This window comes from Atractosteus spatula, chromosome 7 (assembly GCF_055471065.1).
Source record: "Atractosteus spatula isolate fAtrSpa1 chromosome 7, fAtrSpa1.hap1, whole genome shotgun sequence".
Lineage (NCBI taxonomy): Eukaryota > Metazoa > Chordata > Actinopteri > Semionotiformes > Lepisosteidae > Atractosteus > Atractosteus spatula.
This window is the reverse complement of record NC_142712.1, coordinates 39,519,397-39,642,749: the sequence shown is the minus strand read 5'-3', so window position 1 is coordinate 39,642,749 and position 123,353 is coordinate 39,519,397. Positions and strand designations below refer to the sequence as shown.

The 123,353-nt window shown below is 44.3% G+C and overlaps 7 protein-coding genes across 20 annotated transcripts; 1 reads left to right on the top strand and 6 right to left on the bottom strand.

Moving 5' to 3' along the window:
- Nucleotides 1-3,066: 3,066 nt before the first annotated feature.
- irag3a (inositol 1,4,5-triphosphate receptor associated 3a) lies at nucleotides 3,067-15,289 on the bottom strand. Of its 3 annotated transcripts, none has more exons than XM_088921580.1 (16): nucleotides 15,188-15,289; nucleotides 14,586-14,644; nucleotides 14,091-14,152; nucleotides 13,252-13,310; nucleotides 12,481-12,532; nucleotides 11,966-12,035; nucleotides 11,794-11,821; nucleotides 11,143-11,283; nucleotides 10,457-10,588; nucleotides 9,781-9,928; nucleotides 9,018-9,061; nucleotides 8,722-8,772; nucleotides 5,940-6,037; nucleotides 4,928-5,059; nucleotides 4,474-4,596; nucleotides 3,067-3,427 (listed from the first exon to the last, which is right to left on the bottom strand). In XM_088921580.1, the coding sequence occupies exons 1-16, from the start codon at nucleotides 15,284-15,286 to the stop codon at nucleotides 3,277-3,279; spliced, it is 1,449 nt and encodes a 482-aa protein (XP_088777706.1). In that variant the 5' UTR covers nucleotides 15,287-15,289; the 3' UTR covers nucleotides 3,067-3,276. The 3 variants fall into 3 exon arrangements, with proteins under 3 accessions (XP_088777706.1, XP_088777707.1, XP_088777708.1); XM_088921581.1 differs by having other exon boundaries at nucleotides 13,252-13,307; XM_088921582.1 differs by lacking the exon at nucleotides 15,188-15,289 and adding an exon at nucleotides 15,060-15,134 and having other exon boundaries at nucleotides 13,252-13,307; nucleotides 14,091-14,148.
- A 4,288-nt stretch (nucleotides 15,290-19,577) lies between these two features.
- rpl10a (ribosomal protein L10a) lies at nucleotides 19,578-23,183 on the bottom strand. Its single transcript, XM_088921578.1, has 6 exons — nucleotides 23,119-23,183; nucleotides 22,129-22,200; nucleotides 21,263-21,343; nucleotides 20,702-20,850; nucleotides 20,220-20,392; nucleotides 19,578-19,803 (listed from the first exon to the last, which is right to left on the bottom strand). Exons 1-6 carry the CDS (start codon nucleotides 23,121-23,123, stop codon nucleotides 19,633-19,635), a joined length of 651 nt encoding a protein of 216 aa, XP_088777704.1. The 5' UTR covers nucleotides 23,124-23,183; the 3' UTR covers nucleotides 19,578-19,632.
- Nucleotides 23,184-23,468: 285 nt separating this feature from the next.
- fance (FA complementation group E) lies at nucleotides 23,469-29,933 on the bottom strand. The gene is made up of 10 exons (XM_088921577.1): nucleotides 29,663-29,933; nucleotides 28,082-28,766; nucleotides 27,336-27,380; nucleotides 27,154-27,213; nucleotides 26,476-26,619; nucleotides 26,148-26,271; nucleotides 25,510-25,585; nucleotides 25,298-25,364; nucleotides 24,366-24,491; nucleotides 23,469-23,949 (listed from the first exon to the last, which is right to left on the bottom strand). The coding sequence occupies exons 1-10, from the start codon at nucleotides 29,860-29,862 to the stop codon at nucleotides 23,845-23,847; spliced, it is 1,632 nt and encodes a 543-aa protein (XP_088777703.1). The 5' UTR covers nucleotides 29,863-29,933; the 3' UTR covers nucleotides 23,469-23,844.
- A 1,734-nt stretch (nucleotides 29,934-31,667) lies between these two features.
- mkrn4 (makorin, ring finger protein, 4) lies at nucleotides 31,668-39,229 on the bottom strand. Of its 4 annotated transcripts, none has more exons than XM_088921576.1 (8): nucleotides 39,046-39,229; nucleotides 37,504-37,632; nucleotides 34,524-34,807; nucleotides 34,213-34,355; nucleotides 33,852-34,090; nucleotides 33,616-33,726; nucleotides 33,395-33,512; nucleotides 31,668-32,867 (listed from the first exon to the last, which is right to left on the bottom strand). In XM_088921576.1, the coding sequence occupies exons 1-8, from the start codon at nucleotides 39,123-39,125 to the stop codon at nucleotides 32,718-32,720; spliced, it is 1,254 nt and encodes a 417-aa protein (XP_088777702.1). In that variant the 5' UTR covers nucleotides 39,126-39,229; the 3' UTR covers nucleotides 31,668-32,717. The 4 variants fall into 4 exon arrangements, with proteins under 4 accessions (XP_088777702.1, XP_088777699.1, XP_088777701.1 ...); XM_088921573.1 differs by having other exon boundaries at nucleotides 33,380-33,512; nucleotides 33,852-34,093; nucleotides 39,046-39,222; XM_088921575.1 differs by having other exon boundaries at nucleotides 33,852-34,093; nucleotides 39,046-39,222.
- A 2,148-nt stretch (nucleotides 39,230-41,377) lies between these two features.
- Nucleotides 41,378-73,073, bottom strand: ppardb (peroxisome proliferator-activated receptor delta b). 2 transcript variants are annotated; one of them, XM_088921676.1, is made up of 8 exons: nucleotides 72,683-73,073; nucleotides 55,140-55,772; nucleotides 54,577-54,728; nucleotides 53,714-53,852; nucleotides 52,942-53,144; nucleotides 52,101-52,307; nucleotides 51,183-51,426; nucleotides 41,378-50,576 (listed from the first exon to the last, which is right to left on the bottom strand). In XM_088921676.1, exons 2-8 carry the CDS (start codon nucleotides 55,708-55,710, stop codon nucleotides 50,329-50,331), a joined length of 1,764 nt encoding a protein of 587 aa, XP_088777802.1. In that variant the 5' UTR covers nucleotides 55,711-55,772; nucleotides 72,683-73,073; the 3' UTR covers nucleotides 41,378-50,328. The 2 variants fall into 2 exon arrangements, with proteins under 2 accessions (XP_088777802.1, XP_088777801.1); XM_088921675.1 differs by having other exon boundaries at nucleotides 55,140-55,769.
- A 4,441-nt stretch (nucleotides 73,074-77,514) lies between these two features.
- On the bottom strand, nucleotides 77,515-103,326 carry LOC148830952 (differentially expressed in FDCP 6 homolog). 5 transcript variants are annotated; one of them, XM_088921321.1, is made up of 11 exons: nucleotides 103,178-103,326; nucleotides 95,793-95,933; nucleotides 93,557-93,742; nucleotides 91,178-91,405; nucleotides 90,678-90,824; nucleotides 89,300-89,411; nucleotides 88,169-88,467; nucleotides 87,636-87,802; nucleotides 84,479-84,677; nucleotides 83,235-83,325; nucleotides 77,515-80,764 (listed from the first exon to the last, which is right to left on the bottom strand). In XM_088921321.1, the coding sequence occupies exons 1-11, from the start codon at nucleotides 103,271-103,273 to the stop codon at nucleotides 80,745-80,747; spliced, it is 1,686 nt and encodes a 561-aa protein (XP_088777447.1). In that variant the 5' UTR covers nucleotides 103,274-103,326; the 3' UTR covers nucleotides 77,515-80,744. The 5 variants fall into 5 exon arrangements, with proteins under 5 accessions (XP_088777447.1, XP_088777444.1, XP_088777448.1 ...); XM_088921318.1 differs by having other exon boundaries at nucleotides 77,515-80,262; XM_088921322.1 differs by having other exon boundaries at nucleotides 89,300-89,408.
- A 3,029-nt stretch (nucleotides 103,327-106,355) lies between these two features.
- On the top strand, nucleotides 106,356-119,921 carry tmem9 (transmembrane protein 9). 4 transcript variants are annotated; one of them, XM_088921148.1, is made up of 6 exons: nucleotides 106,356-106,442; nucleotides 108,452-108,577; nucleotides 110,014-110,105; nucleotides 110,579-110,687; nucleotides 111,635-111,766; nucleotides 117,694-119,921. In XM_088921148.1, the coding sequence occupies exons 2-6, from the start codon at nucleotides 108,479-108,481 to the stop codon at nucleotides 117,832-117,834; spliced, it is 573 nt and encodes a 190-aa protein (XP_088777274.1). In that variant the 5' UTR covers nucleotides 106,356-106,442; nucleotides 108,452-108,478; the 3' UTR covers nucleotides 117,835-119,921. The 4 variants fall into 4 exon arrangements, with proteins under 4 accessions (XP_088777274.1, XP_088777271.1, XP_088777275.1 ...); XM_088921145.1 differs by having other exon boundaries at nucleotides 117,652-118,810; XM_088921149.1 differs by lacking the exon at nucleotides 106,356-106,442 and adding an exon at nucleotides 107,354-107,398.
- The last annotated feature ends 3,432 nt before the right edge of the window (nucleotides 119,922-123,353 follow it).

Genomic DNA, 123,353 nt, shown 5'->3' with positions numbered 1-123,353 from the left:
GGCAGCAGTACTCGTCTGTCGTCGCACGCGATTCCCTGTGGTTATGAGGTCAGATAGACTCGCGTTTCCATTTCATAGCCCGATGCTATTTCGAGAGCGCAACTTCCTAGCTCCATGAAGTTGGCCCCCCAACAAACATCACAAACGATGAAACCACCCTCATTCGTTAGTGCTGCGTTTGTGAAACTTTCGTTTCCGAGATATAATTGGTTTTTCGGAGTCGTGACGTCACTCAGCCTCCTTGCAACGTCATACGGAAACCGGACCGTACCTTGCTGTTTTTGTACGTCACAGACAAAAAGAAGGCGCTATGTTGAAATATATTGAAACATCCAGCTCACCCGACCAGACAGACTCAGACAACAAATTGCACCCATTGTTTTCATCACATTCAGGAGTTTAAGTACCGAGTATGTTGGTACCTGTAAACTTCCTTGTAGAATGCCACGTGAATAGCCGAAAAACAAGGCGCTATATCTCGAAAACGAAAGCAGCACAAACGCTACTTTCAACGACACAAACCGGCACAAACGCAGCACGAACGAATGCGATGGGTTTCGTCATTGGTGCTGTTTGTTGCGTGGGGGTCAACTTCATGGAGCTGGACAAGCAAACGTCCTGGGTAATTACATTGCATACTGCAAAAGAGAGACTTCACCTGGGAGAAATATGACGATCTAACAAAGGCGCCTACAGTATATATGTCTTCAGAGGTCAAGGTGTGCCCTCACGCTGTATTCTACACCAGAAACACAAAGATAAAAGGACTGTGAGCTAATCGTTTCATGTTTGCGCGTAAGAACCCTGTAAATACAAAGTATAGTGACAGTTCATTAAAGAATTTAGATATATGTTCACTTCTGTTATGTGAAAATAAAAATATTTTTCAAATAATGCCGCGGTCTGCATGTGTGAGACGGTGGACTTTCCAGTGTTGCTTCTCGGATGTGTTATGAACTACCTGTGTCAACTTTGTACATAGTGCCCCTTAAAAACATCCTGGTTCTTTTTTCACGTTGACGAATGTGCTTTGCATAAAAAGTGCAACAACAGTGTTCGTGTTGTTCATAAAGTTGCAAATTCAAGCTTTTTACATACGTGGCTCGAAAAGCGGGATGGATCTTTACACATCCCATGGTACGCATGTTTATTTAAGGACTGCTACGAAGTATTAAGACGTGCCTCTTTTGTAAGAACATGCAATTGTGTGCAACTGTTTAAGACTATACCCGCAAGGGTATGATATTCGTGACAAATTTCATTTTCCAGCTCAAACAAACGCACAGAAGATACTGGTATTAAATGCAAAATCCACAGGTGAAAATGAAGCAACAGTGACTAGTGTGGATGTTGCTCATAGGGAACTACACAGGTTTCACAAGACAGAACTGCAGAGTGAAGACATCAGGTGAGCATCAAGTTTTGACAACTTCCCCAGTGCTAGGCAGAGGTGAATCAGCTCAGCCCAGCTGTGTTTTCAAACAACAAAACAGACAAGAAACCAGCGTTTTGGCACATAGATCCTACTCATTAATTCCAACCCACCTCTGAGATTGCAGATCCTCTTTCTATCTCCTGAACTAATTGAGTCTGATGTCCTCTTAAACGTGTGGCCTTGGTGAAGAGAAAGTGTTTTGCACTAAGAAAGCACAGGCTCAAGTCTTGTTTTGACATGTCTTATTATCCCTGCCTCCTGCACAGTACATCATATGGCACAGAATCATTAGGGGATCGACGATATTTGTAAAGCTGTATAAGATCTTGTGCTAGACAAAGTTAAGTTTCAGAATATGAATAAAAGCAGGCTGTTTCCTAATGGTACTGAGAGGAGTTTCCTTCATTCAGCCAGCACATCACGTTTCTTATTGCTCAGCACAGCAATATACCTGGCTACAGAGTCCTTAACTGGAAATGAGCACACCTTACAGCAATGCTGCGTGCTGTCCAAGGCAGTTTTACTGTCTGGTCTGTCAATGGACACCACCGTGTTGCATGTGGTTTTGGAAGCAACAGATTTTCAGTAGTAAACAATTTAAACTCACCATCAGTTTTGAATAAACATTAAACACCTGTTTACAAATCAGCTTTTAAAAAATTATTAAAACCCATGTGTCCTCTCAAAATTAATCAAGTTTCTTGAACCTAGCCTCAGAGATGGTACATAATGTTCATTCTTGAACTCTCAGCTCCAGTGCTTGGGGGGGGGAATCCAATGGGTTTTCTGTGTCACCTGAAGACAGCTCTTCACCTGAGAGAAGTGTTAGATTAATCTCATTCAGGCCTAACTTGACCATGCTCTCCCTTTACAGCCTTCAGCAACTTATGATTTACAGAGACCTAGAAACACTGCTAGATTCTGGACTCCAAGCACCAGGTCCCTGGTTTGTAGTATAATGCAGTCTTGGCAGAATAATAGGTTAGATCCAAACCCAACACTAGCACCTTACCTATTATGCTTTTGCTGGTCCTGGAAAGTTATGTTGTTAGCTGTGTTTCTGCAATTGAGATCTTCGTGAACAGGGCTGCCACACACGATCCATTGACTGCAGTAATGAAACCCCTGGCTCTCGTGTGGTTCATCGCTGGTGCTCTCTCCTTTATTTGCTCACAGCACGTGACTCACAGAAATCTGAAGTGCTCGGCCTGTTATTAGAGTCACATGTGGCAGGAGTGCAGTAACAGTAATAGGGCGTGTCTTGTCAGCTGGTGAGACATTTACCGTTTCACACTAAAGAATGTCTTCATATCACAATTAAAAGTAAATTCCTTCCAATGAGCATATCCTTTTTAAGGTATAATATAGTGTTCTATGCATGTACTGGGAAATGTAGGTCAGTAGCTAAACATCAGTAGCAACTAATTCCAGGACATTTTTATAAACTCTCATATTTAAAGACCTTTTCTATAGACCAAACCCGTTTCAGTTTCCGTCAAAACCTGAAGCCTTGCTCGTGAATTGCACAACAGATTGAAAACATACAGTAGGTGGATTTTCTCAGGTGAAACTAAAAATGTGCATTTACCATGCATTTACTTTACTTAACCTTTATTCCACTTTGTTTCAAAACCATTGCTTTTACCATAATTCTGCATTACATTTCACTGTGCTATATTAGGCTTTACTCTTCATTTAAAATACTGCACCATGATAATCCTTTATAAGGGTGATGTCATAGCATCCTGCACTCTGCAATGGCAGAGTCTAACGAGCAGGACAGAGAGGCCGGGGGGCCAGAGATCCTGTGTGTCGGAGGACGGGCCAGTGGCACACAGAAGTCATGCCCAGAGGTTCAGAGGTCGCAGACGCCACAACAAGATGGCAGTCAGCAGGGTGCAGGCCACTGCCATGAGGAACAGCCAGAGGAGGAACCAGCCGCACTGCCACAGCCCGTGCAGCAGGGGGCGCCGCTCAATGGAGTGGGCACACCTGCAATGATATGAGGTCCAAGTTACATGGAATGGCTATGCCCAGAGTCTAAGCACATGCTTCTTTTAATGTAGCACTGCAATTTTATTGGACATTTGCCATTAAATTAGCAAAATGTGATCTAGTGTTATGTCAAGGCATTCATTCTTTTAAGTATCTCAAACTAGCTCCAAGGAACCTAAACTGCAGGCCACCATTCTGGATGTTTGAGAGATCTCTTTAAATAACCAACAGCTATCAACATGGAACAAGAGTAGTAAGGCTCAGTTCAGTAAAAAACTTCAATTATGGGCTGAGATGGCATAAAGAGATCAGGAGATATAATGACTCTTTAGGACAGGAGCTGTGTATTCCTGATCCAGCTTGTTTTTCGTACTGTTGCTATCACTAACAGAGAGATCAAATGACTTGCAAGAGTCAACCTCTTACATTAGACCAATGAGAGTGTGCAGAGAAAAAGCTGCTTTACCCTATATGGATAAGAACAGACATGTTGGTTTTTAAAAAGGAAGCAAATTCCCAAGTGAATTTAAAGAATGCATAACACCACAGCCTGGCACATGGTGGACTGGTTTGCTCTTGTTACACTGAGACAAAGTAAAGATAATATACATCTGCTCACTGATACACTGCATTTTAAACAATGTGGAGGCTTTGAATTTGAGCAACGGATATTAATGCAGTCTGGGTGGGTTTTCTTCAATCATATTTTGCATTCTGTGTTTCACAGAGCTCCTACAACCAGATTGGACAGGACTGCGTGCCCTCAACATCATTCCAGTGGGGATCCCTGTCTGAAGAATTTCCACTGGCGATCAGATGTCTGCTATCCAAAAAAAACCTGTCTATAAATCTTAAGCAGAACAGTACAGAAAAATAGGTGCAATCCTCTGATCCAGGAGAGATGCAGTCCTGCAGGATTAGCAGGGAATCTTGGAGTATTCTGAGGATGTAAAGACCTGTCAACAGTGGTAATTGGACAAATTAAAAAAGATTAAGCAATTGAGAATTTAGGGCCAGGTGCTGTTGTGTGAGAGGGGTCCTACCTTTTCTGAGCAAAGGTGTCATGGTCACTGAACTCCTCCAACGCCTCCAATCCCTCCCCAGCCAGGCCCGGCTGCATCACCTCCTTGCTCCTGCGCCGGAATCGCAGTGTCTGCTGGGCCGACCTGACACAGCCGGCCAGAGAAAGAGAGAGAGCGGCATGCAGAGCAGTGAGACTCAGGTCCCCAGCAATCCAGTTCCCGTAAAGCTCGTTTCTCTTCTTGTTTCACCATGTACTGCTTATATTTAAAATTCTTTACCCAGAGTCAATGGGCAACTCATTTTTAGGAAATCAGCAAAGCTCCACTTCTTCTTTTACTGATTTGATCTAATTTTCATACAGTACAACCAGTGATTTATCAAAAAATATATAAGAGAAGCAGTTGCAGGATGTTCTGGAGCCCTGGCGTCCTGGGTGAAACCTGTCTCACTGACATTCCCGGCTCTGGGCTCTACCTGTTAGAACACAAGTCCTCTTTTTCGCAGTGGCTGTCTCCAGGGTGTCCTGTGGCTGGGAGGGGGGAGGGGTCCCTTTGCCCCCCTGGGGAGCTGCTGTCTGTAGATGCCTCCTGCAGGACTATCGGCTGCCTGGAGTGAGCAGGTGAAGCAGACAGGAGGAAGGAGACATAAACTGGTGAAGCTTAAGTGAAGATTAAGATCGGTTGTATCGAGGAAGACATTTATACCAACCCTATCAAAAAGCTACAGACCCCTGCTTACTCTCCTCAGAAATGAAGACTGTGACTAAATCAAATCCTCATCAGTTTGTTAGGACATTGACTAAGCACCATTGAAATGCATGTAGAGTGGGTCGAACGCATAGTTATACAACAGGTTCAATAAATACACATATACAATAAATAATAGACAAGTATTATCGAACCTGTTGTATATTATATTGAACAATATATATTTATTGAACCTGTGTTTAGGTGAGTACACAATCCATACAACCATTGTGATTTCCTTATTAATATCATTTTAGGAAGATGAACCTTCTATTGGAATTAAATACGAAGTGGTAGTGTGATGAACGTTCTGCCACAGACCCCAAGGGAATTGTTAGGGTGCATTTAAAGCAATCTGTATAAACTACTTCAAGCTAGATTTTTTTTGCTCATCAGGGAGACACTTTAGCAAATTATAGTGATTGTTTATCTAGACAAGCTTCTCTATTTACAGTTTATACAGAAGCAGCTAATCTAACAGGACCTTCTAGTCAGAAATTATATTGGGCATGCTGCTGTTTGATACTCCCTTATACTGAGGGAACTGAGAGGGATCCATGAAGACTTCATAACAGGATCTTCTGGTCAGAAATACCCCCAATGTCATGGGCATGATGCTATTTGATACTCCATGACACACAATTATACAGTCTGTGTGTGTGATCTAGAGAAAACAATCAGTGGCACAGTGGAGGTCCTTGAAGAATTCTGTCCTCCTGGGACCTATCCCCATTCCATACCTGCTGCTGGGCTGGCTGTCCTCCCCTAGAGCCCAGAAGAAATCTGTCTCCACACTGCTTTTCCCATCGTCTGAGCCTCTGGAATCAGAGCTGTGCAGCTGGAGGAGGAAATACGTGCTGTGAGATCAAGAACCACATGCTGTGAGATTGCTGGTTGATGCCGGGTGAAATTACACACCCTGATAGCCTGGAAGAAAAAAACTTTTTCATTACATTATCTTATCTATACTCCATCTTTCAGTTCCAGGAATATACTGTGTAAGGGCTAAAACTGTGTTTAATGACCTTATCACAGTTTGATGTCACTCTAACTTTACTTACAGCAACCAGTGGTGTAAAGAAAAGGTGCCTCAGTGTAATTTTCTCTTCATTTTCCTCTCTTAAGAGCTCTTTGGGTTTAAAAGTTTGGTTTCACAAAACATGTAAACACAATCAAGGCAATCCACCAATTAAGAGAAGTGGTAGTCATACTTAATACCTGTGTTACACAATATTACAGCTTTTATGTAGACAGTTTCTCCAAATGATGACTGGTTTCTTCAGTGAATCTGCTTAATATTTTAATTTGATAAAGGTGCAGGTGAAATCCACTCTTTTAAAGATGTTTGGCTCTTGAACAGATTTATTTAATTTCACTGACAGTAAAATCACACATTTCCACACGCTGCTCCAGAAAGCAGTTTAGATATTGTCCTTCCCGGATCAATATCAAAACTGCATATGGAAAGAGTATTTCTCCTTCTCAGTGTTTCCTCTAAAAGGAATATATCCATTTATTAGAGGAGTCAATGCTGATGCCTGGGGGGAGTTTTGAAATAATCCTGTAAATAGTGGGGAACCCCTCTTTGAATACTGGCAATGTGATTATTTTTTGTAGCAAAAATTAGCGATTTCACAACGTGAAATGACGTACTCTTCCCCTCACAGCTGCAGAGATCCTGATGAGAGATTGCGCTTGGTTTGCACAAGATCCCTCCCATCTATTCGTCATGTACTTGTGATCACGTGTATCACTTCACAAGCACCCTGTGGCAATGTATTACTGAGGGCATGATACTAAACAGAAACTGATTGATTGACCCACCTGTGATCCTACTCTTGCTGATGTGCAGTTGTTCACCATGTATAATGTGCAATGTTGCCTCCCTTTTTCCAATCTCCTTAGCAGCAGTGAGGGTTTTTTGAGCCCAGCTGCCTGCCCCAGTCCCTGCTGCCTCTGTCTTTGAAAAGCGCACCACAAAACCCCAGCTGTCAGCGTGCAACACATTTCAGCACACTGACAATTCAACAGCAGCTCAGAGGAAGTGGGGTGGGGGGAGCTGGTGGAGCACTAACTCGATTCTTAGCGTTACACCATCGTGCAAACGTCTAAGACTTTTTGCTCTCTTCTCTTCGTCACTCATCGTGTTTCCTTCTTTAAGCACAATTCTATGGCTGTTTTGTTTTAACATAAAAAAACAAAAAATAAAAAACATTAGCAGTGGCTTTGAGAAAGTGGTTGGTGCTCAAAGCAGACATTTCACTGTATTTTTTTCAACAGAGCTAATAATACAAGTGCGCAAGTCTCACTGCCTTGAGATATCACAAAGGAAGCATGTTTCCTTTAATAAGGCAATGGACTTCCTTTTGATAAGGTAAGATCAGATGAGATCACTTTATGGGCCATATTCAGTTTCTCGTATTAGGAATTTGTCTTTTTGCATACCCCAGCTTGCTCTCCATGAGACACACAGACAGGGAGAGAAGCTTGGGGTCAGAGCGCAGGGTCAGCCATTGTACAGCGCCCCTGGAGCAGTTGGGGTTAAGGGCCTTGCTCAGGGGCCCAGTGGAGTAGGATTCCTCTGCCGGCCGCTGGATATGAACCAGCAACTTTCCAGCCCCAGGCGCAGATCCTTAGCCACAGAGCCACCGCTCCACACCGTGTGTATGTCCTGTGAGTGTGTGCCAATCACTGTATGGCAAGTTCTGAAACAGCGCCTTATTTAGAAGGGCAGAGGAAAATGTGGCCAGTGATCTTGATCTCAGTATGTAAAAGGTTTCGGCATCAACATCTAGGCAATACTGCTGTTGGCATCTTACACAGAGACAGTGCCAGAGGTTTCTCACATGCATTAAAGGGCCGTTTCATTTGTTTGTTTCTTCAGATTCTAATGCAAGCTGAGGAGAGCTGAGCCTGGAGTACTGCTGTCTGTTCTATATTTATTCTATTCCTGAAAGAGCTCACTTGTCTTCCTGTCCAAGGGTTTCATTAATGCTGCCCTTTGGCAGTGCTTCGGAGATCTCTTAAATCAACAGCTACCAACAGCAACAGGTACTGTAAAAACAGCTGGAGATCAAGCCTTGAAAGTTAGGTGGCGAAAAAAAATAATAACACAACTGAAAGGAAATTTGCAGGTGTTGCGAGTGCTGCCCAGCATCAAACGCTAAGTTGCAGTCAACCAGCTGGAGACGAAGTGCATGAAGGAACAAGCCTGCTCTAAAAACTGCAGCAGCTCAGCTGGTTGGACATGCCCAGCATGAGCCATCTAATTAGCCACAAAGAGGGCCTTGTCTCTTTCCTTCAGTGTGAGGCTCAGAGCAATTTACCCCTCCAGTAGAGTGAACAGAAGCACTGTGGTGGTGATCTGCTCAGTCCAGCTCAGTGCAGCTCAGTGCTCTGGAGACCTGCATGGCAGTGGTGGTCAGGCAAGAGCTAGTTGATGCTGAGGCTCTCTGCATGTGCAGTGGTGGGTTCCTTCACCTGGGTGCAGGGAGAGAGTGGCTCCCAGTCTAGGTGTCTTACCTGGGCCTGTTTGGGAATCACCGCGATGCTGACCCTGCGCCGAGCACCGTGCTGTGAGAGAGAGGAACAGTAATCAGAGGGACAACCTGTAGGCAGGAATGGAAAACTACAGGACAGAGGAAATCAGGAGTCACGAGTGAACCATATCCAACAGGGCCATTATCAATCATCATTCACATCCACTCTCACTCAACCTGACAGCTGTGGTTGGTGCCGCCTTTGTGATTTTAGACAAAGTGAATCTCAAGTTCCTGGAGACACAGTCCCTGAACTCCAGCTGAGGTCTAGGCTCTTACCTGGGAGTGTCTCAGGTATATTTTTTGCCTCAGGTCGCCTTCTTCTGAAAGACAAGATATTGAGAAGATCATGTTCTTGTCAGCATCGGCCCTCAGCTGCTGGCTCAGATATCCAGGTTAATGCTAGGGATGAAGAAGGGCACTTTCACTGGCTCATGCAACATCATATTCATCATTGAAATGTGATCGTTCTTATTAATGAGCGACCTTCAATCACTGTAGTCATTAACAAAATGAAAACGCACAGAATAAACCTTGATGCAATTTAATTTAACTATTATAAATACTAATGCAAGACTGTTCCTTTTACTCCTGGACATATATTTTTCTGAATTAGCACTGGGAGTTGTGGAAGACCAGCTTTTTTAGGAAAGTTAAGGAAGAAAATAAAATGCATCAGAACTCCTACATAAAGGCAGGAAAATTAAGGTAAACAAAGAGGAAGTCTCCATTTCTCAAAGACTACAAGTTACCTGGTTTTGATTTCTATCAAAAACACTAACTAGGCTTGATTTTCAAAGTTGTAATTAGCTAATTATCTATTCATTAAGTTATGTTTTTTTTTACTTCAGCAGTGCTAACTATAAAATGTGTAGGACCTTGTCACATTTGTAGTGTCTGTCACTTAAGATTTGGAGTGTTCCAGTCCTCATGGGTCTGCGATTGACTTTTTTCATGCAAAAGCTGTTTCTAACAACATTGCAAGACTTTGGTCTGTCTGCATGTACAGCAGTCACCCCAGCCTGCAGGGGGCAGCACTCACCTTGCGACTCACTGAGGCGACGGCTGCGAGAGTTCCTCTGCACCATCCTCTTGGTCTCCTCCAGCTCGGTCTGGTCGCGCGCATGGCGCCGCTTCAGGTTCTCCACGTGAGCAACCATCAGCTCCACTGCGTGGCTCACTCGTGCCTCCTGAGTGACGGAGAACCACAAGAGGAGCAGAGAGGTGAAACAGACAAACCTGGCAGAGATGGAGATACACCTGCATCCCTCCCTGTCAGAGCACCACTTGCTGTGTCCATGGTTGATCCATTCATGTCTTGAGACTGAATGACTTGTGTCGAATTTGGCAGGCAGAATCAACAAGACTGAAAAGACAGCTCAGTAACTACAGGGGATGGTTAATTGGTAAAATGCAGAAATGTAACACTGGGGATATGAATACCAGAAAAACACCACTACATGCTTTGTAGTGTTGCAAGCATTGCAGCAGCATTCAGAAGAGTTTGCATTGAAGGTAATACGTTTGTAACAAAAGGTCACTCAAGAAGCAATAGGAGGGATTGGTGAAGTGAAATGCTTTGCTATGTTCTACACAGGAAGACAAGGAACCGATGGAGTTCTCATACTAGCAGTGGGTTGTGCAATAAGGGGGCAATCCAAATGAGCTAGATAGGCCAAATGTCCTTCTCTCATGTGTAATCGTTGTCATGCTGTCACCTGGTGCACAGCCCCCAGAAGCTCCGCGGTGCTGGAAATGCGCTCTATGGTGTTGGACAGGACCTCCAGGCTCTGCTCCAGCTTCTGCAAGATCCTGCCACGCTTGCTGTCCACAAACAGGCCTTTCAGGGTCTGCCAAACAACACATGACACCACCTACTTAGTAGGGACTGAGAAAGGAGCACTAGTGGTACTTCTGTGTCTTGGCCGCTGACATTCCTGGTCATGACAGTGGCCATGTCTTCTGGCTTTCATTCCACCCTGGACTCTTGGATCAATGATGTGAATCAACTGTTGACTTAATTGGTCTTAATTACCCCTGTTTTTTGGGTCTTTAATCCTTAAGGAATGTAAATAACATCTGTAATCAGGTGGAATGCAACCCTACAGTACCAGGAGTGAATATCACTGATCTTGGGGAACATTCAGCTATAGCAGTAAGACATACTGCCTCCTATATTTAAGAGGTAAAACAAACTGTACTTCAATATCAAGGTACTTTTGGGGTATCTGTCAGGAATAAAACACCACCACAAAATCAATTAATATGCAATGGAACTTGGATTGAAAATTGAGGCACTAGTCCTCTTTGTTGTTTCTTTGTGAGAGAGTTTCACGTTTTGTCTCTTCTCTTCCAATTTTAACAGGTTCCGTCGGTCCCTTCCTGTCTCCCTGCCTCTCCATACCTGCAGCGTGGCCCGGCCGTTCTCGAGCTCTTGGCGGAAGTTCTCCTCGGCGACGTCTCTGGCTCTCTCTTCGGCCTGCAGCCTTCTCTTCAGGGTGTACTGGTCGCAGCGGAATGCCAGGGACAGCTGGGCAAAGGCAGACTACACGGGCACACAAGAGAGGGGGCTGTGAAGGCCCAGGCAGCAGGGCCAAGCAGGAACCCTCCCAACCCCACCGACAGTGACCCTGAAACCAAGAAACTGAGCTGATTCGGACCCTGACGCTATGCAAGGTTAGGTTTAACTACTGAAGATGTGTGGTTCTAAAAGTAATCCTGCTCAGCAAGAGAGGAACCGCAGGTTCAGACATGTGCTGTTAGTGCTTGGCTGAAGAGTCATCTGTGAGATTAGTTAGAACCCCACCCCGCACGAGAATGGGCCTGGTTAGTCTTTCCAAAGGCATTGAAGTTCCTGAAGTGGTCATAAAATCTGCCTAAATCTGGCAACATCTGGCTGATTTGGCCAATGCCCACTTTCCCCAATTGAGATTTAAGCTTGTCTCCATGACAGATGAGTAAACACACATGACCCCCCCTCCCCTCCAAAAAATCCCTAAATGTTTTGCACTGAAACAGAACATCGGAGGAAGAAGAGGAGAATTCCGGAACTCACCTCTGTCTCCTCTTCTGTCAGCTGCATGCTGAGGGAGAGACACAGGACACTGCCATTATTTTTTAACTCATTTCCAGTAGCCAGGTAAGAAGAGTAAGCACAGTTTATGGCTCTGCGGGATGTGCATGGATATATATGCTGGGACATGCTGGGACAGCAGTATCACAGGTACCTATTAAGGCCAAGTCGCTCCAGAATGGACTGTTCATCCAAGGAAGTGCCCAGGTCATCAGAATCTGAATCTGAGGGGGTCACACAAAGGACATCATCAGGAATAGGACAGTTTGTGTCTCACCGGGCTGCAGAAACTGCAAGGACACTGGTCGCAAGCTCTGGTCACCCTAATATGTGTCTTAAACAAACTGTCGGTTCACTGCCCTAAGGAATCAATACTGCATTTTGAAAAAAAATGCATCTAAACACATTTAAATAACTCTTAAGTAATCTATTTTTAAGGTCTGGGTTATGTATTTATAAATATTTTTAACAGTGTAATTGGACATAGCTGTGTTATACATATATAGACAAGGTTTGCTGTTGGTGAAGACTCATCAGATACAAAAGTGTGCAGAAACTCTGGATAACCCTGCCCCCAGGTGGAGAGACAGCTCTTTCCTCCTCCCGGCTGCTGAAGGAGCGCACACTGCCAGCCCCCGCAGTGATTTCAAGGCTGTCGCTCAGTCCTACCTTCCTCACTCTCCCCACTGCCTCTCTCTTTGTCCATGGAGCCGCTGGGGCGCTGAGTGAGTCATACGGGGATACAGTTAGAGAGGAGACACATCCAGTTTCACAGCACAGCTCACTGCTTCAGAGTATTGTTGTGGTTTTTAGGGGAGTGGGAAGCCAGGAAGACTCAAGCAAAAAATACTCTTCATACAAGAATAGTATCCTCCTGCTATCAGAACAACCATGGGAAAGCGACAATAGGAGTAAAAATTATTTGTTGATTGAGTTTTTTAGAAGGCACATTTTAACCTTCTTTTATCCAAATCCCTGGACAGTTTTATTTCAAGGCATATTAATTTATTCTAGCAAAATTGTGGAATACAGGATAGCAGATATTGCAGTGCAGGTTACAGGGGGTGTGTCACATGACCTGTCTCCCTGTCAAATATCAGGGTGTCAGTGTCAGAGCTAGGGTGCACCCTCCAGTGTCTGCATCCCGTGCCTTCACGCTCCGGCTGATCAGGAGCGTTAGTGACAGGATGTCTGCGCTGGAAACTCCTCTGTACTCAGGCTACTCTTAAGTGCCTTCAGTCTGATTTATTACTGTTCTTTATTTACGCTTCCAAAGAACAGTCTGGAGATTCACATGCATCGGGTTTTGTGTGAAGGTATGAGCACACTCTTGGCAAAGCACTGGGATTCTTATCTTGTTGGGTTACAGTAGGATTCTGGTCTGAATTCATCACGGGATTCCCCCAGCAGGACACCGGCACTCAGGTGGGCACTGCTCACCTGGCCACTCATTGTGCTGATCACCTCCTGGATTGGGGTGGGGTCCTGCCTGCAGCCTGCTGGAGACACACACAGGGGCTTCAATCACAGGTTTTTTTGAAAACCCCAGACACCCCAGACACTCGCTCTTGTCTACCTCCCAGAGTACAATTCTGGACCACAAAAACAGAGCTTCTCGATGACATTAGCTCTTTTTCTAGTCTTACTAGTCTTACCCTGACAAAGGTTCAAAGGGGTTTAAGGGAAAACAGATATTCTCAGAATCAAAATGGAAAGGAAAGATCTATTTGTATCTAGCCTATGTCCTGCTGTTGGATATTGGCATCAGCAAGGCAGGAGGTAAGGCATTGATACATTGAGACGAAAGCTGCATCACAGTAATATGATGACATGCAGCTCCTTTTGCAGTTTTCAGACACCCTAACATTTGTGAGAACACAGTACTTTAAGTTCTGAAATTGAGATCAGCCTTAAGAAAATATATTTCAGGATTATATTCCATGATTTGACCATAGTTATGCCTTGCTATTGTATACTTTTCCATGTTGTCAATATTTCTCTCTCACTCTTTTCATGCTCCCTTTCCCAAAAATACTCCTCTTCCGTTTCTATGACGGATAATGAGAGTGTCCTTGTGAGACCTGAACTCACCCACATTGTCCTGTTACTGGAGTTACTCTGGAGTCATCTGATAACTCCAGACACAGCTGGCCAGTGAAATGTGCATTTCTCCAAAATGATATGTGTGGTCTATCGGTTTATGAAAACAAGATTGAGTCTTGATCTCAGTTGTCTAAGGTGTATTGCAATTTAATCCAGACAAGGTCAAGGAGAGATACCTGTTGTTTCACTCGTGTGATGGACTTCCAGGTCTTTTGCCTGCTGTCTCAGCTGTTTCTTACTGAAAAAGAGAACAGTGTCCGAACACTAAACACAGCAACCTGACTACATACAACTGTAAGTGTTCCCAGAGTGAACCTCTCTGTGTCACTAGTACCAATTCTAGCTCTACAACTTTTTATCCATGTACGGTATGTTCCTGTGGCATTATACTGGATGTACTGATTTCACGATATCCACTGGAGCCTTAACATACATGATGAACCCATCCCCCCACAAATGGAAAAACCCACATTCTCTGCCTAAACCTGCGTTTTCTTTCTTCTCTTTTCAGCATGGAATAAACCTATTAATTGTTCCTTTGCAGCCTGCGCATGCTGATGCAGCTACCCACTTGAACTACTTCTAAAATTCATGGCTAATTTCAGTGAAAACAAACTTCATTCATTTTCTTTATGACGAACACCAGATTAACTATGGAGGTAAAAGCTCACCTGGGTAATGAAGTGTTGTAGGTGTCCTGTGTCCCAGGATTCTGCTCATTCCCACTGCCCTGTCCACACGGAGTCAGACAGGGGTTAGACAACAGACTACCCTCCTCTGTGAGGTGTCATTGACCTTCCCAAGAACACCTCAGGCCCCCTCTCCAAAATGGGAGAAAAATTACTCCTTATACTTGAGTTGCAATGAGCCTGGCCTCTCCTCTGGACCCCACCCCTGCCCTTGAGTAGGAAAAACCACATTCCCAAGATCTTAATAATTTCAAGGGGCCTGTGGGGAACCATGCCAGAGCTGGGCTATCTCCAGCAATAAACATGGACCAGGTACCTCAATTCCAGCCTTCCTGCTTGATTTAGTTTGTAAATTAATCAACTAATTGATAAATCAATTTAAATCAGTATATTTCCCATCTTCAATATTTGGCTCTTCCCTCTTCAGGGTGCCCTGCACTCTCTGTTTGGGGTTACCTAGCGGAAGACCATGCTAACATCTTTCTTGGGCTGGAGCGTGTTCACGTGGGTAGACTCCAGCCTGCTCTCCTCATGAGGCTCGCACCTCCTGACCCCAGACCCAGTCCCACCGAGTGTTTGGATACCTGTGTCCAGTCTGGCCAGGGGTCCCAGGAAGGAGGCAGGGAGGAGAGGGAGTGGGAGCGCTGGAGCACTGGGGGGGAACGGGGTGGGGAACCACTCATTCTGCTCCTTGAGAGAGACGGAGACAGAGAGAGGATGTGGCAGAGACAGAAAGAGAGAGGCAGCAAAGCAAAGGAGACAGATAAAAATGAAAGGAGAGAGAGAAGGTAGACAGTGTAGAGTTAACAGTTACAGTGAAGAGGAAACTGAGGGACGGAAGGAAAGTGAGATTTAAAGAAGAAAACAAGAAAGAACACACAGTACTAACTTGAGGAGATTCAGAAACAGATCACTCATCAAGTACAATGATTTGCAGCCTGCTAATTTAAGCACATGAGGGAATGAGAAACAATACAGAGCATCCCAGTTACAGACAAGAGGAGCTGACTGAGAATGCAATCGGGCAGCCAGGCAAAGAGCCGTAACAGTCCTGCGAGCCAACACCCTTACTGCCAGCTCAGAGAGCTAGCCCGATACTGGACAGCACTGGACTGGACAACACATAGAACTTCCATTTCTACTCCACTGCCAACCTGCTGAAGTAATGAAGCTGTGGAAGTGAGTGTCGTTCTTTGTGCTCTATTGTTTTTTAAATGTCCAAAACGTTCGTACTCAGAAGTCAGGCTATTCACACCCATTTCTCATTGCTCCACTCTGAATGACAGCCTGTAAAAGATATTTTATCTTTAGTAATTCCTGAGGTTTGGCCTTAAGCAGGTCATTAAAATTTGCAAAAATAAATTTGCCCAGATTGTTCATGCAACCAACAGATGTGAAGGAGTAAGGGATGTATATCGTAAGGAGTTTAACGGTTTCCACCCTCTTTGTTACAGTCTACTACTTTTAAAAAAAAATCAGTAATAAAAAAATATTAGTAGCGAGAAAGAGAGCACAACACAAACGTTTATAGTACATACACAACCTCACCCGCGCGCTAGACGAACGAATATTCCAGCCTGCCCCAAGTTCATGGCTCCAGCAGAGTACGCCAGGAATGTTATTGTTGTAAAAATAAAACCGCAACTTTTTTTCATAAAGTACATGCACAGAGCACTTTCGTGCCACATGTAACGATGCCTAATTAGTACGTCAATACCACCCCAGCTGAAACAACAGCTGTTAATGCTGAGGAACACTAAATTCAGTAAATATGAGCCTGAAAAAAGTAAATAAAATCTGGGATTACAATGCAATTTTGGCTGCCTTACCTGAATTCCTCACTCTGAGACCTCCACCACCACCTTCAGCCCCCAGAGAGCCCCCAGGAGCCCCAAACTCCTCAGCCTGGCAGAGATACTCTCTGAGCTGAAAGGAGTTTGGGAAATTCCTGGGCTGGAGTGAGGATGGCGAGAGCAATGCGCATGCTGAGGCTACCATGTGTTTACAAGGGTGTCATTGCTTAATGCGATTGAACTTGGTCTTCCTCCCACCTCTTTCTTTCTCAGTATTTCTCTCTCAGTCTTTTCATGCTCCCTGTCCCAAAAGCCTTCTTCTTCTTTCTCTTTTTCCTAACCTCTCCCCCCCCAGCTCCCCCTCTGGCTTTCTCTCTCTCCTCTTCATCTTTGCCCCCTCTCTCTCTCTGAGGCAGCTGTTTACTCTGCTCTTTTCTCCCACTGCCTGGCTTTTCTCTCACTAATGTATACAAGGCCCTGCCGCTGTTGACAGCACCTGTATTCCCATAAAGCTGCCCAAACTATCAGGAGGAGAGGGAGGTGGGCGGACTTGTGAATGACCCCCTGCCTCCCTTCCCCCAACACCCACGTACACACCACAGAAGGAAAGAGAAAGATGCAGCTCAAGACTCCTACAAAAACCTATGCTGATGCACATTGTGCTTATATAGGTGATGCATTTCACTAGCTGGAGCTTCCAAGCCACTCACACCAATAAGACAACAGGAAAAATGCTCCCAGGGACAACAGCAGGACACACTGAGGCTGGTAGCGTGCATGAAAGGACATTGGACACAGCACCATCCACTGTTGCTGTCCACGTTCTCCACTGTCCCACTGTGCTTGCCCCAGATTACAGTGCTCCCCTGTGCAGCTTTAACAGAGCAGCTGTTGGAACAGGTCAACAAAATTTAGAAGACAGGTCACTATTCATTGTTTGTTTAGTGCGCAGTCCATGAACAAGCAGACAAACAGAAAACATGGTGGTCTTTCTGCCTGGGCAGAGCTCTCACACAATTTGAAACCAATATTAGGATGAATGTCATCTGAAAAGGCTAAGTGTGAGCTCTTCCAGAGGGAAGAGGATGGGCTGTGGCACTACTGGTGGAAACATGATGTGAGCAGAACTATGGGAGAGGGCAAAGGTCAAACTGCTTAAGGCTTATCCCTAACACGATGACTGATCTATCTTCCAGAATGGGTTTTACAGAGCCCTGCTCAGTGTGGACTAGTCAACGGTGTCAACACTCGAGCTGTATGGCATTGAAGATGTTGCTTGAATATTGTACTCAAAAGTGCTTTTTAAAGGAGCAAAGTGGTGTTTGTTTCTTCAAGTTGGTGAGATTCCTTTCAAAACCTAGAGGCTTGTCTAGCACTGACTTCAAGACTTTATGGATTATGGGACAAACCAGGATTTTGAAGAGACCTAAATTAAATTATTCTATAAAGAATCTAGTTTTCAAAGCCTGTCTTGTCCATAAAAAAAATGGTTTCTACCTTTCAACAAAACACAGCTGCTCACTTCTTTAACCACACGGAAGAATTTCAAGCTCATTTTATACAAAAGGTATCACTAATTCCCGTCAAATCAGATCCCAAATTCTTTCAAAGTTCAATTGGAACATCCCAAGTTCTGATTCGCAGACAGCTGATCCAGAACCTGACAAACACGTCCCATTTTCCCATGCATCAGAACCTTAGATCACAAATTCCCAAGCCAGTTCTCAAGTCTGGGCATAACAGCCCTTAATTCTTACAGTAATGCATCTAGACTACCTGTGGCTATTCTGGTTCCGAAAACCACAAATTCTTCCATTTGTAGCAAAGAATGTCTTTTGCAAGACCAAGCAAAACTTCTCTGCCTTATGTCCTTCAGAACTGCAAACCCACAAGCAAACATTAAAAGATCTGCTTACCTTATGATCCCTCATGACTGCTTCACTCATCTCTCCCCATCCTGACTAGTGAGGAGCACAGCAAGAAGCAGGTTAATCCCATCAGAGAGAAGCCTGCAGATTCCCAGTGACAAGCGGGCTGCTTTTACAGAAGACGCCAGGCAAAATAAAACAGCTCAGGGAGACTAAGGGCAGAACCTGCAGCCTCAAGACATACTGACACAGTATAAACAGGCCTCTTGCATAAGGTTGTGGGGGTAATGGCATTGAATTAAAAGCTCACATTAATTGTGGGAGGACTATAAACCCTGCTAGGCTGGTAGGATGGCCATTCAAAGACATGGTTACTCATGTTATAAGAACTGAAAAGCTATTGCCAAGCACGAAGCTCACAGGAAGTCTTAAAGACATGCTGAAAACCAAACTTAAAGCACAAGGAAAAATGTTTCAACTGCCCCCTGTAACCATCTCATATGCCAAGTTTTGGATACCAGGCCACAAACGTCAGCATAAGAAGGGAAGATTTACTGGGCCAGTTGCCAACACTGAGGTTTGACTGCCACTCGCTTGACTCTCCTAATCCTCTAGCTGGAGCTGTGTATTTTTAGAGCTCGCCACAGCTCTCAGCAGGGTTTACACTACCACACTGGACTCCCATCAGCCTCCTCTGCCAACTTACTTCAGACTAAAGACTAATCAGTCTGACAAGATCCCCTGTGGTTGGCTAGCTTGGTTTCCCAATACACCAATCACATCTCAGCTTTGAGCCTTTTTTAATGCTTGGCAAACACCAATTCATCTCCCCACTCCTGCCAAGCATCATGTTCATTCATCAACATAGACCTTACCTCTCCACGTCTGCCACACCAGCACCATGTTAAATACATATTTTACACTGAGTGATTGCAATACACACATTTAAGTATCCAAACACAGTTCAGAATCTTTATCAGACCTTTTCCATCTTTAAGGAATCTTGCATTCTGATAAAGCCAGTTTCACAGGACTCGTTATATCAAGTGCACAACATGACAGACCTCTCCACTCCAAGGTTTGCCATTTAAAGCTTCTAATTGTCTGCTGCAGTCCCAATAAAGAAAACCCACCCACTTCAACGAGGACCAGTTAATAACACTCTAAAGTACTCAGTGTACAAAGTGAGGATTAGGATCAGGCACATGAACAGTGTGCTCTATTTAGAATTAATACTACTGCAATAATTATGTGCTGAATCACATCTTAGGTGGAACCTTCACCAAAAACAATTACTCATGGAATAAACAGACAGAGAGCAGAAGGCTTTTTTCCCCAAAGATTTATTTATACAAAAAGGGCTGCTGTCTAGTAGAGGCGCTGGGGCTTGCCCATGGTGCTCTTGATGTAGAGCGCGCGCACGTTCTGCCAGTTCTTCTTCAGCAGCGACACCAAGAAGTTGATGGCCAGGTGGATGTTGTAGACCAGCTCTTCTTCGGTCATCTTGACATGACCCACGGCAACAGCCAGACACAGCACCTGGAGAGGAAAACCCGTCACTGGAGAGGGGCAGGCAGCACCCACTTAACGGCCCCCCCGGTACTTCCTCTCGTACATTCACAGAACCCTTGAGGGAAGGTAATGACATGCCCAAACACCCCCAATTTTACCCCTAGGCGCCAGTTCAGAATTTTCAGCATGAGGTTTTTGAGTCAGAAGAGTTTAGCCTGAGCAAAACCATTCCACACTACCTTTCACTTGGCTGGTTTGAGATTGGGAGCTATGGTTTAAGATGCTTTACACACGAACTAGCACAAATTATTTCATCCTGATCATGTAGTATTTATGTCTATATGTTAACCAAAAGCACTGCAGGCACTATTGTCATTTTTCATCTGAAAAGACTGTGAGAATGCATCAATGACTTAATGCCTAGAAAAACTAGTAGCCCTTACCTTCTTCATCTGGAACTTGATGGTGGATTTGACCTCATCCACCTTGGTGTTCAGATTCTCGTTGTGGGTGAGCAGGGAGGGGAACTTGCCAGCCTTGTTCAGCCCCGGCCCCAGGATTCGGGGAATCTGCTTGATCAGGGACTCGGAAGCCAGGAAAGCGTCATACTTCTTAGCTGTGTTGGGAGGGGGACAGGGGATACTGAGTTAATCTGCAGCAAGTGAACAACACTTAGAAGTCAAAGACAAGAAAAGACTGAGAGCTGCCATAATCTTAGGCAGAAAAATGTATGATAAAGTGGATTTCACAGCTTTACGCACATTGCCTTTAAGTTAAAGCTTATGGAGCTTTTGCAGAAGGACCTAAATATTTTAGAAGACATAAAAGCCTCCTCTACTTATGAGACCTCTTGCAGATGTCAGGTAATTATACGGCACATTAGTCTTTTTAGCCTTGACTGCTCTATCACAGTCTGCCCACTCACCCAGTTTCTTGACCATCTTCTTGTTCTTGTTGAGCTTCTTCAGAGCCTCGATGTCCATGTGGGGGAACTCTGCAGCCTTGGCCTCATCGCAGTGCTGCTGGTCTCCCAGGACGCAGACGGAGAACTTGGGCCGGGGGGTGGTCTTCAGCCTACAAAGCACAGAAAAGGATCACACTGCCTGTTAACACCCACGAGAATGGGAGATCCCCACCTCACCCCCTCTCCCTTCCCATCCCACCCCACCCAGGTGGGCAAAGCCAAAACAGAAACGCCTTACCCCAGATACAGCTGGCTTCTCGTCACAACTCATCCACCAGCAACACCATTTCATTTACAAAATGGCCGGCGGGGGGGATCGGCTGAGAATGCCTTCCCCCCTCGCCTCCCCTCACGTTTTAAGACCCAGGGTGGGGGTCCGTCCGACACCTCCCAGCCCAAAGCAGGAGGGGGACAAGTCGGACTACCCAGGACTCCTCAGCGCCGCCTGCGGCCCCCGTCGCTGTCCAGCAGGCCGAGGGAGCAGGCAGGCTGAAGGCCGGGTGGAACAGGAAAGGGCCGAACCTGACGGTGCCAGAGAAACGCTTGTCCTTCTGAGGGTCATAGTTCTTCAAGCTGATCTGGAGCTCCACTGTTTCCAAGAACCTTCGGACAGAGAAATCACCTGTTACCACACAGAAGAATCACACTGCAGTTCTTCCCAAACCCCTTTAGAAGTTACACCTCCTGAACTGACCTACGCCATTGTCATTGCACAACCACTAGGGCCAGTGCCCAGCAGGCTTTATAGTGCTTTTTAAAAACAAAAAACACTTCAATTGTTCTTTTACATAAATTAGTTCAACTGGGCAACTGAGGGCTACAGTAGGGAAAAAAACAGAAACCATCTGTCTCCCTAAGGCCTGAAGCTGTGCTCCCCAGTTATACAGTATATAAACAGGCTGCAATAAATTACATTAACAAAGTCATTAAAATAATCGGAAGAACATATTAAAGAGAAAAGGGCAAAGTTCGAGTTCTTTTCAAAAGTTACTTTTAATTCATAACTGGACAGCTTTAAAATGAATAAAGGATTATACGAGTTAAGACTATAGGTCTTAATTCTTAATAACAGATCAAAATAGTTAACCCCTGGAGAAACACTGAACTCAAAGATCACCTACTACATGAGTGTCTTAAATATCTTCCTTTAGGACAGACTGAATTCCTAACATTCATGTTAGAAGTGCCCTCAATTGCACTGCCCTCGCCCCACTCCAGTCCCAGGTCCCTGTGGGTATTGGAGCCATTTCGAGCAGCACCCGACTGGGAGCCAGGGAACCCAGTGGGCTGCCTCATCAGCCCCCCGAACCCCCAGGGGGCAGAGCCAGGAACAGCGGGGAGGGTGGCATCCGCCGGCCGAGAGGAGCGTGAGAGAGCTGGATTCTTACTTGCGCCTCTTCTGCTTGGAGCCCAGCTGGACCTCGCGCACAGCCTCGTACAGCGTGTCCCTGGAAACCTTGCTGTGGGAAGAACACCACGCAGGTCAGCCCCACACACACCCCACTCTCATTCCGATGACAGCAAGGCTACACAGACACCACCTTCTTCCACAGGAGGTGACATGCCAGCCAGTCTCACCGCACTGGAACCAGAACATCAGCTGCGAGATCACACCAGTGGGATATTTCAACTTCTCTGTCCAAGGATTCACCCTATACTACACTCTCAGGTCAGCCTCGGGTCGTTCACACCAACGGCAAGAGCATGCCCTCTGACGAAGTGGGCTTTTTTTATTAGCATACTAGATTTAAGAAAAACCCTGCGGCCAATACTCAGTGCATTAACAAAATAAAAAAAAAACACCCACACTGTCTGGGTCGGGTTCAGCGGGGGAGTTTAGCTTAAACAATGTGCTTTGCAGTGCCATGGGCCCATGGGCTATCTATAGAGAGCCGAGAGCTTATGAAGGTCTTCGTAGTAGGGCATAAAACCGAGATAGTGCACTTTAACTCAGTCTTCGGGTTTCTGATATCAAGTCGGCGTGTAGTACACAATTTCACTGTACTGTGTACTATGGCGGTCAAAAACAATAAAGGTGTTTAGGCCGCCACCATCCCAAACTCACGTTCTAAAGTTTAAAATATTGCATCCAACATACTGACCAATCTTCCATACAACCATCCACTGGGTATTTTCACCATTTTAACGCGTATCTAGATGTGGATTACAACAGATTTAATTCAAACTGCGGGCCGCATCGTACAGTGCCCAGAGATGGCTGATGACGCCTTGCTCCTCTTAAGCACGTTTTTAAAAGCAACTAGGACAATTCTGCCGAACAAGAGGAGAGTGCTACTACTTTTAAACTATAAATATTCCTATTATGTAAAAAGCGATCACAGTTCCCAAAAGCTGCATAAAAAATATTTTTTACTCACCTCATTTTGACTACACGTCTATCTCCGCACTGAGCTGGAAAAGGAAGGACCCACCGTCACTTCCGCTATAAGTACCGAGACACACGCGAGGCCCATAAGCTAAGCCCGGAAGTGGCGTTCGTTAGCGGCCATGTTGGTGGTGGCACAAGTAAGTCAAAACACACACCGCCTTTCAAAATCTCACACTTCACACTCGGCACAACGACAAATTGGCTAACATTTAACCATTTGCAACTTGAAGCAAAAAGCAACGATGTGTTTAATAAAGAAAATAGTACAATATTACTTTGTCATCTGGAATTTTTTCCCTAGATAATTCCACAAACACAACAAATAAAATTAAAACATTTAATTCACAATTTTACCTTTATTTTTTACAGGTTACAAAATGAAAAAGTGCTCCTCTGAAAACTGCAATAAACCCTGCTTGCCGTCCTCAGGCTCCACTGCGGTCGTCCAGTCCTTGTGCAGTTCCTATTTCTTGAATAAGCAGAGAGGATCCACTCTGACAGCACACTGATGCACTACAGTATGTTGGCTGGAGTGGTATAGAGCTGTGGTAAACTTCACTTCTGATGAGAAAGCTGTAAGTTGCATATTAACACAACCTTGTCATCGATTTAAACAAATGCCTCGAGTCCTGTTTCATATCTCCGTAAGAAACACACTAATCAACTGAGGTGCCCAGGCATCTTGTCGATGAAGAAAGGGCTAAGTGCAATGGAGTCACCCTGGGCTGATCCGCTTGAGAGCAGCCTGCAAAGACTTCTTCAGAAAGGTCTCGTTCAGCGCCAGGCAGTGCGCCAGCGTGCTCTTGTGTGTCACAGCTACCTACAAAGACATATAAATGTGTTAAAGGAACCACAACAGCTATAGAACACAAAGAAAAAGCCAATTTGAGTGGTCTTGTGACAATATAATAGATCTACAAACATAACAGTAATTAAACTTACAGTCACATTTCAAGCTCAGATATGCCATTATTTAAAAAAAAGCAAAATGAGAAGGAGCAATTAGATTTATTAGCTATAATAAGGATATATTGTATTTCCAGAGCTCCTGTTCATACAGTAGATGGTATTTTTCTCTGATTTATTTGTAATTAAAAACAAGTGGTTAGTTTTAAGTTATGCGTATACTATTACAGAAATGCAGGCCAAAGAGATTGGCTGCATTGTGTTGCGCTGCCTTTAACACATTTTACAGCTTCCTCTTTCCCTGTGTGATTATGTGTGCTGTGCACTCACATGGCTCTGGTACTTTGTCAAGACAGCCAGCATCATCTTGGCAAATTTCATGGACTTGCTGAAGAGGGCAGCCTGCTGATTCAGCTTCTCAATGAATCGGTCAAACATCTCTCCACTCAGCTCCATCTACATGGCAACAAAGACCAATACTCAACTCATGCAACAGATACACTATGTGTGTGTGTGTGTGTGTGTGTGTGTGTGTGTGTGTGTGTGTGCGCGTGCGCGTGCGCGTGCGCGTGCGTGTGCGTCCACAAAGCTGTCTTATTGCACCAGCCCTTGCCCGTAGAGAAATAACAGAACAGAAAAAAGTGTAAAGACAAGAGGAAGCCATTTAGCACACTTGGTTAAGTCGCTAATTGTCCGAAGAATCTTATCCTACCACTTCTTGTTCATTACTCCTACAACCCTTTGGGTGATGAAATGCCTCTTATTCTTGCTATTAAATGCAATTCCAATTTAAGTGGTAAAGTTCAGACTTTAAAAACAGACACCACCTAATGGATTAAGTAAATATTTTTTTAATTTAAAAATATATTTATATATATTTATATTTATAATATATTTATTTTTAATTTTAAAAAAACTAGGCAGCTGTCTAATGCTCATGACACTTTGAAGTCCCTTTTATCAGAAAAATAACATTTTAGCTATTGACAACCAGTTTTGTCAACCTGACAAGCCGTTTTGTATTGGAGGAAATTCAATTTTAGAGCCCATCTACCACGTCTTTCGCTGTCTCTTTGGTGAAACATTTTTTGTCCTTTCTCAATCTGGTTCTTTTTCTCTCTAGAGAAATTTAATTTTTTAAACTTTGTGAGAAAACGGGAGTCTAGACATCTCTTCCTATACATTACCACAGTTGTTAAGCAATAAATGAGAGAGCAGAAGGTGAAAAATGCCCAGGGCAAGGTGGACTGTCCTCTCCTCACCTTGGTTTCCAGTAAGGCATGGATGACCAAGAGCACATCTTCACTCCAGGGCACGGTGAGTGTTTGCCTGGGCACACAAAACCCTGCATGAGACATTCATGTGCATTCTGACAACAACACTGCACGCCTGCAGTGTTCACACTTACATGAACCCCTGCAATCGACACATTACAGAGCAAATCAAAATACACAACTCTGACTGGCACACTTACTCAAAGACCAGGACTTGATACTGCTGCTCCAGGCTGTCCTCTAGCAGTCTGCACAGCAGCTCCATCTGAACACTTCCTTCATTAGCATGAAACACAAGCAACAGCAGCAAAAGATGTCACCTGCTACGAGGATACTGCGGCTCTAGAAGCAGTGCTAGAAGACATATTTCTGACCTGAAGGGAATGTCACACTCAGAACAGCTAAGGAGAACTTAATCATTGTTACCTAAAACACGGATAACACGGACACGTGATATAGGTATTCAAAAAGCAGGAACGGTATTGATTACATCAACTCGGCGGACTCCTTCATGATCAGAAGCAATAATCTTGGGGATTGTTACACAGTTAGACAGAAGTTCATCTTTACAAAGAAGATCATATGGTTGAAGGTGACTCTGTGTGATCCGTGAATGCCCACTTCTTGTTTCGAGAGAAACTGAAAGCTCAAAAGAACAGAACTAATCTTTTTAGAGACTAGCTTCTGGAGGGTAATGGATAAGATTCTTATAAAGCCCGATGTAAAGGTTTTGGTTTAAATGTATTGACTACAAGCTACAGTAAGCTCTTAGTTTTAATAGAAGAATACCCCTGAGCAGTGGAGAATAAGCATTCCTGCAGGAAAGGGTCTCACATACCAGCCTGCTCTGCCTGTAGGAGCGGGCCAATCAGAGCACAGCAGGAAGGCCGGGGATAGTGGCTGCAGAAGGATGTCACTGCGGTCACGAGAAAGCGTGAGGCGGGCTCTGATAAGGACAGGATCTGTGAAGGTCAGGAGGTAAACCTGAAACAGTTTGCAACAGATAGGACAGCTATCTCTTACCGAGCCCCTTTCAGAATATGGCCACATTCTTTGATTACAATGATCTCCAATCCATCTTAGGTTATTAAGGCAAAATTTCTACAGTTAATGAACTACCATTAATCTTCCAGCTAGCAAGTCCAGTGACCCAGCGTGTGGCGTACCTTGCTGAGGAACAAGTGCCTGGCCAGGGTGGCAGCGGTGCTGTAGCTGAGGTCCGGGGACAGCTCCAGCAGGCGGGTACAGAACTGAGGCAGGACTTGCTCAGGCACCTCTGACAAATGCAGTTCTCTGCAAAGCAGCTCCACCTGCAGTGAGGGAAGACACCAGACCCATGTCTGATCACTGTACCAAGCAAGGACCCTAAATACAGGAATACAAAGTAACCACCTGGACTCCAGTCTGGTGTAGTGATGCAATATTCTTCGTGGGAGATTGTCACCTGAAGCCCCCAGGATTGCCACATCAGTGTGATTAAAGATCGCCATTTTTATTTTGGAGATGAGCTTTGACGCAGGCTGTCAATCAGGCTAATCCTGCATTTTCAGGGGTTGAAGGATCAACCTGGATTGTCATTGTTTTCCCTTCAAAATTTGTATTCACTCATTTTATCATAAGACAACTAGCATTATTAATAATAATTACTTGGTTGCATGTGTATAGCAGTTTCTATCCAAAATGATTCTGCCCTGCAAAGCTTCTGAGATCTCACAGGATCAGGTTGTAATGCTGCTGCCTAGAATCAGACCTCTGGTAGAACGAGTGGTGGTATTCTGTACCTCCTAAGGAAGTGCTTTTGACTGCAATCTCCCCAGAGCTTTCAGTGACTCACTCTCACTCACCTCCCCCGGATTACAGTTGTTCAGCACCTGCAGGGCAGGAGGGGAGTCCAGCTCACACCTCTGGGGACAAAAACAAACACACACCTCCCTCAGGACTTTCTAACAGCGAGACCTTTTCACATGAGAAAATAGACACAGTTTTGTTGCATAGGTTTGCAAATGAAGACAAATTCTATACTCACTTCTGTTTCAATTTCCAACAGATCTTTAATGCTTGGAACAAAAGCCTGAAAACAAGGGCACAGTATCAGAACTAAGCACACAAGGAGACCAAACAGACAAAGTTAGTCTTGAACACAGAATAACACATGGGGACCTGATCCAAATATTTGAAATCCTCAAAAATGCAGACAGTCAATGCAGCAGACTTCTTTCGAACAATGAGAAATCTAGCAGACAACACAAGTAGAAAGTATGTGGCAGTGCATTTAAAACCAAGTATAGGAGTCACTCCTCTACCCAAAGGGAAAGATACCCAGCCATGTTGTGTTGTTAAAGCTGATACCATGCCTTCCTTCAAGAAAAGACTGGATGAGACGCTTGTATTAGTTATCTATGAACTACCGGTTGGGCCAGATCCTGTCGTTTGGAACCTTTCTTATACAATCTGGAGAAAAAATATTCTGAAAAGAAGGTCATTCATCTCCACATAATGAGGAGTGTTCCTAGTCCTCTGCGTGTGCTCTTTCCAGGGTGCACAGTGGGCACATTGGTATAGACTTTGGGAGTACCCACGGGAAACAGGTATCTTCCTGTTTTTCTGTTATTCTAAAAAGAGATACTCTCAGTTCATGTTTTATTCTCTTTTTCATTCTAATTCATTGTGTTTGGGGAAATAATTTGTTCACAAAAAAAGCACTGGATTCCAGTCCTCAAAGGCCAAAGGCTTGAGATTTGGCAGGGGTGTGAGATCAAGCCTGGCTCTTACCCGGAGGTGGCTGGGCAGCACCTCAGCACTGGCATCCTCTGGGCCTGTGGAGTCAGGACCGCGGGCCAGCTCCACAGCAGCGCCTGCACGACCTGGTTCTGCATCGTGTGGCACGAAAGCTTCACTCAAACCAGGCTTCTCAGTCAGAGCCGAGCCATCCTCTGAGCAGTGCCCTCTTGGCTGTTCACAAGCCTCCTGTGCCTCTGGGCAGACTAGCCTCAGCTTCTTGCTCTGGCTGCCGCTCTCTTCGCAATCCGAGCCCCCGTGACTCAGCCCTGCACTCTCACTCTTTCTCTTTTTCTGGTTCTCTGGGTGCAAGGTCTCCATCCCAGCGCCTGGGGGCTGTCTCACCGCCTTCCCCCTGAACCATGCAGGCCACTGCTCTGCAGCTGCCCTGCTGGTGCCCCCAGAGCTGCCCCCTGCCAGCCTCTTACACAGCAGAGTCAGCCCCTCCTGGCACTCGGAGGAGAGGTGGACGGACATGGCCGTGTGGGGGTCCTCCAACTGCAGGACCCGGCGGAGGTGGCTGAGCAGCGCCTGAACCCAGGGGTCAGCGCTGGGCTCCTGGCTGAGGCAGTGTAGCAATCGCAGCAGGCATGGTCTAGGCAGCACAGTGTGGGTGAGGAGGAGGAAGGACAGGAGATTGCGCTGGAAGAGAACAGGAAACAGGCACACCAGCGGCTTCCTGGGACGAGGAGGATAAAGAAAACAGAGGTCAGAGTTGAAAATCTGGCAGGACTCCAGATCAGGGGAATCCCCTGCCCTTACTATTACATGATTATTACAAATTACCCTTAAACCTGAAAGCACTGCTCTGTTTGGGAATTTTTAGCAACTTTTATTAAAATTAAACTCGTGTGAATCCTGTATTTCTTTTCAAGCCAGAAAATACATTTCAGAGGTCCTCTGCTTCCTTATAGGATATCAGGATCTTCTGTAAAATGTTTGAATTCTTGCATTTTCTGTTTCCATGCAGTATACGTCTACATTGTTGATATTTGCTGAAAAGATGTAAGTATTTCCAGGTTACAGGACCTCCTCTGGTTTCAGCCCACTCTGATGAGTCCCAGACAAATCAAATATTATTGTGGAAATTAGTGATATATTCCAAGTGTGTTAACTATGTTCTGATCACGTTTTTTAGGCCAGGTGAGGCACAACCATGTACCTCAAGAGGTGAGTAGTCTGTTCTGGCTGCTTACATTAACCTTGATTTCAGCTTTCTAATTTGACTGACTGGAATACATTAACTACTAAATTCAGGCTTCTGAATTACAGTACATATCAGGGGTGACCAACCCTGGTCCTGGACAGCCACAAGCCAGCAAAGTTTATGGATCACCATTAAATTATCAATTTCTACACAACTGGAACAATTTAATTTTGACTACTGCACAGGTGAGCTGCTCAAATGCAAAGTTCATCGACCTTTTGAAAAGAAAATAGCTGTCCAGAGCAGGCCATCCCTACTGGTGTAAACAACGATTTTTTTTATACAATACAGTCTTGTATATTAAAAAAACACGTGCAAACTACCAAAAACAGTAACATATGATTTATTTATATGTTTGCGATACTTACACTGCCAAGCAGTTTCCATCCAAATAAGCTTCGTCTTTGACCAGCGATTCCATCCAAGTGTGTAACCCCTCCGTGTCAGAGCTCCGCTGGCGCTGGTACACCTGCATCGCCCGCCGGGCTCCGCAAAAGCCCGATGAAAGCGCCTGCAGGAGCAGCCGGGAGCGACCGTCAAAGCGCTTCAGCACACTTTCCAGGTCCATTGAGACCAAAGCTCACGGACACGTATATCTCCTCTTAGAAACTGAGCGTTTTTCTGAAAGTAGTACGAAAAATAACCATTAATGTCAATGACCAAACAGAATGACAACGTTATACTTAGCTAAGCAGCCTGCATGTTTATGTACAGTACAATGTTCTAACCAGGAATAAAGCGGTACTACTAATACAATCCGTCATCGAAATGTATTTCAAATAAACTTAGCTGTGGCACTTTGTAGTCATTTAATATTCGTTTTCCGTAATAGCTTCTACACGGTCTTTAAATAAAACTGCTCCAGTGCGCTATATTTTAAATCTTTGTGCCATCCAGATATATTTAAAATATTGCACCTTCCCGGGTTCGTTCACTTTGACACGGAAATGACGTCAGTTACCATAGAGTCAGTTTAGAAGCTCGCGTGTTTGCATACACTTAATATTTTGAGAATTTGTGGTATCTTCGAGGAAGATACGTGCGCCGTCCTGGTCAATAATAATCCTTTGGTTGACAGTTCTATAATCAATACAAACTTGGCGATAAAACGTAACGTTTATCTAGTTTCAAAAGCTGTTAAACTACTCCCCAGCCCCTAATCTGGGGAGTAGTTTACTTGATTTACTTACAGTAGTTTGGAAAACAAAAATCAAGACATCGTTATGCAAGTTTCTCTTATTTGAATGTTTTTGCCTGCTATTTAATTATAAAACAAATACAAAAACTTAAAGCAGCCACCGATCTTGGGAAAGAAAAACGATAGTCACACTTCAAAATGTTAAAAGCTCAAAAGAAAATCATACCTAAATTAATTCCAAGTCAATGATTTACTGTAGATGGTTAAACGGGTAATAAGAAAAAAATTAGTAAGAAAGTATTCTGCTGTCTGTATAAAGTAGCCCAATATTGAGAGGAAGAGTACACCTGCCTACAAGTACAGGAGACAAACACTAAGAAACAGGAATCCAAAAAGAATATTGCAGCAAAACTTTCATAGTTATAACATAGGGTATGCTTAAGTGGTTTCACAAATAAGAGATTAAACAATTTTCACATTAGATACAATAAGCCTACATTACCAAGAGCCCTAATTGATTACCTATTTAGATATCCAGAAATCTTCTGCCAATATTCCCCAGGAGACCGAGATAAGTCATAGGAAACAGAAGTAACAGACATGAATCAAGACCCTGGTCAAACAGAAACCTGCATTATCCACAAACCCAAGAACAATAATCCCTTGTGTTTTGCCTAAAGCTCTTTATCAACGTGCAAACAATACTGGCAAATTGCATTTGTAAACAAAAGAGGGGAGTGGTAAACTCCCACATGGGCAATGTAAAACAATTAAAGATGAAGCAGATATGCTAAACTTATCAAATTGATGGGTGTAGTGATCCACAGCTTATAGCAGCATAAATAAAGTTGCATCCTCCAGAATGTATTTTATTCAATTCACCAGTTAAAATGGGTGAAAGCACAGAACACTTGTGACTAAATCTTTAGTTCACCATGACTGGTAGTTGAGTTTCCAAAAATAATTTGCTTTCCATTAAGTCTCTAGATTTCCAAAACTTCAGTCAATATCAGAGGGCTTCAGGTCACACTGAAGCCAAGATGGCCTAGATGTTCTCAGACAAAATAGCCATCATATGTACCTTTTATTAGATAAAGCACAGTTTCATAGACTTCCCATTTTATTGGTAAGCAGCAAGTTGCAATTTAACCACAAACTGGAATCCAAGGTGAAGCCAGCTTCAGTAAATTAAGTATCAAGCAAGCTGTAGAAGTAAAGTAAAACAGACTCAGGAGTTGTGAAACATGTTTTATTCTTCTTTTTTGGTGAATACAATCATATAAAAAGTTATAAAAGTCTAGTAGACCCTCAATCTGTACAGTAAGCCTGCCACATTAACACTGCACTAAGTTAAAGACCTCAGAATGCCTGCCGATTCAGAACACTGCTTTCATACAGAGTGAGGGAGAGCTAGTGGAAACCGTATCGGACACTGAAGCTTAAACGAGCAGCAAGGAAGAGGAAAAGGAACTGGAAAAGGGCAAGCTGAACAGCTTAAACTTCACCCGTCTAGGCAGAATTACATAAAAAAAACTATGCCCCACTCACTTTTAAAACTCACTTTCACACATTACACAGCTTCCTGAACAAAGACTTTACAGTTTTCTCAGATGAGTCCAAACCAAAAAGAAAGGGGTGGGTGGGGGTTTTATCCAGTGCCGGGCTCAGCTCAATACTGCAGACAACTCTAGTGACTGTGTCATGACAAAGCGCAGACAAGCATGCATTTTTTTTTTTAAACAATGTGATAAAGCGATAGGATTAATAATTTGACATTTCTCCTCCCCAACATTTTGAACAAATTTAACTACAAGTCATCCAAATGTCATAGCAGCTTTGAGTAACGTAGCATCTCCTCCCTGTTGCCTCCAGGAGAATGTTAGTCCAGTTTACAAGAGTACACAGGGCGTACACCTGCTACAAAAAAAAAAAAGAAAACCCCATATCCAAAAGGCAGCCCATAGATTGCTACAGACTCCAGTAAGCCTTGGCAATTGAAAGATTGACAGAATAGCAATAAGGAGGCAAATAAAAATTGGACTAAAGTTAAAAAACAGGATTGTGCAGATTAAAAAATTGGAGTCATTCAGTTATGAAAATGGGAATCAAGACAGAAAGAAATTCAGCCAAGGTTACTTTTACATAGACGGCTACACCATCAGGTAGCTAAATAAAAATACTTCATTGCTACCATGAATGGAACACATGACAGCCTTGGCTACTAGGCCTGGGATTTCATACTGCTCTGGGCCCCTGCAGGCACAACGGGGCTACTTCCTCCTGGCTCAGTAGAGGTCTGGACCATCCAGGAGTAGAGAGAAGTAGTCATCCAGAAACTCTTCATCCTCGTCATTGTCCAGTAGGGCCAGAGTAATGACGTACTGCAGGAGGTGCATACTGTCACTGTCCGCATCCTCCAGGTTCACCTGGTAGGGCTAAGAAAAAGCACTTGAAAGCTTTTTTCAAGGGTGAATAGTCAACCAAAGGTTTTACATGAGGAGCATCTGGCTCATTCAGACTGTCTGGACGAACGCCCAATCAACCCAAGGATCTCCTATAGCCGTTTCATGAAAGAGCTCAAGCTCGCAGCCTGGGCATGGCTGGTAACTAGATCTGAACTCTCAGCCTTTAGAGCAGGGGGTTTTAAAGATTTGAGCCCCACACCCCCACCAAAAAAAAAAATGGTATTTAATTCCAATGTGCTTTTAGGTTAATGGAGTGCTATGTAAACATTAGCAATTACATCTAGAAAACATTAGTGCTAGTAACAGCACCAGGAACAAATCTGCACATTTGGGGAGAAGAACAAGATACAAAATCCTCTGGCTTGTTACAAAGCAAGTCAAAGATGTAATTAGAACCAACCCAATGGATGAAGTCAACTTGTTTGACACCAAAAGATCTAGAACACGGCACACTGGACTTCAATACACCTGCCTTCAGGTACCTCCTGTACGCATACCGGAGTGGAGCGGCGCAGTCGGCGTGGCCTTTGCCCCCGGGGCAGCTCATGCAAGTAGATGCATTCCGATTTGAAGGGACAGCTTCCATGCCGCGTGAAAAAACCGCACCTTATTTTCCTACAACAAAAACCCATGATGCTAAGCAATACAGCCAACTCTCTACATTGCTTGTTCACTACCAGGAATGTACTGTGAAATCCAAAGACCCTGCAGAGCCTACCTGGATTTCTCCTTGAAACTGGCAATCAGAGTTTCCTTCTGCTCACCCTCTCTGACCCAGTACTTGTTGGGGATGTAGAAAGTTGACTTTATCCTGCATTGAGGACAAGACCTGGAGGTGGACAAAATTAATTCTTGGATAGGCACTTACCACTTTAAAATACCTGCCGTGTGGAGGAACCTAAGGGGTCTTAAAGCTTAACTGGGAGCATCATGCAGATTAAGGCAGTTTCTTACTTGACGACTTCATTCTGGAAGTCCTTGGTCTTCCTCCAGGTGACAATGCAGCCCAGACAAAAGGCATGACTACAGTTAGGCAGGATGCCGAAACGCCGCTCCTGGGGGGTGGGCTTCTCGTACACCTTGTCCATGCAGATCCCACAGGTCACGTCCTTACTCTGGTCATAGGCTTCTGCTGCCGACCTCTCTGCCTGTGCTCTGCTCTCTGAAGGTGCTGCACCCCTCTGACTTGCCACCTGCTGGCCACAGTTCAAGCTTCATGTTAAGCTTTAAATGCTTGGAATACTAGAGCGCCCAGTTCTTCCAGTCACTGCCAAGCAACAGCATTTCAGGACTTTAAAATGAATTGACTGCATACCATCCCAGAAGCAGAGCCCCTGCTATCTTCTAGTGCAATGCCTGCGACAGGGAGTAAAGGCATCGAGGCCAAATTGGATGTGGCCCCATCAATTGGCTGAGGGGCATTATGGGATACCGCAAGACTGTTCTGCATCTGCAACTCTGCAAGATATGAAAATTCAGTTAGTTAAAAGATTTGGGTGTCTGTATACCCAAATAGGTACAAATGATTTGTAATGAAGGCCCAGTGGAGGGATTTCCATCCATGGGCCCATAACCCCATGCAAAACAGTGGGTTACAGCAATGCCCGCAGCTGAGTGCATACTCACTTTGCTCCTGCTCTGTGGGTGCCCCCTCGGCAGCGGCATGCTCCTCTTCCTCTTTAATCTCCAAGCTCAGCCGCTCGAAGTTGCGCTGCTGACTGGCCAAGCTTGCCACCAGGGGCTCGGACCCTCTGCGGTTCCTGGCATAGCTCCCCCGGGCCATGGAGATGGAGGGCTCGGAGCCACGGCGGTTCTGGAGCACACTGCCCTCCCAGATGGGCTGGAGAGCAGGTGCTGAACCCCGTCTGCTCCCAACAGCACCCCCATCAGGCTGAAGAACATGTTGATATCTAGCAAACACCAATTTGACTTTATATACACAATGGTCCTCACTGCCAAGTATCTGAGCACCTCCTATTGAAGTTATCCATTTGGGACCAAGCCAAGCTAAACCCAAGCTTCTTGACCCCTCTGGGGTCCTGGATTTTGAAATATGCCTAAACAAAACCGATGCCCTCCTTTGTGGTGGGAGAAATCAGTTCAGGCTCAAGTAAAACTAATTCTCTAATACACTGTCTTCACCCAGATCTCCCAAAGAATGAGCTGCTAATCACACCTCCACTACAAACAACCCAGTTAAACCCAGCTCATCTGTCCAGTCTTCAACCTCGCACATCTTCCAGGACAGAACTTTGAAAATGACGAGCAAGTTGGCTGAGCAGTTTCAGAGTGTTCATCTTCACATTGTGAAATATTCAGAAAGCTAGAAGAGCACGAACAAGTCTTACACTCTGCAAAATCTGCATTCCCCCCCACCAGAAACTGCATACAAACACCACCCCACCACAAAATCTTGTGCAAGAAAGCAAAGCTTGCAGAAATTACACAATTTAAGTGTTATTGCACCTTAAAGTCTTGCTTAAAAAGCTAGATTAAAAAAAGATCCCTCCACAGTAAAGGCATATAAAGCAACAAAAGTTGATTAAAGTATTGCTTGGCTCACTGAAAGTTGTCAAAATATGTCCCAAAATAGTTTTAAAAGTTGTGTAAAAATAATTTTAGGACTCATACATGCCGACTAGAACTAGTCAGATTTGTTAAAGAAAGCTAAACCCTACTTTAAACTGTGAGCAATGGACATGAAAACACTGCTTCACAAACTGCCCAAATGTTAAACAGCAGAATTCAACTTCATTCACACTTGGCCAACTCTAGCAAGTGCTTCCACAACAGAAAGACCAGGCCTGGGTCACTGCAAAGTGCTGTTTAGAGGCTCTTACACAGAACATAAGGCAAGTTTGAAGTACTGGAGTACTTGGTCTCAAACTAGCTCAGCCTAAGAGTTGGAGGCTTGATATTCTATACCAGTGGTTCTCGAGCTGTGGTACGCGTGGAGCGCCGCCAGGCGGTATGCCATATGACCCCGGAACTCTGTGTGCACTGAAATTGGGATGGGTTTTCATATTTTCTATTTTAATAAAATTAGAATGTCAAATACGCAGCCTACGTACTATGATACAGCACGCACTAATACTTGAGAGGACAAGAGCTACAATGTAATTCTATACCATTCTATAGGAATGTGTGCTACGAATGCAACTGACCAATTGCATTAAAAAAATTATCTCCAGCAAATAGGGAGGTAAGAGAATGTGTGCGATTTTAAAACGATGCCAATGTTGTAAGCACAGGAACGCATACTACGAACACTGGAAATCTTGTGAGGACAGGAAAGCGCGATAGACAACAAAAATATTTAAGAACTGTTCTAGGTTAATTTGAGAAAAATACCCAGAGCGTCTCTGTGTTTTGCTCCCCATGCGCATGAAATAAAAACGAACTTCAGAGAAACTCCTGAAACGGAAACGGGGAAAAATGCAAGCTTGCGGATTGCTAAAGCAGGTAAGCTCCACACTACTTGAAGAACTTTGTTTACCGCTGGGAAAAGAACCAACACGTATTATGAGTGAAGAAGAAGCTGCTGAACAGTTCGACCTGCTGCCCCCTCCGAAAGACACAGTCACTCATAAAATTATTAATATGGCGGATGATGTCAAAAGTATACCGACAGAGTGCATTAAGATGAGCAGATGCTTATCACTGCAATTAGATGAGTCTATAAATTAGCAAATTGGCCAAATCAATTACATTTACATTCTATGAGTTTGAGGGCATGTCCCATGAGGACTTTCTGTTCTGCAAGCCGCTACCAACAGGAACTACAGGAGAGCACATATCTCAGCTTCTGAATGAATGAATCAAAGAGAATGGCATCAACTGGATAAAATGTGTTGGAGTTTGTACAGACGGTGCTAGAGCGATGACAAGCCGAAACAGCGGTGTAGTCGCACGAATTAGAGAGGTTGCTCCAGATATGAACTGCAGCATCCACTGCGAGACCTTGGCCGCCAAGAAAGTGCCCGACGATTTAAAATCCGTTGGACCCCGTTGTGAATTCATTGGTCGAGCCTTGATACAATTCACATCCGCTTAGCTCGACTAAACGAGCTCACCCCTCTCACTGAAATAGTGCTTTTTTATTGTTTATTTTTAATTGTTGTTCCTTTTGTCATTCTGTAAAGCGCTTTGAGAAGCCACCTTAAAGGTGCTATATCAAATAGTTTATTATAATAAATATTATATGTGTATGTGAGTGGGTGCGCGTACATGCTCATGTTGGTCGTTGAGATTTTCTGGGGGCCCCGAGAAGATGACTTGTAGGTGGTACTTAGATGCTTTGGTTTGATCAGGGGTGGTACTTAGCCCAAAAAGTTGGAGAACTACTGTTCTATACTACTGCAATCAGTTGTAGTATAGCTGTAGTACAGATCCTATTGTAGCCATTTGACTATTAGGGGGTCCTAAGGAAGAAACAGTGGGGAACATTTTTTGCTGTATTTGTCCACTCAGTCTCATTTTGATGAAGCAGGATAATGTTGAAATATGTAAAAAAAGCTTGTGTATTCACTTGAAATCAAGCAGCAACATTAAGTCCTGCATGCTTTGATAAGTTATCCCACAATGGCAACATGACCATTGTCCATACCTGCACCTGTCACCAAACCAGCAGCCTCCTTTCTGAAAGTACTTGCAGATCTGTGTGGACTTCAGCACCGGCAACTCATGGGAAAAGTGACAGTTGGAACCAAATCGACAGCAACCATTGATGAACTGCCTAAAAAAAAAGAAAAAGCCACAGTTAGTCAAGGCAACGCCTTTAAAAGCAGAACACATTGTAAAATGAAAGATAAGCAAGATCACATTATACCACGCGAACTTAAGGGCAGAGCGGTGGCACTGCATCTGCAGGTGTGGCTGAAAGGTTGCCGGTTCAAATCCAACGGCTGGCAGAGGAATCCTACTCCGTTGGGCCCCTGAGCAAGGCCCTTAACCCCAACTGCTCCAGGGGCGCCATATAAATGGCTGACCCTGCTCTCTGACCACAAGCTTCTCTCCCAGTCTGTGTGCCTCATGGAGAGCAAGCTAAGGTATGCAAAGAAATTCCTAATGCAAAAAATTGTGTATGACTAATAAAGTGATCTAACTTAACACTTTATAAAGCACCTTTTCAAACTGATGGTTACTTTGCATAGTGATGAAAATACAAAAAGTAGCCAAAAGGAAGATTTGCAGGATAAATAAAAACAGATACGGGCCTTATATAAAAAAAGTGAGGTTTAAGACTAGATTTAAAGAGGCAAATGTGCCTCTCCAAGAGTCAAAAGAAAATGAGCAGCAACAGAAAAAGCACGGTCACTAGACAACCGAGAGTCAACACTTCAGTCCTTAATCAATTTGAATACAAAACACGTCTCCTCCTGGACGGTAACCGATTTTTACCTATTACTTGTTCCTTTGCAGCCTACGCATGCTGACGCAGCTACCCACCTGAACTACTACCGATTTTTACCTACAACCGCTCCTCTAAAAGAGGAAGGTAAATAAAGCAAGCCTGTAAACTTTGCTACAGTATCCTGTGCGGTTTGAAGTTTAGAGAAGCTTAGTCGTCAAACTAGGAAGATTAAACCAGTAGAGGGCGCAGGAACTATGAGCAATTTAAGAGCTACTCTTTAAACCTTGAAATATGAATCTTATTTTTCATTGACTTATCAGATCCAGTACAATGTCGAAAATTACACTATCACCCGTTCCAAATGATTAAAGATATAAACCGTTATTTTTATTTACACCCTAAATCATTAGGAAGCAAAATGTTAAAGACGTAGTGTTAAGGAAGTAAATAAAAATAGGTTAATTCGAAGTTTAATTAGTTACAGCTACACAAAATGGTTAAAGTTACAGGGAGGTGGGAGTGTTAATAGAAGCAATGCCTAAACCGCTAACATTTATTCTTAGTATTGGTAAATCAGCGCACAAGAAAAAGTACAACTCCCTCGGGGTGTTGGAAGAAAAACTCCAAAACAAAGTTGCAGGAGTGTCCCGACCCCCTTTGTACTACTAAACCGGATGTAAACAGGATCAGAACTCTGGAGTATGGCACTTTCCCAACCACCCCATGAACTTCTAGTACTCAAAGTTGAGACGGCTACATACTCGAGAGGAAATCGACTTTCCACAAAATCCCTACCTGCAAGGCGCCCTGCCTGCAGGCGGGACCCGTTTGCCGTTTGCTCTGTAAGTAAAGCCAGTCCGCTCCATCTCAGCCATGCCTCCCACCCCCCGAGTCGACGAGACGGTCGCCCGGGTGAAAACTGAAACCGCCCGCCCGGCCCAAGCCGCTCGCCCAGGCCGGAGCGCGTCACCGCGGCGCGGCGTCCAATCAGCACCAGCAGGGAAGCCCGCAGTCGGCACCCCCCCAAAACACCCAGCCTTAACCTCCCCGAAGTAGTGGAAAACGAGATTTGAGCTGTCAGATGCAGCCAAAATAAAAACGTGGAGTAAACCAATCCCCCATGACAGAAGGGGAAGATGCGTATTGTGATTCCTTCGTCTGCAGGGGCGCTTTGGAGGGGAGCTGGAATCTAAGGGGAGAAACTGCAATATCCTTAAAAACTATTTCGTGCTCAGGTGGCTTCTTAAAATCAAGTAGCAAGTGCTTTTTACCTCCTGAATACGTGGTGGCTATACTCCGTAAATAAATGAGGTTGTTAATCCTACTAGTGTTTCGGCCAACTCAATTAGCTGGTCAGTGCATGACAGTGACTATTTTAACTGTATAGATGAATAAGTGACATGGAAAAATAGACTTTTTTTTTAAGAAAGCGACCAACTTAATACAAAACAGATTGAGGTTTTTCAACTAACGAGCCCTACCTGCAAAGAACTACGCTGCTGGTACCCAGCCCTTGCGCTGTAAGGTCTGACCTGCTTTCCATCTTCCAAAAACACTCCGATAGCTATTACGCCCCTCTGAACAGGGTTTTATAGACACTGGGTGTCAATTTACAGCTAGACTGACCAATGGGCAAGGAAGAACCATAGGCATCTCTGAACCAATAAAAGGCTGGGTGTTTGGGAAGTACCAATAGGGATTTAAGATTTCAGAACTGATCCTGCCCCCCTTGTCTCAGCAAAGCTGTCATTGGCCCCTGAGTGAGTGGGAGGGAATGAGAAACACGTGTCTGTAGGTATTTGAGGAACACACCCAGCATTTCACTGAATAGTGTATGAAATGTAAAGACAGGGCTGCCTCAAAGTTTTATGTTTTTGTACATGATGGGCAAAGTACAATTATTGAATATTACACTATTATTCCCATTACAACGGTAGTTTCCAACCCTGGTTCATCACTATGACTTGTTTCACTTATGTTTTTGTTTCAACTGGGCTGTTAATCACCAGATCCTGAACTAAGGCCTTGATTTCAGATCAATTCTAGTTATGTGATTTTCAACAACTTTATGCAGTTCATTCTTAACTTGGTCCCTTTATTCATTTATGTTTGACTAAGAAGATCTTTGATTGAACGGACGGGTGGGAGTGATTACATATCGAACACTCCCACAAAAATGTTATTTTCTCCTTTTAAATCTAACTACAAAAACAGTCAGAACTGGCAGATTCATATACCTGTAAGTGTGCACCTGCCTGTTATTATATTTCATTTGCACTATTTGTTGCTACAACACTTGTATCTTCAGTTAATCCATATACTGAGATATGATCATCAGTATATACATCATATATACATCAGTATAGACTAAAATCCATTTCCATTTAATACAATACTGCTATTAATACATTAGATATGAAGTGCAGCAGTTATATTAACTACCAGCATATTTAAAATAGTTGACAAATATAGGCATCTTTAAAAAACATAAGTGTATTGTTCACGTGGTACATATGCTGTATAAAATGTCTTTGTTGTCCCTATATGTTGTCTAGCACAAAAGTGACTTGATATGGTTTTAACTTCCGATACCAATTCATCACAGCCAGTGAGCTAGTTCTGTTTCTACGCTCTTAATGCACAGCTCTAGTTTTATGCTATTAAGCAGGGACTAAACTGCTAAAATCAATCTATTATGGGAAAGGCACTTATTCCTGATAAGGCTCGTGGCAACCTCGCCCAAAATATATGGCACAAAACAGGGCTACATAGAAATCTATAGAGATGGGGAAGTCCATGATGGATGCTCTCTCACAGGAACAGCAGCATCTTCAACATTCTCATTGCCTACAGCTTGGCACATCACATTCTGTTACCACATAAAAGCATACTGAGCTGGCATGCTCAAGGAGCTCATTAATGCAACTCATCACTGTCATCACTCTTCTGTGCAAACTAAAGAGCTGCTCTGCTTCAAACGGCACACTAGCAAACGCACTTGTGAACCCACTGGATTAGAATTACCTGGGCTTCAGATCCTCTTCTTCGTCTGGAGGGATTGCTGGAATAATCAAAGGAATAGTGCCACGGGGGGCAGAGGAATGTAAATAAAAACAACAGTCAAAAGAATGATAAAATTGAGGTTTATTCTTTAATTAAAATATCTAGGAGTATCTTCTCAAGTATTATGGAGTGTATACATTTGCTCAGCAACACTGTATATTTACAATATCATCATTTAAAAAAATAAAAAAACATTTCTAACATGTGCAAGAATAGTTTAATTGTTGTGTCACTGTTTAGTAATGTTTCCATTTGGATCAAAGTACATTTGACCCCACTGCTGTGAATGAATACAGCAATTCAGAGTAATAAAGTTAGGATGATTTCTTGAAAAAAAGTACAAAAGGTTGTCCATTTGTTCAGAACTGTAATCTTTCCACAGATTGCTGAAGACTCTAATGGTCATTGTTTAGCAAGCAATGGGCACAATGTTTTTTGATAAACGTACAGTTTATTACTCAGTTCCATTATTCAGAGTGCTACTGATAGGAAATTCACAGCTGACAATGCCTCTCTTACGAATGAACAGGGGTCTTATAGATACAAAGGAACCCATTGTTTCAGAACATCTGTATGAATACTAAACACTACTAAACACAAAACACAAAGATCAGTTTTATAGCAACAACTGCTATTAGTAAATCCAGAGATGAACCTTGGACACGTATCAGCATCGACCTGGAAAGGGAAAAGCAGCTGAATTACGGGAGAACGTAAAGTGAATACATGTGAAGAGAATTTTTTTCTTTCCAAAAGAATTCCTTAGGTCTCACTTCACTTTCTGAGAAGTACACATCCCCATATTTTGTGCTTTCTGAAGGCCTGGGATCACAACTAACACCTGTCGACACAGACGACAATGTAACTCTTGCCTTTACGTGAGGACGCAGCGAGGCACTGATGAATTATTCTGCCCTTGTACTCTTAGGTTTTGGCTTAATCCTATGAAGGCTTCGAGCTGGAAGGTGAACATTAACTCCTCACCACGAAGCCACGGTGGAGACCCCCAGGGGCTCAATGATGGGGGACCTGAGGTCAAGAATGAGGTGTGCCTGAAGAGCTGCTGCATATGAGAAGGAAATTCTCACGGCTGTTCCTGGCACTGCGCCCTGACTGCCGGCATGATCATTGTCCTTGACCTTTCTTACACAGAAAGCAGACAATAGCAAGAGGTACACCACAAACAACAGGAGCCTGCTGTCGTTGTGCAATGCCAGACACCACCAAACTGCACTGGGATCAAAGGAAATGGTCAGCAATCCTTCAATCCTTTGCCCGGGCACTGAAGCCATTTTAAGGGCTGCAACATCACTGGGCCAACTCAGCGTTAGCCAAGTCCCTGAAACAATGTGCAGCACAAAATATTCATTAAAAATCACCACAAACAGGAATGGATCACCAGGCTTAGAATTAAAAGTTACAGTCTTCCACTTTTGAGTATTAAGGTCCCTCTTTTTGTTGCAGTTAGTAGCTGGTTGTGACAGTTTAACAGTAAACACAGATGGCACAGAAAATAGAACTCCTTTTCTATATTCTAAACCATTTTATGGAAAGACAGCTCTAGCCTTAAAGGGAGCTTCTACACAGCCGTTCTACATGCTCATCCTGTACTTTCATTCGCCCTGCCTTTGAAGCTCTAGTACTTCGAAAGTAGATACATTTTTAAGATGTCTCTGTACCGTTCTTACAATATGTTCACATGAGGTCTGCTGTTGTCTGAAATACTGGTCGAGAAGGTGGAACCCTACACTTCATGTAAGGAGAAATGCAACGGATTCAGGTGATGGAGAACTGTGCCATTTATAGGTTCAGAGTAAGAGGAGCCACATTTAGTGAACACAGGTCTTTGTTCCTAAAACACAGAGGGAGAATGATCTTCCTCATGGAGTTTTGAATAGTTGTTCAAGAGGATATTTGCTTTGTCCAATGAACACCCCTGACACCAAACACTGGACTTGAGGTTGGTGTTGAGGTCCCCAGAGGGGGGTTGGAGAAGGGGCAACGAGGCCAGTGCAATACTCTACACCAAATCTCATCCAGCCCTCATGCACAACAGGACACTGCCTGAGGTCTGATTATAGCAATGTGAATTTAAAGCTCAAACTAAAACCTTTATTTGAAGCTAATATCCAGCATGTCTGTCATCTAGCATTTCATTAAAAAATAACACTACTAACCTCCATTTTTTCCTTTTTATCAAAACATTATTTTCAATCTCACACTGTTCTCTCTTTATGAGATGTTTTCATAAAAATAACATAATGAAGCGTTACAATGAAAAAAAAAAAGAACGCACACATTCATGAAGGTCACCCAGGACGTGAATGAAAGGACACACATTTTATCCCCTTCTGTCAAAATGATCTTGACAACCAATTGTCGTGGGGTTTTGTTGAGCAGTTTTAGAACTGCAGCAAAGTAAAATCTCACAGCATCGTAACTTCCATTGCTCCCTGCGCTCATTCATTAAAGAACGCAAGGCATTGCTTTCTAGGTGATGCTTGAACCTGAGCCCTGTGTGCGTGCTTTTCTTGATTATAACTGAAGACAAGAACTGGATCATTTGTAGTATTTTGCATGAGAAGATCAAGGGGATTTCTCACAGACAGACAGTCTAAACAAGCACAAAATCGGGGCTTGGGACCACAAAGGGTTACAACTGAAACTGGGGAAAAACAAGACAGTAAGGTCGGTCATTCAAGGAACTAAAACACAAAAAGGCAAATGTGAATAAATACCATTATATTTTGAATAGAACTCTGCTACAGACAGTAATCAAATAGATGCTACCTTTTGAAGCACATTCACTTGACAGAAATATCACCTGAGATGTGCCATCAGCTTCAGTTAAGCCATCAATAATTGTTCAGGTATGTCATATGTATTCAATAAGAAAACTGTATCAAATTGCTACAATGGCCAGCTTTGTTTACCCAACTTGCTTGTATATCAATTCAAACCAAAACCACAGAGATCAAAAGAGCAAAAAATATATAATGTGTGTACATATACTTTCTATGTAAGAAACGTTCTGCAGCCTTATCAGACAATGTTCCCCCCACTGAGCTGAGACACCACTGGCTGTAGCTGCAGCTTCTATGATCTGACATGGCTTCAGTCTCGGTTCAGTCTCAGGAAAGAACTTGAAGAGGTAGACAGCAGGTAAGGGGGGGTCATTTAACTGCAGCAGCATTGTGACAAAACGACTGCGAAGATCAGTAAGATTCAGACACAGAACGGCAACCACAGCAACACAATGTTAAGACCAGGATTTGCATCTAAATATCCAATAGGCGTGTAGTTAACTGCATCTCTTGCTTTAACAAATTGTTTTTCTTTTCTTCATCATAGAAGGAATTAATGCAGTTCTCAGTGTGCATATTATCATTTGCTGAAGGTATAACTATTCCAGCAAAAACACCTTCTGACATTTCTGGACTCCTCTTTCAAGTCACAAGAAGTTGTTCAGAGCTGCTTTTGCTGGAGTGGTTGGCTACCACTTCACACTTCAGGAAAATGACTGCACGCTAAGAGACTCTTTCCCTTCACTTTGTTCATCCCCTGTTGCATTGTTATAAAGACAGAAATATTGTCATGCACATAAACTGTTTAACAATTTGTCATTTTCATTCTATTCCTGCCCAATTTGTAATCAACACGTTTTCTTTAAATCTTCGTAGGCAAACTGTGTTCTACTCAGGCAAGGAAGGACAGAAACTCTCTTCTAACCAGCACATCCCCTGAGCTACAGCAAACCCTCTTTTTAATGGACTAATAGGGAGAAAGGGGTGTTTGTTATTGCCAAATGTCCATTAAATCACTAATAACTTTTTCTCATCACAAAAACACAGTATGTATGAGAAATATAATATATATACTTTCAGGGTCTTTTGACCTTTTTAACAATTGCAGTTAACACTTGTTCCTGTGCCTTTTTTAGGATATACATGCATAATAACTATACTGTATAAAAGTTTTAAAATCATACAAAACAAAAACACCTACTGCATTCAACTGACTTACCCTTATAGTGCACCAATTAATTTCTCAATTTTAAAACCTATGTAGTATTTATTTTTACCTAATTTTATTTGTGCATTTCCTTGTTGTTGCAGGGAAAAGCCATTATTTCTAATTTCACAGACAAATTTCCCTTTAACAGATTTTGTCAGTTAAATCTGTAGCCCGTTATAAACCGAGGGTTTACAATGTTGATGTTTTCATCTGCAGCAAACTTCACAGTGTCTTCCAGGAGAGTTTGTGCTGTGTAGAGGAGTAGCGCATTTGTCCCTGACATCGTTGCAAACCTGAAGACTCTCAGAAAACCACCAGGGGTCACTTTTTCACAAAAGCACCCTGGCCAACGAATCCCAGCCTGATCTCTAGCAGAACTCAACTACTGTACTTGTGCGCCACTGCTTGGGTCACTAGTCACAGCTGACTATGGCATGACTTTGACAACTGGTGAAGACAGGTGACAAGTGGGCATGAAGTCCCCCTGCACTCGGGGTGAGGCCCTTTGACTGACTGGCATATCCCAGGACCCCCATATTCAACTGTTTTCCATCTTGCTTTCTAAAAGGGAAGTAAAAGCATCTCAAAGTCCACCATCTTCCAAACACTCCCATGTTGGCTTAGTAATAGACAGTTTTCACCCCCACGAGAAACACACCTCGATTTCAAAGACACAGCACTGGACGGACAGCCTTCCGAGATCCTACACCCTACTGGATACAGAAGAAATGAGAACTGAGAACTGAAAACGACTGGGAAATCCTCATTACAGAGGACACACGTGTTCTAAGTAAACAATCTGAACAAAAGAAAAGACATTTAGCTAGACACACTGGATTCAACAAAAGGCAAACAGGGTGGATACATACCATAACGGCACACCACTCTGATGTTTTGAAAACTATTTAAACCAAAGTGCCAAAGTGTTATAAGGAAGTGTAGAAGGAGCAAACATTTGAAATAGCAAACAGACCCACACAAGAAAGCCTTACTGCCACAAGCTTACAGCACAGTCCCAATACCACTTTTACACAAAATGCTTATATTGATCTGAATTCTAAGGGTGAATCTGAGAGATACTGCAAAAATGCTCAGGCCAAGTATAGGTTTGCCCAGTATATATTGAAATTGATCGATTCATATCTTTAAAGAGTTATTTTTTCCCCTCAGTGGGACATGTATATAATCTAAACATGCAGAAAAGCTTGCAACTGTAACCTTTGTGTTCAGCTTAAAAAAAAACATAGCGCTGTTCCCTGGAGTGCATTTCAGTTACCCATAGTAAAACAAGTAATAATAATAAAACAGTAACAGTAGATGCCAGTTTGGTTAAGACACAAAGATTAAACAAACACAGAGAAACAAACAAATGAGAAAACAAGTTAATTCAAAAGAACAAACAATGACATGAGCTCATTAATCGACCTGGATCCCAGACATGAAGGAGGAAGCAGGCTTCATGGCCTGGTGAAGGTACGAAGTTCTTAGAGTCCACAAAGCTGAACAGAAATCAAACAAACCAATAACCAATAGAGCACACCAGTCACGAATGGGTAAACACAGGGAGCTGAGTGTGACAGATTGTGCTTATTCCCCCTGCACTGCAAAGCCATGCAACAGAGGGAGAACCACTGAGGCAGCTGTTTATTAGACAAGACATTTCGGCTCAGATTGCTGCAAAAAAGGAGGAAATATCATGTTCTGGGGGGACTAACCACTGAGTGCACTAGAACCATCGGCACCCTGACTGCCATCACAGAGGACTCCTGTGGGTCTGCTGTAAATTGGGCCATTGCACTGCAACATCAGATTCTGATCTGGCAAGACCAGACTGACAACGGCTTTTGCTCCAGAATGCAGTTCAAGTTTCACAGAAAAACATTGCCATGTCCGTACACTGGATTCTGCGATTTAAAATGGAATTTTAAAGAGAAAAAACATGCACTGGAGCAAAATACTTTGAAAGTGATGGTGACATGCTTATGAATAATGTGGAAAAAAAATCATGGTGACAAAGTGTCTGTTTGGAGTTCAGTTTATAATTCATGGATCTCATTACAGCATTCACATTATTCCCAGAAGCAAATGTCCTATTTTGCCATAAGGACCAGAATTTTTTGTTAGGAATGCAGACAATATACTTTTTAAACTTTTGTCTTTTCCAGTATGGAAGAGAAGAAAAGTGAGAAAATAATATGGAAGAGAGCGATCCTGACAGGTCATCCAAAACTCCAATCTTTATTATGGCTTCATTATTTTCCTGTGGATTTGCTCCAGTGCCTAAGGTAATGTTTTACTTCCACAGGTTCAATTTTTTTTGCTCCTCATGTGGGCAAAAGTCTGTGCATAACACTTTGACGTATGGCGCACTGAGGGAGAGTGGCAGTTAAAGAAGAGCTGACTGTTTCGAAAGTAAGGTCTGCATAGGTGCTTAAAATTCCGAACGGCCAGCATCTGCACGCTGAGATCATGTTAATCACGCCAAGTTTTCATTTCTGAGAGTGAATACTAGTCAATCTTTGGCATTTGTCAATAATGATAAAAATCATTATAACATATCACGGACAACCGGTTCAAGTCTGGGTGATGGGGTCTGCCGACTGCAATTTACCAAGCAGGGGCACACAGTTCACCCTGTGTTGCTGCAGGAACTAATTGGCCAGGCATCTCTCTGCTCCCAGCAAAACCGTGAACCCTGTCAGTTTCCAAGCACTTGCCAGTTTACAGTGACAATAGTGATCGACATGCCTGTCCTCCAATTGGTGCTGAACCTAATGCGTGTCATTGCAGATCTAACAATGTATGCATGGCAAATGGCTTAATGAGTGGGCAGCTCAGAGGAGCATGTTCTGCTCTTCCTCATTCTCGTCAGCCAAGACGTAAAGACACAATGGGCATTCTACACCAGGTGACTCTATAACATAGACTGTTGTCTCTGAAATGAAAAAGGTCTTGCTCTCACCATGGAAGTTAAATATTACATGACTAAAGTGTGAATTATTATTGAGTCATATCTGAGTCACAAAGACCAAAATTTAAAAGCAAATAGCACTGACTAAAATATTTGAAAATTTTATCAAGTGTTTTTGTAGATGTGTCCCACTCAAAAAAGGAAATCTCTGTGCTAATCAAAAATTACATCGGATGAAATGAAAAGTGCTTATTATGACAAGGAGAGCAGATACCCTACACTGTCTTAGCAAGTGCCATTGTGCAGAAGAAAGGAGTCGTGACAACAAACTGCCAAACAGCCACAGCAAGACATAGCCAACAGCCTGGCAGAAGTGCAGGCTTCTGCCTCTTTACTGATCTTTGTAAAACAGTTAATAACCTAATTTCACTCAGATTTCTAGCATGATCATATAACAAGTCTGCCCCGCTACAAGGTTCAACACTAACCTCAACAGGATCGAAGCCTGTTTCCTGGACTCAAATTCCCCATCACACTAATCCTCTGGTCAGTCTGGTGTGGGGTGTGCTGGCCTAACGGCAACTGTCAAGCTGTACCCGAGCAAAGGGGTGACTGCACATCAGTGCGTGCCTGTTGTGTCCACATTAAAAGATTTGAGAAGATGACTGTATTGAAACATACAGTATAAATACACACATTGTGAATGTCTGAGGTTCAACTCACTTTGAGTTACAAGAGGAAGCAAGACTCCAGACCAGACATCCAACATGCCTCATTTCTCCACCCTTTCAAAACATGACTTGAGTGCTTTTAAATACACCTAGGGCTTTTTGTTTTCAGTGTTTTTTTTTTAATCACATGGCATGCCTTTAACCTTACCATATGCTAAATTGGGTTCCCAGCTTAAAACACAAGGACTCTTATTAATTACGAAACAAGGTGAGCTTTTCACTTCACTGGCGTTCACTGTTCTGCTTCACCAAGCCTTCAGGCAGAGATTACTGATTAACATCACTATATCCAGAACCTGTTTAACTCGCATTCCCATCCCGCAGCGCCAGTTTACCGCAGTGAAGATTTTGTATAGTTGCACACATGTTCCACCAGCAGTTAAATGAATTGTCCAGACAAATCCCTAAAAAAAGAGATGCGTGTAGTGTAAAGTAATCACAGGTACAATGATTAAAATCATTGTAATTAATAATAGGAAAAACCATCCTAAGCTGAAATGGCAATGAATTTTCATTAAACTGGGATCTTGAGAAGACAGAGAGGTAGGCAGTTGGAAAGTGAACAGCCCTATAAACACCTTAGTGTAGTGCTGGGCAATATAAAACATATAGAGGGCTGAACTGCATCTGTGGCTCTAAATTGGCTCAAGTGATACAGCACTCACTTAAAGGAACAGAAGACTCAGCAAGACCATGAGCATCACAAGTTTAACTGCCTCTTACTGGGACAGATGCTTTGAAAACATCTGTAACATCTGATGGAAAAATGGAGAGTTGCATTCTGTGAATCTCTAGGGGGGCCCGCTGTTATTTCTCTCCAAGGTCCACGTCACTGCCTTAGGGACACCAGGACGCACCCTTCACTCTCAGCATCCTGCCTGTAGTCCTGCGTTGGCTGATCAACTCCCCGATTGCCCTCATCCTGCAACACGACGTTCCGATAGTTTTGTGCCGGTTATTCTTATTTCCCAAGTCGGAGTCGTCAGCAAACCACACCACACTCTAGCCAAGTGCCTGGGGACGCCTTCTTCAAATGCAAAAATCCCACCTGTGGCTAGATTATTTAGGGCAGGTCAAAAAATCAGTTAGAAAACATGAATATCTATCAAAACAGAAAATCACAGAGCCTTGGGCTGCAGCAGCATGTCATACTATTTTGAAATACCCACAGCTTCAGACTTAACACTCCCCTCTATGGCAACGGAAGACTTGTGAGTCTTTTGCTGTGGTCATTGTCCTGTTGTAACAGCTTGAAATCCATGGCTTAAGCTCTCTCATCGCATATATGTATATTTACATATATATCTTTTTTATCTTAAATTAATATTTCTCTATATCATTGTCATGATTGATTCTTCTCTAGTACATATCTTTGTAGATCTCCTGCAGGAGTGGGTGTAGTGAGGTCTCAGACTCGGTCTTTTTAATTTTTTGGACGAGCTGCGCGTTCTCGGTCACCAGCTGCCGCAGGTCGGCCATCTTCTGCAGCAGCTTGGGGAAGAGGTACAGCGAGTCGGGGTGGTTGGCCTGCAGGTGCAGGTTCAGGGCCTGCAGGATGTTGTCTTGGATCTCCTCCACCTGCTTCACACTCATCAGGCCCGGCCGATCTGCCAACACACCGACCACAGCGCGTCAGAGGACAGCAGTGCACCCTGCAGCGCACTCCCCCCTGCCTGCGACACAAACCTGTGTTAAGGTTCCTGCTCTCTCCCTTAAAAAGGAGAAGAATCATCCACTACAAGCTTTTTCACAGTCCCTGTTCAGTAATCCTGAACTATACAGTGACAGTACAGGTATGAATTCCTAGAGCTACTGCAATACAGGATCTGTGAAACTCTGATACTGTAAAACCAAGGGGAATCTTTAATGTACACAGGTGTAACCCTAAAATAAAATTATAATAAATATGGGCTCCCTGATACCTCTGGAACAGTTCTGCAGTTACACAGTAAGGCAGAGAAGGCAAGTCCAGTTTGCACTGGATATGGCATACATAATAATAATAATCGATTCATTTAATACTACAAAAACCAGCAAAGGCTCTGGCCCTTTAAGACACCTAAAGGACTGTAACCTCATCTCTGAACAGAGCCCTCAGTGGCATTACAAGGTACTGAAAACACTATGGAGTCTTGTCCAATGCTCACTCTCCACTGCTGTCCGGCAGTCTGACACCGTATCAGAGTATGTTATTCCACCTTGGCCGGTCTCACCTCCACACAGGATGATGGCGGCCACGAAGAGCGCCAGGTCGCTGTCGTCCAACTCCAGGGCATTGAACTTGACCGCGAACTCAAACTTGGGTTCCATGATCTCGTTGAAGGGGCGCCGCAGGCTGCGCAGGAACTCCCGCGTCACGAAGCCCTTGCCGTTGGCAACCAACAGCCCGTCTTTGTTCATCAGCGAGGGCAGCATGGCGAAGATGGCCTCATGTACGCCGTACTTCAGCAACGTGACCTGGAGGACAACCATGCCAAAGGGCTCAGATTACATCCTCACCAGGGAAACAAGTCAACCTGCACAGAACCACAGCCTCAAATGGCATCTTCTCACTTCTGTATCCAGAGCTGTAAGCTTATCTACACCTAGCACAGAAAATCCGTAATAATTCCTACACCATCTACTATGACAAACATCTATACAGGAGCATGAAAAGTAACATTTCTCTGTGCAGCCATTCTGTCTAGAAGGACCCTTTAACTCTCACTAACTGTACAGAGAGCTCCTACACCTCAATGTAAAAAGCTCACCCCTGCAGTCACGTTTTCATTTTTCGGTCATTATTTTTTTATTTAAAAAGAGTGTTGTGGTTTGACCTTGTATCATCTTATGTTACACAGTACTTACCGTTACCATGTGTCTCTTCAAACTACAACTCCCCCATCTGTAACTATGTTTTTGCCATTAGGTTTTGTTAAAGTGGAAGAGCCCCTCAGAGCTTTGGTCTCATGTATCTTGATGAGGCTTGTAAAGTCTTTGTTGGCTCTATACCTATGTGCCCAGGTAATCCTACCACAACATAACTCATAAGCATTAATGCTGGTTGGTGTACACTAGGCTCTACAGCAATGATTACTGGACTACGTACAGCTTTAGGTGGAGTGTGCTCCCAATATCCTAAGTCCTCTCACCTGGTCATTGAGGAAGAGCCCCACGAAGCCGGGGATGTTCTTGGCAAACTCTGTGAGCTCCCGCACAGTCTCCACAGTGGTGCACTGGCACCGGTAGAACACGTGCACCCCAATCTCCTTGTTGGGGGGTGCCCCATGGATCAGCTGGTTCCACACCAGCCCATTCTCCGCCTGCCAGAGTGAGTCCATGTCGTGGATCACAAAGGGCTGCAGAGACAAGACGCCCACAATTCACCGATAGCTGAAGTCATGGAGCGGCAGCAGTCTCTAGAGGTTCCTGAGAGTTTCATATTTAATGACATTGACCTGTTCGCGCTTATACCACAGTCAGGAAGAGAAGCATTTAGAAAGAAAATGCTCACACATTTATACAATTTTTGAGATTTCTGATTCCTGACCTTCTGACATGTCAAATGACTAGAAAGGTTTAAAATTTGATGTCAGGAATGCACAAATAAAAAGACAAAACAAAAGAATTCAGCAAACAATTTTGTTATGCAAGTACTGCGTGAAAGTTATAAAGCACTCTGGGTTCTTGTTTATAAAGTGAACAGAGTCCTGCAGTATTACAGGGAGCACCTCTGGGCCAGAGATAGCCAGCAGCGTCTGGTAGCCTCTGAATCCACGCACGACCTAGGAGGTGGACCTCTTTATCACAGCACTAGAAAACCTGGATGCCTCCACCACATCACATCACCATCTGTGAAGTTTATTTTAATGTGGCAAGTCTTCGGTTGAACAATATGGTCTGCTAACAATCAAATGAGCTACACAGGCCAAACCTCCTCTCGTCTGGAAACTCCTCATGCTCTTATGATCTGTGCCGGGGCCTTGTGCGTACCGGGTTCGAGCTGGTCTTGCCGGTCAGGATGCTGCGTGCCTTCTTCTTGGTCATGTTGAGGTTCTTCAGGTAGGCGTTGTTGACGTGCTTGGCCAGCGACTTGAGGTCGGAGCCGCCGGGGCTCTGCACGTTCATCTCGCCAGCCAGCAGCCCGGCCACCAGCTTCCTCTTCTCCGCCTCCGGCATCCGCCCGTACCGGATCGCTGCCACGGCCCCAGACACAAATCGGTAAAGACTCTGGTCTAGTTTTTTTTAAACTGTTGCCATTTTACCCCCCTTACTTGCCAGCTTGTTTCGAGTTGAGATAATATGGGCATATGTGAGGAGCTACACGGCTCCACCAGGACAGGAAAGAGATGGGCTGGCCTAAGACTTTCTGGCATAAAGCTAGAAGGAAAGAACTTGCAGACAGCAGCTGATGTGGAAGCTGCCGATGAACTGGATGAAAACCCATCATCAACGTTCTAACACGCTTTAGGTTTTTTGGTGATGGCACTGCCAGAAGTGCTTTCTCTCGCCAAAATGGCTTGCAAGTAAATCCACCTAAACAGCAGTAAATATTTGCATCACCCACTGAATACATCTGCCCCCAGAAATTACTCAAGACAAATGTGCTTCTTTAACACAAAAATAGTTGTGGATGGGTCGGAACCAGGCTGTTCAAGGAGGACTCAGGAAATCAGCTGTGTCTTGAATTGAAGGGACACAAAACGCAAACGGTTCCAGTTAAGCAGGATCTGCGGGCGGCAGCAGCGCTGCGCGGGGGACTGACCGTCATGGGACATGCCCAGCGCCAGGCACTTCTGGAACCGGCAGTACTGGCACTTGTTGCGGCTTTTCTTCTGGATCTTGCAGCTCCGCTCACACCGCTCGTACTCCAGCTTCATCCGGATCGTCCTCCGGAAAAAGCCCTAGGAAAGGAAGGAGGGAGGCAGGAGCTGAATTCATGTCTAGGAATAACGGAAGGAGAAAAGGGAAGACCAGAATGCTGGTTCTGCTTTAATTCAGACGCCAACAGATATTAATAGCGTATCTTACTGACGCTAATAAATGCTCAATATCATTACATAGTTCAATAACTATCAAAATAAATGAAAATATTAACAATACAACCAATTGCATTTCAATATATAAATAATTCCTATAAACAGACTATGTTCATTTAAGATGTATGTGGGACAAACTGATTTTTCATTAAACACCCCCAGACTGTAAAAGCAAGTCCTGGAGCCCCTACTTCTTCCTTTTTTTCAGCACACCCACTGAGAGCTGATGTGTGGTGAGTGTACTGGTGCACTATGGCTGCCGTCGCATCATCCAGGAGGGACTACACATTGGTGGTGGAGGGGAGTCCCCATTACCAGTAAAAGCACTTTGAGTGGAGTGTCCACAAAAGCGCTAAAAAAGTATGAGGAATTATTATTATTACCAGTTAATCATTAACATTCACTGGTTATGTGATCACAAAACATAGCCACGGTACTGTTTTGTACCGTGAATTTAAATTATGGCATGGCTTTCTGGAACTTTCTTATATTAAGGCGAGTGTTTTTTTCTTTATTTTCCACGACGCTGGGAGGTCTGGGCAGGTTTTCCGGGGTGAGCGGGGGTCCTGCCCACGGTGGGGCGCAGTACCTTGCAGCCCTCACAGGCGTGAACGCCATAGTGGAAGCCAGAGGCCTTGTCCCCACAGATGCGGCACTCCACGTTGATGCCGGAGCCCGGCCCGTCCTCACGGCCCAGCCGCAGCTGGTCCGACAGAGAGGGAGAGGACGTCTGGGACAGGTCTGAGGCGGGAGGGAGGGAGACAGAGACGGCGACACTGACAGACTGAATTTCACAACCACCCGCTCAATACAGAGCCCCATTGCAGGTAAAAACAGGCAGACTTGATGCGTAAAATGGAGACAACACCAACGACATCTGCGTCGAGTGCCCTGGTACCTCAGGGTCTGAGGCAGACGATCACGCGCAAAGCACAATTCTCACCATTCCCCCTCCACACAGAATATCGCTTTTTCTTATTGAAAGGAATATAGGGAAAACTTAAAAAAACAATTTGGGGTATACTGATGACTAGAAGCAGCTACACAAAAACAAATGTGAGATATCAACTTGAAAAATAAAGTTAAACGTTATAAAAAACATAGGGACTAAGGGCTTTCACTGCACGCGGGAGCTATGGAAGAATGTGGTACCTGTGTAGCTGCTGGACGGGGCAGGGCTGTCCGGGCTTGTGGCTCCATAGCTGTTTGTGCTTGTTTCTAGCCTGTCCCCCTCCAGTTTTGGGGTGTCTTCCTGGCCCCCCTCCGGCGAGTGCATGTCCCACACCAAGCCATTGGGGGTCCCTTCCAGTCCGGTCCCGTCCAAAGTGCCACTGAGTTCTACGCTCCTGATGCTCCCCTTTTCAGCAGAGCTCAGCTCAGCCTGGCTGCTCAAGTCCCCCAGGTCTGGATGGGCTCCTGGCAGTCCTGCTACCTGGAGGGAGCACATGTCCAGCTCGGGCCCCTGGTGCGGGCTCCCCGTGCTTGCCTGTCCCCCTTCCTCCCCCTCCCCCTCCTGCCCGGCCACAGTCCTGCGTAGTTCCCCCTCTGGGCTGAGGCCCAGTGAGGAGAGTCCGTCCCGTGACACCTCCCCGTTGTCGAGGTGGGCTGCCGGAATCTCCTGGACCATGGTCCCCCCCACCTCTGCCGTCTCTCCCACGCGCCGGGCTGCGAGCCCTGGGTCCTCGGTGCCGATCCCCAGACCCTCGGGCTGAAGCCCTGCCATGGCACGCGTCTTCCCCACTACCGACCGGCTCCTTCCGTCATGGCGCAGCCGTCGCCGCCCTGCTGGGACAGAAAGTCACGCGTCCATTCAGCTGCTCGTAGCTCACCCGTCCAAAGACCTCATCCAGCCATTTCCAGACGGACCCTTGGGAATCAGCTACACAATGTTTCCAAACCTCCCACAACCTTCCTGAGTGAAGACGTGCTTCCTGATTTCAGTCCTAAAACCTCCCCTGCTTCACTTCCACACACGGGCAGGCCACCAGATTCATGGGCTGGGTCTTTTTTAACGCCGTGTCCAATTTCGTTGACTTCAAACCCAAGCCTTCTGCAAGTTAACACATTCCTTCCTGCTTACATTTCTGTATTGAAACTTTCAAAGAGCCGTAAAAATCATAATTTGCTATTATCATATTGAGATATTCCTTGATAAGTGCATCTAGGTAAGCTTCATGGGGAAGAAAAGGTATCCACTTTCGGACCGAGCTTGTGACATCTTTCATCTCAGAACACCACCAACTTAAAATGAAATAGAAGCTTCTTAAAGATGGAGCTCAGGATGTCTTCACATATTTACAGACCTTTCATTGCTACCGGGAAGGAAGACTATTGCAAAAGCATAGTTTAGGGCTTTAAAATTGTACATTTGTAAAGATTTCATGTCCACGCATGAAATACTTGCCTTATTTCTTATTCTGGACAGTCTGTGAGATAGTGTGAATAGCGATTCCTGCACGTCAATGTCTAAATGAACTACAGTATAATAAAGTATTTGGACTTTTTGTTTCCAAAAATAAACAGAAACTGCTTTTTAAAATCAAGATTTTTACTCCACACCCAATCAGTTTGGAATAGCCAATTGTGTGCTTTAGGAATTAAATTACTAATTACATCTTGGCGCATGCATCCGCAAACAGGGGAGAATAAGGAGGTGTGGGCACGCCCTGCTTCATGCTCTTTCAACAAGTCCCAGCAGCACAGCCCTGTGCCAGCGCTGAAGGGAGGAGAGGTGCGGCTATCACCTACAGCATCATGAGCCCGCAAGAGTTATAGAGACACCTGGTCAAATAGTCCCACTCTTACACTAGACTGCGTTCATGCAAGTGCAACACTGCTTGGGGCATCTGGTCACAGTCAACCAGTGAGATGATCCATGCTCAAACCCACAACATGTGGATTAAAGAGCTCAACCAAGGCAAGCACCTTTACCAGTTACTCAGTTACCCCAACAAACCAATTTTAGGTTATCTTCTACAGCTGCAGAAAACCCCCACTTTTCTAAGATGACATCAACACAAGAAGTGCTCTGCCACCTCTTCAAGACTTAAAAGGAGCTTCAAAACAGTCAGAAGCACAATATGGGTTAATGTGTGAAAGATCTTATCAAAGCATGCAGTCTATATGCTTTTGAGACAGTTTTTCTGCCTATAAAAGAACTGCTGAAAAAGAAGAAATAAACGTCATCAGCATTAAAATCAAGATGTCACGTGATGATCTTTCTCCCTATCGTCAATAGTGACTCTTGTTTGATGCGTGACAGTTTATGTGTGTGTAGTCTCTCATTCCTGATGAAGTGAGAGGCTTTGCACTTTCTGAGGCAGAGTGATCCATCAGGGGACTTTGACTTGCTGGAGTGCCTTTGTGTCTCTATCTGCAACTCTGAGATAGGGCATATGTGCAGGCTGTGTAGGTTATCACGCAGTCTTGTCTGCGTGCACATGTAACTTTGCTAGCTATTGAGGACCTTGTGCAGTTTCTATGCATGCACATGTGCCAGCAGAGAGTCATCTTCATAATAGTTACATGTTCACTTAAATGTTAGTTGGTCTACAGTGTACAGGCACATCTGAGAGTGAAGATCAGAGCTTTTGGGTCTCCATATAATAACACCTGTCCATGGCCAAGGTCTGAATATCTTGTTTTGTCTGCTCACAGTATCTGACTCAACCTTCTCCCATATTCCTTGGTTATGCTGTGTGCTGATCTGTACACATTACTGATCATAGCCTTCTCTGTCCTTAGTCACTGAGAAAGACAGGGCAGCAGTGAGGTGTGTGCATTCACACACTGAATAGCTGAATATATTCTAGTCCAATACCTTGCTTCTACTGGCACACAGGGGCAGACACAGATGCAAGACACAGGGGCAGTGCGGTGGCTCTGTGGCTAATGATCTGTGCCTGTGGCTGGATGGTTGCTGGTTCGTATCCCGTGGCCGGCAGAGGAATCCTACTCCGTTGGGCCCCTGAGCAAGGCCCTTAACCTTATATATGGCTGACCCAGCGCTCTGACCCTAAGCTTCTCTCCCTGTCTGTGTGTCTGTGTCTCATGGAGAGCAAGTTGGGGTATGCGAAAAGACAAATTCCTATATTGTGCATCGCCAATAAAGTGATCTTATCTTAAGAAAGAACTACACTCTGGACAAAACAGTCCATCACAGGGCACACAAAGCACACAAGTACAATTCGGCATTCCAGTCTCAAAAGCAAAGATGCAGGAATGCAGAGCATCCAGAGACAACTCACGTGGATACAGGGTGAATATGAAAACTCCTCACACAAGCCACCCCAGCCCAGAATCGAACCGAGAACTGATAAGCTGTGAGGCAGCAGCACTAAGCTTCATGCCACTATGAGCAATTATCCCAGTAGTCCATTTTTTAAAATCTTTTACCCTCAAATGAGGATATAGGTTATATAGTGGGAATGCCACAGTGCACACAACCTGCAAAGACCCAGAGCTGCAATGCAAAGAGGGCAAGCGCACTCTAGAGCTCACCCCAATCCAGCAGCAGATGGAAACGAGGAGGACTGAGACCAAGGCTCGTCCTAATTAGACCTGGGGGTCACTATTCGGTATGTCCTGGGCTACGAATCACCTCAGGCTAATTAAGTAAAATAATAAAGTAAGGGCACAATAAATGGAGCAGAGGCGACTCAACAGCAGCATCCAGTGAAAGTAAAAGCACTGGTCTTCACACCGAAATAGAAATCTTACACTGCTTTCCAAGGCAGCTGTACTGTATTTGCCTTCATTCTCCCAAGGATCAATACAACCTAATCTGAGCAGGGGAACATTTTTAACCTGCCTGTAACATTAATACCTGAGCACACATTAACTGTTCTAATTTTTATTTTATTTCAGGCAGTAGTTGGTGTTACACCACTAGACCAAACAAAAATGCTTCTGGATTTTTCATGGGCAAGTATTATATTCTTAACCTCAACACAAAGATTGTACTGTAAATTTAAAAAACAACATTTTTAACCAGCAACCTCATATCTTTAGAATTACCCACTTACCTACTGACTCTCAATTTTAAACAACTTGTTCAGGATTACTTTTCCTATTTGCTCTGAGACCAAGGAAATCACCAGTGCAGCACTCTGGTCTGAACAGACACCCCCCTACCTAGTGAGGATGAGGTTAAAGAACAATGGAATGTGTTTTGCAATTGCTTTGCTGAAAACTGAACTTCAGTAGCATTCAGATCCTCAAGGCTGCCAATTAAACTGACCTTGGGCCTCAATGCCATCGAAATTGTCTGCAATCCTCTACTGGACAGGCCTCACAACTGCACAGAAGATTCCAGAAGGCACTCCTGAAGGATGTTCATTTCGAGCAATCTACAGTACAGGCGCAAAACAATTTGGAAATAAACAGAAGATTATCAATTTCTAACAACTAAAGGTTTCTTCCATGCCGAAAAGAAAAGAGACAATGTTTTGGCTCAAGAAGGCTCCACAGCCGAATCGCTGTTTCTTCTCTTCTCAGTATGGAATAAACCCTTACTTGTTCCTTTTGCAGCCCACGCATGCTAACGCAGCTACCTACTCGAACCCTTTCTAAAGTAGGCTGTTTTCACAGTGCGTTTCTACAACCTCCAAACTTTTAAATCTTTGAAAATCTCCAGCTTTGCAGAGATTAGGAAGAACCAAAGAGTTTATTCATTCCCCCAGACCCCCCGCCCCACACTAAACAAGAGCCGATTAGCCTGAAATTAAAGCGGCTGTCCGCCCATTGATAATCTGCAGGCAGAACAAGAGGACCCGTTTCGTAAGAGGGAGGGAGCTGTCAGGGGACGGCAGGAGTGGCATAACAGGGTCACAGACTCCAGGCAGACAGGGAGTGAAAGGAATAAGTCCAACAGAAAGGACCGAGACCGAAGCCGGAGGGCTCACACAGACATATCTACAGTCTTAGACTGCAAGCTTTGACACCCTGTCTTAATCAGTTCATTCAGAAGAACTTTAGTACCACTTGGAAGCACAGTTAAAGAAACAATACCCATTTACAGTTCATGGTTAAAGTGAAGTGATCACTCTGTTTCAAGTCCAGGATGTACCAAGCATAGTGAACAACACCCGTCCTTTTACAGCCAAATGAGTAGTGGATCATACAATGTTAGCAGTAAGAATATTCAGTTATGTGGCAGCAGAAAACACGACCATGAAAGTAAAGACACGCCTAAATGGTAGGAATAGCAAATGGATGCACTCTTGCAGTGTGACTTTGTTCAGCACTCCATACACAACTGCAGCGCACAGGCTCTTAGCTTGCTTTCTTGATGGCTCCCTGCTGTTCGGTTTCTCAACTATCAGCCGGAGCACTTCCAAAGGCGGACGCTTCCCAGTGCACGAGCACAGCCCCTATAACTAGCACAGGCACCAGAAGAGCACACAAGCAGAGCTGCACTGACACAAATGGACCCTGCAGCTTGGATCTGTGCCGTTCACATAGCCCGCAAGACGAAAGGCAATGCTGGGGGGGTGGAATGGAAAAAAACAAAAGTGTGATCTGTTCGGGAGATTTCTTTGTGCCGCATCTAAGAGCTGAACAATCACTAGGGTCAGCGCACGCCTTTTTAAAAATACATTTAGGAGAATCTGGAGTTGTTTGCAAAGGATCCAACCATAGATGACATAAAAAAGTGAAATTCTACATTACAAAAAACACAGTTATTAGTGACTGTAAATCAGTAACTTTAGGCATTTCTTCTTTTGCATCAGGTCTGGCCTCTAGTGTGAAAGTCGAATAGTGCCGAAAGTATAACATTTTACCCCATTCTGTAGCTGCTTCATGTTGGGCAAGAAAAACCCCTGATGTTACGATCAGACAGAGATCATACACTGGCAGATGATTTCAAGGAAGATGATGACATCCATGCTAATCTCCAGATTTAGCCCCAGCAAGCCTGTCAGCCTGGATTATGCAAGATGGGAGGTACGGGGCAGTTCCCATGGCGACTCAGGACACGTCCTTGACGGCGCTCCGATTCGATTCGAGACTCAGTTGCAGCTGCTCCTGCCTGCCTCTGCGGAGGAATTCTTGGAGCGCAGAAAGACGGAGGGAGCATCCTGTCAAAATCCAGTATTTTGTTATGTCAACGCTTCTGCTGTCCTCTGCCCGTGACTCCTACTCCACTCGACCGGATGTAAGTTACAGCAGCTTTGTGTGAATACTTCTTGGAACCAGCGCACACAAAGCAAGCAAAACTCCAACTATCCTCTTTTGCCTTCTGTCTGTTCAGTCGGACAATACTTCAGACAGGTCCAAAACTGTGAAAATGATCATGCATGTATATTAACCAATGAATGCGACTTTGAGAAGCCAATTGTATACCAGTAACCAAGGAATGACATTGAATGAATAAATCAAATAAGCAAAAAAACAGTTGTCTGCATGCTGGGAGGACTGACTTGAGCCTACAATGACACTGCTTCCTGGTTGTTCCTGAAAGACAGTAAAAACTGGAGCAGACAAGTGGAACGTGTACTTTAGTAAAGGATGGGTAATGCCATTCTAAAAAGGCTCCGCCTTCAGAGCCAAAATACTATTATTTCCTAATGAACTAATACAGAGCCCATATTATATGCTTTATCCTGTAATGTCACCCCTAAATCTAATCTCTTTCAAGCTCTGATCACTCATGTGCTGAACTGTGTAAGGTCCTTTAAACCATTAACAGATTTACAAGTGAAAACACAACACCATTAGATCAATGTCACCCTCTCTCACATGTCCCAAGATGATGTAAAGCAGGGCTGTCAGATCTTGGTCCCTTGAGGGCCAGCACAGTTGTGGATTCTCCTTCCAGCTCAGCTCTCAAACCCAATCAGCTGGTTTAACTGGAGCACTAATAGCTTCTCCCAGTCCCTCAGGTGCTGCTACTTCTCTAAGCAGAACTAGAAAACCTGCAGACACACTAGCCCTGCAGGACAAGGAGTGGACAACCCTGATTTAAAGTGATCTAGAATGCCAGTTGGATTACAGCCATCCACAACCGAAGCTAACCAGAAATCCTAGCTCTACGTAATTCATACCAGACTTTTTCCAAGAATGCAAAATTTTGAATAACAGGATTCCCATCTATTTTCTTTTTGCTTTATGGTAATTGTATTGCACAACCTATTATTCAGGCAAATATACTGCAGAACAATCCATGGTGAGCTCACAGTTACAAATATCTGGGCACTGTGTTTTTCAATAAACTCAAGTTCACTTAGAACACCGATGCCGTTGTTCCTTTGGAGACCAAAGAATAATTCTATCAACATTTAAAAGCTCTTTTATCAAAAACAATTAACTTTTTCTTTTATCTGCTGGTTCACATATTCAGTCAAAAAGACAAAACACCTTCAAAATATGAACCTAATTTTGTCCATTAGCTCTAGAGGCAGGCCTACATCAACATTGGAGACTCTTCTATTCTTCGTCAGTCTTTTGAACTTTTGCCTTCAGGAAGACGGTTTCGCTGTCCACAGTGCACGACGCACAGAGGAAAATTCTGCTTTGTTCCAGAGGCCATCCGGCTTGCAAACAATGAGTTTTATCAATGTGATCTCTGCCCCCTCTATATACATGTACTTTAATACTTTCTTAAATACCTAACGAAGTGATTATTTTATTTTGCAGTATAGCATAGAGTCCTTGCAATGCACGTGCACTCTGCCATGATTATTTTATGGACCTTTTGCAGCTTTTATTTTTTTTCTTACAAATGTTGTGATTCCATGTTTTTTTACCAGTTGTATTTGGAATCTGTTGCATCGTGCACTGCTTACCACACAAATTGCAGTCCTTAGGAATGGAAAAAGTAGTTTGAATTGAATTGGAAATTCAACGAATCAAAGAAAAGAAAGTGGGAAATGTTTTTGCAGCAGACAAACTGTCAACTTATTGGACAGATGTCAATGCTTTTTATGGGGCTGTAAAGCATCATCAACAGGACTAATCAACAAGAAGTCTACTGTGAAATCGACAGGCTAGAAACCTGTGGCCACCTCTGGAAGCGATACGAGCTGAACTTGCATGCTTTACCTCCCACACGCTGTCATGCTGCCTTGTGGGATTCTGTCCCATTCTTCTTGTAGAGCCTAGACAAGCCTGTACCTGTCCCCAGGTCTCCGACCATAACAGCTCATCCCACAAACGTCCGATAGGGCTCATGTCTGACTGGCAGGGTATCCACGACACGTGTATCACATCCTCATCACACAAGGAAGCCATCATGACACAAGCAGCACGAGGACAAGTACAGTCCTGCTGGAATGTTGCCCAGCCAGGACGAGCTTGCAAGCAGAGGGTGAGCTTTCCGAATTTGCCTGCAATGTAGTGCACTGCATTTAGCCTGCCATCAGTCACTACAAATGGAGTTCTGTAGCGACTAGACCATCACGCTGGGAGGACTCCTTCAGTTGGACTGTTGTACACAACTAATACAACACCGTACCTCACATTTGCAGATGTCCATCAGGGGGGTTTGTCTCGAAGCATTGCTCAAGACTGCACTCCTCTGACGAACAGTCCATCTGCGGTCCTTCTCCACAAGAAAAGCATGAAGGAATTGTTCTGTACAGTATATTAGCAGGGCATTCAGGTTCCTTTCAGTGTTTGTACTGATTTTCACGAGGCTTTACATTCAACAGGTTAAAACACCAGCACCTAGGCCCAAATAGCGCTCTCACTAATAAAATAACTTAATAATTATATAACCAAGGAACTCCAGTAATTCTTAAGATACTTTTTTGCTTGCAAGTCCCCCAGGGCTGGCGAGAATGGGGGGGCGGGGGTCATTGGCGAGGCATGTTCTTGCTTTAGGTCCTTATTGTGGCTATCCTTCAGCTCAAGGATGGTTTCCAGTGCCAAGAAGATAGCGCTTTAAAAAGTAAGACAACCTTTCACACAAGCCTGCAGGCCGCACCCACCTTTAGGTTCATTTGCCATAGGTAATAATAATAATAATAATTGCTTACACTTATATAGCGCTTTTCTGGACACTCCACTCAAAGCGCTTTACAGGTAATGGGGACTCCCCTCCACCACTACCAATGTGCAGCCCCCACCTGGATTTCCAAAGAAGCCTTATGTACACCAACACACACAAATAATCTCTACCTCCTCCACAGCCAAAAACACTGTTGGAACACAGTAACCTAGCACTGTGTCTTTTCTTTTCAGCATGGAATAAACCTTTATATCTTCCTGCATGCTGAAAAGTGTCAGGAAAGCACAGACAAGAATTTAGCCAGAGAGGCTAAAACAGCATGCATTCACTGGGCCACAGTCATAAAACTTTTACTGGCATGCTTAATTAGTGTTTTTTTTCTATATGTGAAAACAAGACTACAAAAAAAACAAGAAGTTAGAAATCTTTCAGCATACCAATTTAACATTTACTGAAAGACATTTAAATGTTTTGTAAAATTAGGGTATGTATTTTCTATTTAAAAAACAGTGGTAGAATTAACATGACAAAATAGTTTATGAATATAGCCAGTGTGTACCTTTTCTACTGTCTAGTATTAAAGGGGTATTATTAAGTATTAAAGATCTGTAACTGTAAGAACTAAATCCCTATATTGTCTCGGGGCACTTTTTTCAAGATGATCTATTTGTTGAGGATGAATGGGACCAGAAAGGTCAGCCCAGAGTTAAAGGTCAGGCAGTAACCTAGCACCAGCACATGAAGTACTATAAACAAAATCTCAGGGTAGCAATTTTAAAAGCTCTGTAAATATGTAAAGACATCCTGAGGTATGTCTTTAAGGAGCTCCAATCTACCTCAAGTGATCTTAAAACACTGCTTCCTCTACAGGGCTTCCAAATGGATTATGCAGTCTATAAAAGAGGAGAACCTAGATTATCAGAGGCTTTGAAGATCTGCAGGGGAATATGGACATGTGAAGAGCCTAATTGCTCAAACTTGTTCTTCACAAATAACGGAATGTAAGTCTTGCTGTTAGGATAATACTGTACATTCATTCTCCAGGGCCCACATAACAGGCCGTTCCCCCGTCTATCAGCAAGCTAACTACTTCAAAGGTGCAATACTGCTTCAAACCAAGCGGTGCACAGGAAGAACATCGTGCAGGACTGCAGCTAGACGAGCACCCAGCATAAACACGAAAAGGGCTCCACGCCCCAAAATTGAAATGCCGAGACTGTCACATCTCGGCAACAGCCAAAACAACAGAGAACGCTTAGTCTAGCTCGTATTAAACTGCGCTGTGTTGTTTTGCTTCAGTGTGGGCCTTCTGATGGTTCCCCTACTGCATGTGATGACCCCGCTGGCAGTGAGCATGCTTGGAGGAGAGAAACCATGTGCCTGGACAGACGGAGCCGCGCACTCGTACTCACAGGATGGCAACAACTGGCTGTGGGCTGGGGGGGATGTGGTATTGAGGGTTTGCATCACACGCATACTAACAGGACTGATGGGCTCTGGGGGAGAGGTGAGAGACAGCAGATCCCCCTGTTCCTAAAATAAGACGGCCATGGACAAACAGTTTTGTGAGCTGAACATTCTTTCCCTCGGATCTCCTCCCCTGGGTTTGGGGGGGGGGGGGTACAGTAGGGGGGCCCGCCTGAAGCACGGCTGGCCTTGCTGTCGCTCACTGTGGAGATGGAGAAGACAAACGCTGGAGAGTTCTAAACGAGCAGCTCATTACACTGCTCTTAACGAAGGTGACTGAGGCTCTATGTCTTGCATAAATCAAGTTTCAGATTTAACAGTTTACAGCTGAGCAACAGGCAAAAGCATGAGCAACACTCGAGTTTTTCCGGAGTTCTGTAGCATTTTCTCTAACTCAGTCCACAAAAGCAAAAGTCACTTCTTTCTGTAATTTCCGTTGTTGAGGCAGAACTCCTTTTTACATAAGCAGCCCTCTGCATTTGTTTACTATACACAACTCATTAAACTGTCACAACAACTTCAGTTTACCAAAACTCTCTAGGTTATCTGGTTTCATGTGTCTCCATTATAATCCTGCCCTTCTTCTAGCAGGGGCTCCTGTGAGAAATGATTCACACTGATCCGAAGAAGACAGCTCATACTGGAGAGATCTGGATGAAGCCTTTGCAGATCCACGGAGAAAGCTATTCCTCGACGATCACCGGGGCATCAGATTCTGGAGACGACTTGCATGTGAAGAAAGAACGTCTTCAGCATGAAGTGTTTGAGAGTATTAAAGAGACCTCTCTCAGTCTGGCCGATAACTGGTTGCTGGCTGGCAGACTGCTGCAGGCAAGAGGGTTTTTCAGTCAGGATTTCTCTGCTTCCTGGCAAACACAAGACTACTGGGACATGACAAGGCTTTCTGCAACATGAGTGAGAGGCGCTCCATCCCTCCAGACAGCGCTAACTCTCCCCTCTGGCGCTGCAGAGCCCGCAACACATGAGATGAGGGACGTCCTGCCGGGCCCCCAGCTGTGCGTGTCAGAGACGAGCACGCCCCCACCCCTTCTCCCTCAAGCGGCATGGGAGTCATTTCTGGGCAGTCGCGTGTCAGAACACAGCCATTCCAAATATAATCAAGTAAGAAGCAGCGACCTCCCATTATAGAAAGAAAAAGAAAGACGGGGTGGAAGAAAACGTGTTCAGTAAAGGAGACTCACTGGAGGGCACAAGCAAGAGAGAGCTATGCCTGCAGTCATCACGCTGTTTCGCACTGACATCCTCTGCCCAGGCTGGACCCTACCCAGGTCCTGACCCGGTGTCAGGAAGGTTGCATCAGCGCTTTGACGCTGCTATTTCAGCAAGCAGGTCGGACAAGAAAGCACGCTAAGTTTAGAAGCAATAATGTGGAAGGAACACGCTCTGCACTCCTTAAAACTGCAACAAATCTAGCACCTTATCATCGCACAGACATCTCAGATTTGAACATTTTGCCCTCAAATGTATGATTTGTATTTACTGTCTTTATTTATCATTTAAATGAAAGTATTCTTCCAATATACTTGATTTATTATAGTTATACACCTGACATTTCTACGTTCTTGCTGAAATCAGATTCAAGTGGCACATTTCTCTGTAGGATTTAAGTATAGCATGGCTATTTATTGTTCAGTGAACTGCTTGCATTAAACATCTTCTCTCGCTCAACCTGGGACAGCTCAGTTTAACCTAAAGGGAACACAGAATATGCACAGAACCCTGAAAACTGTAAATCTCCACTATGCAGACATGTTTCCACTTGCTAAATTAAACCAGCACACATGGGCAACCTTTCAGTGACTGGGTGTTGTTTGCTCAGCTGAATAGAGTTTTTAAATGTATATTCAACTGCCAACTACAAATACAGTTTACTAAACACAATGTCAGAGAGCAGAATCTTTCAGTTCAGATTTTCTGCTCAATAACATGAACCAGGCTAAACCATGCTCATGGTCTGTTCCACACTACTAGAATTGAAACTCCGTTAGCACAGGACCATGAGTCTCCCTGGCAGAAAGACCTTTCTAAAGAGCATCTGAGTGAAGCTGCAGGGCTAGGAAATACAGCGTATGTGGGTGTGAGTGTTGATATAACAAAGTCAGCCCTCACTGCCATGCAACGTCTGGCCTGCATGGGCCAACTACACAACTATACAAATACGACTGCACAACACGAGAACAGTCATACAGTTGCTTTGCCCTTGCTGACAGCTCGGCCACACCCCCTGTGGGATGAATCATCCTCTCTCAGACAGGTACCGTCGCGCACGGACAGGGATTCCTAGAACAGGCACGACAAGTTCCCCAAGAGGCAAGTCTGAACCACGACGGATCTTTCTAGGAAGCAACTGTACCGAAGGCAGCGCAGGGAACAGGACTGCCTGCCTCCTGCTGCCACTCACATACTGCTCTGTACAGCATTAGGTTTGATTTGGTTATGCAGATCTGCAAGAAGACCGGGAGGTTAAGTAGTTTGTCAGGCTGTGGAAGTCATTAAGCTCTGAAAGTAGGGGGTAGAGCGGCGTACTTTTGTAATTCAGGTATGGGAATCAAATAGTAAAAACAGTGTCAAATTCCTGAAATACAGGTGCAATCTAGGTCAAGGACCACAACTTCATCTGTATTTTTTCCCCAATCAATTCAAATTTCCAGAGCCTCTTTAAATTAGTCTGGGTGTCTTTTTATTACACATGCACACATAACCAACGCAACCTTTCCAAACTCTTTGTCAACTTCAGGGATGTGGTCTGAAGAGTAAGAGCTCAGACGCCTGTGCGTAATTCGCTGAGAGCAGAGCACAGCACTGCGGAATCATGGGAAAACACATGACCACACAGCGAAGGGCAAGCAGCAGCAAGACACAGGAAACACATGGCACGGGCACGAAAACAGGGAGATAACGGCACAAGCGCCTTCGCGTGGCGGACTTGCGAAAAGGCAGCGGGCTATTCCAGTGACTGCCTGACAGCGAACACCACTTCACACCATGAATCACTTCCACCCGCGAAGGCAGAAGCCATCAGGCTCTTGCGGGAAATCACGAGCACGAACAGTCAGAGAAGGCCACCCTCGGAGGGTCAGCACAGGGGGTCCGAGCCGCCCGCAGGGTTTCGCCTCCTTGAGCCCCTCCAGGACCGGCTGGGCTCTGGAGTTGCCAGCTCCAGCCCCTGGAGGGTCTGGTCCTTCACTGAAGGTCTCCGATCGGACCAGTAGTGTGTCATTTTGTTTGGTTTGAAACTGCAATACTTTACACTGATAATCAAGCAGTCGCCACCATGCTTTATTTTAAACTAGTGAGGAAAGAGCAAAGGTGCTGTAAGTTAAAATAATTAATGCTGTGTGGAAAAAGTTGGACGTAGGAGGGGGAGGAGGAGTTAGTGGACTGAGTTAAGAAACTGATTACGCAGAACAGCGGTCTGGGACCAAAAACACTGACAGAATGACTCAGACACAGCATCAAGTGACTATGACACAGGAAAGACGTTAAATACCAGGAGAACAAAAGTCAGTGACACAAACTATCCCCTTTGATTTCTCAAAAGTGAGAATGAATGAGTCAGCCGTCTCGCAGCGCGGCGCGTCCCTCGCACAAACTTTCACAAGCGCGCGCTTCGTCGCCGGCTCCTCTGTCCTGCCCTCACCTGACCCGTCTCCCGCCATCGACTGGGGCTGGTTTTAGTGGGGGTCCGGGACAAGCTTTACTTCCCCTTTTCCTAAAAGTAAGAGGAAGACAAGAACTAAAATTCGAGAGGTCCCCAGATCTACCAAAAGACAAAGCAGTGAAGGAGAAGGAGAAGATTTTAGCGCGCTGAAGAGACACTTCAGCCAGAGCCTAGCTGCCTAGTTTGCACTTGAGGAGAAAAAAAAATCTTTGGAGAGGCATCCCGTCCGGACAGTCACCAAAGGTTTACCCCAGCTCTGGTCATCCAAAGCTGCAGCACTCTCAGTTTTGACAGGGGGCAGCGGGTCACAACTCATCTGACTCGATCAACTGAAGAGTGGAGTTAAAGTGTCAATCGCAGCGCTTGTGCACAGCGTCTCTGAACATGGCTTCTTTTTCTCATTGTAGACCAATAACGAAAGCAGGGAACGTTCAGCTTCACCATGACAATGCTTTCTTTCACTACTTTCAATTTCAAATCGGTTTAATTTAGAGAAAAGGGGCACTAGTTTTGCTCATATTCCTCTTTCGTTCTTCCAGCATGCAGTACTGTTGGGACGGGAGTGAAAGCACTCAGGACCTGCACACAGATAAATGTCCTAGACGGGTTTAAAACACATCCTATTAAAAGCTTCCTATCAGAACATTGCATTCATATTTAAATGGTTAAAACTACGCATCTCAAATGCACAGATGACAAAGCTGATTATCTGCTTTTGCACACTTTTACTCAGATCCCGCTAGAAGGAGGCAGACGCAACAGGGAGAGAAACTACTGCAAAGGCTCAGGACTTGGATAGTCCTTTAGTGGATATTTGAGATCTGTCACGTGGTTTTATAGGTGACCATTAAATTACTAAAGTCCAACGAAATGGAACAACTAAGAAATTAAGATAGTAAGAGGTAAAATTAAACAGTTTAGAAATCACAGGAAACACAAATCTGAAAACCCTTCATGCAACATAGACCAAATGAGGTGTATTAATTACATTTAAAAGTTAAAATACCTAACTTGGTACCTTACGTTTTTTTGGGAATAGGTAACTTAGGGCGACCTACTAGACAAACTGGATTAAAGGTTGTCCAGCATCAAGAGTAGACACCACTGCAATAATGTGCTTCACTGATCCATCAGGAGTTCAGATCCATCCGGGAAGGAACACCAGGAAAAGCTGTGGCACTGCAGGGTTAGGAGAAAGTGTCACCGTTTTAGACAGACCCTCCCTGCTTGTGCTGGCAGAACATTCACAACACATGGTCGAATCGCCTTTCAACACATCTTGCAGCTCTAGTCTAGCACAGGAAGACAGGATGGGCACCTGACTTCCTTTCCCCTGGCCCAGTCCCATACAAGAAAGCAACAGAGTTGCTACTCAGTTTGGCAAAAACAGGAGAGGAAAGTTTGATTCAAGATGTGAAATCAATGCAGTACGCGGCACATGCCCCATATTCTTCCTGAACTGTGAACTCCTTTCTTACAGGTGCACAACTGATTGGAAAGGGTGCCCTTTAAATTGTGAATTAAATTGTGAAGCAGCACAATGGTGTGTGTGGTTAGCCATTGCTTTCTGTCAGAGTGCATGGAGCTCTGATGTACAAAGGACTAAAATGAATAGGCAAACTTAGCCTAAAGCAAAGTCATCACTGGGGGGGGGGATGAAACTGCGCCTCTCTACCAGAGAATCTGGATCCTCAACCTCTTCTATTCATCCCTTTTCTCACCACTTCAGCCAGTACGGGGTCGTAGGAGGAGCCGCAGCCTATCTCAGCAAGCAACGGACTCAAGGCAGGGTACACCTTGGACTGGACACCCGTTCATCACAGGGCAAACACAAACACACTCACACCAGGGCCAGTTCTCCCAGAAGTCGATTAACCTACCAGTATGTCTTCGGAGTGAGGGAGGAAACCAGGAGGAAAGCCACACAAACACGGGGAGAACATACAAACTCCACACTGATAGCACCCCAGGAACTGAACCCAGGGCCTTAGCACTGCGAGGCAGCTATGCTAACCACTGTGTCACCAATCCTGAACCTCTTACCTAGATTACTTCATCACACCTGAGACAATCCCTTACCTTTGCTATTACAAGGAAGCTCTGCCAATGACATACGTAAAAAAGACTGAGCCCTTTATGCACACAAACCAACGAATCAGTTTTCTTCCTTGAACTTCGTGGCTTAGTTCATTAGTTCATTCTCCTGTGAATGTTCCAGTGATCCACGATGCTGACATGAATACATAATTACATGATTTTGTGTTCACAAGCCTTTTCTGTTTAAACAATACAGTTTAGTCAAGCACAGTATTTCAGGATTACAATGGCTACTGTCCCTAAATGCAAGAATATTCAGTATATTTAGGTTATTCAGATGCATTTGGATATCACACAAATCACAACCTGATCCAGAAGACTTGTTTTTGGATTGAACCCTCGTTAAAAGGCGCAAGTTACTAGGGCAGGTTTAATAACAGACGGCACTATAGTAAGATAAGACAGATGATCTGAGAGGAATGATCCACTAACCCCACCACCTGACAACCCTCTACGGCACTGGGGTATTCAGTGAGGGGTTCACGGACCCCTGGAAGAAAGAAAACCTTTCTCCACCAAGACTGGTGGTGTGCACGTTCGACTCTCATAGCATGTGGGACTTCTCTGATTGCACTTACAGTACATGCAGTTCTGCTAAAAGACGTGTATTAATTTACACGTGTGTATGTAAATTAGAGGGATTGATTAAAAAAAGGTCCCTCAACTAGACACGGCTGTAACTGCCAGCTGCATGCCTGTAGTACATACTGTACCCGCCACTATATGGACCTGCGTCTGCATTCCAGGGATGCGCTTTAGTGTGATGGCAATTGTGCTGCCGGACATTAGGTGATTTTTAATGCATTTTAAAAATGCAGAACGATATCATACTCTATTCTGAACCCCCCTTTCCCACATTCGGCTGCGTAGCAGATCCTCCTTGATTAGAATATGAATTACAAGGTTTATACACAGTTCAGAAATGTTTCAATGCCGGTTAGCCAACTCACTCTGGTTTCTCAAGTTTGGGAACAGCGCTTACTCACTGGCGAGTTCGAAAAATATACGCAGGCTAGTATGTTTTTTTTTTTTACTCTGTCAGCAGATGTTTTCCAGACTTTCAAGAACAGAACGGTTTTTAAAGACGCCTTTCATCCACTGCAGTGTGTGAGAAGTCAGACTTAACCGTAGTGCCGCCCGTGACACGAGAGGTTTCTGCCGCTGGGAGCGAAACAAAACGACTTTGTCTGGCTTGACTGAGTCTAAGTCTTCAACTCAAGCCCCTACATTTTGTTTTTTTTCTGTCAGAACAAACCTTGCGCCCCTTACCCCCTATTTCCCTGTTCCTTGAGCTGTATGCAACCCCTCCAGACTTCTCTTCCTGTCCGAGGGGCTCCTGGCGGCCGGGAATATTGGGTAACCCTGACAGGGCAGTGGTCAGCTGTAGCCAATTCCCATTCCCGGCTCCGTTTCCCTGCCTGAGTGAGCCACAGGCGACAGACAGCCTTCGCCAGAAAGGAGTGGGTCTTTTTATATTAAAAACCAGTGTTTGGCTCCTACCTGCCCGCAGACTGGTGCCCTCGGATCGCCGATTTCTCGGTTTTTATTTCCTTGCGTCCCGGCGTCTGTTCCGTTTTGATTCTTCGGGAATCACCAATAACATCACTCCATGCGATTCCTCCTATTCATCATCCCCACCGCTCCCGCAACTCGTAGATAATCCCCCCAACTCTCTCCCCCTCTCTCGTTCCCCACGCAAAGGTTTTCCCACGCCGCTACTTCCCAATTCGAGCCCAGGCACCGGTTCCGGTCTCGGGCTGCCCTTCGCTGGTCCGCTTTCAGGCGAGGCGAAACTTTTTTTTCCTCTTATCCCGAAGTTTTGCTCTCCCTCCTTCCCCGTCTGTGTGTGTATGTCTCCCACACTCTCTCCCCCAAACCCGTTTCGCCTGCCTCCCTGGAATCCGCCGCTGTCTGTCACAGGCGCTGACGCGCACGTACGGCGTGACGTGACGTGAGAGCAATGCGTAGAGGTTATTGCGTGTCATCTGTGCGTCACCCCCTTTTTTTCCACCGACTCTTTCTGTCGCTCGTTTTGTGACCTGTGTCTGGCACTGTAAGAAAAACCAAGTCATATCTAGCGGGGCATGAAAACTATTTTGGAAAATAAAGGGCATCTCCAGTCCATGCAAACAAAAAAAGCGATGATTGTAATGATGGAATAATTTAGTCTTGTGTAATTTGCAGCAATCTTCCATCCACCGAGCCATTCAATATCAGAAAGTGTCTTGGGTCAGGCGTCGCGCTAACCCGGAAGCCTGTGTATTTCATCAGCACATTTATGGACACAAATACAAAGAAAAAGGCACATTATGATTTGGCATTATTGTTTTTGTTCGAGGACAGTGTCTAACACTGATGTTATTAACCACGAATAAAATTAATTATTGTGCAGGTAGCGATTAACAGTGCAGGGTCACGATTACAGAACAGCGTTTTTATTCTCGTTCATCACGGGCCAAGAACTACAGCAGATACTTGGGTGCATTGCCGATTGTCACCAGCAGGTGTCTCTGTTACGCGATGCAGTGCGCGTACCACAGGACAATGCTTGGGCAAGTACGTGTCGCGTCACATGTTGCGAAACTAGGTGCACAAGTTTGGAAAGAAACCATCTCCTCATGCCGGAAACTTACATGAATCAGGCAGGACTGGAGGATGCTTAATACGTTGATCTGTCTTAAAACTTTGCTCGCCTGGATCTGCCTGTCCATTCAAGGAATATTAAGTACTGACAGTCATATGGCATATGTTCAGACTGTTCCTCTAGAACAGTTACAGCAAACCCATTCCTTGGAGCTCCTCTGGACAGACTCTGAGCTGCCTTCACACTGCTGCAGGGTGTCACATAAAGAGAGGTACCACAGAGCACTAGCTGCTTTGGCATTCTTGTGCATCAGGGGCCCCGACATTGGGAAGTCATTGATCAGCTGGAAAATAATCAGCCCCAGGATTAAGGCTCTCCCTAACATGTTTTCTTCTCATTAATGAAATGTCTTGATTAAATTGAGGACTTAATTGCACACTGTTTATTTTGGAGTTATTCCTATGACCAGAGGAATAGCCAAAATATTCCATTTTTATTTTCAATGTAGGAATACATGTATTATAATTTATCTTCATTATTAACTGAAAGGTGCAGGGAAAGTGTCCCTACTGAAAATGATCTTTTGATTAGGGTGAAGATCACATGGCTGAGAGAAGACTATGTAGGGACCTGGTTCAAGAATTCAGCACCATTAAAGGCACTGATCAACCTAAAACACAAAACATGAAAAAGAGGACACAAAGGGAAACTAAGGGGAAGTGAACTGAAAACTGAGAACTCGGGGCATTTTCTACACAAAGGGTTGTGGGAGCATGGAACAGGGTACCCTTCCATGATATGAAAGCTGGTACCCTGGCTTCTTTCAGGAAACACTGGATGAGCCCTTTGCATCATCTACTGAAAAGCCTATTAAGTTACAGTACATGGGCGGAATGGCTCCTCTCCTTTGTGGACTTTCTGACGAGTCATTCATATAGAAGCACTTGGAAAAAACGTTAAAGGCAACTATCACTATTGAAACACCTGCTAGATACTTAATTAGCTGAATCCCTTCCTTGTGTTTGTGTGAGCATATAACTTAGATTTTCACTAATGCATTTGAATGGTGGAATTTCATAAATGCTTTCATTAACTGATTAATGTGTGCCTTCTCATTAAGAAACTGAATGTGATGCTTTATGTATCAGGGAAACTAAAATAAGCTCTTCGCAGCCAGTGTCAGCTCTTTGCTAACATTACGCTGAACCCCAGACGTAACGATCATGTTTAATTTTAGTATTCGTTTTATATTATTTGCCGAACAGGCTGTGGGTCCGTGGTTCACCAGCAGGTGTCTCTGTTTGCCCAAATTTCACTCCTCTCGTCAGGGCTGCGTTTCGAGTGTACTTCTTCGCCCTATCCGTCGAGTTTAGAGCAGCGCCGCCCCCTTATAGGTGCGTTTGAAATGGTGGAGGACTGATTCGAACAGTTAATTAAAGTTACCCTTCGTCAGCAATAAAAAAAAAAGAGGAGGGGAAAAGCAAAATTGCGTCTCTCTACTGCCCTTTACACATTTCATTAACTTTTCCATTGCGTTGGGATTTGTAGTCTGCGAGGGTTTTTGCACTCTTGCCCTCGGGAGGTTTCTTCTAGTGGAAACAAAGAGTTATAGGTTTGTGGTTAGTGTATTTTGTCAAAGACAAACTCACGCAGAGAAACTTTTACAACAACCTCCAAATAGTGTGCTGTGTCCTAGCTAGCAGCAAGAAGAGCTTGTGTACAGGATTGGGTGGGTGTGCCACCAGGCTGTGAAACACCCTGTCCAGACTCTCTCTGGCTGGACTGTGGGATCCTCTTCCTGTGGGATCATCTGAGCTGGTGATCCACCAGGGTCCAGTAGGATTGAGATCCGGGTGTTCTGTTGGCCGAGCTAGTTGGTGGTGGTCTGTGTCACAATCTTCAGGTGAACTATGCATGGACTGACTGAGACAGTCTGTTTGACTGGGGGTTCTTAATATTTTGGATGTCAAGTGTATAGATAGTTCATATATGACACAATGAATATGGACTACGTAGTGTATAAAACTTCACTTCCATTTCGCTTTCCTTGATTAAGGTGAAGGCTCTTTTACTTCATGGTGTGTCATGGCCAAGTCCTGAATTTTCACAGCTCTTAAAACCAGCAGCAGATGTTTTCACAATTCCAGACAGTTCACACATAATCTCGCTCAAAGTACAAGCACATGCTTCCTCCTGTTATCATTATTTAAACGACACATTCTTCCTAATTCTTTAATTCGTGAGTGTTGAGGGACAGCTCGGCTCGAGGAGCTTTTCTGGCGTATGTTTGGCTGTGGCCTCAGGTTCTAGCAAGTGCCCACCTCTATCCCATCACCCTGGCTCGTTCCTCTGTGATGCAACAGATTGCTCTGGTTGCTGCGCCTGTGCGACTCAGAGCACACAGACAGCACAGCTGCTGCGATGAGCCCTGCCAACACAGGAAACAGGAAGTTGAGATACTGGCCTCGCTGCTGACATGCGGCTATGTCTCCCCTGGTGAAGAGAGGCTTTCCTGTTGCAGGTGATCGAAATCTAGACACAGGTCCCATGACCTAAACTCTGATCGTTTCCTCTCTTCATTTTACCAGTATTCAACCCTTAAGCCCTTTATGAGCCATCTAGCTCACACTAATCCCAGTTTCTGTATGAAGGGACTCTAGTCCATTGGAGGTTTACCCCCAGGCTATGCTTGTACCCTTTTATTCCATTTTCCCTGGATTAGATTTTGGGATAAAGTATGCGGCTCAAGCAGCAACAACTGCATGGGCAGGTGAAGCCTATGAATCCCAGGTCATGAGTTCAGAGGCTTAACTACTGCTCCATTAGGTCAAAACTGACCAAGGACTGTTCTAGCACAGATCTTTTTTGGGATGGCTGCGACGAATGGAATATCAGCGTTAAATAATGTTGAAATGAAACAGCAGTAGCAGTATTAGTACAGGCACTTAAGGTGGACTGCTTTGAAACAGTGCATATGCTGCTACCAGCCTCCGTGAAGCTCAGCCTCACACTGTTCAACAAAGCTGTTGCGCCTTCACTACAGGGTATTGTGTTTCCCTGTTGTCTCCAGTAAGAACTCAGATGCACTATGTGGTAATTTTTCTGACTGTTATTCACAACAGGCTTAGGCCTAAATTAACAACATTAGGTAGTCACGGATTAGAGAAATCCGCATCTGTGACACCACTACTCAATACAACACATGCCATTCGAGTGGCTTTAACTAGAAACGTTAGTGAGGAAAGGGCGTTCTCTGTTTGCATTCTTTGGATCGTATTTTCTTTTCCAGTTCAACGATACCAAAACAGTTCATCTCTATGCCCAACACCAGTTGCTTAATCTGAGTGCAAACTCAAGTGGGAATTTCCAGGTCTTTTTTCCTAAGTATCCCCACTGGTGAGGGTAGACGAAAGAAAAAGGTTAGTGACACACCTCTCATTTGCAAAGTCCTGAGTAGATTTCGTCTTTTGAAATACCATGTCGTGGGTTACAATTTTTGTTTGAGACTGCCTTGATAACGAGCTCTGCTGGCGAATGGAAATCTGCTGTTCTGTCTGGGGGAAGATATAGTGGCCAGGTTGACCTCATTGTGTCTGTATGTCAGAAGAGCTGACACATGTGATCCAGAGCAAGCTTTTTCAACAAGAACATGATCTTAGCTGGAGGTTTAAGAACCAAATTTCCCCTCCCCCGCTGCTCCATCTTCGCCTGAACACCCACACAGATGGCAGAAGCATGTTGCACAGTCTGCGCATAACAGGATCATTTAATGTCACCCAGCAGTCAATGTACATGTTGTATACCTACAACGCGATGAGACAGGCAAAATGAAGGCATTTCAGTCCCATTACTTTTTCAATAACTACAATAAAATAACAGCAATTACAAAAACTGTACAATTTCAAACTGTTTTACAGTAAGCAGATACAATGCATTTTGACAAACACTCTCATATTTTGTTGACTGCTCTTTGGAGAGACTGCATACAGGCAGACCAGAGATTTTAAATCTTGATTTTTCAGCTTGGTTTTCCTGGCAGCATGAATAGTGAAGGGTGTGTACGTGTTTCTGAACCAGTAATTTCATTTCCTTTAAAAATGAAAATCTATACACTATAGGTAACCATTTCCTTGCCAGAATAACTACATCATCTAAAGGGAAGGCCTTTGCATATGTAAAGGTTATCTAAAAGCATCGTTCATGGCAACAAAACTGAAAATGCTCTGTAGGTCTGTTAGGCTCAAGGACTGTTTTCCAGGACAATATCTGGTTTATTTTTTAGAATTAAAGGTACTCACACTTCCTGAATCCAGAATGTGGCTGTACAGTATTCAAAAGAAGGTTTCTAAATATGGGACGAAGGATGTGGAATTATGCAAATGAGATCAAGATAATTTTTTCATTGTTTCTAGGGATGTGTTAGATGTCAGAGAAACATATTCATTTGAAAATACATGGGAATGATACTGAAGACAGGTGTCTGAATGCTTCTTACCAATAACACCCTTATGATCTACCCAGAAAAGACATTCACAGCAGAAGCTCTTCCAAGTTTTCTCATTTTCTCATTATGTTTTATAATCTGTATGAGCATTTACCATTACAAGGACAACTACAGAGTTGGTCCAAGAGTTATGAAAGTATCTTCTATGACAAACAAACTAAGGAAATTATATTATAATACTATTTGACTTTATTTCTGATTAAGCCAAACGTTAGTCCATTTGGATCTGTACTTTGCTTTCCCAAGGAAAAATTACGTCTAATATCTTGCAGAAACCTAAAATCTTAATAGTTCATTGCATTACTGACATCTTCCTTTCCAGCGCATTACTTTTACAGGTTTTCTCTGATTTTGATCATTATTTTCATTTTTTAGAAGCATAAAAGTTTATTATAAATGCACCTAGTTTGGAATCCTCTTTTTTGTGGTGAGACAGAGGCCTCTGATCAGGTCACCTGTAAAGCCTTTTGCCTTTCTGACACAGCTCAAGCCTGCGCCACCATGCAGAAGGTTGAGGAAAATGGCCACAGTCTTCATCTTTACCAAGCTAATGCAAGAGGTCATGGTGGTGAACAGAGCCGATGAAGAAATGAACAGTCCAGGTGTAAGGGGTATAGAAAATAGTAGAGATTTTAAGTTTCAGAAAAATTAGAAGTTTAGCTCTTAAGACAAGTATTTTTGCATATTTAGAAATAATTCAGAACTAGAAAACGTGCAAAAGCAAGGTTTTGAGGACCAACATATAAACGGGGATGTAAATACTGGATACCTAATAGTTTTCAAGTGGAAATAAAGTGTTCAACTCCATGTGACGACTGGCTTTGATCAGTGGGCCAGTGTTTCATAACTAATTTCACTCCACAAAAATAAGATACACAACAGGAAAGCAGAGCTCAAAGCATGATCTTTAACCTTTGCTCCATGTGAGCACTGTAATGCGAAGCCTAATTTCGAATCCCAGTTCACTAGTGCTCTGTTTTCACCCCTGCTTAGTGACCTGGGAAACACCATGTGACATCAGCTAAGAAGAGTCTATTACTGTCTTCTCTGGAAAGGAGCCAGGAAGTGAACAGGGGTTTTGCTTAGTTTAAACTACTCTGAACAATTGTTCCTTTCTGCAAATAATCTCCTGACTGCCTGCCAGCAGTTAAAAACTGTTGGTTTTAAAGTACCTGAAATACTTGCCAAAATGCAGATGACTGCATTACACCTATTTTCATTTAAGAGAACTCTTAAATAGAAGTACAAACATTTTTTGTTACATTTAGATAGAAGTATTTAAAATATCTAAACATCTTGCAAAGTCTAGTGATGTTCTCCTTGAACACAAACTTCATCCAAGTAAGGGGTGTATTTTCTGGTGGACGATCACTTCTGAGAAATAACTTTCAGCGTGTCTGACACTCTCATCAGACAGGATGTCAGGAGGGCATAAAAACAGCAGTAACCCACATTCAGATGTTTAATCTGTCTGTCTAGTGCAGGTGTTCCTAGAAAACCCTAGTTCATTTGCCTTTTTTGGTTTGGTTTTGGAAGATTATTAAAAAAGAGATTCTCTTTATTCTCTGTCTGCTGTCATAGAAAGAAGGCAGATATGCAGCAAAAACATATTCGGCTGCTAATTCAGTTCTACTCATAATCAACAGCCCACTTTGGCGGTTTAAAAACAAAAGAAAGAAAAATTGGGAAATCCTAGGTTACAGCAAGTTCATTTTGCTCTTTAGTCTTCATAGAAGTTCTGTGCTTCCATTAGGGGGGTCAAAGGTCATGGAAGCCGGAGTCTGATTGGTCGGTAAGAGTTCACCTCTCAGGGCACGGTGTCCATGTCGCTGTCAGAGGCCTGTGAGAGGCGCTTGGCCCCCTCGCCGCGGTTCACATTCTCCTTGCTCTCTTCATCCTTCTCCTCCGACCTCTGGCGCAGCTGCAGCTTCAGCCCTGGGTCCTTCTGCATGGGAACGCGGAAACTGGAGAAACCTCCAGAAGGCCTCTTCTCTGAAATCGCAAGCGAAGACACAGCGAGAGAGAGAGAGAGAGAGAAACAGAAAGCTTTTCACAAGGAGAGCTTCAATTTACTTGCCTTTTAGCTTCGCTTCAGAAGGTTCCAATGTCTTTAATTTAACTCAAAAGAAGCAGAGAGGGAGAAAATCCTTTCTTTCAAAAACACAGGCTTCAAAAATATGCACTGAACAGAAGTGGATTTTCCACTCAATCTGTGATCTCCTGCCGTATCGTCCTGCTGCGCCCCCTTGTGGCGAGCTCTGGTCGAGCCCCTAAAAGTGTCCCGAACCATCAGAGAAAAGCAAAAACCGACCAATAGCTGCAGTCCCCAGGTGTGTCAGCTTAGCTGTCAGTTAGGTTCCTTGATCTGAGGCGATTAGAAGCTAGAGGAGAATACAACTGTCCTGCTGCTGTTGTTCCTATTGCAGATGTTGCTGTTAAGTGTCTGCCAAAGCTCAGCGGTTGTCCACTGGGTTTCATTTGGACTGTCTCGAAGCTAATGAGAGAGAATAAAAGTGGGTCAATATTGGGTTTCTATCCAGAGATCCATGGAGATGAACGGGGGCAGAGAACAAGGGACATACCCTGAGAAAATGTCTAAGTAAATATCCCTTTTGAAAATGTGACAGGTGCAGTTTTCCCACATCTCTTTTGCCCTGTGGAGTCTGTTTCTGGTGCTGCCATATCTTCCCCCTGATTCCCCTGTGCTTTACAAGCTCTTCTCTTCTTCGAGCAGTGCATGCCACAGCAAAGCTTTAAAAGGGATAAAACATTATTTTTTACATCTGACCTCTTGTGTTGAGTAAGGGAATCTATCCTGACAGCCCTCACTTTTTGTTTCTTACAGTCTTAGCCAAGAAAAAGTACACTGCATTATGAAATACTGGGTAGTCAGCATTGTGGTATAAACACCAAAATAATTCCAGTTGTGGAAAAATGCGAACTATGGTCTTTTTTAACATTTCAGAATTATAGCTCTAATAGAGGAAATGCTGAACCTTAACAAGTGCAAGGGAGCTCAGCCCTCCACTCTGCTTCAGAGAACCCCAGAGCCTCTGTCAGAGGCCAGAAAGACACCACTCCCTCTCTGTGTGACATCAGCTGCTGAGCACAACGCCACAGCACTCAGCCCATTCCTTATCCCAGTGGGTTGGACAGTGTCTAACATCAGTGCAGATGAGACCTCCCCACAACCACACTCATGCCCGAAACTCCTATTGTCCAGTCCCAGCACTCTTCTATTTCCCTCAGTTGGGGCTTTACTATGATTAGAACATTATGCCTGCTGCAGGGGATATGAAAACAGTGAAATTGTGCTTTTAATTTAAAAAAATCATTAAAAATCACAAAACATTTTGCATATCCTCTGAATCAGCATCTATACCTAAAATGAGGATTCTCACTAATGTATTGTCATATTGCTCTCCTCTGCAATAGTAATATTTCAAGTAGCTCAATGAGAATGAACTCATTTAAGAAACAGGGAGAGGTGTAGTATTTAACAAGCTGTCATCATTAAGTTGGTAGAATTCAGTACAATTTGGTGAACGGAATTTCACTGCAGTCTGACAAATTAGTACCCTGTTGCAGAGACAAGTTACAAATGCCTGCAGCTGCTTTGCTCTCCGAAATCCGTGGCTGCTCATGTAAGCTCTACCATGCAGTTCACAAACCACACCACAGAGCTCTTTGAGAGGGGCATAGCTAGGAAAGCAGCTCAGCTAGCAGCACTGCGCCTTTGAAACAACTCAGTTTACGTTTGCCTGTGTGCTCTTCGTGAGCCTCAACACATTCACGGTGTCCTTGTGCGACGGCCCAACTCTGCAAGCATGCCTGAGCACTTTGTTTCACTGACATGCACGTTCAAGCGCTCCTCCTCATACAAGGAAGCGTAACTTCTGCAAACAGAGGAGGGAGTGTGTGTGAGCATGTGTGTGTGGGGGCTGTGGTGCTCTTTCAATATCCTGGAGGCTGTGCCTCCGGGTTCTGTGAAACCGACTGCAGGGCCTTCTTATCAAACAGAGCCATCTGCTTTCTGACCACAGAGCACGCTGCTTTCTTCCAGGCACAGCGACAGAGACTGACAGCACCGCCGGAGCGCAGAGCCGAGCTGTGTGGGGTGCGTCGGCCCCCAGGTAACCACTAGGCGGGAAACCTCAGCACAGCAAAGAAGGAGCCTCTCTTTGGCCACTGTTTTCAGAAGCAAAGACTGATCATGACCTAAAAAAGTTCAATGACATCACATCCAAGGCTACGGATCAAGACCAGATTTGGGCATGAGACAATACAGCCATCAGGAAATTAAATTTTTGCAAGATTTGTAAGGAAGAGGTTCTCAACCACAGATTAGCTAACAAACAGAAACCATTAACTATGGGGTTTGCTGCTTGTGGCATTTGGTACAAAAATGTTTGACTTGTGTGCCACCTGGTTTTAGATAGATAGATAAGACTTTATTGATCCCGAAGGGAAATTGATGATTGAATTTTCAGAGTGAGTCAGGGTGAGAACGGGCAGAGGACCTGCAGGAGAAAGAAAAGTGACGTCCAGGAGCTTCTCACAGCCCAGTGGAGGTAAGCGAGAGTGAGTGGGTTTTGCAGAATCCGGGCTGCTAAGAATACCTTCATAGTATCAGAAAAAATTACATAGGATTTCCCCTTCAGAGCCCACAACACAAAAAAACACCGAGCTTGCTGATGTCTTAACAGAGTAGCTTCATCCAGACATCCCGTAAGCACCTCCTGGATTCCATTGCCGAGTTTTTTTGTGTTGTTTTCCCTTGCATCTAGGAAATATGTCCCAACGGAAGGCTGTGTGAACTCCCCCCAGCTGCAACTGCCCATGATCCGAGCTGAATCAAGGAAGACTTCTCAGCGGTCACCCTCACACTATTGGAGCTCTGCATCTCTACACAGCCCAGTGAGGCGGCCGTCTGAGTGAAGCTTCTAGCTTTCCCAAGCTCTCACCTCCAGGCCCTATAGGGTGCATCAGCCGATTCATCTGCACGTTCCAGTGCTTGACGTTGGTGCTGGCCTGCCGAAGCTTCCTCTGGGCAGCCTGGAAAGGGTTCAAAGGAGACACAGAGATCAGGCCTATGGACGGACAGACAGGAGATGTAATTTCCTATGATAATGCAATCAGCTGTGATGTGAAAGCACAGAAATGAACACCTGTGGCACAGTGTGACATGGCATCATGTCAATGGTTGTCTTTTTATTTGGCCCCCTAGTGAAACACTCCCACCTCAGACTTTTAAAGACACAACAGGTCATAAAGCTTGAAAGCTTCAAGTCAGTATGTTTGCTAAACGTAAACTGTTTTTTTTTTCCTTTTGACTTGGGTAAAACATTTTCATGAGACCACAGAAAGGCCTCCTTTTCACATAGAGTCAACACTTTTTCATTATTTATTTAGATTTGCTGTATTATTAATGTATTATTAATAAGATGTATGATGATTTTTTTATTCTTAAAGTAGTTTCCATTTTTATTTCAAATTATTGTAAAAGAAGCCAGAGGGTTTTTGTGGGGGAAAAAAGACACAAACAATTGCCATCGTTCACCGACAACCCCTGACCAGAAACAGGAAGCTGTTCTCACATCATTTCCATGACAACTAGGTTTCAGTGAGAGGCTTGGGCCTATTTTTCACATCTTTTCAAAGTCCAATCAGACCAGGCGGCGCACATGCGTATGGACTTGACCAGGGTAGCTTGCCCAAACTGCTAGCCCTGCTGTGAGATTTGCTTGCCATATTAACCACACTACACTGTATAATGTTTGCAGTAGGTTTTTTGTTTTGAATCTAAGTTCTTCAGCACACAGGCATCCGGTAAACTAATAAGAACAGTAAGAACAGGCTCTGATCCACAGGGCTAGTGCAAGGAAACACGATTGCAGAGCACTGCAGAGCAGGTCAGTCCATTTGAGGTTTTATGAGACACAGGGATCTTGTACAAATCTTACTGGCAAAGCAGGGAAGTTACAGTACTTGTTTAAAATTCTTTTACTGCACCAAACCTCTCTATACAAAAACACTCAAAATAAGGTGATTTAAATGTTAAATGTCTGGCTTACATAAAAATCTGCATGCCCGTGCCTAATGCAATTTGGGGCATTGCTTGCTTTGCTGCCTGTGTCCAGGCCTCAGATAGAAGCACAGGCAGCTGGAGAGACGGACACACGGTTAGACGGCAGTGCTGTCTGCTCACCACCACATCCTGGTCCACCCTGTGCCGGTTGGCCCTCACTTCCTCCAGTTGGCGCTGGGCCTCATCCAGGGACCGGGACTTGCTTTCCATCTCCTGCTTGAGCTCCTGCTTCTCTCTTTGGGTCTTGAGGATGTACTCCTCCTGCTCCTCCTTCAAAGCCATCAGGGCCTTCAGCTTCTCCTCTTCCTCCGCCAGCAGCCTGGGAGAGGGAGGACAGACACAGGTGTGCACTGAAACTACCAAGACTACCAGCCCACACATTCTCCTCTTTCAGATGTTCATTTAAATGCTAGAAAATAACGTTCGATAAAATAATGAGGAAAACTAGATGAAACCTTAATTTGCCTTTTCTCACTGTAAAACAGTGACAGCCGATTCTTTTTTCAAGATGGCTAATACAAGAGGTTTTATTCTTCATTTAATATTACTCCCAAAGCTATGCGGTGTATGGATTGAATGCTTCTCTCTTGAACAACTGGCTAAAAGCCTGAAAAAATCTATGACTCTGTCTACGTGAAAGTCACGCATGTGGCTTGGAAAAGCTTTGTCATCCAGCTGCAGAAAGACAGTGTGCCAGGGAGCACCCTGGTTGGCTTTCTCTAACAGCTCCACAGCTGCAAGTCTCTTCTATCCGAATCACCCCTGATCCTGGGCCACTCACTCCTGGGCTTCCCTTCCCTGGTCCACAGTGGACCTCACTGAGACCGCAGGCCTCTTCATACTTGAGATCCATTGAGCCCCATCAGTTTCAGAGGCTGAAGGTTTTATCTTATCATCCCTCATCTGTCACGATTATAGTTCCCCCTCCTTAAGGGTGCTCCAGCCCTTTCACTAGACTTTATTCTCTGCACCTGTTCCCTATTCCCAGCCCACCTTAAAAGCCAGGCGCTGACGCTTATCCGGGCTCTGCATCTGATTTCCATATCGTGCGAGTCCGGGACCAGGAAGCGCCTGGTCCCGTTAAGGTTTTAACCTCTGTTCCCGTTCCCGTTCCCCGTCCGCCGGTTCCGACCCGGCCTTCGTGGTTTTTAATCTTTCTTCTGATGGATCTTCTGGTTCTGGACTTACCCTTGTGTTTTGGATTTTCCCTAAGGATTACTCTCTCGGATTGTTCGCCTCGGCCACACCTCCCCCGTGCACCAGCGCACCTTGGACACGCCCCCCTGTCTTCAGCCCCGTATTCCTGCATGACGTTTCCCTAGTGTTCCCCCACTCTGTCGGACTGTGTCGTCCGCATAGGGTCCGGAAAGAACTGTTCGTTACATCATCCACACCTGCCTGATAATAGAACGCCATTTCTGTGTCGAGGGGTAAAACGGGGAACAGTACCCCTGAAGGCTCCTTAGCATCTTGCTCCTCCGAGTGCAAGGTGAGCCCTGCGGCCCAGACAACACTGATTCCATCCTGGATCACGGCATTACCCAACCGTGGAATGTGTGTAACCAGAAATGACACAGCACTACTAGGGTAGAGTGGGCGTTAGTCGGCCAGGGATCTCTGGGCTTGGGCTAAATGGCAACTTCAGTTTGCCAGGCACCTGTAACGTTGCCGTCAGTGCGACAAGCCCCGCTCATGCAGCTGGTGCTCTCTCTCCAGCATGTGTCAAAAGATGGAAAGCTCTGACAAGTGAGCACATTAGTCTGTGGATCCACATTCTCCCCATGCAATACAATTCAGAAATTGTACTTGGAAACCTGAGTCGTCGACAACTGAGTCCCTTTCCAACCTCCAGACTTCTACCTAAATTGCTTCATTAGCTACCAATGCAACACTGACCACTAGAGCCCCGAAACTGAGCCACTGAGTCACAGCATTAATCATGTTTTAAAAAGTCATATTTCTTATGAATGAATATTACAAAGGTCATATTAGAGTGTCTGAAAATAGAGATCGATAAGATTCCTCTTAATGACTCGTCTTCCAGCTCAGCATTTCCAGGCACACATCCAGAAATATTGTACTTCGATAAAATGCACTGTCCACAGCAGACGGTGCAACAGACTTGCACGAAAAAAAGGTTTCACACAAGATGCAGGCAACACAGAAAGGAAGTTTTCTTTTCTGAGTTTTCAACACTCGTTCATACCTGCCGATTCCGTCCTCCACAACTTCCCTTCGTTAGAAACTCACTTCCTCAGGCACGCTAACGTGACAACCTGAGGGCATTGCTGTGTCCCCATGGGAACAGAAAAACCTTGCCCAGATGCGGACTGCTCTGCAGTGGCTTTCACTGCCTTGTTATTAACATTTAAAAACAAAATGAGTGTTTATCACATGTATATCCCAGTCAGAAACACACACGCAGCAGCAACGGTTTCAGAATTGGTGAACAGGAGGTTCAATCTAAAAAAAAGTATTGGGAATAAACAGAGAAGTTTATTAACTTGTCCGTTCAAACTTGCTGTTTATATAAAAAACCAGCTAATGTAAAAGATTACATTTAAGAATGACAAAAACATCTGTCTACTTTTATTCATTTCTAATTTGAAATAAACAGGTTTTGTTTAACAATTTGTGAAAGGAAGGTCATACCTACCAGCCTTAAATTTATCGTTTTGTCTGAAGCCACAGATCTTACAATAATATTCATGATATGTGATGCATGCAGGAGGACTCAAGGCCAGAATCAATTTCAATAAGGATTCCCCGTTTTACACTTCAGTCTGAAAATTGTTGTGGGTAAGTAGAACATATTAAAGTCGGATCTGCAGGCCAGCAGTACGGGCTCTGTTGATTTCACACCCTGGGTGTGACCATTCCCATTGGCGCTCAGTGAGGAACCCTCTGGGCGCCTATGGTTCTACAGGATGAAACCCCTGCTTGTCACTAGTCATTTTTTTCTGCTCATGGGACGTGTAGTCTGGGTGTGAAGTACAATTGCAAAGCGATTTCCTTTTGTTTTGTTTTTTTTTTAAAGACAGGGGACTTTTTTTCACAAGTCAAGGATCTTCAAGTTTTTCAGAACCCTTCCCCAGCTGAGCCAACGATCAGCGATCAGACCTGAAAGCTGAGTGATTGCGTGACACTGTGCATGTGTACTGCATGCGTGCATGTCTACTGCATGGGAGCTGACTGAATACAAGCAATCCTATGCACACACAAAGTATGGAGGTGCCAATGCTTGGGGTGGTATGCTGGTAGGCATGCGAGTGTGTACCTGGCCTGTGCGTAGCGGAAGGCCTCTTCATCCTGCCTGGCTTTGATCTCCAGGTGCAGGGCCTCCTCCAGGCGCTGCTGCATCTCCTCCAGCTCCCGGATCCTCTTCCTCTGCCTGTCGGCCTCGGCCTCCTTCAGCGCCATCTCCGCCTGCATGCTGGCCCGCGCCTGCGACACAGCACATCAGGTTGTCCCCCTTACTGCCTCGGACCACTCACAAACAAATGGACTGATCTTAACGAAACCTCAGAAGAGTCGGAGAAAGGAATGACTTTAATAGATCAATAAAACCTGGCCAGCATGTCTCTGGGAGGTGAGAAGAAACTGGGGTAGCCAGCTATGGCCCATTCAAACACAGGGAGAACATGCAAACTCCGCACAGACAGACTCCTGAATCTAGAATGAAACACTCGACGTGTTAATTGCCATGTCACTGTGCCTGTAAGGATAACGCTATTTTTTCCATCTCACTGCAAGGCCCTGCTGTTGCTCTCCGCCAGCGCCCTCTGGTCCCCGCCCGCCCCGGCAGCGCACCTCCTCGGCCTCTCGCAGCTGCACCTCCAGGGCGCGCTGCATCTCCTCGTGCTGGGCGCGGCGCCGCTGCTCGTCCTGCTGCAGCAGGGCCTCGGCCTGGCGCTGGGCCTCCTTCAGCAGATCCAGCTCCTGCAGCTTCCGCTCCTTCTCCTCCTGCAGGGCGCGCAGCCGCTGCAGCTCCTCCTCCTTGGCCGCCCGCCGCCGCTCCCGCTGCTCCCGCTGCTCGCGCCGCTTCAGCTTCAGGTCCTTGTGGAGAGACGTCTTCCCCTCTGCCTGCAGGCGGATGGCCGTCTGGATGGCTGCAGGACAACGGCACCACTGGGCAACGCGGCGCACACACACGCACCCCCCCGCCCTTCCCCGAACACCAGAGTCACGCTGCGAGTTCGTAACGCGCTTTCTGCTACACTGCAACAACACCCGGCCATCAGACAAACCTTCGTGTCTGTGAGGAAACGCATGACACTGCACTGGAATAACCCCCTCGATTTTCAAGGCACAGCCGTCGCTAAGGGGGGGCATTAGGGGGCAGTGCCCCCCCATGCGGGCTAATGTGCACCCTGCCCCCCTGAAATAATCGTCCAATAAAGTGGAAAATATTGCAAAAATATTTATGGAACTAATCTAACATTTCAATCAGATTTTCTTTTTCTGTCATGACGAATAAAAAACGTAGCTAGGCCCCGTGTCACATCTGAGGATTCAGTACGGGATTTATAATGCAACACACAAGGCGGTTTTGTAGCCAGAAATTGTTTTCGTTAATTAGAAAGCTAGGCTAACAGTAGTCTAAATAATGGATATAAGAAAATGGTTCAAAGGAAAATCTTCAGTCACTCCCAAAGCGGTGTATTTGCTGAACTTCATTTGACTTTGCCTTCAAATTTTGCAGCGTTGATTAGGTGACAATCATCTGTAGAGTCACGTGTCTCAATCTGGTGCTCAAACCCGGCCCCCCTGGTTAACACCAAATGCCCACCCATTCTAATTGTTCTGGCGACGGCCCTGTTCCCGGGTTACACCCTCATGAACACACACAGCGTGGATGTGCAGACACTTGGACTGGGATGCATTGGTGTGGATAATGTGAGTCTGGTCGGCATCATGCTGTCGAGTAGCTGACTTTCTCACCTGTGGTCCATTCCTGACGCTGCTTGGTGTCTGATGCGCTCATCTCATAGGTCTTGGCTGGCGTTTTCACGCAGAACATACACCGCTTTCCATCCTTGTCTGGTAACACCTGCTACACAGAAGGCCCGGGGTCAGGCTGGCTTCCCACAATCCCCTGCTAAATCACATTCCAGCCCTGGTGCTGTGGAACTACAGCCTTGTCTACAGGCTTGACATTAGCCTACTATTTTAGTTGATATGTGTATTATGTAAAACTTTTATGCTCCTACCCAGCTGTGTTGTCTCCTCTCACAACAACTGCCCCTCAATCTCTTTATGATTTCTTTAATGCTATACTATTTATAAGGGAATCATATGCATTTTTCAATTTTTTAAATTAGAACAACTTCTCGGCAATCATTCCTTTATGTCTAGGCTCACAGCACTGACTCCTCTACTGCAAGAAGAGAATGAGGACCTGCACGCATGTCCCAGCCCACCCACTGACCCCTTCAGAGCAATTTATCTTTATCTGACATGCTCCAGTCTCCAAAGTGTCCACAGGTGGGCCACAGCCTATTGATGGAGAGGTGTGTCTCTCACTGATGTCAGCCAGCAGGCACCTGGGAAATTGTTAGAGTCGTCGTTTCACTGGAAGCTCTGACCGTCCCAATCATCCAATCCCCAGCCCGGGCTTCAGCTAAGGCTCACCCTGAACTTGCAGGGGGTGCGTTGCCAGCTGAGGCCCAGGGGAGCCTCTTGTTTTAATTCCTCAGCTTTGCTGCAAATCCAATACTCTCGGCAGTCGCATGACTTTTCCCAAAGAGGGCCTTTCCCAGAGCCACCTGACATCGTTCACCCTGCCAGTCCCATGGCTGGTGTGACCTGATGCCAGGTCTCGCTGCACTGGCAGGAGCCAGCCAAGCCACAGGTATGGCAGCCATGCTTGGCAAGACAAGGCCACTCACCCAACCCATGCCAATCCAATTCCAACAGTGCCGATTGCAGTCGTGAACTGGCGCTTGGGGAATTCAAGTCACAGCTGCCCAGCAGCAATACCCAGAGTCAAATCAGTGACATGTATACTGCAGAATTCAGCTTACAAACCAGTCTTGTATTTATCAACAGCTTTCACCTGCTGGGCTGGAACATGGCAGACAGCTGCATTTTATAACTCTGTCCACTCTGACTCTTTCTGGTTTATACAGAACATCTGGGAGTCAGACCATAGCAGCACATCCAGAACTTCATGGCTCCCAGTGCCTTTCTAAGGCAATACCATGACCTGGGTGTCACAGTCTGGCGTGGGCCGGAGTGGGGCCAGCACAGGCCTCTCTGGAGCGGCTGGGCTGCGGCGTGGGCATGAAGAGTGGATTCCTGTAAGTGCGGGGCCACTGACCTCCACGCAGCAGTTCCTGTCCAGAGAGATGCTGCCCTTGCGCTCCTTCCGGTCCTCGCTGACGTAGTAGGCCAGGGAGTTGGGCCGCAAGGTGAACCAGCGCTCCGTCCAGTTCCTCCGCAGCTGACCTCTCTTCCACAGGTAGCCCTGAGGGACACACAGCAATGCATTTACACTGCCTTGTACGACACTATTGTGAAGCATTCAACAGTTCTTTTATCCCATTCATGTTGCACAGGTAACATAAAAACTAAAATGCACTGCAGATAATGCTAATGTTGTGTCCCATTGGGTTTTTTATTGAGCATTTATTAATCAAGTTGGACACCTACCAACTAGTTCTGTAATTATTTAGTCAGTGTGTCACACCCCTGCTTGAACAACACTGACTACAAGACTATTTGTCAGTGCTCTGCCCTTAATCAGACATGGATTGTGTGCAGAAGGTCATGTGTTTGCAATCAGCCCATTCCCAGCCATTGCTCCTCACTGGTACATACCTCTTTGAGCACGTCCCCCACAATTTCTCGGTACACTTCCTCAATAGCCATGCTGATCGTCTGCTTGTCAATGCCCCGTGTTATCTTCCCAGAGTTCACCAGATCTAGGAAGTGCCAGACTGTGATGCCGCTCTGCTGCACAGCCTCTTGGGAAATGTAGTCTTCCAGTTCCACGCAATTCAATTCCATACTCATGGCCACGCATACCTTCTTCAGCAGGTATTCCACCTGGACACAGGGGAATGACACAGTGAGGGGGTAGATATACAAACCACTGACCCACTATTGTACTACAGTGATTAGATGTTAGTTTCTAACAAAGACAGATTCTTCAGAAACACAGCTCAGGTGGTGTAAAAACTGCAAAAAATCCCGAAAAACTTTAGGTGTTGCCAGCGCACACAGATGGACCTCAGATTGAAACTATAATGATAGGCACAAGTCCAAGAATCTGCCCAGCCAAAGCCAGCAACAGAGTCACTGACCGAGTGTGTCTGTCTCTTTGCACTTGGGATTTCAATAATCTCATGAGTGCAAGGAAGACTTCTTGACCACTGATCCTCATTAAACTGACTATGTTACATTACATGAAGGCTCTAGACTTCACTGAGTCAGCAACAGTTTCTATCTGCTAGGTCATCGTCATAGCACTGTTGCAGTATACATGGGAAGACTTCAAATTCAAACTACTGTTGCAGACACAGTTAGTGCCTTTAATTGTTATGTTAACAGTTCATAATGATAAGGTTTTAAAATACAGTTTTAAAAGACTGCCTATCCCAAAATATTAGCTGTGGTTCTGAACTGCCTCTGAAACAACCTATCCAGCCACACATACACACCTCCTCCCCAGTGGTACAAGTAAAATCCAAGACAATGTCTTCACTAAAGTCTGCAATACAATTGGAAAGAGGAGACAGGTGCAAGGATATTCTATCTGCGGATCGCAGTGAAGTGTACCAGTACCGCACACAATGTTTCAGTGTCAACAGACCTCGCCAACGGTTCAGAGAGGCCAAAACAATGATGATATGTGCTGCCATCACACTGAGTGAATTCATTCTCAGTCTCCATGAAATATTAGAAAAGGCATCCTTACAGGGAAGCAAGGATATCAATACAGTACATCTACTGATTCATTGTAGTGAACAGTGAAATAACACTGTTTTCTCCCCCAAGTCTCTCTGTTCTTGATTCCTCCTAACTTTAGAAAAGTCCTGTAGGTTCTTTATTTTTCATTTTTCACAGAAATGAGTCTTCGGTTAGCAAAAGCAAAACTCTGTCGTGGCAGCTGCTCACAGGTGGATGAATGTGTAGAGAGCGCTTTGTTTTTTTCATTTTCCATTCCCTCCCTCACAGAGCACCTCCCCTCCTGGCAGCGCACACCGCGCAGGACTGTTTTCACACAGGAAGCAACTGAGCAACGAGACACCAATACCAGCCCAGGAAAAACACATCTCCTCGACCCCATACAGAGGCCCCCTGATATTCCAACTGGGCCTACTGCAGCTTCAGACAGTGACAACCCCACCAGTATGTGAGCTAGGAGGAAATACGACACTGTGGGGCACGTTACCAGTGCACTAGTAGCAGGGGAAGTCCAAGGTAGTCTGTGAGTGTTCATGTGAAAGAGACACACTCGAATCTTCCTCCTGTTGACAAACACCGACCCTCTCTGACATGCCTGGATCCCCTCGGCCTGCTGTGGCTAAACTGTGATCACAAATCGCTGGGCCGCAAGCACCTGAGCATCACGTGTCACAGAACTCTTAGAACAGCAGGTGTGAAGTGCATTGATGCCGCCAATGAAATATAAAGAAATCAAATTGTGTTCCATCTCAATGATGACCCACAAGTCAGTCCTCCTACACAGTAACCTCTGCTAACAGGTCTATGTTAATGAGGTTGGCCGGAAGCTGACGTACACTTAGATCACACTTGTTTGTACTGATTCACAGAGATTGTTCTTATGGAAACAAGTTCAGCTTGGCTCCATGCTGCTAGTGACAGCATTGTGTGTGCCTTTCTCTGCCTTGAAACCTGTCGAAGTAGCCCCCTCTCCTTTTTTGGGTGCAGACCTCCCAGTCTTTGCGTCTGTAATTTTTTTCAGGCCTTTTGTATTTTGGACGATCATTTTAAAAGAATGCTCCGCAATGCCAGTCATACAGTGCTTGAACAGTTATGACAGCAGTTGCTTTTGCTCGTTTTTGAGCTCTCATATTCAGATCACAGCCCAGTATGGCCTGGGACAAAAAAAACAACAACAACAAGGTCAACAATTAAGTAAACTCAGGTCAGTTAATTCAACTCCAGTTTGTATCTGTGTGTTGCGGTGCATGCAGGCCGTGTTGGGAATAGCTCCCCGAGCAGAGTCGCTACCTCGTCAGGCACCATGACCAGAGGGTACCTGTCCTCAGACAGGAAGTTGAAGAGGCACCAAAGGCGGAAGGCGTCGTGCATGCTCAGGACACTCTTGCCGTTCTTCTCTGGGCGATAGTTCTTCTTGGCCGTGAGCGTCCAGCACAGCTCATCAAAGTTCTCCTTCACAAAGGCCCCTTCCTCCACCTGGGCAGCCACGGAGAGAAAGAGAAGCCGTCACCTGGCCCTGCCGCTGGACAGGGCTGAGCAGTCCTGGTCCCGGAGAGGGCCGGGACAGGTTTTCATTGCAGCTAAGCACTCAATCGGCTCATTACTGGCTTAGTGGGGTCAGTGTAACAGCATCTCCCAGCACTTCAGGTGCTGCTGCTTTGGACAGACCTACTGTAGAAAACCTGCAGACACACAGGCCCCCCCCCCGGGACCTGGACTGGACAGTCTAGGATCTGGAGTTCACACCCCCTTCCTTCCCAAAAGCTAAAGAGTAACTCCTGCCTCTGCTAGAAAGTTAGAATCAAATCCCAAGAACCATGTGCTGCTTTTTATCCCACAGCTAAACTGATAACTTTAAATAATATTTTATATATTTATATTTTATATGTTTATATTTCCTTTATTCTAAAACTTACATAGCCTGTGAAAAAACATTACTTTGATGCAAAGAATTTCAGGATTTATTGTTCCTAAAATACCTGTTATTGGTTATTTGATACTGGTCATTGGTTATTTGATATGAGTTGTGCTACATTGTGAGATGTGTATTTGATTGTGTACTCTGTTGCTGTGTGACTGGCTGGCTGTATATTTTGCTGTTCTGTAATTGCAGAACAGTGTGTGTAGATTGTGTGCTATATAACCAGCTGTGTATTTTGCTTTTGTGTGACAGGTTGTGTAAGTTGACTACTGTGTAGATGGCTGCGCAGGTTGTGTGTTCCATCATTGGATTGTGTATGTTGTGAACTTTATATTTGGTTGTGTATTTGATGTTGTATAATAGGTTGGCTGTGAAAGGTTGGTATTTTGCTGTGCTGTAATTGCTTGTGTGAGCCAGATGCTGTGTCTGCTAAAATATTTTGAATACTTATCATAACAAACAAGCTGTACAGTAATGTAAAGCCTAGAAAAATATCTGAAACTGTGTTTACGGGCAAAAAGAAAGAGTGACCTGAATTCCTTTCAAATGCCTATGTTACTTATTGCTAGATTTACTTGTTAAACTTTTAGGCTGTCTGGGTGCCATGTAGCACTGGCAGGACACAGGGCCTGGGAGGGGAGTGTGTATCCTGTCCAGGATTGAATTTGTTGAGGGAGGAGAGTGTGCCCCAGTCATCCCAGTCACAAACTGTTTTCCCTCCTACCGTCCAGTAAATGGTACCAAAGTATTCGGTCCAAGTCCAACAGACTATGGAACAGCTTCTACCTCCAGGCAGTAAGACTGCTAAATAGCCAACCTGCAGCTCCTTTAGCAAATCACCTGTAATGGCTACATGGACACACAGTTTTCACTGTATTCAGCATAACCGCACTACTTGTATATATTGCATACACCATGGACACATAGCAGCTCTACTCATATTGAGTTTTATTCCATTTCTATTACATCTATTATTATGTAACCTTATTTTCATAACCTCAATTTTGTGATTTTTGTGTTTTTGTGATTTTTATGATTTCTGTGATTCTTGTGATTTTTGTGAGCTCGCGGAAAAGACATTTCATTGCCAGCAACTACTGCTGCATGCTGTATTGTTGTGCATTTGATAAATAAACTTTGATTTGATTTGATTTTGATTTTGATTTGTATCCTGTCCAGGATGGACTTGTTGAGGGAGGGAGTGTGTATCTTGTCCAGGATGGACTTGTTGAGGGAGGAGTGTGTATCTTGTAAAGGACAGACTTGTTGAGGGGAGGGGGGTGTGTATGCTGTCCAGGATGGACTTGTTGAGGGAGGGTAGTGTGTATCCTGTCCAGGATGGACTTGTTGAGGGAGGGGAGTGTGTATCTTGTCCAGGATGGACTTGTTGAGGGAGGGGGGTGTGTATGCTGTCCAGGATGGACTTGTTGAGGGAGGAGGGTGTGTATCTTGTCCAGGATGGACTTGTTGAGGGAGGGGTGTGTATCCTGTCCAGGATGGACTTGTTGAGGGAGGGAGTGTGTATCCTGTCTAGGATGGACTTGTGGAGGGAGGGGAGTGTGTATCTTGTAAAGGACAGACTTGTTGAGGGAGGCGAGTGTGTACCTTGTCCAGGATGTACTTGTTGAGGTAGGGCATGTAGCCCTGGCTGGACACAGGGCCGTCGTCATCATCCCGAAAGTGCTCCTCCAGTGCCACAGGGTCATGAGGGATACTTAGGACCGTGCACAAATTGTGAGACAATACCTGACAACACAAAGACACACAAGGCAAGACACAGCCACATAAGGCAACACAGAGACACACAAGGCAACACAGACACACACAAAAAAGAAAGAAAAACCGAGATTAGCCATAGAAGCAATGTGAGGGAGTCTGGCTTTCCTTGGAGACCCTATGCAAGAATGCAATTTTAACTCATGAGTTGGCACTTAGTTTTTGAAAAATAAAATTCAAGCAAAGAATGTTTTCAGTTTTTTCTTAGTTTTACACATGTTCTGCATTGTTTACACTTTGGAGTTGGTGCACACCAGTGCCATAAAAATACAACTATGTGCTCTTCTCAGACCCATCGGAAGGTACAGAAATGCATGGTTCAATGACTGAAGCATTCTGAAGCCATGAAACCCGGAAAGAGGACACATCCCAAATTACATCCTGCATTACTGCCCTTCAAACGCCTCATCATGTAGTAAAACATGACAAAATAATAGGTATGAAAAGGTTTGTGACTGAAACCTAAAGAAGATGAAGATGCACAACCTCATCTGCTAAAATTGAGGTAAACCCTGTATTAGGTAATTAAATCTCACTGACAGTCTCTACCAGGGAGATTTATAGTATCTGTAGGAGTCAGTACTCTTAATTGCTTATGAAGATATGCCATATCTTCTTCTCAAGACTTGTCAGTCACCGAACAGAGAGCCTAGTTTCAGGACAGCAGTGCACATCTACCTTTGTAGACTGCTCCCTAGCAGGGGCAAGCATGTCTCCTGTGCAGCACACTGGGAAGGATGACAGGGAAGTCAGTTGCACTGCGGTCTCTGTGTGGAGTGAGTTTAAGATTGCACTTCCTATTGCATTAGCAAAATAATAACATACATCACAGTTACCGAGTTACAGCTCCACAGGGCTAGTAAGGTAGCAAACATGAGAAAAGGCCTTGAGATGTCGTGGTAAGAGTTTTGATGCAGCAGGATCACATGACTTTCATGATCACCCCGGGCCATAACAAAATAACAGTGTTAATAACTCAATTCTAGACACCAGTGCACATTTTTCTCATTTTGGAAGTTCGAGCCATGGATATTCTACACAAAAATACTATGAAAAGGTACAGTGGCATAGTGGTCCTCCAGAACAAGGCCTGGAAACCAGTGTCTTAACAGATCATGAACAAGACTACTCACACAGCCTTTCATTTATAAGAGAAACTCCATGGCAGATAATCATGACAAAGAATGATGGGAAATGTAGGCTTAATATGATCACAGGAAACAGCAAACACCAAAGTTAGGCATTAAATACAGTTAAAACTACAACTCGTGTTCATAGTCAAAGCTGAAGACCCTTGTGATTTTTGTCACAAAGCAGGCTGCCAATATAGTTAAGATACATGTGCACACACATTTTAGAGAGAACACAGTGGCCAACACTTGTATTTGTAAATTTTGCAGAGCAGTCACTATCAATTTATATATTTTTTAGCATCTCGTGTCAGATATTTACTACAGGAAGCTTACTACAATAAACTTTAAAAAAAGACTTTTGAAGGAATAGCTAAGTTGATAACAGGGAGGGTTGCTCTGCTGTGCTGTGCTCTTACAGGGATATAATTTGTTTTCCATCCCAAAACTAAAGCTGCTCTTAAGCATTGCGCTAAATAAACAAAATGCAGCCACAGTTTTTTGAGGGCTTTTGAAACGAGCCTAGATCTTGTTTCAAGAACATCAAAGTTTTCAGACAGCTGATATGTTTCATTATTTGTTGGTTTAATTGTGCTATTTCAGGCTGAGGCATGCTTTAGGATGCTGCCAGTGAGCAGCATCTTTGTTGGGAGAGGAGCAGCTCATTGTTTGGTCAGGAAGGAGCACGTGGAGCCTCACAACTCCTTTCATGAGGAACGTCCTCAGGAAGACAAGATCAGAGCAGCTAAAAGTAGAAATCCAACACCAAAGGCCAAAAAAGAAACATTATAAATAAACACAGAGCAGAGGGCACCTGACAGCATTAAGAGGAAGTGCCTTTAAGACTGAGAATGTGAAGCACTGTTTTGTTGAAGTCCGGAAGATATAACCCAGGTTTGTTTTTGAAACCAATACCGCAGCTTCCTTCACAAAATACTCAGAGGCCATCCTCTGATAAATTTGTAACAAATACCCAGACAGGCAAGACTGGCTCCTCATGTTTGTAATTAATATTTTCATTAAAAAAAAAATATTAGATAAGTTTTGCCCACAACGCTGACGTCCCTGCCAAACACATAATTTGAGTGGCCACAATCGGCCATGTTTGTCCTGAGCTCTGTGAATACAGTACAGTATGTACTGTAAGGCAGTGTTTGCAAGGCCTTCTGTAGTCAGTGTCTGCTTTAGACCTGTGAAAGTGGCTAAAATGATCCAACATTTTCAATCAGCAAAAAGAAACACAATCTCAGATTAATATCAGGGTCTGTAAGTGTAACTATTTTGAATTATAACTAAATTCTGGACAAAAGTCTTTGTAATTTAGGATCAATTCAACTTGACATCATCTGGTGAACGTGTCAACCGAGATTACTGTATATTTCAGCTTATTTCCAGGCTCGCTTGTGTCTGTGTTGATCTACAAAATGCAACAGTTCACTGTCACAGACACCAGGGTCAACTGTATACATAAGGAACTTTGTTTGTTTGCTGCTTTACTATTGAATATATCTGTGATCTTTAAAGAGAACTAGAGGTCAAAGCTTTTTCAGGATGGGTTTCAACTTGATTCGCATTTCCATTCCTTAACTCTAAAAAAAGTATCACATATGCAAGATTTACACAGGAGGTGACACAGTGCACTGAACATGGGTCTAATTCAAAGGAAGTCTCTGAGACAAGTCAATACAGTTGCCTTAAGCAGTAAGCTTACCAGACAGCCTTCACAGCAAAAGCATTGCTAACAAGACTTCAGACAACTTTTCAGAATTCCGACGGGCCTTAACATATTAACGCACTCAGCAGTCTACTGAAAGTACTTAAAATGCTCAGCACTCTCCTGACATCCCTTAACGCACACAGCACTCTACCAACAGGCCTTAACAGACTCAGCACTCTAGTGACAGCCCCTAACACTTCATGTGAAACACAAAGAACACAAAGAAACACAAACACAAAGAAACAGGGATGCAATTCTCTTGCTTGATTCTACTGTATACTTATGTGCTATTATTAAAATAATAATAATATTGTGAAATATTATTAAATTAAATCACACCCCTTTGTTTTCAGAATGTGTGGACAATATCAGCTTCCCTTTAGAAAATGAAGTCCAATTTTCAGAAGGGAAAGTTTAAATCAGCTTTACTGCATCCTGTTGGTTGTATCCCTCACTCCCACCCTCTCTTCTTAAGGAAGAACGTGCTGTCCAGCAGGTTTTATATCTTTAAATCTCCAGGTTCTTTAGAACAATAAAAGGATAAGCCCTATCCAATTAAGCAAATAATGAGTTCAATTAGGTAATTAAGGGCTGAAGTGGAAAGAAAACCAGAAACCTTCTGCCTGTCCAGGACTGGTGCTGTACACCACTGATTTAAAACAACAATGACATTTTCTGTCTGATCTTAGTTCCTGCATTCATCATCAAAACCCAATAGACATAACAGTAGTTCACAAAGCTAAATGCAAAATAGGAACTTACTTTTGAATACTGCAGAAAAAAATGGCCACAATGAAAAACAGGTCAACCTACAGTATGTTAGAACAAGGAATGTAAGAACAAATGACCAAGTTGACCTCACAGTTAAGATCATGACCTGGTTCCGTAATTCCTAGACATTTAGACAGAACAGGATTTTACCTCTGAAACTTTAAAACCTTCTCGTAATTGATATTGTTGCTTATTTATCACCTGGGACCAGACAATACAACAATGCCCTACGAATTACCCTACAGAATCATTTTTATTTTGTAGTTTGTTTGTTTTTCTACATTTGCTGTTGTCTTGTCTAATCCTAATTTGCACTGACAACCAACATAATGTGATAAAATAGAAACCTGCATAGCTGGTTACTTATTTTATCAGCTGGCTGTGAAAATTAGGCCAAAATCAGACACTGTAAACAGCAGTTTTTGAATAATGATTTAAAAAAATAACAGGTGTATTTTAATTAAATTAAAACATATTCTATAGATATTTGATCAAATACATCTCTATACAGTATATATAATGAAATACCTAAAATTAACTCTAGATTTAAAAATTCATATAAAAAACCCTATGAGGATATGATAAAAATTTAAACTAGCCTGAGTTAACGAAAAAGAACATTTAATGTAGATGCAATGTAGAGATTTCAAACTACAATTTCTAAACTACATATTCGCAAAGTTACTCACAGAGAGCATCAAATGTTGATTTTTAATTGTAAAACAATTTAAGCAATAGCTTTTAATTGAAAAGAAACACAAACAGTGAATCCCAAACGTTTAGCAAAACTGTCACCAACTTAATTTTTTATTTCTGCTTATGATCGCGAGATGGAGAATTCTAGGTCTGAAAAGCCAACATAATTTCCGTGCGTATTTCGGATGATCTCGTTTGAACAGGGAACAAAAAAAAAGAACCTCTTTAAAAAATGAAAACAAGATATGATGTGGAGACCCAACTTTCTTGAATTTGTTTTTTTTTTTTAAACTGTGTTTTGCAGGTTTTTTGTTATGACATGGAAGGAGAAAAACAGCATGTCAAACGAGAAAAAAAGAAATGAGAAGTGAGCTCTTTATTTCTACATGTCTGCAAACAGGAGATCTCAAGTTTCCTACCACATCCTGCCTACCCCACCTCCTTTCGCCAGAAGAAGGAGGGCGAGACTGATGCCGCCTGTCCGTGCTGTGCCGAGCCTGAGCTCCCTGCTGCTCTCACGCACAGCCCCTGCGCGTGAGGGGGATTATCCCGGTCATGGGACCCAATCCCTTCTCAGTCCCCGCTTGCCAAGGGACAAGGGACACAGGCAGGTCAGCGCAGCCCCCAGACCAGGTGAAGACGGACGTGAGAGAAGCCCACGAAGACGTCAAAATCGCCCTCTGTCCTGGCGCCTCTGCAGGCGCCGAGACTCCTGGCCTACTGCTCAAGGGTCGTTCTCAGTCCCTCGGGGCAGACACTGCTGGGGCATCCTTGAGCCAAGGTGCTCTATCTTAATTTTTCCAGCCCTGCCGGAATGTTAACTAGTGCTGGACTAGTGTTATAGCCAGCCAGAGGAATAATATACACTTGGCTGACTTTATGCACCAGGAATCACAATCATCATGATGCCTCTGAGACACACGTATGCTTTTGGAATATTCTTTCTCAATGTTCCCACAGACCCTGCAGACTTTGGCAGCGCTGACCCACCCCCTGTCCCCCCCAAAAATAAACCTCATGTTTTCAAATCATTGTCTTGACACATCAGCACTACCTCCATCCACACTGCTAACAAGGTGTTGTTGTTTCTTTTTCTGTTGCAATGAATCTCATTTTTCTTCATTATCTGCTGTGAACACGTCACAAGGACAGCCCATCTGAACGTTTCTCCCATTGGTCTGACACATCACTACTAGGAGTGAAAATCAGCCTGTGTGCTTAATTCCATTGATCAGCCAGCTGATATGGCTTCAACAGGGAAAAGAAAACCTGACTCATGTACTCACATTCCTCACAGGCAATGACAAAGTCATCCCATTGGGTTTGAATCAACCTTAATGTCTTTCAATGGTGAAACATGGAGAAACACATGCCCTGAGTCTTGTCCATGGAGTGTCTGAACTATACAACACACTATACAACACAGGTTGTGCCAGACCTGGTACTTTCAATCTCCCCACAGGTGTGGCATGAATTCAGTTTTCACAGGGCTGTGCGGGGCAGACTCAATCCAGGTCAGGATACTCTCAGAAATACTTTGGTGCCAGAGGGGGAAGTGACAATATGCCAAATATAAAATTAGCCACCAACAAAAGCCCCTCTCTGAACAGAATTCTAGGAGCTCCTTGACTGCATCACAGGGCCAGAGCTTCACTGAGTGACTCAGTACGAAATTCGGATGAAAAACGTAAGATGGATGAATGTCTTTCAGCCACAGAGTATTGTCACTTCCTCTTTTGAACAGGTCTGTGGAGCGATCTGGTTCTGGGCCTTGAACTTCCTCATGGTCAGGATCTGAACCTGGAATGTGTACCCCCCTCCAAAGTAAAAGACAGAAGCCAATGCTATGATTGATATAATCAATTCTTGCATACTGCAACATAGGCTCATGGGTTTCTTAATAAGGGCATACATATATCTGTATGGTCATTTATTGTCTTCACCTTTCAAAACATAGAAGGAAACTATCTACCTGTGTCTTATTCTGTGAAGCATTAAGTTTCAACAGCGCACGAGATATGGCACTCCTGAAGTAAGAAATCAGTTTTAATCAAAATGTTTCTTAACCAGCTTGACTTTGCAAAATTCCTTCATTTCCTCATGAAGAGAGAAGAAACGAACTGACTCTTCATTTCTGGTCTTCACATTTTAAGGCACACACTCTCATAATTGCGTACAAAAGAAAATGTCTGTGCTATGACAAATATTTATTTCAATTGATATTTTTTTCTTCTTAAAAGCAAGAGGTTGTCAAATAAGACCTGGTGGCAACAAAAGCACACATATTTTTAGTTTTCAAATAAAAGCACTATACTGTACGTCTTCATAAATGAACGTATGTCTTCATGGTAGGGTTGTGGACTATTAGAATTAGCTCACAGTTACTAAAGGAATTTCTCCAATAAATAAAGTACAGTTCCTGGAATGTAATTTTAAAGTGATTTTGTTCTTTACCAAATGAGAGAGCACAAGACGTGATTGATCCTGGGCTTCAGACGCAGATAAAACTTTCATTACAGACCATGCTGGCAGAGCTCTGCTGAATATAGACAAGGACAGAGGATTTCAAATGATGGTGAAAACTGTGAGCAGAGCAGTCACCTGAACCAGGAAATGCACGACACTGAACACAGCAGAGTGAATCCTTTTAAAGAAATCCATCTTGGCCCACCAGGGACCAGACTGATTCCCACTCCAGCCAACTCACTTAAGACTTTTTAAAACCACGCTTGGAAGGGCATCAGTGGCTAGTGAAACTGCACGAGACGACAGCACATAGGAAGTCATAGTGCCGAACATCGTCCCTGCTGAACAACATGACAGTGCCTGAGTCTCTTCTTTGTCTCTCTTCAGCAACATCCACCAGCAGCAGAAAACTACGTGCAACTGACCAAACTTACCTTCAATTGTGATTTGGAAACCTTGCCACTCTTCTCCACGTCCAGAGCAGTGAAAGCATACCAGATGGACTTCAGCAACTCCGCTCGTAGCTCCATTACTGCTGCGGCATGACTTTCTTTTTTTCTTGTCTGTTTTTTTCCCTCACTAATCAGTTAAGATCTGCATCAACAGCAGCTATACCCGCCCAGATCCTCACCAGTGTCCCAGAAGAACGAGAGCGCCCCCTGTCTTCTGCACCTTGCACTGCACCCTCCTGCTCCCCACTCATCACAGCTCAGCCAGGTGTCTTAAAGCCACACTGCCCCCAGCTATAGCTACATTCACGGAGGGGGGGGGGGGGTGATATGGTCTGTGTGGAAACCACTTATCCACTTAAAAGTCATCACCACCTACAGAAAGAGCCACTTTAAAACAGCTCATTTGTCAAGGAATGTCTCTTTAAAGGTGGAACTTTGTATCAGTGTTTTTTTACAGAACCTACTGTGTACATCAGTTTGAAAGACTCCTGCTGGATCCCTGGAGAGCATCAGGGACCTCTGGTTCTTATTTCAGTTCTGATGTTCATTGATTAATTGAATTTAATTAATTGTTTGGAAAAGAAATTAAATCACTTTTTTTTAAGCCATAAGCTGATGACAACTGAACATAACCTGTAGAACGAACACAGAGGGACTCTGACCCTCATGGACTGGAGTCTTCCCATCCCAGCTCTGTGTTCTGTGCTGCTATGCTGAAATATCACTTAGTGAAATACATTCATACTCATTACACAGCTTGAGTATTTTACTGGAGCGATTAGGGTGAGGTGTGTTGTGTAAGGGTACAACAGCTGTTTCTCATCTGGGATTTAAACTCACAACCTTCCAAGTACTAGTACAGAACTTTAACCACTGCTACACACTGGTCCTGAAAGCACGCCCCACATACTGATGCTGAACGTTCATTCCATCTTGTGTATACAGTGACATATGTTCAAACCCATATTATGCAAGAATACTTATATTTAAAATCATCACTACATGCTAGTCAGTAGCTAGTTAGTGCCATTATGACCTACATTAAAAACACGAGTTTGTAATTATATTGGGAATTGGCACGTTTCTACAGTTGCTACTGTTGCAGACAGGTTCATGATCCTATAGAAGGACCTTCTGAGGAATCGCTGTGAAGGTAGACAGGGGTGAGGGTGGAAGGCAGAGGGTTTTCAGCTGTGGGGAAGCACACTACTGGAAACTGGTGGGTGGAATGACAATGCTTCCTAGAGAAGTATATACAGAGAAGTATAATATAATACACATATACAGTATATCACATTTGCAGAACTACTGTCGCTGGCAGCCTGTGTCTGCAGTAAGGTTATTACTGACACACTTATTACAATGGACAGTGCTTGCATTTCAGTAAATGCAACTAAATGCAAATGTAGACATTTTTAGTAAATACAACTTCTAAGTTTGTCAAACTTTCAGTCATTGAAACGTTGTAAGAAGTTTTGTGCCAAATGTGGAATACAGGTCACACTGTTCAAATTTTCAGGGATTTCAGTTTGTGTCTCCAGCAGTGGAAACTGCATAGCCAAAGTTACTTCCCTCATTTCAGGAACCATTTGAAAAGAAAGCTCTCGTCAAGAGATACATGATAAAAAAAGTTTGTGGAACTGACTTCTCAGTTCACGTGTAGTATTTTTAAATAAACCGGAAAGCAGCCGTTAAAAAGAGCAGGTATTCATAGTAAATACAGAAATACAGATTGTTCTGCACTCTGCTCCTTTCACCGCATAAAACACCCCTGCAGGTACTAGAGGCTTTTCAAAGTTGATCACTTGGAAATTATAAACACAATGAGAAAACTATTTCTACTGGACTTACAGTAAGTACTCTAATTTTATCTGACAAAATATCCACTTTGCAGCCTGCCTGATCTGATCAGATCTTAGATAAGCAGGACTGGGCCTGGCCTCTAAGGAAAACTAGTTACAGCTGCTCTAAGTGGCATTGGTGAACCAGTAGGTGGTGCTCTCGCCTCTGCAATAGAAATTCCAAACCCAGCGTGGTGACCGGGAGACGAGGGAGTTGCCACTGTTCATTATGTGTTAGATGAAACTGAGGTCCCTACAACTACATCATTACAGGTCCCAGGCACTGAAGGTCAACTTGTCCTGGCTAAATGCCACTCTGGGCTTGTACAGTCTGACCTACCAGAAGTTCACCCGAAATTCAGCCGGTGAAGTGATTTCTCTCCCCTCCTCTCAGTCTGCTGCACAGTGGGGCTGCTGGGGCAGGATGGCTACTGCTTGTCACCTATCCGGGGGGTCACTTCACCCACAGATCCTGTCCCCTCCTGGAATACCTGCTGCATCCCCACAGCTCCGGAGCCCGAGCCGGCACCGCTGTGCAGAGCCCAAGAAAGTGAACAAACAGGAGGCCATTGGGACACTTGACTCATTTGGTTTTCCATCCCTCCATTTTCTAACCACTTCATACAATCGAGGGTAGCAGGGAATCATCAGCAAGCAACTGGCGCAAGGCCGGGTGGGATGCCAGTCGATCACAGGGCATGCGCACACGCACTCACGCCAGGGGCAAACTCCCCAGAAGCCAGTTAACTATCAGTTTGTCTTTGGACCGTGGAAGGAAACCGTAGCACTCGAAAGAAACCCACGTGAATATGGGGAGAGCATACGAACTTTTGGAACTATCTTTCTACCCTGCTGCCCCATTTTGTCTGTATCTGAATGTTCTGGGGATATCATCTACACGTTTCTTGAAAGAAGCCAGGGCTTTGCCTTCAACACGTTGCATGCGAGGGTTGCTACAGTACATGCTCCCACAGCCCTTTGTGCACAAAACAGTACCTCCTGTTCTCAGTTGTAAATGCACCTGCCAGGAAAACCACTGCAATAAAGCAAAGAGTAGTAACAGGAAACTATGTACAATACCTACGCAATATACCTATACGCAATAAGAAAGCCTTGTGAGTCCTCGACGTATTATAGTATTCGTTTAAGACATTTTAGGAATTAATGTAGTAAAAGCAATCGAAGCTATCTGTAAAACAGGAAAAAAAAGACTCTTTATTATTGGTGCGTCATTCACGCTCTGCAGTTGAGGTGACATAGACCAATAGGAATAAGGGAGATTTGTCAGATTTACCAATCGCAAGGAAGCAGGCGTGTCCGGAGGAAGAACAGTCAATGCTCTCTTCCAACGCGAATAGAGACCGCTGGGCTTAAGGAATCCGATTGAATTGACGAAAGGGGAGAAGGTATGTGAATAGGGACCGCTTCTGTATATCGAGTTATTTTATTTTAAAAGGACAATAGGAAAACCTACTTGAGCGGTGCGCGATTGCTTGCAGAACAGTATTTACAATGTCTTCTTGAGTTACCCGAAGTCACGGTTTTTTTTGCTTCTGCTGTCAATGAGGGTCCCTAACAATGGTGCTGTGTACACAACATAGCTAGCTAGCTACGTATGCTTCTGCAGAACAGGTTCCGTTTTGATTTGTAAATTGCACGGTCTTGTGACACTCTAAATGACAGCCTATGCTGTCATTTATCTCCTGTCTGTGGGCAGTGGACAGGTTTCGCATTTACCAACGTGTGCATGAAAGGTGTTTTTGTATATTTGTATTTTGTATATTGACATGTACAGTATGACTGCCTCTGTGGTCACCACCTTGCGATGCGCCATGGCACGTGTGGAGGTGGCGTTTAGTGGGTAGTGAGACGTCTTAAAAACAGATTGTATTCACAAATATCAGACTTGAGATCGCTCGCGTGGTTCCTGTAAAAACAATACACACAGCTCAGTTGTTTACTATTTTTAATCCATTGACCTCACATTGGCAGCGGTGGTACAGTAGGCCCGTGTATGGCAGAGGCAGACGTACCGCTCTGTAGCTGCGGTCTCGACATTTACTGTAGCTTCGGATGCAGTGACTTAATAGGACACTGACCTGGTATCTAACCTCACTTGCTGTCAGACTTTCTGTTTCGCCGGACTGAGCGCACTTGAAAAAAAAAAGGCTGAGATTGGAGCCGATTTACCCGGCCACCTAAAGGACATGCTGTTGCTTGTTTTTTTCTACATTCGATTTTTTATTTCTAATTAATTTTATGAGGAATACTAATAATAATCAATAATTGCATTTATAAGTGTTTTACACGCAGGTGACCCAGGGAAGGTATTCTGCACCAGCTGCCCTGCAGCACATCATGGGTAAGAGTGAGAAACTGCCTCACCAGTTGGGTTGAGAGGAAACTATAAGTAGGCCAGGGTGGGCAAGCCGAGAGAGCAGTGTAGCCAGGACACTAGGGATTAACACTCCTAGAGTCCTGGGATCTTTAATGACCAAGAGGTCAGCAGCAGCTGGTCCTGGGTCACTATACTGGGTCATTGCTTTGGAAGTTCTGGTCAAGAGGGAAAATCACCACCTCGCCTCAAATCGACAGAAATATGCAGTTAATATATCTGAGGCGGGCGCCGTTGTCCACCTGCAATTTACAGGAGCAGCCAGTTTTTCCTCGGAGGTCTCCTGTTCCAGTACTGACCTAACCAAGCCCTGCTTCTTTTCGGAGATGTGAAGAGATCAGTCTGGAAGGTGGCAGCCCTGCTGTCAGAATTCCTCTGCAGCCCAAACTGAGCAAAATAATCCCTTCAATAGGACTCCCACCGATCCCCTCAGAAAGAGCAGAATTATATAAAACAACTTGCACAAATGTTGAATTCTACATTTAATTTCACAGTATATAGTGTTCAGTAAAATTTCTAGTTTTATGTTCGGATTACAACCATTGTGAGATTTTCGCTGGCCTGTGAACAAGTCGGATTGAGGGGTTTTAAAATGACGCAATGTTCCCTCCCTCCTGAGTTAAATGGATAAATGGAGTTTCGGTAAAATAAGGCTTTTTTAAAACAGAATTACCAATACACTACACTGTTCTATAAAACACAATTGAAAGCTTTATGCAACACGTTAAGGCTGTTTCAGGCCTCTAGTGCGACCCCCGTGTACAGCATACTGTACTGTACAGTATATACAACCACACCTGCGGACAGAAATATACTGTAGGTACGCACACAGAATGCGGTCAGGAGACAGTGCAGTACTAGGCAAAGGTGCCTCATCACCAGCCCCCAGAATTATACCAGCCCTCTTCTTTTGGCACCAGCTGAGTCGCACCCCAGACTCCGGGCGTGCTGCTCCACCACGCGGCGCTCGGTCTCCTCTTTTTGTGCACCCAAGGTCTGAGCAGCGCTTGTGTCCCACAGAGCCCCCTCGTGCGCCGCCGTGTCGCCATGTCCGTGTGTGACCTTGCGAGGAGCCTCGGCTTCCTTCTCCCCCTGCTCCTGGCTTGTGTGCTGTGCGGATTCACCCCCCTGGCGCACGCCAGCAAGGTAAAACACCCCCACTCGCACGAGCTGAGTACACTTCACACCCGTGCTGGTGCTGGCTGGGAATGCTCGGGTGCACAGGGTCATTCGCTCACTGCTTGATTCAGATCACTTTATTGTATATACGTATGCAATTTCTTGCATTAGGAATTTGTCTTTTCGCATACCCCAACTTGCTCTCCATGAGACACACAGGCACACAGACGGGGAGAGAGAAGCTTGGGGTCAGAGCGCAGGGTCAGCCATTTATACTGCACCCCTAAAGCAGTTGGGGTTAAGGGCCTTGCTCAGGGGCCCAACAGAGTAGGATTCCTCTACCGGCCACGAGATACGAACCAGCAACCATCCAGCCACAGGCGCAGATCCTTAGCCACAGAGCCACCGCTCCGCCAAATTCTATATCCACACTACACTATAAATGTACATCCTGGACACCACTAGAAATCAGAGGAAGACAGACTATAGAAGAGGTTTGTGTGTTTGTCATCTGGCATGAATTTGTCATTGGGCAGAGTTGTGGCTCTGTGGCTAAGGATCCGTGCCTGTGGCTGGAAGGTTGCTGGTTCAAATCCTGCAGCTGGCAGAGAAATCCTACTCCGTTGGGCCCCTGAGCAAGGCCATTAACCCCAACTGCTCCAGGGGCGCTGTACAATGGCTGACCCTGCGCTCTGACCCCAAGCTTCTCTCCCTGTCTGTGTGTTTCATGGAGAGCAAGCTGGGGTATGCGAAAAGACAAATTCCTAATGCAAGAAATTGTATAGGGCTAATAAAGTGATCTCTATCTGAAAGGAACCTACTACACTGAACATGCCATCTGCATTGAATATTATTTAGTTAATAGCTAATCAGTGGCTGGACAGCAGTTGGTCATGTCCAAATTACATACAGTTTGTCCTCTTATGGTTAATTTTCCCCCACCATCTCCTAATAAAACAACTGATCTATTTTGAAGTGACTTGTGTCCATCTTTAAAAAGACTATCAGCTGCTATCAGGCTCTTATCACTTCTATTTCAGCATTCTGCATTTTTAATATTGCCACTAGATGGCAGTATTGGCAAGCAGTTCCTTTAAGCTGCCACACTTTCTACCCACCCATAACTTTGCTACCTGAATATTCCATATGTTCCTTTACTGTTCTGTATAGACCAATGAGAGCGGTTCCTTACTAGTACAAATTGGCCTCCTAACAACCGTTGTCTAATTTTAAAAATAAGCATTGTGCAAATCCGTTCTGATGCAGACACCCTGTCGCAAGAGGCTACACTATCTCTAGGGTTGCATGCAAATCACTGTTGTTTTCATCCCAAGAATATACCAGACTAGGGGCCTCTGGGACTCTGAATATTACAAAAAAATGTCCGATATGAAAAGTGCATCTATGACCAGCAGTGCTGAGGGCGACTGAGGGCAGACCGTCTTCCTCTTGTGTGTTTTCAGAGTTTTGAAGATGTGCGCTGCAAGTGTATCTGCCCTCCTTACAGGGACATAAGCGGGCACATCTACAACAAGAATGTGTCTCAGAAAGACTGGTAAGAGCTGGCCTAGGTGTTTACACAACCGAGGCACAGTATTTTATAAATAGCTCATCTACGCAATCATCTGTACAGTGTGTGTTTGAATACTTGGCCTGCTTTCCGAAAGCCAGGCTCTTAAAAGTCAGTTCCCTATGTTATATTTCATTCTTTTACAGACATTGTGTAAAACAGAGCTGTCGAGGAGCCACAGCCAGCATCCTCTATCTTTCTGTAATTGCAGAGATCTGACATCTTCTAGTCCTAACATTTACCAGAAGCAAAATGAATAATTGGTTTCAAAGAGCCTGTCAAATTATAGGTCACAACCCATAGATCTTTAACAATGCTGCATGCACCATGATGTGCTTGGAGAATTCCCTAATGTCCTGATGTCTTTTGGAAAGACAGTGGGTATACGTTGTCCAGGGACTGTACACTCCCTGGCTCTGCTCAGTCTAACTGGGTCTATCCACTGTCGCTGTGTACAGTAACTGCCTGCACGTGGTGGAGCCCATGCCAGTGCCAGGCCACGATGTGGAGGCCTACTGCCTGCTGTGCGAGTGCAAGTATGAAGAACGGAGCAGCACCACCATCAAGGTATCACCACCACCATCACCTTCATCGTCCCCACCTCATCAGTGTGCTCCGTGCTTCTGTGTCTGCAGTGCAGCCTTGCTCAAATCTCATCCTTGCGGTCCTCCAGCTCGGCAAAGCCGGGCCTAACTGAGAAAGTTCCCACCCCTCAGTCCTTGGTTTGTTGAATTAGCTGCACAGAGCAGGTCATGCAGACAGACTGACTTGTCCCTTTGGTCCAAAGGCAAAAGACAGCACTTGAAACAACTTCCCAAATATATGGCTATGTGGTCCTATATGCCACAGGGTTTGCACAAAAGGGTCTGAGGCTGACTCACTTCATCTTGTAAGAGTATTGCCCAATATATAATTCTGGTGCTTATAAATTTCAGGCCATCTGCAAGATAAAGATAATGCAACAGCAATATCACACAATTGTGACCACAAAGTAACAGATTAAGGCATAGTGACCCTAGATAAAGCTGTGCCATGCACAGTGGACTCCTGATGTTATTTACGTTATTTTCTCGATTACTTCCTACTGTGCTGAACAGATTAATTACTTGATTACTTTAAGGGGGGGGGGGGCATTAAAAAAAACGGTAATATCAAGAATATCTTGAAGATCTGCAGGTTTAATACTATGGTTTTCATGACACACGTCAGGAATGACAGAACTGGTTAGGTAGATTTCTAGGCCAACACCTGACACTGTAAGCACTTTGCAAAGAAGGGTGCCCTTCACACTGAACTATCATATACTAGATGTTGCACTGGCCATCAACCAGTGCCCGTCCCTGTTTCCTGGCCTTCAGAATTCATCAAGCTACTCTGCACTGTTAATATATTTGAGGCATGTGTGCATACCCCCAGCCATATTCTAGGTGAACCGTCTGCATTGGGGGCAGGCATTCCTTTCTGCTAGATCCCTTCTGAGGATGTACAGTCTGTGCCGTGTGCCCCTCTCCCAGGTGACCATCATTATCTATCTGTCTGTGGTGGGATCCCTGCTCCTCTACATGATGTTCCTGCTGCTGGTCGACCCGCTGATCCGCAAACACGAATCCTACACCCAGCCGCTGCGCAACGAGGAGGACAGCGAGGTACCCGGCTGCCCCACACCCCTGTGCACCCCGATCCTGCCAGCATACCTTAGACCTCACCTCCGCGGCCCTCTGTTTATTCCAATGTGTACTGCGCTGTTGATGAGAAGAGACCCCCAGCAATTTCATGGCCCTCGAACACTTTTCTCGCTTTGTTTCCCTATCCGTCTGATGAAATTGCACATAGTTTCTCACATTCGGGCTTGAGAAAATATCCGAGACTGAATGTAATGCCATCCGACATTGGTAAATGGCGCCCATCTTTAGTTTGAAAGGAATCTAGTGGTGCAGAATTCCTGACGAGTTCCTTCAGTTGACTGAGGATGATATCCAAGAACAAGTTGTCAATATGCATTCTATATCAACAAGTTCACAACGAGTGACTAGGTACAGTAGTTGAGAAATTAGAAGGCCTAGAAAGCACAAGGTCCCTGAGCCATTAAGCACTTAAGGACATTAAGAATCACAGACAACCACTGTAAAAATCCTCAGCACCGAGCATGAGCGATGCGGCAGGATTGGCGCCACCTGGAGTGCCAGAACTTGGCCTTAGTTTTGAACGAGGTGAAGTCTTTTAAGTTTGCTAACAATTAACACCATGTCTGCTTTGGGCTTTCACATTATTCTCACAAGGTATCCAGTTTAGAGGGCGTTTTTTTCCCTTCCCATCAAGGTAGCAATGCGTCAGTGTCCCTTAATCACTTTTATTAAGCACCGAGCAGAACAAACCGATAGAAAACATGCTTATACAGATTGGGAACTCTCCTGTGTTCCTTATTGTCCGATGTTCCGGAATACTTGATTGTTGAGGTAGATATAAAAAAATCAGCTACATTTGGCACGGAGAATGTCACCTTCCTAATACACGGTTTGAAAAGCAGCTTGGGAGGCCCAAAGGATTTGGTAAAATGTGTGTTTTATACTGGCTCTTCAGCTCCCCGCTGTAACTCTGGTGTTGTTCTTTGATCTGCCTCCAGCTTGTTGCCTTTGTTTATTGGTTTTCGTGCTATTTTAAAAGCTTTTTCTTCTGCCTTGCCCGCTAGGACTGTTCGTGCCCTGTTCAGCTTTGGCCCTTGCTCTGTATTTTTGTTTTCATTTGTTCCCCTTCTGTGCATGTCTTTTTATTTTTTTTTTCTGCTTCTTTGGTTTTGGTTGAGCGTGTGAGAGAGACTGGGTGGTCTGTGTGATGAGAGGAAACGGTAAGGTGTAACTAATTATTAAAGTGCCGTTCCGACGGGCTGTAAAGGTAAGGTAGCATTTTGAGGAAATGCCTGGGCACAGGGGTTAAAAGATGAATGGGGTGTAATTTGCGCTAATTGCAGTGTAGCAGCTCTTGTAATTGAAGGATGGTACAAGCACTGTTCAACGCAACTTACAGTACCTGAAGTAGAGATAGCAAAGCTAGGCCAGGAGGCATAGACCCCTGATACAGTAGGTGACTGATACACTACCAGGCTGGCCCGGTTGCTTTTATCACAGGTGTGACTGCAGTAGATTTCAAGCTTTTAGGCACAAGACCAAATTTCAGGGACTTGTTGATGAGAACTGTGACAAACTGACCAAACATCTTATAGCGTAGGAATATACCCAGGACAACGGGTATTAGGTCTTATTTTAGCAACCAAACAAGTTACCTAGCAGCATCACCAGCAGGATAATGAAATGGGAACCTATAAATGCAGGAGAGGGCTTAGTTGTCATGATTACTATAACAAAAGGTGACATCTGTAACGTGCTGTTAACATTTATTTTGTTCTAAAAGAATTGTATTAATGTGTTACATACAGTATATCAAAGATTGAGTATACACAATTTTAATTTTCATTATTTGGATGAGATGTTAAATTGAGGCCCTGACTTATTTGTTAGTCATCAAGGACTCCGTGACATTGTTCGTAAGAGCAGGGCATTTAACCTCGCTGTCTTGGCTCGACTGCTTTGCAGTCTTATTTGGCATCAGGCATAGAACCACATCACTACCTGAATTATGCGTCTGAGCTTTACTAAAACCACAATTCTCTACTTCAGACACTGCAGAGCATAGTATTAAATATAGTATGAAATATGTCCTGGTTACTAGGTTTTGGACTTAAGCATTCCTCTTGGCCCACTAAGTTTAGTGAGTCAAGGTGCCTTACTAACTGCTTTGTGGTCTGTTAAACCACTTGCAATAATAGGTCTCAAACCATAGTCCTTAAGAGTCCCAGTCCTTGTAGGGACTGGATATCAAAACAAGGAGATCCAGGTAGTTCTCTACAAATTTGGTCTGGACACCCCTGAATTAGGATCTTTCACTCGTGCAAAGTTTGTTTATGTAGATTGTATATAATTTTTCTTCATATCTGAATTTATTTCTTAAATGTGGGAAGAGCCCCAGGCCACAGCTGCATTCCCCCTACCTGTTACTGCTAGCCCATTCCATTAATCAAAAGCTTTTATTTTAATTAAGCCTAATAAAACCAGCTAGGCATGGTGAAAGACGTCTCTTAATGTAAATATGGCTCTGTCTATATCAGGTTGCTTTGTGCTGTTTGAACTTTTATCTTAGGAACTCGAACCCCTGTGTCAGTTTTCAGTCTGAAAATAACCTCACAAGTACAACTCCATAGATGAAGTCTGGAATTGCAAAAACAAGACCTTGTATGCAGTGTCTTTGTTAATTCAATTGAAATCTTAAGTACTACTGACTAGGCTGGATTAGTGATCAACAATGATGGAAGAAATACTGTCAGAAAAGAATAGTGTAACAGTTTATCAGACTTATAAATAATGTAGTGAATCTCTTTAAAATCTAAATCCTTCATCTTCCCATGAGATGAAACACTTCACTAAACTTTAAAGGTGCAATAAATTATTTCCTTGAAAGTTTCACGTATTTAAATTAAGTTGAAGTTGAAGTTATGGGTGCCTTAAAATGTAAACATTTTGGCCAAGAAAGGATTCTGTTTCATGGATCTTGGGGTGGTGGTTCTGCTGCCATTTTATTATTTTTTTTTATTCTATTGAAACTCATTTTACTGTCCCAAGATGACAATGACAATCTGGCGGCTCTTCCAGACAACCCTCCAGCTGAAAATCGATTCACGAGAAGCTGCCATGTCTTCTTTGTATTATCAATAGGCGACAGGCTGAAAGAAGGAGACGGAGGACTGCAGGTATCCATTTGTCTAATAACAGCCGTCCCGCACTGTGTCCTGTTCGCTCTCCTGCAGCGGGTCCCTTTGACGGGGCTAATCCAACCTGCGGAGCTGGCAGGGGTTCAGAGCGCCAGCACCCGGAAATCCCAGCACTCTCTGGGATGTTCCTAATCCCCTCTAAGAGGCGGGCTTAGACTTCCATCAAAACATGGAAACAAGGGATAAATCGTGTCAGACTTGTATCTGTGTGGGGGGGTGGGGGGAGGGGGGCGCCTTTTAATTAAGGAACCGGTATCCTGTCCAGGGGCGAAAGGGGTGTCGCAGGCAGACTCCTCTTCCTACAAGACGGCCGCAAAGTAATGTTTACCTTTTCGGTACTCTTCAGGACAGAGATAAATCCGGTCTTCCATGTCTGCGTTCTTGCCCTTTACTTGTCCCTCAATGTTTTTAACGTAGCTTTTCTAAACAAGAGGCAAGAGTTCTCATCATGGCGGCTAGTTCTGTGGCACACGTTTCTAAGCGGTGAGGCTTTGATCCATTTCCCAGACTCATTCCCTCCCTCCCCGAAAGGGCATATAGCCCTTCTGACGCTTGGGCTCTGGTGTGGAAAGAGGCCTGCTGACAGGCTCTGAGTTTGGGAGGGTTGTTTATCACAGTGATGGCTCGTTTGGGACAGGGGTGCTGTCCTGCTGAGTGACGGAGCCCTCTGATCTCCATCCACCCCCCCCCCCCCCCCCCACCCAACAACACTCCCTCCCACAAGCCGTTGAATATGGTCCCCAGAAGAAAAAACTGCTGGGATTGAGGTGCTTGGCAGGTCGTGTTTTTAAGTTCCTGACTTATCCGGGAACGGATGACTGCATGTCCGGGCCAGGAGCAGGGCTGAGGTGTGAAGTGGGTGATCATCACTTGCTCTTAAAAGCACACCTGGCTGCAGCTCCCCGGCCTTCAGTCCCACTCAGAACACCTGTGTGCCAAGCAGTTACAGTGCCATACTAGCAATGAGGAAGCCCTAGGCTCTGTTTCCTTTCTCGAACTGTTGAAAAGTACAGTTACTGTACCTCCGAAGACAAACACAAACCCAGTCGTCTCCTCACACTTCATCTGGTGCTGAAGAAATCAGACCCATAACTCCCTGGTGACCTTTTAATAAAACGCTTCCTGTTTAATCACCCTGAGGTAATCACCCTCCCACCCTTAGGAGTATGTGACATTGGAGCACCTGAAACTTTTGCTAAACATTTAAAGTAGTTCAATGAGAAAGCTGCTTCTTAGTCAAGAAAGTGAGGACTGTAGGCAATCTCTGCTTTCAAATGCACTGCTGCATTTCTACACACTGAGCAGTAGCAGTTCTGGATTGGTGTGGCAGATGCTTTCCTGAAAAATGCTGTGTAAATCAGAAACAAAAATTGAAAACAATAAGAATACAGGCAAGTGCTGGTGGTGAGGGGTGCTTGCTTCCAGCCCAACCATAGAACATCTACACATCTATGTTTATGTAAGATGTTTATTTGTATTAAAATCCATTATTCAGCTAAGAGTTAATGTCTCTCAGTTTCTTGGAAACTATGAAGGGAAAACTGGTGTTAGTGGTGGGTGGTTAACAGTGTGAAAAAGTCATGAACTATCTTCAGTCCTTTTACAGTCCAGTGAGCCTTTTAAGAAAGGGCATTTAAAGTCAAAGTACGATTACAAATTTGTTTTCCTGATTTAGGTTTTTAGGCTATTATAAATTGTACAGTTTTATTTATTGTTAAGGTTGACAATTTTGTTTTTTGCATTTTTAAAATTACTGCTGTTTCATTTACAAATCCTTTGCACTGCCATTTGTTTTAAAGATTTGTTCACATGGTAGCTATTTTCTTTTAGGGTTTTATCGATTTTATTGTAGATTAAGCATAACTTAAGCATAAGTTCCAGACAGAAGGAAACAAAGACAGTTTTATAGATGTACAGTATTTAGGAAACGAGAGACAATGGGAAATGAACTGTCTGGAAGAGCACGGAGACAGAGATCACCCAGCTGTCTGTGGGACACGTGACCGTATTTGAAAGGGGACATACTGTAGGAAGCTCACATTGTGTGGAAGACCCTCTCCATCAAAACAGGCCCTGCATTGTCAAGAGTGTCTCTCTGCACTCCCAACTCTGCATCACCGAGGTGATGATTTCAAGTTTGAGCCTCAAGGCTGAATGATCTCACTCCTCCTCTGATTTGACCATGCACGTGTTTGATCTTGCAAGATTGGAAGGGAAGGAGACCGGGAATTGAGAACTGTAGGATGGGGGGGGGTATGTTCTTTTCATTTTGCCTTGTTTTTTGTTTTTTTTTCCCAGCATGCTTTGCCGAAGCACTTGCGAGCTTGAAAGACGACTGAAGGGTTTGTTGTCAGGTGGAGCCAGTGCCAGTGATTGAGCAGCTGTCTTGTTTTCATATCCGGCTTGAGCTGCTTATGATGAGAGAAGCCCATTATCTCCGATCATTCATAAAATATTTATCCAAAACAAATGAGGTCTATACTCCATTCCAGCCGTGCAAATAAATGTGGCTCTAATGACGTGCCCGGCTTGAGTGCAGAAAAAAGGAACTGGGCTGCTGAGTTTATATATTTACACACTACATCTTTGTTTTATTGATATGCCTTGAACAGAAGGCCCACAATTTCTAATAGCTGCACAAGTCGCATATTGAAATCGGAAAGAAATGTCTCCACGCCCTAAAATTCTCCTTTTCTTCTCTCTGTCCAGCGAGGGGTAAACCGTGCCTCTGTGTCTGTCTCTCCCTGGCAGGACGCGCGCTCCTCCGCCAGCGCCAGGCCGGGCCGAGCGAACTCGGTGCTGGAGAGGGTGGAGGGGGCGCAGCAGCGCTGGAAGAGGCAGGTCCAGGAACAGAGGAAGACGGTCTTCGACCGGCACAAGATGCTCAGCTGAAGGCCCGGGGCCACCCCGGCTCGCGTCCTGGCCTGCTCTGTGTCGCGCACACCCGACCCTGCTTTCCACACGTCCTCAAGAACGAGCTGCATGCGCACGCCGCTGTTGCGTCTCGGGCCGTCCTTTGCATTGTCACGCTGTTCACACTCTTGTACGATCCCCCTGCCCAATTCGATCTTTGTCATTATATGGCCAAATGCGGTCCCCTTCCTTTTCAGATCAAGGGGATCAGATTTTCCCAGGCTTTATTTCTTCTTTATTTCATCTTTTAAAAAGGAAGACCAGATCAGTGTCATTTGTAGGGCCAGACTTACTGTAAAACTTGAACACGGTCCACTGACCGGAGGAACTAGTTGCTCCTCTCTCGGGCTGCCTTCCTCCTTTCTCTTAGTCTTTCTGTATTCTTAGTATTCTGTGCAGCCTCCGAAAAACAGGGCCAGGTCTTTTGTTCAGCTCCCATGCTGTTCTAGTCCCTCACGATCAACAAGCACTGAGGTTTACCTGATTGATTTATTTCAGATTTTTTCTTGCATTTGAAATCATGGACAGAAACCAATGCCTATAAAAAGAACACGGTACCGGGGACAGCAACAAAGGTAATTTGAGACATCAGTGCTACAGTATGGATTGATTAGACTGGAACAAAGAGAAAATGGTGGTGCAGTAATTTCAAAGCCCTTCAGAGCAGGCGTGCAAAAGCCTGGGTTAGGGTCTTTAGCTTTCCAAGTTAAGCTGTGATTTACTGTTGGCGTGGGACAAATATGAACCAAGAACCTTTTTTTCGGAGAATTTCGTCATCATTCAGTCCTGCCACTCTATTCACTCTAAATTACAGTAAGAGTTTATTAAAAATGCTTGAGCAGGAACAATAGCTAGCTTAAAGGAGGAGCATCTTAGCAAGATCCTATGGCTGTTACGTATGTATGACACTCACCGAGATGTGGATTAAATCGTATTTTCATCACGTACTAAAAAATCGGATGGATCTCTGTGTTGTTTGAAGCTAGTATGGCCTGAAGCCCACACTTTCTGCAATGTAGGTACAACACCATGCATGCACCACGCACACAGGGCCTGGTAAGGTTACTGTGTTGCTGGCTCTATGCAGCTCTGCTCTCTTGTATTTTGAGATTCCAGCCCTACATCGGTTTCTTACACACTGGGAGCTGTTTTTACTTGTGGGTTTGGTCTCAACCCCAGAGATGTTCAAGATTGAACATTCTTAGTTTTGAGGAATACCTCATGCATTTTCTGATATTTATATTAGTTATTTTGATACAAAATAATTTTCTCTCTTATTTAACAAATTAGTTGAATAAACTTCTCTTCTGTAAAATTACATTTTTTCTTACTATATTATGCTGTCAAATGGATATTTCCTATTCAAAAATGAATTTCCTCATTTCACTTTAAGAAGCCTGTGTTTTATGATGTTTATATATAATGTATTATTTAATTGCTAGTGATTGCTTTATTAATTATTTAATTATGATTGCTTGATTAATTAGTTATGATTGCTGGTACTTTTATTATATTTCTAAATGGTACTGTACTGTAGTTGGGGTAAAGATACCTCAAAGACACTGCACAATTAGTAGTGTTTTACAAGTTTCAATTTTCCATTGGTTTCGCAGTTTAAACTAAACTTGGAACACAGTAGACTAATAGGTGATCTGATATAAGTATTCAAAATCTTTAAATGCACTGATGATGTCAACCCAGAGGACTTCTTCAGAATGAACAGTGAAACACGGACCAGAAGACACACTATAAGTAGAAACCTACACAGAAGTGCATTTTAAATTAAGAACAGGAGGCACTGTGGAAGTATGGACCTTGCTACTCAGCCATGTTGGTGAAGCTGATGCTCTGATTTCTTTCAAGAACCTGTAGGATAAAATCCTCAGATTAATTGGCTCCTAACTACCAAACGGGTTAGATGGGTTGAGTGGCCTCCTCTCACTTGTACCTGTTCTTATGTTCTTACTGTGGGCACAGTTCATTCCCAGTTTCTGCTAATTCTGTTAATTAAAGGATGTCTTTGTTTCTGCCATGCAAACAAATCAGTAAAACAGCAATTGAAAGACTTATAATTTCTGTCCTGCTGTAATATTCCAAAGAGAAGGATGAAAGCCTTTTTGCTATTATTATTTTACAGGAATTGAAAATAATGTTTAACAAATAACAAATTTTGTTTTAAAAGTATTAGAAGTATAACCCACACATATCACATGGATATTTCAGTTACAGCTCTGTACTGCTGGTTTTAGAACTTTAAATCACCATTGTGTTAAGATAAGAGTCCCCCATTCTGAACCCTGGGGACCCACATGTCTGATCCAGCCAAACTCTACTTAATCGAGACTTTGCTTCATTAGAACATTTGAAGATCTATTTCTTCCCCACTGAAATTACATATGAACTACATCAGTTAAAACGCAACCTCCAACATGTTCAAAATTGAATTCAAAGAGGTGATTCATCCTATTGGGACAGTTAAGAACTCGGTGATGCAACTGAGAGTTCGGCAGGTGTGTGGGTCCCCAGCACCAGGGTTGGGTTATGAAGGAAAATAACTTTTTTGCACTTGATATATTTAATAAATATTTCCTCATTCAAAGATGCAGGGTACGTAACTTAAGCATTACACTTGCTTCTAGAGGGTCTGGCACACAAAATGCCAAATAGCACACAGATCTGGCACAGCCGAGATATTTGTGTGCTATGCCTGTCCACCCAGAGCACAGTGCTTGTGTTGTAGGTCATTTCCTTACCAGTACAATCTTATTTTCATACTAAGAATTATCAATGTGGGTGATATGGTGGCACAGTGGTTAGCATTGCTGCCCTGCAGCGCTGGGGCTCTGGGTTCAATTCCAGACCAGTGGTTCTATCTGTGTGGAGTTTGTATGGTCTCCCTAGGTTCCCATGGGTTTCCTCCGAGTCCAAAGACATGCTACAGGCTTCTGTAAAACTGGCCCTGTGATAGACTGGCTTCCCATCCGCAGTGCATCCTGTCTTTAGCCTGTTACTTCCTGGGATACACTCTGGGCTACCATGACCCTAAACTGGATAAGTGGTTATTTAAAGGGATGTGATGATGATGAATCATCAATGCTCAGAACATAATGATAACCCACTCTGTGGATCCTTAGATTGGGCGATGTAATAGAATCCCACAGGATAAGGGAAATGGTACTTTTGGGGAAAACCTATTGCTCTGTTTTGCTCTAGTTATGTCTAGAAAAGACTTGTACAGTTTCATTAGTCTGCATAGAAGCGCCCCCTATGTGATATAAGGTTGTGCAGTAATTTACTAACATCTGTAAAACTACACTTAACTGCATTACTTCATCTCATCAATTAACATATTTATGATACAAAGGGACGACATAATCGTTCTTATGAATAGCTCTTCTTCACACTCATATAAAGTCTTCTGCCAAGTCAAGATCAGTTTCAGGATCTTCCCTCAATTTTAACACCATCTTAAAATGCAAAATAAGCTGAATTTTCAACCAGCCTTCACCCCAGGGTACTGAAGTCAAAGCAGAAAAGCAAGGCTCGGCAGACAAAGAGTTACTGATATTGCTCTGGATAGTGATATAGAAGTGGGGGCTCACGTGTGGGGCTGTGATTGATGTGCAGGGGTGTTTCAAGTTGCTGGGTGCGTTTTCCTCACTGGGACAGCCCAGGCTGGAACAAAACCCCCTGTCTCTGATGTCACTGAAACTAAACCGGGTAGCAGGTTCAAAGTGAACAGCGTGTTTGAGCTTGTTCTGCATTGTTCTGAAATAAAATTCCTGTTTACAATATGATCAGTAATTGCAGGTCAGAGGGGGAGGATGGGGGAGGGGGAGAAGTGGGGGCGCCAGACAGTTTAATTAGTGCTGTAAAACGGGGGGATTATTCCAGGAGCAGCCTGGCTCTGATGTCTCTGCTGAGGGGACTATTTTTAATTTGCAACAGGCCGGTGTTTTAGGTGACAGTCATGGGACGGGAAAGGGTGGCCTAACAGTGATGATCAGACATTAAAAAATGTTGTGCTGGTATATTTTTTGCAGTTTCATTAGAACCACATTTATTTTAAAAAATGTTCAAGTTGATTTATGGAGCACAGCTGTGGTTACTGTCATACAACATAAGAAAGGTTAGAAATATAAGAAAGCTACAGTATCTGACCCATATTATACACTTACATACTGTATGTTACTAGACTAGTAGCTAATGGAGACCACAATCTCACCCAGAAGAGATGGTTACAACTGAGATTTCATATAGACACCCCCTTGTGTGAAAACTAAATCACACACTGCTCCAAAAAGTCTAAATTAACTTGTGCAGGACACTTTATGGTATTTTTAAATACTGATAACCAATGAGGACCGCACAGTGGTACAGTACAGTGCTTAATATTTCTGTCTTGCAGCACAGGGTCCCCAGGTTCAGTTCCACACCTGAGGTGCTATCTGTGTGGAGTCTGTATGTTCCCCTCATGTTTGCATGGGTTTCCTTCCACATTACTGCAGTAGGTGTACTGGCTTCTGGAAAATCTAGCCCTGGTGTGTGTGTGTGTGCGGGCGCGCCCTTAGATGCACCAGTGTCCTTGTCAGAGTGCATCTCACCTTGTGCTTGTTGCTTGCCAGGAAAGGCTCCAGTTCCCTGATGAACCCTGAATTGGATGGATGATGCACAATGAAAATGGAAGTCTGATGTTTACATCAATGACTGATGGAAAATGTACATTATGATATATTTTAAACAGTGAATAGATACGTTTGTTGATATTTTATGTAGTTTTAGTACTGTGAAAGATGAGTTGCATGAGTTACATGATTTCTAAAACCGCCTGGTGCTCAGTATTTGGTAATTGAAGGGAGTTATAATTGCCAAAAACAGCTGATCAAGAATCTGTATAGACATTCAAAAACATGTGATTTTAATCAATTCTGAATCGGCAAAAGATAGAACAATGCCCCCACTTGAGTAAAAAAAAACCTCCAGCTTGCTGATGGCATGACTGAAGGTAACTTTGCTAAATGAACATGAGCAACGTTTCCTGAAGAATGAGATGTTCTGCTTCAGGAAAAAGCAGCACAGTCTAGAGAAACTGTGAGGGGACAGGCCACATCCTGGGAGGCAGGTCTCCACATGACTCAAGGACAGTCACATATGCCTGGTGCATTTAGATGATCTTTTCCAGACTGCAGTGCCTCGGGCATTGATGCAGTGCCTCAGCAGAATGGCTGTACTTTGCTGTCCACATGAAAATGAGTTGCCTGCTCACAGGCCATTGTAGGGGCAACACGTTGACAGCTGAGAGACGAGACAGCCATCCTCCTGGGCCAGAGAAAATCTCAGATGGCAGCATCGAGATTGAGGAAGAGATTTATTTAGCGAGGCACCCTTGACAGACCCGATGGAAGACAACGTAGGCAAAGATCTCACAATGAGAAAAAGTTGTTCAAATCAGCCGTGATTCTCTGGCTGCAGCTCTACAGGAGGAGAAGCAGAGGATC

What these genes read in the sequence shown, in the direction of transcription:
- irag3a (XM_088921580.1), bottom strand. Translation starts at nt 15,286, where the DNA reads ATGAGTGGTTCCCCACCCCGTTCCCCCCCAGTGCTCCAGCGCTCCCAC. An exon ending in TCAGCACAATGAGTGGCCAG is followed by an intron (nt 12,533 to 13,251) that starts GTGAGCAGTGCC and finishes TGACTCACTCAG; the next exon opens with CGCCCCAGCGGCTCCATGGA. An exon ending in GAGCGACTTGGCCTTAATAG is followed by an intron (nt 11,822 to 11,965) that starts GTACCTGTGATA and finishes TCTCTCCCTCAG; the next exon opens with CATGCAGCTGACAGAAGAGG.
- rpl10a (XM_088921578.1), bottom strand. An exon ending in TCCAAGCAGAAGAGGCGCAA is followed by an intron (nt 21,344 to 22,128) that starts GTAAGAATCCAG and finishes CTCTGTCCGAAG; the next exon opens with GTTCTTGGAAACAGTGGAGC. An exon ending in TCAAGTTCCAGATGAAGAAG is followed by an intron (nt 19,804 to 20,219) that starts GTAAGGGCTACT and finishes TTTCCTCTCCAG; the next exon opens with GTGCTGTGTCTGGCTGTTGC.
- fance (XM_088921577.1), bottom strand. Translation starts at nt 29,862, where the DNA reads ATGGACCTGGAAAGTGTGCTGAAGCGCTTTGACGGTCGCTCCCGGCTG. An exon ending in GGCACTTGTTCCTCAGCAAG is followed by an intron (nt 26,272 to 26,475) that starts GTACGCCACACG and finishes TGACCTTCACAG; the next exon opens with ATCCTGTCCTTATCAGAGCC. An exon ending in TGACAAAGTACCAGAGCCAT is followed by an intron (nt 23,950 to 24,365) that starts GTGAGTGCACAG and finishes ATGTCTTTGTAG; the next exon opens with GTAGCTGTGACACACAAGAG.
- mkrn4 (XM_088921573.1), bottom strand. Translation starts at nt 39,125, where the DNA reads ATGGCTGAGATGGAGCGGACTGGCTTTACTTACAGAGCAAACGGCAAA. An exon ending in GCAGGCAGGGCGCCTTGCAG is followed by an intron (nt 37,633 to 39,045) that starts GTAGGGATTTTG and finishes CTTTTTTTTTAG; the next exon opens with GCAGTTCATCAATGGTTGCT. An exon ending in CTCCGGTATGCGTACAGGAG is followed by an intron (nt 32,868 to 33,379) that starts GTACCTGAAGGC and finishes GCTTTTTCTTAG; the next exon opens with CCCTACCAGGTGAACCTGGA.
- ppardb (XM_088921676.1), bottom strand. Translation starts at nt 55,710, where the DNA reads ATGGCAGGGCTTCAGCCCGAGGGTCTGGGGATCGGCACCGAGGACCCA. An exon ending in ACGCCTGTGAGGGCTGCAAG is followed by an intron (nt 53,853 to 54,576) that starts GTACTGCGCCCC and finishes TTCCTTTCCTAG; the next exon opens with GGCTTTTTCCGGAGGACGAT. An exon ending in GCAAGACCAGCTCGAACCCG is followed by an intron (nt 52,308 to 52,941) that starts GTACGCACAAGG and finishes TTGTCTCTGCAG; the next exon opens with CCCTTTGTGATCCACGACAT.
- LOC148830952 (XM_088921318.1), bottom strand. Translation starts at nt 103,273, where the DNA reads ATGGAGCTACGAGCGGAGTTGCTGAAGTCCATCTGGTATGCTTTCACT. An exon ending in AGCTGCGAGAGGCCGAGGAG is followed by an intron (nt 87,803 to 88,168) that starts GTGCGCTGCCGG and finishes GCTGTGTCGCAG; the next exon opens with GCGCGGGCCAGCATGCAGGC. An exon ending in TTCCGCTACGCACAGGCCAG is followed by an intron (nt 84,678 to 87,635) that starts GTACACACTCGC and finishes TCCCTCTCCCAG; the next exon opens with GCTGCTGGCGGAGGAAGAGG.
- tmem9 (XM_088921145.1), top strand. Translation starts at nt 108,479, where the DNA reads ATGTCCGTGTGTGACCTTGCGAGGAGCCTCGGCTTCCTTCTCCCCCTG. An exon ending in AATGTGTCTCAGAAAGACTG is followed by an intron (nt 110,106 to 110,578) that starts GTAAGAGCTGGC and finishes CGCTGTGTACAG; the next exon opens with TAACTGCCTGCACGTGGTGG. An exon ending in GCAACGAGGAGGACAGCGAG is followed by an intron (nt 111,767 to 117,651) that starts GTACCCGGCTGC and finishes CTCTCTGTCCAG; the next exon opens with CGAGGGGTAAACCGTGCCTC.